This window comes from Oncorhynchus mykiss, chromosome 15 (assembly GCF_057628025.1).
Source record: "Oncorhynchus mykiss isolate SJ-2025 chromosome 15, ASM5762802v1, whole genome shotgun sequence".
NCBI classification, from domain to species: Eukaryota; Metazoa; Chordata; class Actinopteri; order Salmoniformes; family Salmonidae; genus Oncorhynchus; species Oncorhynchus mykiss.
This window is the reverse complement of record NC_143036.1, coordinates 42882541-43026719: the sequence shown is the minus strand read 5'-3', so window position 1 is coordinate 43026719 and position 144179 is coordinate 42882541. Positions and strand designations below refer to the sequence as shown.

Here is a 144179-nt window from a genome sequence, read left to right as displayed (position 1 = left end):
TAAACATCGCCATCATCCAAGTTGGTTGGCATGCCCCATCTACCTAGCGGGAAGGTACAGTGCATTCGGAAAGTATTCAGACCCCTTGACTTTTTCCATGTTTTGTTACATTGCAGTCTTAATTAAAATGGATTAAATACTTTTTTCTCCTCCTCAAACAGGTTTTTAGAAATATTTGCAAATGTATTAAAAATCTGAAATCCTAAACATAACATGTATATAAGTATTCAGACCCTTTACTCAGTACTTTGTTGAAGCACATTTAGCAGAAATTACAGCTTTGAGTCTTCATGGGTACGACACTACAAGGTTGGTACACCTGTATTTGAGGAGTTTCTCCCATTCTTCTCTTCACATCCTCTCAAGCTCTGTCAGGTTGGATAAGGAGCATTGCTGCACAGCTATTTTCAGGTCTCTCTATAGTTGTTAGATCGGTTTCAAGGGGCTCTGGATAGGCCCCTCAAGAACATTCAGACACTTGTCCCGAAGCCACTCCTGCATTGTTTTGGCTGTGTGCTTAGGGTCATTGTCCTGTTGGAATGTGAACCTTCACCACAGTCTGAGGTCCTGAGGGCTCTGTAGCAGGTTTTAATCAAGGATCTCTCTGTACTTTGCTCGGTTCATGTTTTCCTTGATCCTGAAAAACATCCCCATAGCATGATGCTGCCACCGCCATGCTTCACCATAATGATGGTGCTAGGTTTCCTCCAGATGTGACGCTTGTCATTCAGGCCAAAGAGTTCAACTTTTGTTTGATCAGACCAGAGAATATTGTTTCTCATGGTCTGAGTCTTTAGTTGTCTTTTGGCAAACTCCAAGTTGGCTGTCATGTGCCTTTTACTGAGAAGGGGCTTCCGTCTGGCACCTCTACCATAAAGGCCTGATTGGTAGAGTGCTGCAGAGATGGTCGTCCTTCTGTAAGGTTTTCCCATCTCCATGGAGGAACTCTTGAGCTCTGTCAGAGTGACTATCAGGTTCTTGGTCACCAGGAGCCAGCTCTAGGAAAAGTCTTGGTGATTCCAAACTTCTTCCATTTAAGAATGATGGAGGCCACTGTGTTCTTGAGGACATTCAATACTGCAAAAATCGGTACCCTTCCCCAGATTGGTAACCCAAAATTTGGTACCCTTCCCCAGATCTGTGCCTCGACACAATCCTGTCTCGGAGCTCTACTGTAAGAACTGACGCTGGAGATGAGAAGCAGGTACAGGGAGTCAAACATTTAATTAGGAACAGGCATGGAACAGGAACAGCGCCAGCACACGGGTAACACAATGACATACTACAATTCATGTGGAAGTGGAGAACAGAGCAGGGGGACAGACAGATGTAGGGAAGAAAATAACACAGGTGATTGAGTCCAGGTGAGTCCAAATGATCGCTGATGCGTGTGATGAGTGAAGCAGGTGTGCGTAATGATGTTGGCAGGTGTGCGTAATGCCAGGGAGCCTGGCGCCTTCGAGTGCCAGGGAGGGGAGCTGGAGCAGGCATGACAGTACCTCCCCCTCTAGGTGCGCCACCCGACGTCCCACCAGGGTGAGCCTAACGGGCCGACTGAGGCCTGGGCACTGGACCAGCCGGTTGGTGGGTAAAGGCCTACAATTGACTGGCCTTTGAGTGCCAGGGAGGGGGAGAGGGAGCAGGTGTGACATTTCCAGACAATTCCTTGGACCTCATGGCTTGGTTTCGGCTCTGACATGCACTGTCAGCTGTGGGATCTTATATGGACAGGTGTGTGCCTTTTCAAATCATGTCCAATCAATTGAATTTACCACAGGTGGACTCCAATCAAGTTGTACAAACATCTCAAGGATGATCAATTGAAGCAGGATGCACACTCTGTACAACTATATACAATCTCTATATGCACTATATTACTCTCAATAATTTATTACTGAACCAAGACTTCAGCACCCAGTGCCATCTTCATGGTCACATCAGTGAGATAATCTCTCAGCTCAGGCATTTAGGAGCACTATAAAAAACATAATCTGATACCTCAACAGCCTGTAATTAATTTAACTACTGAAAACAGGATATATGACAGACTGTTTCTTTAAAGGGAAGTTACTACAATCAGCTTTTTCATCCACACAATTTTATGATGCATAAAATTGAGCACAGAGCCATGCAATCTCTATAAACAAATATTAGCAGTAGAATGGCCTTACCATACCAAAGAGCTCAGTGACTTTCAACGTGGCACCGTCATAGGATGCCATCTTTCTAACAAGTCAGTTCGTCAAATGTCTGCCCTGTTAGTGCTTTTATTGTGGAAACTGCTAGGAGCAACAACAGCTCAGCCGCAAAGTGATAGGCCACACAAGATCGCAGAATGGGACCGCCAAGTTCTGAAGCGCGTAGCACGTAAAATTAGTCTGTCCTTGGTTGCAACACTCACTAACGAGATCCAAACCACCTCTGGAAGCAACTTCAGCACAAGAACTGCTTGTCGGGAGCTTCATGAAATGGGTTTCCATGGCCGAGCAGCCGCACACAAGCTCACCATGTGCAATGCCAAGCGATGTCTGAATTGGTGTAAAGCTCGCCACCATTGGACTCTGGAGCAGTGGAAACACATTCCCTGGAATGATGAATCATCACATGAATCTGGGTTTTGCGGATGCCAGGAGAACGCTACCTGTCCAAATGCATAGTGACAACTGTAAAGTTTGGTGGAGGAGGAATAATGGTCTGGAGCTGTTTTTCATGGATTGGGCTAGGCCCCTTCCAGTGAAGGTCAATCTTAAAGCTACAGCATATAATATTCTAGACGATTCTGCGTTTCCAACTTTGTGGCAACAGTTTGGGAAAGGCCCTTTCCTGTTTCAGCATGACAATGCCCTCCCACACAAAGCGAGGTCCATACAGAAATGGTTTGTTGAGATCGGTGTGGAAGAACTTGACCAGCCAGCACAGAGCCCTGACATCAACCCCAAGAAACACCTTTGGGATTAATTGGAACGCCGACTGCGAGCCAGCACTAATTGCCCTCCATCAGTGCCCGACTTCAATACTGCTCGTGGCTGAATGGAAGTAAGTCCCAGCAGCAATTGACCAACATCTAGTGGAAAGCCTTCCCAGTAGAGTGGAAACTGTTATTGCAGCAAAGGGGGGACCAAATCCATATCAATGCCCATTATTTTGGAATGAGATGTTCAACGAGCAGGTGTCCATTTACTTTTGGTCATTGTAGCTGGATCTACAAAACAGATAGTCTGGGGCGTGGATTTGTCTCAAAAGAGCACTATTTTTTGGAGAAAACATCTGACAGTTTGAATTTGAAGTGCAATAGCCCTTTAATTCTCTATTCCCATAGAGCTGCCAGACTGGCTGGTTCTGAATCCACGAGCTGAGATCTTTCTCTCAGATGGGGAAGCAGCTAGGAGATTAATTATTTCCTACGTCCGTCTCAGCAGTCCAGTTAGAAGAGGACAAACAATTTATCACTCTCCTGACGTTAAAGACGGGAGAACATTGGAGAGGTCGCTGCTTGCTGTGAGTAGTCCTTTGGAGTGTTTGATTGGAACATTAGAAATTAATGGCTTGACATCGCAGGGAATAAGAAATAACCACCTCCAGATTGGGTCTAAAGCCTCCTCTGTCAAGCACAACCATTGAATAACGAGACCAGAAAAAAAGGGCGTTCTCAAAATGGTCGACTCTACTCTGCAGTACATTGGCTTTACAGAGTAATGAGAGTGTATGAAAATCTAATGATATTCATAACATAGGGGAAAATAAGGAGGAGGATTTTTGGATTTATATGTATTTAAAAAAAAGAGTTAATAGTTAGTTAATTAAATACACTTGGTTTTGCCAGAGATTATATTTACAAATACATTTAATTATTTCAGTTTTTCTGTTTTCATCCATTCAATTTTAAATGAAAGGCTTGGATAGTTTCATCCATTTAACCCTCCAATTCAGAATGACAAGTTCACTGGTAGATCCGCTCCAGACGTGGTCTTTCAACTGTCTTACAGTAGAACCTCAAAGACACGAACCTTAGAGTTACGGACTTAACGGTCAACTGAATAGACATTATCAAACAGGGACATGTATTCAATAAAATAAAAGAATAGGTTACAGACAAACCTACATTTTGTTTACATGTGCTAAAACTGGAGAAGACAAAACTCTCCTATAGATGGAAGGGCTGCGTCTGTGAGTGGGGACACAATCCTGGGGAAGGGGAAAGTCTAGAGCCCACACAATCATCTAACGACCAGCTCACTACAGGGAAAATATAGTACTCTCAATGGGCAAGAGCGGCGTTCCTCCAGAGAAACTCTACTGATAGAATGAAAGTAGAACAACTACCGTTAGGAAATCAGACTATACCGCAGACTTATATTTTGGTGAAGAAAGAAACGTTTAGAAAAAAAAACATTGGAATGGAACACTTTTCTAGTGTTGTTACCTTCATGCCTCCGATTTGAAGTCATCGCTCTCAAACTCTCTCACACACACACACACACACACACACACACACACACACACACACACACACACACACACACACACACACACACACACACACACACACACACACACACACACACACACACACACCAACATGAATATGCATGTCCAGGCCTGTCATGGTAGCTGGTAAAATGAGGTTATTACTGCAGAGGGCTTGGAGCTCAATCAGAGGTCTGCATGTCTCAGTGATGTTTAGAAATGGCTAGCAGAGACGTCAGTCTCCGTTTATATCCATCATTATCTCGCCCCGGGCTGCAGCGGGCCGGGGCCACAGAAGATGAACCCCCTCCGGTGAACTGCAGGGGGCGCAGCATCGGGCAGCCGGCCTCTCAGGGCAAGCTGCCACGATTCCCGTTCAGCTGATTAGGCCTGCCAGGAAACCAAGGGAGACTGTACTGTTGTACTGCCCACACGTACACACACAAACTTTATGCTTGTACACATGGATGACACACACGCACATATATACATATAGACATTGACGACACACACATACAGTGCATTCAGAAAGTATTCAGACCCTTGACGCTTTCCACATTTTGTTATGTTGCAGCCTTATTCTAAAATGGATTCAATAGTTTTTTCCCCTCATCAATCTACAAACAATACCCCACAATGACAAAACAGAAACAGGTTTTTGACATTTTTGTAAATTTGTAAAAATGTAAAAATGTATATCACATTTATGTAAGTATTCAGACCCTTAACTCAGTACTTTTTTGAAGCACTTTTGGTAGCGATTACAGCCTCAAGTCTTCTTGGGTATGACACTACAAGCTTGGCAAAGCTGTATTTCTGTTGTTTCTCCAAATTCATCTCCGCAGAACCTCTCTAGCTCTGTCAGGTTTGATGAGGAGCGTCACTGCACAGCTATTTTCAGGTCTCTCCAGAGATGTTGATCGGTTTTAAGTCCGAGCTCTGGCTGGGTCACTCAAGGACATTCAGAGACTTGTCCATAACCCTCTCATGCGTTTATCTTGGCTGTAAAGTGAGTGTGGGAAAAGTGACAAAAGGTATGTTGACAATCAACAATGACAAGCCACTGGGGTCTGACAACTTTGATGGAAAATTACTGAGGATAATAGCGGACGATATTGCAACCCCTTTTTGACATATCTTAAATTCAAGCCTACTAGAAAGTGTGTGCCCTCAGACCTGTCCCCTACCTAAGAATAGTAAAGCCCCCTTAACAGGCTCAAATAGCCGACCAATCAGCCTGTTACCAACCCTTAGAAAACTTTTGGATAAAAAGGTGTTTGACCAGATACAATTATATTTTACCGTAAACAAATTGACAACAGCCTTTCAATATGCTTTATAGGGATGGGCATTCTACAAAAACACTATTTACACATATGACCGATGATTGGCTGACAGAAAAAGATTGTGGTTTTGCTAGACTTCAGTGCGGCTTTTGACATTATTGATCATAGTCTGTTGCTGGAAAAAATGTATGTGTTTCGGCTTTACACCCCCTGCTATATTATGGATAAAGAGTTACCTGTCTTACAGAACACAGTTAATATTAATTATTTAGTGTCTCCAACAAAATCAAGGTAGATTCAGGAATTCCCCAGGGCAGCTGTCTAGGACCATTACTTTTTTCAATCTCTACTAACGACATTGAATAAAGCCAGTGTGTCAATTTATGTCGATGACTCAACACTATGCACATCAGCTACCATAGCGACTGAAATGACAGCAACAGCTGAGGAGACTAAACTGCTTGGAGAAACGCTGGATTGTAAACTGTCATGGTCAAAACATATTGATACAACAGTAGCTAGGATGGGGAACATTCTGTTTATAATAAGGAGCTGCTCTGCATTCTCAATAGCACTATCAACAAGGCAGGTCCTACAGAACCAAGTTTTGTCACACCTGTACTCCTGTTGTGGTCAGGTGCCACAAAGAGCGACATAGGAAAAATGCAATTGTCTCAGAACAGGGCCTCACGGCTGGCCCTTGTATGTTCATAAAGAGTTAACATTAATAATATGCATGTCAATCTCTCCTGGCTCAAAGTGGCGGAGCGATTGACTTCATCACTACTTGTATTTGTGAGAGGTTTTGACATGTTGAAAGCACCGAGCTGTCTGTTTCAACAACTAGCACACAGCTCAGACACCCATGCATACCCCACAAGACATGCCACCCGAGGTCTCTTCACAGTCCCCAAGTCCAGAACAGACTATGGGAGATGCACAGTACTACATGGAGCCATGACTAAATGGAACCCTATTCCACATGAAGTAACTCATGCCAGCAGTAAAATTTGATTAAAAAAAACAGATAAAAATGGAACAGCAGGGACTGTGAAGCAACACAAACATAGACATATGCAAACAAACACACAATAACAAACACACTACAAAGACATGGATTTTGTGATATAGATACAATTGAAGTCGGTAGTTTACATACACCTTAGCCAAATACATTTAAACTCAGTTTTTCACAATTCCTTGGGATGTGGTTCTTCGGCTTGTAAGCATCTCCCTTTTTCCTCCTAAAGCATCGTTACCCATCGCGCCACAAAAGCCGCAGCCCTTGCAGAGCAAGGGGAACAACTACTTCAAGGTCTCAGAGCAAGTGACGTCACCGATTGAACCGCTATTAGCGCGCACCACCGCTAACTAGCTAGCCATTTCACATCGGTTACACTTAGCTGTTGTTATGATCAGTAAAACTGTTCAATTTATTTTGTCTAATTTGAATAATAATACAAGCAATTGCGAGCTTTACTAGCAAACGTCGCTGTTGCCAAAAATATGGGACCTGTTCAGCAGGGCTCAGCATTACAGAACGGTCAAGTAGAAATGTTTTGTGTTGAAGCAATTGTGTCGGTGGTACAAACTATAACAACACTTCAAAATTGACCAGGAACATACCGATTAAGTATTACTTTTATTGCCAGCTAATGAATGCATGCCCTGTACATATTGTAGTGACCCACACAGACAGCTGTGTGTTGTGAGTTATGCTGTTCATTTGTTGTGTTGTACTTACCAGTCTTACATGCCTGTTGACCTGCTATCTGACAACCATGGGAATGCCTGGAATGTTCCGGAACCGGACATCCTTCTGGTTGGTGGATTGGCGGGGGGGTTTGGAAGGTGGTTGGAGCACCGTAAGTTTAAGACCATGCTTAGCCATTCAAATCAAATCAAATCAAATGTTATTTGTCACATACACATGGTTAGCAGATGTTAATGCGAGTGTAGCGAAATGCTTGTGCTTCTAGTTCCGACAATGCAGTAATAACCAACAAGTAATCTAACTAACAATTCCAAAACTACTGTCTTGTACACAGTGTAAGGGGATAAAGAATATGTACATAAGGATATATGAATGAGTGATGGTACAGAGCAGCATAGGCAAGATACAGTAGATGGTATCGAGTACAGTATATGCATATGAGATGAGTATGTAAACAAAGTGGCATAGTTAAAGTGGCTAGTGATACATGTATTACAAAAGGATACAGTCGATGATATAGAGTACAGTATATACGTATGTATTTTTTTTTTTTTTTTTTTCTCCAAGATCGCATAGCAGTTCAGACGTCTTTTGTCCTCGTCTTGTCGTGTCCTGTATATATATATATTTACAACTTTTTTCATATACATTTTATTTTTATTTTCCATCAACTCATCTTCTAAACACTCTCCTGCAACCAGCCTCACCAATTTATATTTATAAAAAAGTATTATTTACCTCAGATCTGCAATCCTTCAGGAAGCTAGCCAGAAACTCCAGGAGGCTGGCCAGAAACTAGCCAGAAGCTAGCCAGGAGCTAGCCCAGAAGCTAATCCAGAAGCTAATCAGAAGCTAACCACGGTTTGTGGTCATCGGCTGTCCTTTAGCTCGAAAATCTATCGAAAATCTATCGCCAGTTTTGTACGGCGCAGCGCGGCTCGGAACGGAACATACCGGACCAATTTTTCTCTCCATGTCCCTGGATTTCAACTGCTCTCTGGACATTCATACCCGGATCTCACAGCTAGCTAGCTGCTATCCGTGTGACAGTCGGCTTTCGTCGATTCCGGAGCAAACATCGATTGTTCCGGTGCTAGCCAGCTCCGTCAATCACTCCTGAGTTCCATCATTCACTCCTGGGCTGCAGTCACCTATCCGGACCCGTTTCACTGCCTACGCGGAGCCCCACCGGGCCTTCACAACCGGACTGCCGATGTTATCTACCTGAATGAGATCCGGCTGGCTCCTCTGTCGCGACGTTACCTGAACGCCCATCTGCGGCCCGCTAACCGTTAGCTGTCTTACCGGCTGCTATCTGAATAGACAATCGGACAATTTATTTATTTTTATTATTATGTTTTCTTCTCGGGCCTCTATAACTATATCTATTGTTCTTATTTTTGTTGTTGTTGTGTGATTTGGATTAATCCCCTCTACCACACGGAACCCTACTAATCTACTGACCGAACGCAAGAGGTGGCTAACAACAGACCTCCATCCTATGCTAGGTTGGCCTGGCTAGCTGTCTAAATCGCCGTGACCCTAAACCAACCTCTCCACTCACTGGACCCTTTTGATCACTCGACTAAGCATGTCTCTCCTTAATGTCAATATGTCTTGTCCATTGCTGTTCTGGTTAGTGTTTATTGGCTTATTTCACTGTAGAGCCTCTAGTCCTGCCTACTATACCTTATCCAACCTATTAGTTCCACCACCCACACATGCAATGACATCTCCTGGTTTCAATGATGTTTCTAGAGACAATATCTCTCTCTTCATCACTCAATACCTAGGTTTACCTCCACTGTATTCACATCCTACCTTACCTTTGTCTGTACATTATACCTTGATGCTATTTCATCGCCCCCAGAAACCTCCTTTTACTCTCTGTTCCAGACGTTCTAGACGACCAATTCTTATTGCTTTTAGTCGCACCCTTATTCTACTCCTCCTATGTTCCTCTGGCGATGTAGAGGTGAATCCAGGCCCTGCAGTGCCTAGCTCCACTCCTATTCCCCAGGCGCTCTCTTTTGACGACTTCTGTAACCGTAATAGCCTTGGTTTCATGCATGTTAACATTAGAAGCCTCCTCCCTAAGTTTGTTCTATTCACTGCTTTAGCACACTCTGCCAACCCGGATGTTCTAGCTGTGTCTGAATCCTGGCTTAGGAAGACCACCAAAAATTCAGACATTTTAATTCCAAACTACAACATTTTCAGACAAGATAGAACTGCCAAAGGGGGCGGTGTTGCAATCTACTGCAAAGATAGCCTGCAGAGTTCTGTCCTATTATCCAGGTCTGTACCCAAACAATTTGAACTTCTACTTTTAAAAATCCACCTCTCTAAAAACAAGTCTCTCACCGTTGCCGCCTGCTATAGACCACCCTCTGCCCCCAGCTGTGCTCTGGACACCATATGTGAACTGATTGCCCCCCATCTATCTTCAGAGCTCGTGCTGCTAGGCGACCTAAACTGGAACATGCACACCCCAGCCATCCTACAATCTAAACTTGATGCCCTCAATCTCACACAAATTATCAATGAACCTACCAGGTACCTCCCCAAAGCCTTAAACACGGGCACCCTCATAGATATCATCCTAACCAACTTCCCCTCTAAATACACCTCTGCTGTCTTCAACCAAGATCTCAGCGATCACTGCCTCATTGCCTGCATCCGTAATGGGTCAGCGGTCAAACGACCTCCTCTCATCACTGTAAAACGCTCCCTGAAACACTTCAGCGAGCAGGCCTTTCTAATCGACCTGGCCGGGGTATCCTGGAAGGATATTGACCTCATCCCGTCAGTAGAGGATGCCTGGATATTTATTAAAAATGCCTTCCTAACCATCTTAAATAAACATGCCCCATTCAAGAAATTTAGAACCAGGAACAGATATAGCCCTTGGTTCTCCCCAGACCTGACTGCCCTTAATCAACACAAAAATGTCCTATGGCGTTCTGCATTAGCATCGAACAGCCCCCGTGATATGCAGCTGTTCAGGGAAGCTAGAAACCATTATACACAGGCAGTTAGAAAAGCCAAGGCTAGCTTTTTCAAGCAGAAATTTGCTTCTTGCAACACTAACTCAAAAAAGTTCTGGGACACTGTAAAGTCCATGGAAAATAAGAACACCTCCTCCCAGCTGCCCACTGCACTGAAGATAGGAAACACTGTCACCACTGATAAATCCACCATAATTGAACATTTCAATAAGCATTTTTCTACTGCTGGCCATGCTTTCCACCTGGCTACTCCTACCCCTGTCAACAGCACTGCACCCCCAACAGCAAATCGCCCAAGCCTTCCCCATTTCTCCTTCTCCCAAATCCATTCAGCTGATGTTCTGAAAGAGCTGCAAAATCTGGACCCCTACAAATCAGCCGGGCTAGACAATCTGGACCCTTTCTTTCTAAAATGATCTGCCGAAATTGTTGCCACCCCTATTACTAGCCTGTTCAACCTCTCTTTCGTGTCGTCTGAGATTCCCAAAGATTGGAAAGCAGCTGCGGTCATCCCCCTCTTCAAAGGGGGGGACACTCTTGACCCAAACTGCTACAGACCTATATCTATCCTACCATGCCTTTCTAAGGTCTTCGAAAGCCAAGTCAACAAACAGATTACCGACCATTTTGAATCTCACCATACCTTCTCTGCTATGCAATCTGGTTTCAGAGCTGGTCATGGGTGCACCTCAGCCACGCTCAAGGTCCTAAACGATATCTTAACCGCCATCGATAAGAAACATTACTGTGCAGCCGTATTCATTGATCTGGCCAAGGCTTTCGACTCTGTCAATCACCACATCCTCATCGGCAGACTCAACAGCCTTGGTTTCTCAAATGATTGCCTCGCCTGGTTCACCAACTACTTCTCTGATAGAGTTCAGTGTGTCAAATCTGAGGGTCTGTTGTCCGGACCTCTGGCAGTCTCTATGGGGGTGCCACAGGGTTCAATTCTTGGACCGACTCTCTTCTCTGTATACATCAATGAGGTCGCTCTTGCTGCTGGTGAGTCTCTGATCCACCTCTACGCAGACGACACCATTCTGTATACTTCCGGCCCTTCTTTGGACACTGTGTTAACAACCCTCCAGGCAAGCTTCAATGCCATACAACTCTCCTTCCGTGGCCTCCAATTGCTCTTAAATACAAGTAAAACTAAATGCATGCTCTTCAACCGATCACTACCTGCACCTACCCGCCTGTCCAACATCACTACTCTGGACGGCTCTGACTTAGAATACGTGGACAACTACAAATACTTAGGTGTCTGGTTAGACTGTAAACTCTCCTTCCAGACCCATATCAAACATCTCCAATCCAAAGTTAAATCTAGAATTGGCTTCCTATTTCGCAACAAAGCATCCTTCACTCATGCTGCCAAACATACCCTTGTAAAACTGACCATCCTACCAATCCTCGACTTTGGCGATGTAATTTACAAAATAGCCTCCAATACCCTACTCAACAAATTGGATGCAGTCTATCACAGTGCAATCCGTTTTGTCACCAAAGCCCCATATACTACCCACCATTGCGACCTGTACGCTCTCGTTGGCTGGCCCTCGCTTCATACTCGTCGCCAAACCCACTGGCTCCATGTCATCTAAAAGACCCTGCTAGGTAAAGTCCCCCCTTATCTCAGCTCGCTGGTCACCATAGCATCTCCCACCTGTAGCACACGCTCCAGCAGGTATATCTCTCTGGTCACCCCCAAAACCAATTCTTTCTTTGGCCGTCTCTCTTTCCAGTTCTCTGCTGCCAATGACTGGAACGAACTACAAAAATCTCTGAAACTGGAAACACTTATCTCCCTCACTAGCTTTAAGCACCAACTGTCAGAGCAGCTCACAGATTACTGCACCTGTACATAGCCCACCTATAATTTAGCCCTATCAACTACCTCTTTCCCAACTGTATTTAATTTATTTATTTATTTTGCTCCTTTGCACCCCATTATTTTTATTTCTACTTTGCACATTCTTCCATTGCAAAACTACCATTCCAGTGTTTTACTTGCTATATTGTAATTACCTTGCCACCAAGGCCTTTTTTTGCCTTTACCTCCCTTCTCACCTCATTTGCTCACATTGTATATAGACTTGTTTATACTTTATTATTGGCTGTATGTTTGTTTTACTCCATGTGTAACTCTGTGTTGTTGTATCTGTCGAACTGCTTTGCTTTATCTTGGCCAGGTCGCAATTGTAAATGAGAACTTGTTCTCAACTTGCCTACCTGGTTAAATAAAGGTAAAATAAATAAATAAATAAATAAATATGAGATGAATAATGTAGGGTAAGTAACATTATATAAGGTAGCATTGTTTAAAGTGGCTAGTGATATATTTACATCATTTCCCATCAATTCCCATTATTAAAGTGGCTGGAGTTGAGTCAGTGTCAGTGTGTTGGCAGCAGCCACTCAATGTTAGTGGTGGCTGTTTAACAGTCTGATGGCCTTGAGATAGAAGCTGTTTTTCAGTCTCTCGGTCCCAGCTTTGATGCACCTGTACTGACCTCGCCTTCTGGATGATAGCGGGGTGAACAGGCAGTGGCTCGGGTGGTTGATGTCCTTGATGATCTTTATGGCCTTTCTGTGACATCGGGTGGTGTAGGTGTCCTGGAGGGCAGGTAGTTTGCCCCCGGTGATGCGTTGTGCAGACCTCACTACCCTCTGGAGAGCCTTACGGTTGAGGGCGGAGCAGTTGCCGTACCAGGCGGTGATACAGCCCGCCAGGATGCTCTCGATTGTGCATCTGTAGAAGTTTGTGAGTGCTTTTGGTGACAAGCCGAATTTCTTCAGCCTCCTGAGGTTGAAGAGGCGCTGCTGCGCCTTCTTCACAATGCTGTCTGTGTGAGTGGACCAATTCAGTTTGTCTGTGATGTGTATGCCGAGGAACTTAAAACTTGCTACCCTCTCCACTACTGTTCCATCGATGTGGATAGGGGGGTGTTCCCTCTGCTGTTTCCTGAAGTCCACAATCAACTCCTTAGTTTTGTTGACGTTGAGTGTGAGGTTATTTTCCTGACACCACACTCCGAGGGCCCTCACCTCCTCCCTGTAGGCCGTCTCGTCATTGTTGGTAATCAAGCCTACCACTGTTGTGTCGTCCGCAAACTTGATGATTGAGTTGGAGGCGTGCGTGGCCACGCAGTCGTGGGTGAACAGGGAGTACAGGAGAGGGCTCAGAACGCACTCTTGTGGGGCCCCGGTGTTGAGGATCAGCGGGGAGGAGATGTTGTTGCCTACCCTCACCACCTGGGGGCGGCCCGTCAGGAAGTCCAGTACCCAGTTGCACAGGGTGGGGTCGAGACCCAGGGTCTCGAGCTTGATGACGAGCTTGGAGGGTACTATGGTGTTGAATGCCGAGCTGTAGTCAATGAACAGCATTCTCACATAGGTATTCCTCTTGTCCAGATGGGTTAGGGCGGTGTGCAGTGTGGTTGAGATTGCATCGTCTGTGGACCTATTTGGGCGGTAAGCAAATTGGAGTGGGTCTAGGGTGTCAGGTAGGGTGGAGGTGATATGGTCCTTGACTAGTCTCTCAAAGCACTTCATGATGACGGAAGTGAGTGCTACGGGGCGGTAGTCGTTTAGCTCAGTTACCTTAGCTTTCTTGGGAACAGGAACAATGGTGGCCCTCTTGAAGCATGTGGGAACAGCAAACTGGTATAGGGATTGATTGAATATGTCGTAAACACACCGGCCAGCTGGTCTGCGCATGCTCTGAGGGCGCGGCTGGGGATGCCGTCTGGGCCTGCAGCCTTGCGAGGGTTAACACGTTTAAATGTCTTACTCACCTCGGCTGCAGTGAAGGAGAGACCGCATGTTTTCGTTGCAGGCCGTGTCAGTGGCACTGTATTGTCCTCAAAGCGGACAAAAAAGTTATTTAGTCTGCCTGGGAGCAGGACATCCTGGTCCGTGACTGGGCTGGATTTCTTCCTGTAGTCCGTGATTGACTGTAGACCCTGCCACATGCCTCTTGTGTCTGAGCCGTTGAATTGAGATTCTACTTTGTCTCTGTACTGAGGCTTAGCTTGTTTGATAGCCTTGCGGAGGGAATAGCTGCACTGTTTGTATTCGGTCATGTTACCAGACACCTTGCCCTGATTAAAAGCAGTGGTTCGCGCTTTCAGTTTCACGCGAATGCTGCCATCAATCCACGGTTTCTGGTTAGGGAATGTTTTAATCGTTGCTATGGGAACGACATCTTCAACGCACGTTCTAATGAACTCGCACACCGAATCAGCGTATTCGTCAATGTTGTTGTCTGACGCAATACGAAAAATGTCCCAGTCCACGAGGTGGAAGCAGTCTTGGAATGTGGAGTCAGCTTGGTCGGACCAGCGTTGGACAGACCTCAGCGTGGGAGCCTCTTGTTTTAGTTTCTGTCTGTAGGCAGGGATCAACAAAATGGAGTCGTGGTCAGCTTTTCCGAAAGGGGGGCGGGGCAGGGCCTTATATGCGTCGCGGAAGTTAGAGTAACAATGATCCAAGGTCTTTCCACCCCTGGTTGCGCAATCGATATGCTGATAAAATGTAGGGAGTCTTGTTTTCAGATTAGCCTTGTTAAAATCCCCAGCTACAATGAATGCAGCCTCCGGATAAATGGTTTCCAGTTTGCAAAGAGTCAAATAAAGTTCATTCAGAGCCATCGATGTGTCTGCTTGGGGGGGGATATATACGGCTGTGATTATAATCGAAGAGAATTCTCTTGGTAGATAATGCGGTCTACATTTGATTGTGAGGAATTCTAAATCAGGTGAACAGAAGGATTTGAGTTCCTGTATGTTTCTTTCATCACACCATGTCACGTTAGTCATAAGGCATACGCCCCCGCCCCTCTTCTTACCAGAAAGATGTTTGTTTCTGTCTGCGCGATGCATGGAGAAACCTGTTGGCTGCACCGCCTCGGATAGCGTCTCTCCAGTAAGCCACGTTTCCGTGAAGCAAAGAACGTTACAGTCTCTGATGTCCCTCTGGAATGCTACCCTTGCTCGGATTTCATCAACCTTGTTATCAAGAGACTGGACATTGGCAAGAAGAATGCTAGGGAGTGGTGCACGGTGTGCCCGTCTCCGGAGTCTGACCAGAAGACCGCCTCGTTTCCCTCTTTTTCGGAGTTGTTTTTTTTTGGGTCGCTGCATGGAATCCACTCCGTTGTCCTGTTTGTAAGGCAGAACACAGGATCCGCGTCGCGAAAAACATATTCTTGGTCGTACTGATGGTGAGTTGATGCTGATCTTATATACAGTAGTTCTTCTCGGCTGTATGTAATGAAACCTAAGATGACCTGGGGTACTAATGTAAGAAATAGCACGTAAAAAAACTAAAAACTGCATAGTTTCCTAGGAACGCGAAGCGAGGCGGCCATCTCTGTCGGCGCCGGAAGTAAAGTTCTTAAGTTTGTAACAATTGTGAGAGCAAAATTACAAGATTATGTTATAATACTGTTATTGCATCAAAAAGCTGTTTTATGCAACAGAATAGGGTTCTTAGAACTCTATTGTGTCTGTGTGAACTGAGAGTGGTCCTCTGGGGCTTAACGCTGACAGTAGATTTACGGTGCCTTAGGTGATAAACCTAACAAGCTGTCTGACTGGAAGGTACCAGAGAGAGATAGTTCGGGTATGAATAATTATGAGGGGATCCTTGTTTTGGGGCCAAGGCCCTGGTTTCCACACAATGAGAACAGTTTTTACAGCAGACACTGTCATTCATTTCTTTCATACGAATCCTAACCTTGTGACCCATTCGATCCATCTGTTGTTTGTCATATAGACTTAGTATCTTTGCTATAAAATATCTTTGTATCCTTTGTGTCGGGGATCTCAACTAATCATCTAAAGGTGGTTAGTCGACCAGTCATCGTTATTGTAGAGCACTCACATCATTCACTTGTGTGTAATGGTGTGGCATGCTTTCCTTATTAAGTTAATAAAGATTTAGTTTAAATATAACTCTGACTTGTGTGATAAGTTTGTCTCTCCTAATTTGATAATACAGAAATAACCACGACACAATACACATAATTCCTTGTAATTAGATATTCTGGTGCCTTATTAAATTATTGTTTGGAGACTTTGATAAAGAATGTGATTCCTTTTCATAAATATGAAATATATTTTATGTGAATTATGCATTTTATTATAGTGTGTTTTATTTGTAATGTATATGAAGGGCTGTTGTGTTTTATGTATGTACTGGGTTTTATTTGTAAACGTATACAGGGCTCTCTTGAAAAATATTTGGATGTCAATGTGACTGTTTAAATAAAGGTTAATACAAATATAAAACATCTACTAGGCCTAACCATAATTGCAGACTAACTTTCATATTAGGCATACACATGTAATAACAATTGATAAACCAATATTAATTGGGTAGATTACAACAAGTGTCATGGAGGAATACCTTGTTGTCCTCCCTGTGTCATCCAGGCTCTGCCAATTTCCATATCTGCTTCTTTCCTGATTCATTGTACAACTTGTAGATCTGTCATACTGCATGTATATGTTTATGCCATTAAACAATAATATAGGATTACATTGGATCCTAATCATTCTTAGCAATGTCTTCATAAAGCACAGACCACACATTGGAAACTGAAGAGGTTGTATTATATTTAGATAAGTGTGTGGGATTAAAGTAAGTGCTGGTACTCATTTTGGGTGCTGGTACTGTTTATTTTTAGTTGCAGAAACTCCACAATACTTTTGAGCTAATATTCTATAAAAGGAACAGGATCTTAAGCAAGTGTAAATCTGAGGTGCCGGTGCTCAGCTGTGGTGAGCTCCAACCCAAGTCATGCACTGCATATTTCCCAATAGATAGTAATAGTGGCATAGCAGCCTACTTACCAGGAGCATGGCTTCCATTTGATTAATTCTCTCTGGCCCTTTATGAACAGATGTAAAAAATATATATATTTGCAATTGCTTACTTTGTGGTTTTGTGTAATTTTCAACACCTTTTCCTAAATGCCCAAGTGTTCTCAATTGATGATTGAATTGACTATACTGACAGTACTTCCTGGAAAAAACTAAGATAATGTGCTGTACTATAGAAATGACAGCCCAGACTTGTACTGTGGGCAATGGAAAAAATAAAATAGTCAGTGAAAAATGTAAGATAGGTCCATGTACCTTTGCACTTATTTGGTTTTATATTATATTTATATTTCTGTCTTTTCTGGCTCTCTGCAGTGCCAGTGTCTGCCTCCATGGTCACAATGAACCCCTGCATCTCTTCCACAGTGAACTTCAACCTGAATGAACACCCACAGACATGATTGGTGTTGAAACTCTTAGGTGGCACATACACATTATTTGCTGGTCCAAAGCTTACCTTGGAAGAGTTCCAATGTTGGATAGCAATAGCCAGCTAGCTAACATAGCATCCCTCTCTGTTTGAGCCGGGTGTTTGAGTAGGCTAGCTGGCTGCATTTACTAGCCTCTTACGGATAGGCGAGACGCTAACGTCTCAACTGGCCAATTGCTGGGGGAAATTCAAATTCAAATGATATAAAATTCAAACTTTCATTAAATCACACATGTAAGATACTCAATTAAAGCTACACTCCAGCCAACATGTCAGATTTAAAAAATGCTTTTCGGCGAAAGCATAAGAAGCTATTATCTGATAGCCTGCGCCATCTGCACCAGCAGTAAACAAAGGAGATAGCATATTACAACCCTGCAGGCGCTACACAAAACGCTGAAATAAAATATAAAACATGCATTACCTTTGACAAGCTTTTTTTGTTGGCACTCCAATATGTCCCATAAACATCACAATTGGTCCTTTTGTTCGATTAATTCCGTCCATATATATCGAAAATGTCCATTTATAAAGCGTGTTTGATCCAGAAAAAAACAGCTTACAAAACGCAACGTCACTACAAAATATTTCAAAAGTTGCCTAAAATATTTCATACTACTATTGTAATACAACGTTAGGTATTTTTAAACGTTAATAATCAATCAAATTGTAGACGGGGCAATCTGTATTCAATACAGTAAAGAAAAGAAACCAGCACTGCTTTTCACGCAACTCACAAAAGTGTCCCCAGTTCCGAGTTGGCCTACTTCTTCATTGCACAAAGGCATAACCTCAACCAAATTCCAAAGACTGGCGACATCCAGTGGAAGCGGTAGGAACTGAAAATAGGTTCCTATGAAATATCCCATGGCAAAGACAAATTAGGGAACAGAGATGGGAGAAAAACATTCTGAACAGTTAGTCCTCTGGGTTTTGCCTGCTACATAAGTTCTGTTATACTCAAAGACATGATTCAAACAGTTTTAGAAACTTCGGAGTGTTTCCTATCCAAATCTATGAATAATATGTATATCTCATATTCTTGGCATGAGTAGCAGGAAGTTGAAATTGGGCACGCTATTTATCCAAAAGTGAAAATTCTGCCCCCTATTCAGCCTGTAAGAGTGGTGCCAAGGATATGCACCAGATCACCAGTGCTCCCCACAGCCCGGATCATCCTGTGCCTCCTCCAAGGACCAGGCCTCCAGTAGGTCTCCCCAGCATGGTGAGTCCTGTGCCTGCTCCACGGGCCATTCTCGGGCCTGCGGCGAGGGTCCCCCAGTCCGGGGCCTGCGGCGAGGGTCCCCCAGTCCCAGGCCGGCAGCGAGGGTCCCCCAGTCCGGGGCCGGCAACAAGGGTCCCCAGTCCAGGGCTGGCAGCGAGGGTCCCCAGTCCGGGGCCGGCAACAAGGGTCCCCAGTCCAGGGCCGGCTACGAGGGTCCCCAGTCCGGGGCCAGCAGTGAGGGTATCCAGACCGGGGCCCGCAACGAGGTTTCCCAGTCTGGGGCCCTTAACGAGGTTTCCCGCACCAGAGGCACCACCAAAGTGGGGGGAGCCAGAGGCGGAGGAGGGTCTACGTCCCGCACCAGAGCCGCTGCCGTAAGGGATGCCCGCCCGGACCCTCTCCTTTAAAGTCAGGTTTTGAGGGGCCTGTAGCTGATCTTGTCTCTGTTTTCTGTTTCTATGTTTTGGCCGGATGTGGTTCTCAGTCAGAGACAGCTGTCTATCGTTGTCTCTGATTGGGAATCATACTTAGGCAGCATTTTTCCCTTTGTATTTTGTGGGTAGTTTACTTTGTTAGAGGCACTATAGCCCTAGGAAGCTTCAGGGTCGTTTCTTTGTTTCTTGGCGACATTTATATAAAATAAAGGAAAACGTACACTCACCACGCTGTACCTTGGTCCGGTCATTTCCAGAAAGACGCTCGTTAGACATATATTATGTTGAATTTTGAAAAGATCGGACGAAACATACCTACAGTGCCTTGCGAAAGTATTCGGCCCCCTTGAACTTTGCGACCTTTTGCCATATTTCAGGCTTCAAACATAAAGATATAAAACTGTATTTTTTTGTGAAGAATCAACAACAAGTGGGACACAATCATGAAGTGGAACGACATTTATTGGATATTTCAAACTTTTTTAACAAATCAAAAACTGAAAAATTGGGCGTGCAAAATTATTCATCCCCTTTACTTTCAGTGCAGCAAACTCTCTCCGGAAGTTCAGTGAGGATCTCTGAATGATCCAATGTTGACCTAAATGACTAATGATGATAAATACAATCCACCTGTGTGTAATCAAGTCTCTGTATAAATGCACCTGCACTGTGATAGTCTCAGAGGTCCGTTAAAAGCGCAGAGAGCATCATGAAGAACAAGGAACACACCAGGCAGGTCCGAGATACTGTTGTGAAGAAGTTTAAAGCCGGATTTGGATACAAAAAGATTTCCCAAGCTTTAAACATCCCAAGGAGCACTGTGCAAGCGATAATATTGAAATGGAAGGAGTATCAGACCACTGCAAATCTACCAAGACCTGGCCGTCCCTCTAAACTTTCAGCTCATACAAGGAGAAGACTGATCAGAGATGCAGCCAAGAGGCCCATGATTACTCTGGATGAACTGCAGAGATCTACAGCTGAGGTGGGAGACTCTGTCCATAGGACAACAATCAGTCGTATATTGCACAAATCTGGCCTTTATGGAAGAGTGGCAAGAAGAAAGCCATTTCTTAAAGATATCCATAAAAAGTGTCGTTTAAAGTTTGCCACAAGCCACCTGGGAGACACACCAAACATGTGGAAGAAGGTGCTCTGGTCAGATGACACCAAAATTGAACTTTTTGGTAACAATGCAAAACGTTATGTTTGGCGTAAAAGCAACACAGCTCAAAACTCTGAACACACCATCCCCACTGTCAAACATGGTGGTGGCAGCATCATGGTTTGGGCCTGCTTTTCTTCAGCAGGGACAGGGAAGATGGTTAAAATTGATGGGAAGATGGATGGAGCCAAATACAGGACCATTCTGGAAGAAAACCTGATGGAGTCTGCAAAAGACCTGAGACTGGGACGGAGATTTGTCTTCCAACAAGACAACGATCCAAAACATAAAGGAAAATCTACAATGGAATGGTTCAAAAACAAACATATCCAGGTGTTAGAATGGCCAAGTCAAAGTCCAGACCTGAATCCAATCGAGAATCTGTGGAAAGAACTGAAAACTGCTGTTCACAAATGCTCTCCATCCAACCTCACTGAGCTCGAGCTGTTTTGCAAGGAGGAATGGGAAAAAATGTCAGTCTCTCGATGTGCAAAACTGATAGAGACATACCCCAAGCGACTTACAGCTGTAATCGCAGCAAAAGGTGGCGCTACAAAGTATTAACTTAAGGGGGCTGAATAATTTTGCACGCCCAATTTTTCCGTTTTTGATTTGTTAAAAAAGTTTGAAATATCCAATAAATGTCGTTCCACTTCATGATTGTGTCCCACTTGTTGTTGATTCTTCACAAAAAAATACAGTTTTATATCTTTATGTTTGAAGCCTGAAATGTGGCAAAAGGTCGCAAAGTTCAAGGGGGCCGAATACTTTCGCAAGGCACTGTAAATGCAACTAGGCAACATGCCATTCCATTGAAGTTTGCCGTGGAGGAAATAGAACGAAAGCATTGATTTTGAGAAAATTTCGGAATGGTGCAGAGTTCACATCACCACACTTGGGCTCCATCTTATTTAAGAAGAGTCCATGTATGGTGATGTGATTACGGAAAGAAGAAGTGGAAGGAATGCAAAAAATTTAGGAGAAATTCATTGAAATCCACACATGCTCAAAATCCTCAACCTGTCTAACCCCCTGAACTGAAATACATCCATTAACTACTATATACATTTCATTTACATAAACCATTATCCTAGATTACAAAGGCATTATGCAGCATTCAAAGAAATCAAAGATAATGTGGAGAAGTAAAAGGCTCATTTCTGCGCAGTGTGTGTTTAAGTGATAAGAATGACTATTATAGGGCTGTTGCTTGTGCTGTAATGAAGTCTCTGTTTGTTTACCTATCACCACTCAGAATTCCTAATGAGAACTAATTAAGATCTCGTGGTCGACCAGAACCAGAACCACTTTCTCCCTCGCTCGCTCTCTCTCTTTCTCAAATTCACATAAGCTTTATTAGCATCAACGGCAAGGCCACTGTTGCTAAAGCAAAGTTAGGCAGATCATGATATGAACAACAACAATAACAATAACAATAATGGTAATAATAGTAATTATAGTGATTAAAGAAAGACAAATGTAATAATGTTGTGACAATCTAAAGAGCATTTTGCTTTGATAAGTTAACAAAATAAAGATACAATGCAATCGTCACTGCTGAGAATAATAAAAAAAAAATAATCACTAGTAAAATATAAATTTTTCACAAGTATGTGTTACATTTTCACAGCTCTTAACACAGACATCTAATCAGATCATCAAAACTATCAGCAAATTTTCAGTACAACAAACAAAGTCACAAAGTCACAGATCTCAAAATTTCAACAGGGAGTCCCATTGAGACCAAGGACTAAACTCAGCAAAAAAAGAAACGTCCCTTTTTCAGGAGCCTGTCTTTCAAAGACTCTAGGGGCAGTATTTTCATTTTTGGAAAAAAAACGTTCCCGTTTTAGGACAAGATGCTAGAATATGCATATAATTGACAGTTTTGGATAGAAAACACTCTAACGTTTCCAAAACTGTAAAGATATTGTCTGTGACTATAACAGAACTGATGTTGCAGGCGAAAACCTGAGAAAAATCCAATCCGGAAGTGCCCCAGGTTTTGAAAGCGCTGCGTTCCAATGATTCCCTATTCAGCTGTGAATGTGCCATCAACGAGCTTATGCTTTCTACGTATTCCCCAAGGTGTCTACAGCATTGTGACGTAGTTTTACGCATTTCTGTTGAAGAATAGCCGTAGGCGGCCACATTGCGTAAGTGGTCACATGGTGGCTCCGAGAGAGATTCTCGCGTAAAATACAGAGGTAGCCATTACTCCAATCGGTCCTACTGAAAAACGAATTGTCCCGAATGATATATTATCGAATAGATATTAGAAAACCACCTTGAGGATTGATTATAAACAACGTTTGCCATGTTTCTGTCGATATTATGGAGCTAATTTTGAAAAAATTTCGCCAAACGTGAAGAACAAACGGAGCTATTTCGCCTACAAAAATAATCTTTTGGGAAAAAAATTAACTATGGCTATCTACCTGGGAGTCTCGTGAGTGAAAATATCTGAAGTTCATCAAAGGTAAATGATTTCATTTGATTGCTTTTCTGATTTCCGTGACAAGGTTGCCTGCTGCTAGCAAGGCATAATGCTATGCTAGGCTATCGATAAACTTACACAAATGCATGTAGCAGCTTGGCTGTAAAGCATATTTTGAAAATCTGAGATGACGGTGATTAACATAAGGCTAAGCTGTGTCTCAGTATATTTAATTTGTGATTTTCATGAATAGGAATATTTATGTCCGTTGCGTTATGCTAATTAGTGTCAGGCGATTACGCTCCAGCATGACGACTGGGGAGTCAGTAGAGGTTAACAAATTCTTATTTTCAATGGTGGCCTAGGAATAGTGGGTTAAATGCCTTGTTCAGGGGCAGAACAACAGATTTTTACCTTGTTAGCTCAGGGATTCGATCTTGCAACCTTTCAGTTACAAGTCCAACGCTCTAACCACTAGGCTACCTGCCACTCCATAAGCAATTAATGAACACGCATCTGTGGAATGGTCTTTAAAACCTTTCTGGGAAGGGGGTTCCGCTCGCGGAAGACCTGGCCAACAGCCAGTAAAATTGCAGGGCACCAAATTCAAACAACAGAAATCTCATAATTAAAATTAAACATACAAGTATTATACACCATTGTAAAGATAAACTTATTGTTAATCTGACCACAGTGTCCTATTTCAAAAAGGCTTTATGGCGAAAGCACAACATGCTATTTTACTAGTGATTATGTTAGGACAGAGCCTGGCCACAAAAAAACATACAGACATTTTCCAGCCAAGGAGAAGTGTCACAAAATTCAGAAATAGCGTTAAAATGAATCCTTAACCTTTGATGATCTTCATCTGGTGGCACTCCCAGGACTCCATGTTTTATTTTTGTTCGATAAAGTTCATCTTTGTCCAAATACCTCCTTTTTGTTTGCGCATTTAGTCCAGTAATCCGCGGGCACAAAGTCCAGATGAAAAGTTTTTAAACATCCATTAAGGTTCATAGAAACATGTCAAACGATGCTTCTAATCAATCCTTAGGGTGTTTTTATCATAAATATTAAAAAATGTTTAAACCGGACAATACTGTTTTCATTAGAAAGAAAAGGGAACGGAGCTCGCGCTCACGGCCACCCGCGATAAATAACTCATGGCTATCAGCTGAGTCACTTACTCAGTGCTCTTATTCACTCCCCTTTCACAATAGAAGCCTGAAACAACTTCTAAAGATTGTTGACATCTACTGGAAGCCTTAGGAACTGCAATCTGACCCCACAGACACTGGATATTCAATAGACATTCACTTGAAAACTACAAACCTCAGATTTCCCACTTCCTGGTTGGATTTTTCTCAGGTTTTCGCCTGCCATATGAGTTCTGTTATACTCACATACATTATTTTAACAGTTTTGGAAACATTAGAGTGTTTTCTTTTTTTAATACTAATTATATGCATATTCTAGCTTCTGGGCCTGGGTAACAGGCCGTTTACTTTGGGCACGCTTTTCATCCAAACTTTCCATCGCTGCCCCCTATCCCTATCCCGAAATTAAGGTCACAGTTATGAAAAAATAGGACCCTAAAGAGGCCTTAATACTGACTCTGAAAAACACCAAAAGGAAGATGCCCAGGGTCCCTGCTCATCTGCGTGAATGTGCCTTAGGCATGCTACAAGAAGGCATTGCAGATGTGGCCAGGGCAATAAATGTTAATGTCCATACTGTGAGACGCCTAAGACAGCGCTACAGGTCAGACAGCTGATCGTCCTCGCAGTGGCAGACCACGTATAACAACACCTGCACAGGATCGGTACATCGAACATCACACCTGCGGGACAGGTACATGATGGCAGCAACAACTGCCCGAGTTACACCAGGAACGCACAATGCTCTCAGTGCTCTCACTGTCCGCAATAGGCTGAGAGAGGCTGGACTGAGGGATTGTAAGCCTGTTGTAAGGCAGGTCCTCACCAGACATCACCGGCAACAATGTCGCCTATGGGCACAAACCCAACAGTGCTCTTCACTGACGAGTCGCGGTTTTGTTCCACCAGGGATGATGGTCAGATTCGCATTTATCGTTAACGGAATGAGCGTTACACCGAGGCCTGTACTCTGGAGTGGGATCGATTTGGAGGTGGAGGGTCTGTCATGTTCTGGGGCGGTGTGTCACAGCATCATCGGACGGAGCTTGTTGTCATTGCAGGAAATCTCAACGCTGTGTGTTACAGGGAAGACATCCTACTCCCTCATGTGGTAACACTTCCTCCAGGCTCATCCTGACATGACCCTCCAGCATGACAATGGAACCAGTCATACTGCTCGTTCTGTGCGTGATTTCCTACAAGACAGGAATGTCAGTATTCTGCCATGGCCAGCAAAGAGCCCGGATCTCAATCCCATTTTGCACGCCTGGGACCTCTTGGATCGGAGGGCGATGGCCTTGGCCATTCCCCCCAGAAATGTCTGGGAACTTGCAGGTGCCTTGGTGGAAGAGTGGGGTAACATCTCACAGCAAGAACTGGCACATCTGGTGCAGTCCATGAGGAGGAGATGCACTGCAGTACTTAACGCAGCTTGTGGCCACACCAGATACTGACTGTTACTTTTGATATTGACCCCCCGCCCTTTGTCCAGGGACACATTATTCAATTTCTGTTAGTCACATGTCTGTGGAACTTGATCAGTTTAAGTCTCAGTTGTTGAATCTTGTTATGTTCATACAAATATTTACACATCTTAAGTTTGCTGAAAATTAACGCAATTGACAGTGAGAGGACATTTCTTTTTTTGGTTAGTTTATTTTGCAAGGGAGCAATGGATTTTACAATTGCACACAATTGACAAATTACAAGAGATTTCAAAAATACAAACACACTCACGAAAAACAATCATATTCCTCAGTAAAAATATCAAAATATTTATTTTCACAATGCAAGATTTTCTTGTCATTTGTTAACAATGCATTTAACTATCAATTAATTAAACTGTTCAAAACTGATTACTACTGAACCAAAATTGTGGATTGCCTAGTTTACATATACAGTTTGACAACTGCAGAGATGCAATATTTTTACATAATGAATGTGTCAATTGACATACATTGAGGTTGGACGGTAAAACCAAATCATATGATATGGCTCTAAATACTCCATCATTATTATCCATCAGCCAGTCTGCTTCATTACAGTGTGCGAAATAGTTCTATGTGCTACTATTTGAAATGGTGTAGTGTAAATTACAGTATATTCCACTCATTATCTGAATTTCATTGTTACACTGCAAGCTGATGTTTCTAGCTTATGATACTGTAAGAGTTAAATAACTTACATGGCAAAGTTGATTTTGTGCAATGTTGCGTGGGTCAGAAATGGTATGCATATTTTTTTATTTAACCTTTATTTAACTAATATGCCAGGCTACACCAATACCTTTTCATTGTTTGCTTATTCTTTACAATATATGCCACAATACCCATGTATCTGATGAGTTCTTCTATGTAAAAGGATACTGAAACTGTAAGACTGACATCCTCCAATCTTTACATGGTATACAAAAAAATATATAAAAATGGTATATACAAATGGTAAGACTGACATCCTCCAATCTTTACATGGTATACAAAAAAATATATAAAAATGGTATATACAAATGGTATATACCGGTACATACAGTAGCTAAATACTGTATGGGAAATGGTATTCAACCTCTGTTTTTCCTTCTATTCAGCACTTCGAAAAGATCAGTTTTGAAATGTATTTTGTGCTATTAGATGAAATGTTAGTTAGAACAACTAATTGGTGAGCCTCTGTTGTATTGGTGACTAAACTTAATGTTCCCAGGGAGGGTGTTATTTTCTTTGAATGCTTCATTTGGTTGTCATTAAACATAGGAAGATCCCACTGCTTGAAGAGAGAACCAAGAAAACCCGGTATCAATTTTGCAAAATCCCACCTAAATCTTGGCGAAATGTTCTGTGGACTGATGAAACAAAATTAGAGTTCTTTGGCAATGCAGTTCAGCGCTATGTTTTCCGATGACAAGCATTCAAAGAATTCAAAGAAAATAACGCCGTCCCTACAATCAAACATGGGGAGGTTCAGTGAGATTAGCAGATGGAGCCACGCTCATTAAGGACAAACATGAGATCCTGGAAAGGTGGGCAGAGCACCTCAGAATCCTTTTCAACAAGGGAACCCCATCAGAGAACAACACACTCGACGAGCTGCTCAACATCCCTCCTGTCCAGCAACTGGACTTACCCCCCCGCTTCTCTGAGGCTTTACAGGTCATCAAAAACAGCCCAAGCCCAGATGAAATCTTGGCTGAGATCTATAAGTACCTGGTGCCCTCGAAGCTATACCTCAAGAGTAGAAGGATGCCAACAACGTCACCATTTTCAAGAGAAAGGGTGACAAAGTAGACTGTGGAAACAGCAGAGAAGTCTCTCTCATCACGGTCGCGGGCAAAGTCCTGGCCAGGATTTTGCTGTACGCAGTGTGGCTGCAGTGTGGCTTCAGATATGATATTTATGGTAAGGCAGGTGCAACAACAGAATCAAAATCTATACCTTTATCGACGTCTCCAAGGCTTTCAAATCTGTAAACCGCAAGGTCCTGTGGGAACGTCTTGGAAAGTTCAGAGTTTCGTCACAGTTCAAGGTGCTCTGGCTAATAGCATGTTTTTTTTCCTATCCAGCATTTCAATCATTCGACATCAAGAGGCCGATATAGCACCTTCTCACACCACAACATGGCGTCATGCTGGATGGCCGCTGTTTTGCAAGCTCAGACCCAACTGCTATTTTGGGATTATTTGGTTGTTTATTTAAACTATATTTTCACTAAATTTATCCGCTACTATTTTTTACAACTGACAAGAACTCTTGAACATCAGATTGGCAGTTACTTACCCCGAAATCCAGGCACTGCTGCTCTTTGTTTTGAGTATTTGCAGTGCTAGTGTTTTTGTTTTATCTGTGTATATGTTAAGCCTCATAGCCTACCTCAGCCAGTTAAGTTATTTTATATAGGTCTAGGTTCTGAAGAAATAGACTCCAATTAAGTCCTCTTGTTGTTTGTAAAGTCAAATAAAAATGAAGATTATTGTTGAAATTAATTGCTCGACTGGTGTAGGTTCTCTCTATCTGTTGGTTATTGGACAAGGACATCCCGGCCTGCCGGTTAAACCCTCCCCTAACCAGGACAATTGTGTGTTGCCTCACGGGTCTCCCAGTCGTGGCCGTCACAGGTATCGAACCAGCATCTGTAGCATCTGTAGCAACGCAGAGAATGCATTTGACTGTCAGGGCTTTCAGGAGGAACGGAAAATTGCTTGTCCAATCATAAACCATGTTCCATGGAATCGCTTCCCAACTATTTTGCAATCTACATGGCTCTCCATCAATAATACAATTTAGATGATTGGGATGGGGTGAGGAGTACTGGAAAGGTGTGACTTTCACATTACAATAAAGTGGCTATAAGTATACAGTTTGTCGCCAATTGTCCTCACTTTGATTACGCTGTAACAACATACTGTAGCACCATGACCAGGAACTCTATTAATTTAAGTGAGCAGATTAGGGCTTTCAGGAGGAACGGAAAAACTACTGGAGACATTTCAAAAATACTGGTACACTTTGGGATTTTTGTCACGGACAGTGTTATTCGCAAACACTATCATCAGATTCCTGTGTTACGCCAAACGCGAGAGGCCAGGAAAATGAAGAGGTACAGTAGGCGACAATAGGCTAAAGTAGGCCTAATAATGCTGAAATAAATCGACTGCTGGTCTTTACTGTATGCTGCACATTTTTACATTGTATTCGATTTCCAGCGAGACTATTCAAGCCATCCACTCTCTGATGAATGATGAATGAAGATGATGAGCGATCGGCAAAGGCCATCTGTAATCTGCTGGCATCACGGCACAACATCAACATTGCTCTAATCACAGTCTGAAGACAGTTGAAGAAACTAGCGTGGACTTATGGAAAGGCTCGGTAAGACATTTATATATATATATATATATATATATATATATATATATATATATATATATATATATATACTGTATATATATATATATATATATATATATATATATATATATATACACTACTCAAAAAAATAAAGGGAACACTTAAACAACACAATGTAACTCCAAGTCAATCACACTTCTGTCAAATCAAACTGTCCACTTAGGAAGCAACACTGATTGACAATACATTTCACACGCTGTTGTGCAAATGGAATAGACAACAGGTGGAAATTATAGGCAATTAGCAAGACACCCCCAATAAAGGAGTGGTTCTGCAGGTGGTGACCACAGACCACTTCTCAGTTCCTATGCTTCCTGGCTGATGTTTTGGTCACTTTTGAATGCTGGCGGTGCTGTCACTCTAGTGGTAGCATGAGACGGAGTCTACAACCCACAAGTGGCTCAAGTAGTGCAGCTCATTCAGGATGGCACATCAATGCGAGCTGTGTCTGTCAGCGTAGTGTCCAGAGCATGGAGGCGCTACCAGGAGACAGGCCAGTACATCAGGAGACGTGGAGGAGGCCGTAGGAGGGCAACAACCCAGCAGCAGGACCGCTACCTCCGCCTTTGTGCAAGAGGAGCAGGAGGAGCACTGCCAGAGCCCTGCAAAATGACCTCCAGCAAGCCACAAATGTGCATGTGTCTGCTCAAACGGTCAGAAACAGACTCCATGAGGGTGGTATGAGGGCCCGACGTCCACAGGTGGGGGTTGGGCTTACAGCCCAACACCGTGCAGGACGTTTGGCATTTGCCAAAGAACACCAAGATTGGCAAATTCGCCACTGGCACCCTGTGCTCTTCACAGATGAAAGCAGGTTCACACTGAGCACATGTGACAGACGTGACAGAGTCTGGAGACGCCGTGGAGAACGTTCTGCTGCCTGCAACATCCTCCAGCATGACCGGTTTGGCGGTGGGTCAGTCATGGTGTGAGGTGGCATTTCTTTGGGGGGCCGCACATCCCTCCATGTGCTCACCAGAGGTAGCCTGACTGCCATTAGGTACCGAGATGAGATCCTCAGACCCCTTGTGAGACCATATGCTGGTGCGGTTGGCCCTGGGTTCCTCCTAATGCAAGACAATGCTAGACCTCATGTGGCTGGAGTGTGTCAGCAGTTCCTGCAAGAGGAAGGCGTTGATGCTATGGACTGGCCCGTCCGTTCCCCAGACTTGAATCCAATTGAGCACATCTGGGACATCATGTATCGCTCCATCAACCAACGCCACATTGCACCACAGACTGTCCAGGAGTTGGCGTATGCTTTAGTCCAGGTCTGGGAGGAGATCCCTCAGGAGACCATCCGCCACCTCATCAGGAGCATGCCCAGGCGTTGTAGGGAGGTCATACAGGCACGTGGAGGCCACACACACTACTGAGCCTCATTTTGACTTGTTTTAAGGACATTACATCAAAGTTGGATCAGCCTGTAGTGTGGTTTTCCACTTTAATTTTGAGTGTGACTCCAAATCCAGACTTCCATGGGTTGATAAATTTGATTTCCATTGATCATTTTTGTGTGATTTTGTTGTCAGCACATTCAACTATGTAAAGAAAAAAGTATTTAATAAGAATATTTCATCCATTCAGATCTAGGATGATTTTATAGTGTTCCCTTTATTTTTTTGAGCAGTGTATATATTATGCACAATTATTAGGGAAATTGTATTCCTCAGGATTAATTTTATTGTTGAACAAACACAATGCTCTCAGTCAGTCCAAAATGTTATTGAACCTCAAACCTGAATGATTAACAATGGAAAAGGGAGTTTTGTCTTTCTCAGGGGAATATATAAGTGTGCACAATTATTAGGCACCTACAAAAATCATTTCTCCAAACTCACTTGTTATTCTACATTTTTAGAGTAAGTGCAACAAATAAATAACACAAAATTACAATTAAATAACAAAAATATTCAGTGACCAATATAGCCACCCTTCTTTTCAAAAACTGCCATGAGTCTTCCATCCATAGTCTTTCAGTTTCTTGATCTGTTCACAATCAACTTTCGCTGAAGCAGCAACCACAGCCTCCCAAATGCTGTTCAAAGAGGTGCATTGTCTTCCCTCACTGCACGTCTTATGTTTGAGAAGGGCCCACAAGTTCTCAATAGGATTTAAGTCAGGTGAGGAAGGGGGCCAGGTAATTATTCAGACATCTTTGAGAACCTTGCTGGCTAGCCAAGCAGTGGAGTACTTAGATGCATGTGATGGAGCATTGTCCTGCATAAAGATCATGGCCATCTTGAATGCTGAGGACTTCTTCCTGTACCACTGTTTGAAGAAAGTATCTTCCAGAAACTGGCAGTAGGTTTGGGAGTTGAGTTTCAGTCCATCTTCAACCCGAAAAGGTCCAACTCGCTCATCCTTAAAAGATAGCAGCCCATACCAGTACCCCCTCTTCCACCTTGCTGCCGCTTGACTCGAAGTGGTGGAATGTGTCCATTACTGATCCAGCCACTAGCCCATCCATCTGGTCCATCAAGAGTCACTCTCATTTCATCTGTCCATAAAACCTTTAAAAAAATCTGTCTTCAGGTATTTCTTTGCCCAATCTTGACGCTTCAACTTGTGAATCTTATTCAGTGGTGGTCGTGTTTCAGCCTTCTTGACCGTGGCCATGTCTCTGAGCACCTTGTACTTCTGGACACTCCAGGTAGGTTGCAGTTCTGGAATATGGTGGCACTGGAGGATAATGGGTTCCTGGTAGCTTGACGTTTATTTAGTCTTTTGCAGCTGATTTGCGCCTTTTATTCTCCATGCGTTTTTTGCGCCCCAGTTGACTATTCACAACAAAACATTTGATTGTCCAGGGGGGCGGCAGGGTAGCCTAGTGGTTAGAGCGTTGGACTAGTAATTGGAAGTGTTGCAAGTTCAAACTCCTGAGCTGACAAGGTACAAATATATCGTTCTGCCCCTGAACAGGCAGTTAACCCACTGTTCCTAGGCCGTTATTGAAAATAAGAATTTGTTCTTAACTGACTTGCCTAGTTAAATAAATAAATAGTTTAGCTATTTCAAGAGTGTTTTTTTTGTCTGAAAGGCATTATACAATTTTTGACTTTTCAGTGTCAGTTAAATCTCTTTTTTGGACCATTTTACCTGAGGTAATGAAGCTGCCTTGATATAAAGTGTTATTCACTTCCGCCACACCCTCCCCCATTACACAAATACATATCACCTGAAAATGATTAAATCCAATAAGCATTCATGTTTATATGGTTTGGAGTTGGAAAATGTGCATAGAAATAATGATAAGATCAGAATACTCACTTGCCTAATAATTGTGCACGCTAAACAGTACAAAAGCTGCCGTTAGTTTCAGAGTGGGTGGCAACGCAAAACAGTGTGTTCGCTTGTTTTGTACTGTTTTGCACTCTGCAGGCCCAGGCATGGATCAAAGCTGGTGAGACATTCAATGACGTCATCTTCACAGACAAATCAACCGTGGCCCTTGCGCAATTTTCAAAAAATTGCTACAGAAAAAAAGGAAGAAGATCAAGCAAGCCAAGTCAAAATCATCCGCTCAAACGCCATGTGTGTGGGCGGGGGGGGGGGGGGGGGGGGGACTGCTATGTGTTCCACAATAATTCACTGTTGCCTCATTTTTCAGGTATCATGGCTGAAGATTTCTTTCAGGAATAAATCATCAAGAGATATTGGTCACTATGTCAGAGAGGTGTTTCTGGGACCACATTGTTTCTATCAAGGTAGGATTATAGCAATATTTTGTTATGTTTAGGCCTATTTGCATGTATATTTCTAATATTGTACCTAATGTTGGCTGTTAGGCTAAATAAAAAAATGTATTCTCCAAATTGTTACATTTTTATTAAAGACTATCAGAAAGAATGTGGGTACTTATTTATTTTAATCCAAAGCTATGAATAAGTCAGTCAACTTCATGTATGTGCCGAGGCTATATGACTGCGCCATCAACTTGATTATTTAGCAGACATCACTTTCTTATATTCAGACAACACATATATCTTAAGAATATCATGGAATATAATTGAACATTTTAGTTTCTCTTAGAATAAAAACCTTATTGTAACAACAGTTTTAGTAAGTAATACTGACGAGTAGAAACAAAAAAATAAGTGTAAATTCTAAATTCAATCACCTTCTTCATCCTCATCATTCAGTTAATTGAAAATAAATGTTGTGCTCAATTATCAGTTTCTATTTAGTTTATGTCACCCATTCATTGTCAGTTAGAGACACATTAGCGCCTTGGGACCCAAAAGCATAATCAGTGCTCTAACTCCCCCTTGCGCTGGTCTAGAGCAATGAAGCAGTGACCCAGGGTACCATACTAAACCACAAATTACCTCTAAATTCCGCAGCATAATCTCAAAACTTTTAGTTGAGCAACCACTCTAGATGACCAACTAACGTTAGCTAGATGGAAAATGGTTGTTAAATGGTTGGACATAAATCTTTCCAGTCATCTAACAGTAACAGTAATAGAAATTAACTGCTTAACATTACCTTGAATTGTGAATTTTACTGCCCCCTACGATTGTTGCACCTCTTGTCAAGATCAGTGGTGCCTTCACAGTACTTCGCCTGGTTGGAAAGAAAAAATAAAATCTCTTTAGGGATGCCATTAAAGTGCAAGCTACATACAAACAGTAAGCAACTACAATAACAGTTAGTTAGCTAGCTAGATAAACAGAAAGCAGCAACAATAACAGTTAGCAAGCAAGATAACGTTAGCTAAATAAAACTGTCTGGCTGAGATAAATAAGTAGCTAGCAATGTCAATATAAAATCAATCTAAAAACAGCTTAAATGATTTATTCCTATTTAACAATATTTTGTTATATAAAGACAAATATACACTACTGGTCAAAAGTTTTAGAACTCCTACTCATTCAAGGGTTGTTCTTTTTTTGGACTACTTTCTACATTGTAGTATATAATTTTACAATCCAGGGTTACTTTAGTCACCTCAACTTGCTCAATTTCCACATGATTTATTAAAATATTTTGTCAATGATTTGTCCCCAATGCTTTTATTTTTAGAAATATTTAGGATGCCACCCACTCTGAAACTAACGGCAGCTCTTTGTCAAATGTTAATCTACAATATGCAGATGACTGTGCTCCCCTCTCCATGCAGCACTAACTAAACGTGGTCTCCATCTACAACTCCATCGGCCTCACCATCAACATCAAAAAGGTTCAAATCATTGTGCAACAACTCACCCCCCGTCAAGAATTGCCCACCTTCCAGATCGACATTCCACAACTCAAAGATGTGCCTCGCTTCACCTCAAGTCCAGGGTATTCCAGAACAGGAAACGGACAATCCCACCAAGACCACATTATACAAGGCAGTGTGCATATCAACCTGAAGCCTGGACACTGTACAGAAGGTACATCAAAAACTTGAAGCCTTTAACATCTGATGTCCACAACGAATTCTTGGCCTAAAATGGGAGGACAGGGTACCCTACAAATCAAATTGCATTGGTCACATACACATGATTAGCATATGTTATTACGGGGGTAGAGAAATGCTTGTGCTTCTAGCTCCGACAGTGCAGTAATATCTAACAAATTACACAACACATATACCCAATACACAAATCTAAATCGGAATGAATTAAGACTATATACATATGGACGAGCGATGTCAGAGCGGAACGGACTAAGATACAGTAGAATAGTATAGAAAACAGTATATACGTACATATAAGTAATGCAAGATATGTAAGCATTATTAAGTGAATGAGTTACCGTAGAATACCGTATAGAAAACAGTATATACATATGAGAAAGCTACAACTGAACACAATCCATCAGCATTGATGCACTCCTTGCCCAAAGAAACCTGCGGTGGCTGGTACATGTGATGCACATGCCTCCTCAGCTCCTCCCTCTGCAAATCCTTTATGGCCAGCTGAAGAATGGACTGGAAGACCACCTGTGTGTCACACACCTCCAGGACATAATCAGAGAGAAGAGAATAGAATTGTATGTGCAACGACACCAGCATGCAGCAGGGGCACCCATCTCTGGTGGAGAATTCACCTGCCCCTCATATGGCAAACCATGCGGGTCTTGCAATGGCATAAACTCAACCGCTCTCAATTACCACAACTGGGAGCAAGGTCATCATCAACATCGATGGACAGTCATAACCAAGGTGTATGTTTGTGTGTTTCAGAGCATTAACAGAGTGAGAGAGTCGCCACCCTACTTTCAGGTGATGAGATGAATTGAAGAACCTCAATTGACATTATTTACCATTCACCTCCCACAGCACATTGTCATTTATTATACTACACCGCCCGATGATGTCACTCATTCCCAACCCTTGATGAGAGGAGCCAATCGATTGCTGGCCTTATCCCTCCCTGTCTGAAGATGCTTCTCCGATTGTAACGACAGCGAAACCCTGGCAGTGAGGATATTTAAAAAAAACTATTGAACCTTTCATTTAACTAGGCAAGTCAGTTAAGAACAAATTATTATGTACAATGATGGCCTACACCGGCCAAACGCAGACGACACTGGGACAATTGTGCGCCACCCTATGGGACTCACAATCACGGCCTCTTGTGATACAGCCTGGAATCAAACCAGGGTGTCTGTACGCCTCTTCCACAGAGATGCAGTGCCTTAGACCGCTGCGCTACTCGGGAGCGCCAAATGATTGTCTGGCATTGGGAGTGAACTCATGATGCGTAGTGTCAAACTGTGCTGCTCAGACCACTTCGCTACGGCAGTTCACAATTCTCTAAGGATGAAGTGAATGAAGAGAGTGTGATAGGCATCGCATTGGACGCCACATCCCCCCCCCCGAAGGGATTTATTTGAAGATGCTCATGTGAGATTACCTGGCCCTCATTTCCTCCCACCTCTGTTCTCACTCAATCAACACTTGGAAGGTGCTAAAGGACATCATGTCACACACACCGGCAGCTTTTTACTTTGGTCTCCTGTTAAAATCCCAAAGAGCTGTGAAGAGTGCAAGGGTTTAACTGCCTTGGGGGACATGGGCAAAAAGGAGGACGAGGAGCGAAGATGTAAGAGAGGTCGGGATAGAGTGAGTCCCTACTGTCCCGTAATATCTTGTGGTATACCCTGATGGAGAGAGCAGGCAGAAGAAGAAGGAATAAAGGATGAATAAATTAAGGGAGAGATTGATAAACGGTTTTCTGGTTTATTGTTGTCCGTATGAATGATGCCATTACCAACACAAAGGACACAAAGTCTCTTAATTCTGTCATTCAGGAAAACAAAGCGGCAGAGGGAATATGGTCTGTGTAGATAGCGGACCCTCTTAACCCCCGGACTACGCAGTAACAATCCCCCCATCCCCGGCCTGACAATCCCTCTACAATAAGCCCCCAAGCACGCACGCACACACACACACACACACAGAGTCCCATACACTGGCCATACAGCCACGATACAGCACAACAGTGAATGCCACAGCATAAATACACAGCATTAACTTACCTCTCAAACTGTGAGCCTCCAAAAACCAATGCCACGTAATGTGCACTGAGACAACACTGATCATTTCAACAAGGATTACATGTTAAAGGGGTGATCTGCAGTAGCTGCATCCATTCTTGTTATGTACCCTTTGGTTCAACTGTCATTCACTGTCAGAACCCAAAATATCAGCTTTTTTTACTCCAATGTTTGTAAACAAAGTAAATGTAAACAATCACTGTATAGGCTCGAAACATGATTACTACTATACTTTTGATATCATGGATGGTCAGTCCCTGCATCCATAGCTTTGACATTGAATTTGAGAATGGTTACATTTCTCCAGGCCTATCCCTCAGCTTTTTAGCGAAACAGTGGCAGGCAAACACTTTGATATTGTTTCAACTGCTGATTGTCACATTATGGGCAAGATGCTATGAGAATGCATAGAATGCAGGCCCCAGGGTGCCTGGGGCCTGCATGTCCCCAGGCACCCTCATTTGTTGACTTCTGTGATCGAAAAAGCCTTGGTTTCATGCATGTCAACATCAGAAGCCTCCTCCCTAAGTGTGTCTTACTCACTGCTCTAGCACACTCTGCTAACCCTGATGTCCTTGCCGTGTCTGAATCCTGGCTCAGGAAGGCCACCAAAAATTCTGAGATTTCCATACCCAACTATAACATCTTCCGTCAAGATAGAACTGCCAAAGGGGGAGGAGTTGCAGTCTACTGCAGAGATAGCCTGCAAAGTAATGTCATACTCTCCAGGTCCATACCCAAACAGTTCGAACTACTAATTTTGAAAATTACTCTCTCCAGAAATAAGTCTCTCACTGTTGCCGCCTGCTACCGACCCCCCTCAGCTCCCAGCTGTGCCCTGGACACCATTTGTGAATTGATCGCCCCCCATCTAGCTTCAGAGTTTGTTCTGTTAGGTGACCTAAACTGGGATATGCTTAACACCCCGGCAGTCCTACAATCTAAGCTAGATGCCCTCAATCTCACTCAAATCATCAAGGAACCCACCAGGTACAACCCTAACTCTGTAAACAAGGGCACCCTCATTGACGTCATCCTGACCAACTGGCCCTCCAAATACACCTCCGCTGTCTACAACCAGGATCTCAGCGATCACTGCCTCATTGCCTGTATCCGCTACGGAGCCGCAGTCAAACGACCACCCCTCATCACTGTCAAACGCTCCCTAAAACACTTCTGTGAGCAGGCCTTTCTAATCGACCTGGCCCGGGTATCCTGGAAGGACATTGACCTCATCCCGTCAGTTGAGGATGCCTGGTCTTTCTTTAAAAGTAACTTCCTCACCATTTTAGATAAGCATGCTCCGTTCAAAAAATGCAGAACTAAGAACAGATATAGCCCCTGGTTCACTCCAGACCTGACTGCCCTCGACCAGCACAAAAACATCCTGTGGCGGACTGCGCTAACATCGAATAGTCCCCGCGATATGCAACTGTTCAGGGAAGTCAGGAACCAATACACACAGTCAGTCAGGAAAGCTAAAGCCAACTTCTTCAGGCAGAAGTTTGCATCCTGTAGCTCCAACTCCAAAAAGTTCTGGGACACTGTGAAGTCCATGGAGAACAAGAGCACCTCCTCCCAGCTGCCCACTGCACTGAGACTAGGTAACATGGTCACCACCGATAAATCCATGATTATCGAAAACTTCAACAAGCATTTCTCAACGGCTGGCCATGCCTTCCGCCTGGCTACTCCAACCTCGGACAACAGCTCCCCCCCCCCCGCAGCTACTCGCCCAAGCCTCTCCAGGTTCTCCTTTACCCAAATCCAGATAGCAGATGTCCTGAAAGAGCTGCAAAACCTGGACCCGTACAAATCAGCTGGGCTGGACAATCTGGACCCTCTATTCCTGAAACTATCCGCCGCCATTGTCGCAACCCCTATTACCAGCCTGTTCAACCTCTCTTTCATATCGTCTGAGATCCCCAAGGATTGGAAAGCTGCCGCAGTCATCCCCCTCTTCAAAGGGGGCGACACCCTGGACCCAAACTGTTACAGACCTATATCCATCCTGCCCTGCCTATCTAAGGTCTTCGAAAGCCAAGTCAACAAACAGGTCACTGACCATCTTGAATCCCACCGTACCTTCTCCGCTGTGCAATCTGGTTTCCGAGCCGGTCACGGGTGTACCTCAGCCACGCTCAAGGTACTAAACGATATCATAACCGCCATCGATAAAAGACAGTACTGTGCAGCCGTCTTCATAGACCTTGCCAAGGCTTTCGACTCTGTCAATCACCGTATTCTTATCGGCAGACTCAGTAGCCTCGGTTTTTCGGATGACTGCCTTGCCTGGTTCACCAATTACTTTGCAGACAGAGTTCAGTGTGTCAAATCGGAGGGCATGCTGTCCGGTCCTCTGGCAGTCTCTATGGGGGTGCCACAGGGTTCAATTCTCGGGCCGACTCTTTTCTCTGTATATATCAATGATGTTTCTCATGCTGCGGGCGATTCCCTGATCCACCTCTACGCAGACGACACCATTCTATATACTTCCGGCCCGTCCTTGGACACTGTGCTATCTAACCTCCAAACGAGCTTCAATGCCATACAGCACTCCTTCCGTGGCCTCCAACTGCTCTTAAACGCTAGTAAAACCAAATGCATGCTTTTCAACCGTTCGCTGCCTGCACCCGCACGCCTGACCAGCATCACCACCCTGGATGGTTCCGACCTTGAATATGTGGACATCTATAAGTACCTAGGTGTCTGGCTAGACTCTAAACTCTCCTTCCAGACCCATATCAAACATCTCCAATCGAAAATCAAATCAAGAGTCGGCTTTCTATTCCGCAACAAAGCCTCCTTCACTCACGCCGCCAAACTTACCCTAGTAAAACTGACTATCCTACCGATCCTCGACTTCGGCGACGTCATCTACAAAATTGCTTCCAACACTCTACTCAGCAAACTGGATGCAGTTTATCACAGTGCCATCCGTTTTGTCACTAAAGCACCTTATACCACCCACCACTGCGACTTGTATGCTCTAGTCGGCTGGCCCTCGCTACATATTCGTCGCCAGACCCACTGGCTCCAGGTCATCTACAAGTCCATGCTAGGTAAAGCTCCGCCTTATCTCAGTTCACTGGTTACGATGGCAACACCCATCCGTAGCACGCGCTCCAGCAGGTGTATCTCACTGATCATCCCTAAAGCCAACACCTCATTTGGCCGCCTTTCGTTCCAGTTCTCTGCTGCCTGTGACTGGAACGAATTGCAAAAATCGCTGAAGTTGGAGACTTTTATCTCCCTCACCAACTTCAAACATCTGCTATCCGAGCAGCTAACCGATCGCTGCAGCTGTACATAGTCTATTGGTAAATAGCCCACCCATTTTCACCTACCTCATCCCCATACTGTTTTTATTTATTTATTTTTATTTTTCTGCTCTTTTGCACACCAATCTCTACCTGTACATAACCATCTGATCATTTATCACTCCAGTGTTAATCTGCATAATTGTAATTATTTGCCTACCTTCTCATGCCTTTTGCACACAATGTATATATAGACTCCCCTTTTTTCTACTGTGTTATTGACTTGTTAATTGTTTACTCCATGTGTAACTCTGTGTTGTCTGTTCACACTGCTATGCCTTATCTTGGCCAGGTCGCAGTTGCAAATGAGAACTTGTTCTCAACTAGCCTACCTGGTTAAATAAAGGTGAAATAAAAAAAAAATAAAAAAAAATACAACCAGACACTGTGCTAAAAACTGACTAACCACATTGACATTACACTTAAGAGACTGAAGCACTTTCCTGTCAGAGCAAATACACAAACCCAAAACAAGCAGCTTATTTTAAGTGTCTGCCAGAAGTTGATGTCACCGTAACATTTCAATATCAGACTGACAGATATTGTAGAGTCATGCAAAGTACTTGCATGACTTGTAACAGACGGACAAATCTGATCGATATTCATTTTGTGTATGATTTCATCAGAAGTTAATATCTGATTAATGCCGGATTCAATTGTTTAGTTAATGTACTTAACAAATTCTCCCTCTCGCTCCCTTTCTCCCTCATTAGTGTTGAGGTTTGTTGTTGAGAAGCCGACCAAAGTAAATGGTCCATTGTGTTGCGAGGGGCGGCAGTGGATCATATTAAGCATGTATTGCATGTATTGATTAGTGGGGTAAGCTAACGAGAATGAGCCTACTCTTAATGTGCAAAGAGCAATAGCTCTCCCATTGTTTTATAACAATGGGAGATTGAACACAGTCCTTACTCATGGCGATGGCGTTGACAAGTGAGGAATTGGGAGGAACCCAGGTAGACAAGGGTGAGCAGAGTGAGAGAGAGAGAGTGTGTGTGTATCTTTTTTTGTCCTTTTAGTACTTCAATCAAAGCATTTTAATTCCACCCTGGTCATAGGTCGAAGCCTCCCAGGATTCCTCAGAATTGACCACTTAACAGCTGCGTTTATGTAAAAAACTGCCTGTATGGGACATGCTCCTTTACTGCTTGAGGGCCCCCTACAATTGGGATACAATTCAAGGTGAATGGTAGGGAATTAGGTTGTGCAGCCTAGCAGTGACAATAGGAACCTTAAGGCACAGACCGCTGCACAGAGGATGACCAGCACCCCCTAGTGATTCAAACACAGATGTACTCTGTCTACCAAGGTGCATGTCCTTTCTCTTTACTATTACTATATACATGGACCTTTTCCAAATGGAATGTATACAATCATTCATAGGGTAATATTTAATTCATAGGAACAACTTTTTAACCGCTAGTCTCATGAGATCTATGCTGTTGATGCACACACACACAAACTCACACTGAGCTCACACCTAACTGGAAGCTGTATTGTCAGACAGTCCTATTTAGTCATATTCCCAGAAATTCCCAGAAAATGGAAGAAAATGCTCTTTGAAAAAAACGGTGTATATCCTTACGCACAAGAAAGCACATGCACACACACACAGTATTTTTTTTAAATATATTATTTCTTACATTGTTAGCCCAGAAAATCTTGTGTTATTACGTACAGCCGGGAAGAACGAATGGATATCAGAGCGGCTGTAACTCACCAGCACTACCAGCATTACGACCAGGAATACAACCACCCAGGGCATTTGAACTGATTCCAGAATCCGATCCAAAACAACGCCGGTGGGAATCGGAGCAATCTTCTTGTCCGACTTAGGAGGCAAGCACACCACCCGCTAATGTTCAGTTCCGGGAAAACAAAGTTGACGAGATCAGGGCAAGGGTTTCTTTTCAGAGAGACATCAGGGATTGTAACATATTCTGTTTCACAGAAACATGGCTCTCTCGGGACATACTGTCGGAGTTGGTCCAGCTATCTGGATTCTCAGTTCATCACGCCGATGGGAATAAAGATCTCTCTGGGAAGAAGAAGAAGGGGGTGTATGTTTCATGATTAACAAATCATGGTGTTATTGTGATAACATACAGGAACTCAAGTCCTTCTGTTCACCCAACCTAGAATACCTAATTATCAAATGCCAGCCGTATTATCTCGCAAAAGAATTCTCTTTGATTATAGTCACAGCTGTGTATATCCCCCCTCAAGCAAATACCACGACAGCCTTAAAGGAACTTCACTGAAATTTATGCAAACTGGGAACCATATATCCTGAGCCTGCATTTATTGTATTGTATTTATTTATTTATTTTATTTATTGGGATTTTAACAAAGCAAATTTGAAGAAAAGGATGCCTAAATTCTAGAGGCATATCGACTGTAGTACTCGCACAGCTAAAGCACTAGACCGCTGTTACTCCAACTTCCGGGATGCATACAAGGTCCTCCCCCTCCCTCATTTCGGCAAATCTGACCATGACACCATTTTGCTCCTCCCTTCCTATCGGCAGAAAGTCAAACAGCAAATACCCGTGCTAAGGACTATTCAACGCTGGTCTGACCAATCGGAATCCACGCTTAAAGATTATTTTAATCATGAGGACTGGGATATATTCCAGGTGGCTTCTGGGAATAACATTGACGAATATACTAAAATGGTAACTGCCTTGATCAGGAAGTGTATAGGAGATGTTATACCAGCTGTGACTATTTAAACCTAGCCTAACCAGAAACCGTGGACAGATGGCAGCATTTGCACAAAACTGAAAGCGCATTTAAACATGGCAAGGTGACTGGGAAAATGGCAGAATACAAACAAAGTAGTCATTCCCTCCGCAAGGCAATTAAACAGGCAAAACGTCAGTATAGAGACAATGGCTCAGACACGAGACGTATGTGGCAGGGTCTACAGACATTCCATGGACTACAAAAGGAAAAACAGCCACGTCGCCGACACCGACGTCTTGCTTCAAGACAAGCTAAACACCTTGTTTGCCCGCTTTGAGGATCTGAGGATTTGAGGATAACACAGTGCCAATGACGCAGCCCACTACCAAGGACTGTGGGCTCTCCTTCTCCGCGGCCGAGTGAGTAAGACGTTTAACCATGTTAACCCTTGCAAGGCTGCCGGCCCAGACGCCATCCCTAGCCGCGTCCTCAGAGCATGCGCAGACCAGCTGGCAGATGTGTATCCCAGTCTGCAGTCCCCACATGCTTCAAGAGGGCCACCATTGTTCCTGTACCCAGGAATGCAAAGGTAACTAAACTAAATGACTTTAGCTCCGTTGCACTCCTCTGTCATCATGAAGTGCTTCGAGAGACTAGTCAAGGATCATATCACCTCCATCTAACCTGTCACCATAGACCTAATTCAATTTGCTAACCGCCCCAATAGGTCCACAGACGATGCAATCGCCATCACACAGCACACTGCCCTATCCCATCTGGACAAGAGGAAAACTTGTCTATTGACTATAGCTCAGCATTCAACACCAAGTAACCTCAAAGCTCATCATTAAGCTTGAGGCCCTGGGTCTGAACGCCGCACTGTGCAATTGGGTCCTGGACTTCCTGACAGGCCGCCCTCAGGTGGTGAAGGTGGGAAACAACACCTCCACTTTGCTGATCCTCAACCCTGGGGCCCCACAAGGGTGCATACTCAGCCCCCTCCTGTACTCCCAGTTCATCCATGACTGTGTGGCCAAGCATGCCTCCAACTCAATCATCAAATTTGCAGACGACACAACAGTAGTAGGCTTGATTACCAACAACGACGAGACAGCCTACAGGGAGGATGTGATGGGTCTGGGAGTATGGTGCAAGGAAAATAACCTCAAAAATAACCTCAACATAAACAAAACAAAGGAGATGATCGTGGACTTCAGGAAACAGCAGAGGGAGCACCCCCCTATCCACATCAACGGGACAGTAGTGGAGAGGGTAGAAAGTTTTAAGTTCCCGGACAAACTGAAATGGTCCACCCACACAGACAGCGTGGTGAAGGCCTCTTCAACCTCAGGAGGCTGAAGAAATTCGGCTTGTCACCAAAAACACTCAAACTTTTACAGATGCACAATTGAGAACATCCTGTCGGGCTGTATTCACCGCCTGGTACGGCAACTGCTTCGCCCATAACCGTAAGGCTCTCACAGAGGGTGGTGACGTCTGCACACCGCATCATCGGGGTCAAACTACCTGCCCTCGAGGACACCTACACCACCCAATGTCACAGGAAGGCCATAAAGATCATGAAGGACAACAACCACCTGAGCCTCTGCCTGTTCACCCCGCTATCATCCAGAAGGCGAGGTCAGTACAGGTGCATCAAAGCAGGGACCGAGAGACTGAAAAACAGCTTCTATCTCAAGGCCATCAGACTGTTAAACAGTCATCACTAACATTGAGTGGCTGCTGCCAACATACTGTCTCAACTCCAGCCACTTTAATAATGGAAAAATGTATGTAATAAATGTATCACTAACCACTTCAAACAATGTCACTTCATATAATGTTTACATACCCTACATTACTCATCTCATATTGTAACGATATTCGTAGGTGGAAGAAGGTGAAGAGGACCAAGGTGCAGCATGGTACGTGTTCATGGTAAATTTAATAAAGAAACTGAACACAAGAACAAAAAACAAAGTGGAACAAACAAAACAGTTCTGTCTGGTGCAGACACACAAAGACAGAAAACAACTACCTACAAATCATAGTGGGAACACAGGCTACCTAAGTATGGTTCTCAATCAGAGACAACGATTGACAGCTGCCTCTGATTGGGAACCATACCAGGCCAAAAGCAGAAATACAAAACATAGAACAAAAACATAGAATGCCCACCCCAACTCACGCCCTGACCAAACTAAAATAGAGACAAAAAAAAGGAACTAAGGTCAGGACGTGACACATCTACAGTATATATATACTGTACTCTATACCAACTACTGCATCTTGCCTATGCCGTTCTATACCATCGCTCATTCATATATATATTTTATGTACATATTCTTATTCATTCCTTAACACTTGTGTGTATAAGGTAGTTGTTGTGAAATTGTTAGGTTAGATTACTCGTTGGATATTACTGCATTGTCGGAACTAGAAGCACAAGCATTTCGTGACAAAAAATTGTGACAAGATTTTTTTATTTTATTTGATGCAGCCACCATCCTGTTTGAACATTTAGAGAGTACTGTAGTACTCAATTGTGTTGTATTGGATTTGCCCCAAACATAACACTTTGTATTTAGAAGAAAATGTTAATTGCTTTGCCACACTTTTTGCAGTATTACTTTAGTGCCTTGTTGTAAAAAGGATGCATGTTCTGAAATATTTTAATTCTGTACAGGCTTCCTACTTTTCACCCTGTCAATTAGATGTAGTTGATCCATCCTCAGTTTTCTCTTATCGCAGCCATTACACTTCGTAACTGTTTTAAATGTCACCACTGGCCTCATGGTGAAATCCCTGAGTGATGTCCTTCCTCTCTGGCAACTGAGTTGGGAAAGACGCCTGTATCTTTGTATTGATACAACATCCAAAGTGTAATTAACAACTTAATGTTCAAATCAACAAAGACATGGTTTTATTGGTCACACAAATTTAGTAGATGTAATAGCGATGTTATAGCGATGAACCACGAACAGATATAGCCCTTGGTTCACTCCAGACCTGACTGCCCTTGACCAGCCCCCGCGATATGCAACTTTTCAGGAAAGTTATCTGTACAATATGTACAGGCAGTTAGGAAAGCAACAGCTATCTTTTTCAAACAGAAATGTGCATCCTGTAGCACAAACTCCTAAAAGTTCTGGGACACTGTAAAGTCCATGGAAAATAAGAGCAACTCCTCCCAGCTGCCCACTGCACTGAGGCTAGGAAACACTGTCAACAATAAATCCACTATAATTGAGAATTTCAACAAGCATTTTTCTACGGCTGGCCATGCTTTCCACCTGGCTATCCCTACCCCGGTCAACAGCCCTGCGCACCCCACAGAAACTTGCCCAAGCCTCCCCATTTCTCCTTTACCCAAATCCAAATAACTGATGTTCTGAAAGAGCTGCAAAATCTGGACCCCTACAAATTAGCCGGGCTAGACAATCAGGACCCTTTCTTTCTAAAATGATCTGCCGAAATTGTTGCCTTCCCTATTGCTAGCCTGTTCAACCTCTCTTTCGTATAGTCTGAGATCCCCAAAGATTGCAATGCTGCCACGGTCATCCCCCTCTTCAAAGGGGGAGACACTCTAGACACAAACTGCTACAGACCTATATCTATCCTACCTTGCCGTCCTAAGGTCTTCGAAAGCCAAGTTAACAAACAGAACACCGACCATTTCGAATCCCACCGTAGCTTCTCCCCTATGCAATCTGGTTTCCGAGCTGGTCACGGGTGCACCTCAGCCACGCTCAAGGTCCTAAACGATATCATAACTGCCATCAATAAGAGACAATACTGTGCAGCTGTATTCATCGACCTGGCCAAGGCTTTCAACTCTGTCAATCACCGTATTCTTATCTGCAGACTCAACAGCCTTGGATCCTCAAATGACTGCCTTGCCTGATTCACCAACTACTTCTATGACAGAGTTCAGTGTGTCAAATCGAAGTGACTGTTGTCCGGACCTCTGGCAGTCTCTATGGGGGTGCCACAGGGTTCAATCCTTGGGCAGACTCTTTTCTCTGTATACATCAATGATGTCTCTCCTGCTGCTGGTGATTCTCTGATCCACCTCTACGCAGACGGCACCATTCTGTGTACTTCTGGCCCTTCTATGGACACTGTGTTAACTAACCTCCAGACGGGCTTCAATGACATACAACACTCCTTCCGTTGCCTCCAACTACTCTTAAATGCAAGCGAAACTAAAAGCATGCTCTTCAACCGATCGTTGCCAAAACCTACCCAGCCTGGACGGTTCTGACTTAGAATATGTGGACAACTACGAATACCTAGGTGTCTGGTTAGACTGTAAACTCTCCTTCCAGACTCACATTAAGCATCTCCAATCCAAAATTCAATCTAGAAACGACTTCCTATTTTATAACAAAGCGTCCTTCACTCATGCTGCCAAACATACTTTAGTAAAACTGACTATCCGACTGATAGTTTGCACGCCCAATTTTTCAGTTTTTGATTTGTTAAAAAAGTTTGAAATATCCAATAAATGTCGTTCCACTTCATGATTGTGTCCCACTTGTTGTTGATTCTTCACAAAATACAGTTTTACATCTTTATGTTTGAAGCCTGAAATGTGGCAAAAGGTCGCAAAGTTCAAGGTGGCAGAATACTTTCGCAAGGCACTGTACCTCATCACCATATTCTTATTTATTTTGCTCCTTTGCACCCCAGTACCGCTACTTGCACACTCATCAACTGCACATCTATCACCTCAGTGTTTAATTTGCCATACTGTAATAATTTAGCCACTATGGCCTATTTATTGCCTCAACCCCCCTTATCCTACCTCATTTGCACACACTGCATATAGTCTTTCTCTATTGTATTATTGACTGTATATTTGTTTATTCCATGTAACTCTGTTTTGTTGGGTTTTTTTTGCACTGCTTTGCTTTATCTTGGCCGGGTCGCAGTTCTAAATGAGAACTTGTTCTCAACTAGCCTACCTGGTTAAATAACGGTGATTTTAAAAAATATATATTTATTTAGAATCTAAGGCACACTTAACCAGCATGGCTACCACAGCATTCTGCAGCGATTCGCCATTCCATCTGGTTTGCACTTAGTGGGACTATCATTTGTATTTCAACAGGACAATGACCCAACACACCTTCAGGCTGTCTAAGGGCTATTTGACCAAGAAGGAGAGTGATGGAGTGCTGCATCAGTTGACCTGGCCTCCACAATCACCCGACCTCAACCCAATTGAGATGGTTTGGAAGGAGGTGAGTGAAGGAAAAGCAGCCATCAAGTGCTCAGCATATTTGGGAACTCCTTCAAGACTGCTTAAAAAGCAGTCCAGGTGAAGCTGGTTGAGAGAATGCCAAGAGTGTGCACAGCTGTCATCATGGCAAAGGGAAGCTACTTTGAATAATCTGAAAAGAATGTAGAAAATAGTAAAAATAAAGAAAAACCCTTGAATGAGTCGGTGTGTCCAACCTTTTAACTGCTACTGTAGTTCTGTATTATTCTTGTGTAAGAATGTGGCTTACTTCCTAGAAGACATAGTCCATGTTACAGGCTTTGTTTTTTTCCATTTATATTTTGTAGTTGCACGTTAGCACAAGGGGTGCAGATTGGTGTCACCTCATTAGTCAGTGCTTGTGCTAGCTTGTCATCTCGTTAGTGGGAAATTGTTTCACCTGTGTTGACCCAGGTGATATTTAAGAGTGGCTGGCCCAGTACTTCAGTTGTCTAAAGGTGTATGTACCTTGCACAGCCCGTCATCGTCCTGTCATCCATGGACCACGTCCTCAAGTTTATTGTCAATATATGGGAAGCTAATAATAGACTTACGATTTTTAGATTTCATATGTCCCCGCAAGAGGCCTTTTTCCTTTTGTCAGGCCATCGTTGTAAATAACAGTTTGTTCTTAACTGACTTGCCTAGTTAAATAAAGGTTAAATAAGAAGTAATTACTACGTTATGAATGGGTACTGCTTATCCTGTAGCTTTATCAATTTAATATTTGCATTTGCAATATATCGACTGTGGCTGATTTTCCTTTTTCGAATCTTCTAATATAATCTAGCTAGCTAGCTATAGCCATGTATTTCATGTTTCTAAATACATGACTCTATATGTGGCTGTGGGTATAGCTTACTAGCTAGCCTAGCTCAACTAAAAAAACAATGATTTTTATAAAATACATTAGTTCGTAAGTCAGTTCATAAATTCACTATGCATAGCTTGCAGAGCTTGCATACCTTACCTCTTCGGCTGACATGATGAATATGGCAATTGTTTACACAATCCATGCAATGACTCCGTTTCCTAGTTACTGTCTGTCTCGCATCAATGTGTATCTTGCTAGCTGTCACTCAAATGGTGAGGGGCTTAAGCTCATTGGCTGGCCCACGTGGGCCAAAATGTGTGTAGAAAACAGTTGCTTTCAAACTAGAGATTTCATGACTAATGGATGTAAAACAGTTATTCTGCTCATAGATTATGCATGTACGAACTATACATTGACACAACCAGCCGAAGTGGGAGGGTACAAAAAATCCTGACGAATTGGTTCCAGAACATCTCTTTAAGAAGTTAATAATTAAAATGGGCTTCCTTTATAGGAATAGGGCAAGCATTTTGTTAAATAGCAGAAAACAAATAATTCAGTCGACATTCATACTGGTTATAAACTATGGTGGTATCATCTACAGTATATGAATGTGGCTGCCGCTGTATTGAAACCATTGGACGCAGTTTATCATAGTGAATGCACTTTATTCATTTTGTATCAGAAAGTAGGCTGGCCCCCTCTTAAGTCTGGTAGATCAATGCACTGCCCTCTTTTTTGGTTTATACTGTATAGCCTTATTGTGCAAACTTCTGCCATACCTTACTTCATTGTTAAATTACAGACATCCGAGTCACCAGACCGATCACAAGGATGGCTAACTCTAGAGGTCCTGTTGAACTCTATGGAATTAGGTAAATCTGCATTCAGTTTATTTGCTACCCTTATAGGGAATGATTTCCAGAGCTCTCCGCAACTTCATGTTCTGGTGCCTCTAAGGCAGTTCACGTTGTTAATGGAGGACCATGCTTGCTTCTTAAATTGATTATAGCTTTGTGTGCTATGTTATACATATTATAAATTGTGTTCATGCAGGGCTCCCTTGTAAAATATGTCTTGGTCTAAATGGGACTCCCTTATAAAATAAAGGTGAAATTAAAAATAACTTTTTGACTTCTGTTTCATGTGACTACCTCTCTAAACACACAGGATTCAGGACTGAGCTAGCTAGCTACTCTTCACTACTACCAAAATGCAGCACCCACTTTGGTGATGCTACGGCAGTCACGAGGCGCCAGAAATCACACCACACTTCTATAGTAAATTCAGAAGTAGCCTTATTACGTAGTACTCCATACAGTCATGCTCTCTTTCAACTCTGTACACCTACAGTTGAAGTAGGAAGTTTACATGCACCTTAGCCAAATACATTTAAACTCAGTTTTTCACAATTCCTGACATTTTAGGTCAGTTAGGATCACCACTTTATTTTAAGAAGGTGAAATGTCAGAATAATAGTAGAGAATTATTTCCTTCAGCTTTTATATCTTTCATCACATTCCCAGTGGGTCAGAAGTTTACATACACTCAATTAGTATTTGGTAGCCTTGCCTTTAAATTGTTTAACTTGGGTCAAACGTTTTGGCTATTCTTCCACAAGCGTCCCACAATAAGTTGGGTGAATTTTGGCCCATTACTCCTGACAGAGCTGGTGTAACTGAGTCAGGTTAGTAGGTCTCCTTGTTCGCACACGCTTTTTCAGTTCTGCCCACAAATTTTCTATGGGATTGAGGTGAGGGCTTTGTGATGGCCAATCCAATACCTTGACTTTGTTGTCCTTAAGCTGTTTTGCCACAACGTTGGAAGTATGCTTGGGGCCATTGTCCATTTGGAAGACCCATTTGCGACCAAGCTTTAAACTTCCTGACTGATGTCTTGAGATGTTGCTTCAATATATCCACATAATTCTCCTGCCTAATGATGCCATCTATTTTGTGACGTGCACCAGTCCCTCCTGAAGCAAAGCACCCACACAACATGATGCTGCCATGCCCGTGCTTCATGGTTGGGATGGTGTTCTTCGGCTTGCAAGCCTCCCCCTTTTTTCCTACAAAAATAATGATGTTCATTATGGCCAAACAGTTATATATATACTTTTTCATCAGACCAGAGGACATTTCTCCAAAAAGTATGATCTTTCTCCCCGTGTGCAGTTGCAAACCGTAGTCTGGCTTTTTTATGGCTGTTTTGGAGCAGTGGCTTCTTCCTTGCTGAGCGGCCTATCAGGTTATGTCGATATAGGACTCGTTTTACTGTGGATATAGATAATTTCATACCTGTTTCCTCCAGCATCTTCACAAGGTCCTTTGCTGTTGTTCTGGGATTGATTTTCACTTTTCGTACCAAATTACGTTCATCTCTAGGAGACAGAACGCGTCTCCTTCCTGAGCGGTATGACGACTGCGTGGTCCCATGGTGTTTATACTTGCATACTATTGTTTGTACAGATGAACATGGTACCTTCAGGCGTTTGGAAATTGCTCCCAAAGATGAACCAGACTTGTGGAGGCACACCATTTTTTTCTGAGGTCTTGGCTGATTTCTTTTGATTTTCCCATGATGTCAAGCAAAGAGGCACTGAGTTTGAAGGTAGGTCTTGAAATACATCCACAGGTACACCTCCAATAGGCTCAAATGATGCCAATTAGCCTATCAGAAGCTTCTAAAGCCATGACATCATTTTCTGGAATTCTCCAAGCTGTTTAAAGGTACAGTCATCTTAGTGTATGTAAACTTCTAATCCACTGGAATTGTGATACAGTGATATATAAGTGAAATAATCTGTCTGTTAACAATTGTTGGAAAAATGAGTTGTGTCATGCACAAAGTAGATGTCCTAACCGACTTGCCAAAACTATAGTTTGTTAACAAATAATTTGTGGAGTGGTTGAAAAAACGAGTTTTAATGACTCCAACCTGTAAACTTCCGACTTCAACTGTATGTTTTCGGGCTTCTCGCCATCTTCAACCTCCGGACAGTAGGCATAATGAAATCAAAACATTGCATGCTAGCCAGCTAACATTAGCTAGATAGCCAAAAATCAACCGCCAACTTCAGTCTTGAAAACGTACTGGATTAGAAACAATTCAGCGAATAGTTCATTAATAAAATAAAGTTTGTAGGGAAAAATGCTATAAAAACAATTATGACAAATATTTACAAAATGTACAGGAGCTCTCTGCCTAGGTGACCTCACGGCGCTATGACAACGACGGAACCACTTGTTCACTTCCATTCATTTATTTGAAAGGAAAATACTGGTACAGCACGAGCCTACTAAGCCCACTCTCTAGCCCCTGCCTCCACCAATCCAATGCTTTTAGATTTTTGGGAAGTATGGGAGAACCGGGACGAAAGTGACACTTTTGTTTTTTTATTACTATGAAATCGACAGAGCTTGAGACAACATTCCATGACAAACAATTTATGTCTTCTACTATTAGCTACTGTAATTTAATGTATAGGGTAAATTAGTTTAAATGAAATAGACCTTGAACAGAACTACTGCAATGTTACTTTTGTTCCTGCCGGTAGCACAGATGGACACGCAGCATTGGGACGGAAGTAACAGCTGGCGAGAAGTGCACAATATCTGTCTTATCTCCATATTTCTGGTTTTAGTACATTTGCTGAAAGTAACGCATTATCAGCCATCATTTCATGTTTTTGTCAATTTTTGAGTAATGAATGCTATAGGGTCGAAATTTATGAAAATGAACCATGTGTCAACATGGCAATGTTGCTCAACCCCAATATTTTGCCTTACAATATTAATTCTACTAAAATGATCACAAAATAGCTATATTAACCATCGTTTTCTCATCTCACTTTAATGGGAATGTGGTAGGATATGTTTTTCACAATTGTCAATGACTTCATGTTTAGCACTACCAATCAGGTGCCCTCCTGCTGTCCTTGTCATGCACACTTCTCATGTCTTGATAGAATAAACGTTTTATTTTCTTCACAAATGGCAAACTCATCATGCTTATCACATTTCCATAGCATGACACAAGGTAATTGAAACCCAGAATCATAATGTATATTTTTTAAGTCAGTCAATCTGGAACATTTCAAAAACTTTGAAAGTTTCTTCAAGTGCAGTCTTTTTTGGTTATTACACGATTATAACACGATGTGTTATAGCAATAGACCACTGCCTCTGCTAGAAGTGGAATATTGGTTACACAACTGCCGTGTTGTCCCAATCTCCAGCTGATCCCATTCTGAATGTTGCGCATGCGGTTGGTAGAAATGACGTACACACACACTGGTTGGGAAAGTGTGTTCGTGTTTGTGCAGGGATGTCTTGTTCAAAGAAGCTCAGCTGTTTCGCACAGTAAGCGTATCATGGCTGCAACTTCGGCAATGATGGGGTAGGTGTAGGCTAGTATATACTACTTATACGAATTGTCCTCTGTAACCCACAGTAGCAATAACCTAAAATGTTTATGGGATTGTTATTGTTTGTTTTAAATGAATAACTGTTTATTCTGTCGCTGCATGGGGGAGGGTTGTGAATTTAAAATTGCTGTATCCAACGAGCTTTGTGATTTAGCCTACTTTAGTCTTAAACTAGGATACACATTTTGTTGGGGGAAACGATCAGAAATAACCTTAAGAAAAATATACCCAAAAAGGAACGTTTTTCCATCTATGTCATAGTCATTTGAGTTGCGATTTACTTTCCATTGTGACAATTAGTTTTTATTATAACATGTCGATAAAGATAGATTTATCATAATACCTCTCTCTCCAGATTATTACCGTTCCTGTTAGACCTACTGTCCATGGTCCCCGCTGGAGCTCAGGTAATTTGTCTGAGTGACATGTATGGCACGATCAACTCCCCGAACTTTCCAGAACCCTACCCTAAAGAGTCCGAGGTCCGCTGGAACATAAGCGTTCCCGACGGGTTCCAAATCAGACTTTACTTCCTGCACTTCGACCTAGAACCCTCCTACCTCTGTGAGTACGACTATGTCAAGGTAAGTGAATCGTGACTGCGTATGTGTGTGGCCAGCCATTCACACGGAGAAAATGCCTCGAAAAGGGACACAATTCACATGTCCCACCTTGATTTAGTTCAGTCAATTCAATTAGGAATGTAAATGAATATTCAACTCTCATGACAAACATTTTTATTCTTGGAAGAGCTTTTTTTGTAATAGATTTGCCTGCCTGGCACAATAGACCCTGGCATATTGCCAAACTATTTGGCATTAGTTTGTCCCTGAGAAGGTGCATGGGTTTAGCCAGCCAAATATGTCAGTGTGCCAGCATGGGCCAGTGTAATATGCTATGCCAGTGAAGAGAATGATAATGGATGATGTGCCAGGCGGCACTGGCACAGGAGCCTGGTCGGAGCTGGTGCCAGTTCGGGTTGGTTTGCCAGGCTTTGGTGCCCGACCCATCTCTTGATTTCTAGGAACCAGAGTTATGCCAGAATGGTTGGAATTCTGAACAGGGTTTAGCATGGCAACATCATAAGCAGCATGGAACTGTAGTGTGGAGTGCTCTTACTGCAGCAAAGCATTCCGGGGAAATGCTCCCGTCCTCTGCTGTGTCTGACATAGTATCTTCGGCCATGGTCCAATTCTACCCTTTCCCAAAATGTGCTCATGAACACTCCCCGAAGTGTGCTCTTGTATACTTTATGATCTGTCGTAAAATTGTGTGCATTAACTCCACCTGAAAAATGCACTCCATTCGCCTTTTGTAGTCACTATAGCACCCTTTATTTCCTGTGTAATTTGGCAATAATGGAATTAGGCCACGGCAGTTTGTAAAAGAAAGAGCAATGGCATTTTTGATCACATTTCTGTAGGTGCGGGCAGAATGTTTCGATATTTTGCAGTGACCTTTTCAAACTAAACATAGCAAGTGCCTGTCAAATCCAATTGTATGTCACATACGCCGAATACATTGGGTGTAGACCTTACAGTTAAATGCTTACTTACAGCCCTTAACCAACAATGCACTTTTGAGAAAAGGAAGCTTGGCCCCAGTGATGTACTGGCCGTACGCACTACCCTCTGTAGTGCCTTGAGGTCGGACGCTGAGCAGTTACCATACCAGCTGTATAACTTTTTGAGGATCTGAGGACCCATGGCAAATCTTTTCAGTCTCCTGAGGGGGAATAGGCATTGTCGTGCCCTCTTCACGACTGTCTTGGTGTGTTTGGACCATGATGGTTTGTTGGTGATGTGGACACCAAGGAACTTGAATCTCTCAATGTGCTCCACTACAGCCCTGTTGATGAGAATGGGGGCGTGCTCGGTCCTCCTTTTCCTGTAGTCCACAATCTCCTTTGTCTTGATCATGTTAAGGGAGAGGTTGTTATCCTGGCTCCACACGGCCAGTTCTCTGACCTCCTCCCTATAGGCTGTCTCATCGTTGTCACTGTTGTGTCGTCGGCAAACTTAAGGATGGTGTTGGAGTCGTGCCTGGCCATGCATATTTTGTTTATCTATAGATGTTTGTGTTTTCATGTCCTGTCTTGGTATAGACTCAGAGATTAAATGGGCTTATGATGTTGCGCTCCTATTGCACAGCAATACTGTAGCCTACATGTACTGTCAAATATTTTACATACTACCAGTCTATCTACTGTGTTTGCAGAATGTAAAAAAAAAGTATTCAGTAATTTATGGATTGTGACAGTTTCTGAAATAGAAACCAATGGCACATTCTGTCAGCACAACGTTTGACTGAAAACATGTTTTACATTTACTTTTCCCCCAACCTGAATATGCTGGACTGACCGCGAGTTCTGAAACATTGTCTAGGCTTAAAATTACAGTAGAGTAGTAACATACATACATCTAAGTTAAATAAACACTTTCTTGATGCACTGCCTATGGGATCATTCACACCCCGTGACTTTTTAACATTTTGTTCTGTTACAGCCTGAATGTAAAATTGATTTAAATGTAGAATTTTTTTGGTCACTGGCCTACAGACAATAACACAATGTCAAAGTGGAATTGTTTTAATTTTTTAAAACAAATTAATAAAAAATGTAAAGCTGAAATGAGTATTAAACCTCTTTGTTATAGCAATCCTAAATGGGTTCAGGAGTAAAAATGTGCTTAACAAGTCAAATGATGATGCATAGACTCACACTGTGAGCAATAATAGTGTTTACCATGATTTATGAATGACTACCTCATCTCTGTACCCTACAAATAAAATCATATGTAAGGTCCCTCAGTCAAGTAGTGAATTTCAAACACAGATTCAACCACAAAGACTATGGAGTTTTTACAATCCCTTGCAAAGAAGGGCATCTATTAGTAGATGGGTAAAAATACAAAAAGCAGGCATTGAATATCCCTTTTTAGCATGGTGAAGTTATTAATTACACTTTGGATTGGTGTATCAATACACCAAGTCACTTCAAATCTACAGGTGTCCTTTCTAACTCAGTTGCCGGAGAGGAAGGAAACTGCTTTGGGATTTCACCGTGAGGCCAATGGTGACTTTAAAACAGCTTAGAGTTTAATGTCTGTGATAGAAAACTGAAGATGGATTATCATTGAACAAAAGTATAAATGCAAAATAACAATTTAAAAGATTTTACTAAATTACAGTTCATATAAGGAAATCAGTCAATTGAAATAAACTAATTAGGCCCTAATCTATGGATTTCACATGACTGGGAATACAGATATTCTCTGTTGGTTAGATACCTTATAAAATAGGTAGGGGCGTGGATCAGAAAATTAGTCAGTATCTGGTGTGACCACCATTTACATCATGCAGCGCGACATGTCTCCTTCGCATAGAGTTGATCAAGATGTTGATTGTGACCTGTGGAATGTTGTTCCACTCCTCATCAATGGCTGTGTGAAGTTGCTGGATATTGGCGGGAACAACCTTTCGTACACATCGATCCAGAGCATCCCAAACGTGCTCAATGGGTGACATTTCTGGTGAGAATGCAGGGCATGGAAGAACTGTGACATTTTCAGCTTCCAGGAATTGTGTACAGATCCTTGAGACATGAGGCGGTACATTATCATACTGAAATATGAGGTGATGGCGGCAGATGAATGACACAATGGGCCTCAGCATCTCGTCACGGTATCTGTGTGCGTTCAAATTGCTATAGATCAATTGTGTTCGTTGTCCGTAGCTTATGCCTGCCCATACCATAACCACACCACCACTCTGTTCACAATGTTGACATCAGCAAACTGCTCGCCAATACGATGCTATACACACTGTCTGCCATCTGCCGGGTACAGTTGAAACCGGGATACATCCGTGAAGAGCACACTTCTCCAGCGGGCCAGTCATCATCGAAGATGAGCATTTTCCCACTGAAGTCAGTTAGGATGCCAAACTGCAGTCAGGTCAAGATCCTGGTGAGGACAACAAGCATGCAGATGAGTTTCCCTGAGATGGTTTCTGACAGTTTGCATAAATTCTTTGGTGGTGAAAACCCACAATTTCATTAATTTCAAGAATCCAGATGTGGAGGTGTGTTTACTACATGTGGTCTGCAGTTGCGAGGTCGGTTGGACAAACTGTCAACTTCTCTAAAACGATGTTGGATGCGTCTTATAGTAGAGAAATTATAATTTAATTATCTGGAAACAGCTCTGGTGGACATTCGTGTAGTCGGAATACCAATTGCATGCTCCCTCATCTTGAAACATCTATGACATTGTGTTGTGTGACAATTGCACATTCTAGAGTGGCCTTTTATTGTCCCCAATTAAAGGTGCACCTGTGCAATATGCCTCAGACTGTGCAATATGCCTCAGGCTGTTTAATCAGATTCTTGATATGCCACACTTGCCAGGTGGATGGATTATCTTGAAAAAGAGAAATGCACATTAACAGGGATGTAAAAAAATCTTTGCATAAGTTTTAGAGAAATAATCTTTTTGTGAGTATGGAAAATTTCTGGGATATGTGTTTTCAGCTCATTAAACATGTTGCGCTTATATTTTTGTTCAGTGTTGTTACATCACCATACTAACCTAATTGACAGAGTGAAAAGGAAGCCAGTACAGAACAAAAATATTCCAACAAGGCACTCAAGTAATACTGCAAATAATGTGGCACAGCAATTCACTTTTTGTTCTGAAATAGAAAGTGTTATGTTTGGTGCAAATCCAATACAACACATTACTGAATACCACTTTCCATATTTTCAAGCATAGTGGTGGCTGAATCATGTTATGGGTATGATTGCAATCGTTAAGGACTGTGGACTTTTTCAGTATTAAAAAAAGAAACGTAATGGAGCACATGCAAAATCCTAGAGGAAAACCTATTTAAGTCTGTTTTCCACCAGATACTAGGAGATGAATTCACCTTCAGCAGAACAATAAGCTAAATCACAAGGCCACATTTACAGTGGAGTTGCTTACCATGAAGAATGTTCCCAAGTGGCCAAGTTACAGTTTTTACTTAAAGCTGCTTGAAAATCCTGTGGCAAAACTTGAAAATGGTTGTCTAGCAATAACAAACAATCAATTTGACAGAGATTGAATAATTCTGTAAAGAATAATGGGCAAATATTGTACAATCCAGGTGTGCAAATCGCTGCCAAAGGTGATTCGAACGTGTGAATACTTTAATTAGATTTCTGTATTTCATTTTCAATACATTTACAACCATTTCTAAAAACATGATTTAACTTTTTCATTATGGGGTATTGTGTGTAAATAGGTGAAATTTGTTTTTATATTTAATCCATTTTGAGTTCAGGCTGTAACACATCACAATGTGGAATAAGTCAAGGGGTATGAATACTTTCTGAAGGCACTGTATTTACATAGCCCCAATGAAAAGAGATGCGTATGGTAATTTGTTGTATGGCTACCTCAGAAATATGAACCCATCACTGCCAGAAAAGGTGAGGAATTTATTCTGCAATGGTTATAAAAATGAAATATATAGGAAATATATTCCTTTATTTTTGTTCTTCTCGGTAACGACAAATGGCAGCATCTTATGTTTTTATGAAGGGTGTCATCATATTCCCCATTTGCACAAAATACTTACCTGTTTGCAATACAGTACTTCAACCACTGTCTAATGTTTTCTTGGAGGAAAGAACATTTTCAAGAAGCACCAATCAAATGCTTTTCAATGCATGAGGAAGTGAAGGGTAGAGAATTGGAACACAACCAGAGTGTCATTACATCCCCTATGATAACCAGAAAATAGCTGAGAGAGAGTTGCAAATTGTATGGATAATTCTTCTGCAGAGCCAATCTCCCGCTGGGGGTAAACAAGTTACACTAATGTTGTGTGTGTGTGGGGGGGTGGGCAGGGTGCTGGTGTCCTGCCGATGGTGTTATTTGCACACCCCGGCAGTTCTACAATCTAAGGTAGATGCCCTCTATCTCACACAAATCATTCTTTAAAAGTAACTTCCTCACCATCTTCGATAAGCATTCTCCGTTCAAAAATGCAGAACTAAGAACAGATAGAGCCCCTGGTTCACTCCAGACCTGACTGCCCTCGACCAGCACAAAAACATCCTGTGGCGGACTGCAATAGCATCGAATAGTCCCCTCGATATGCAACTGTTCAGGGAAGTCAGGAACCAATACACGAAGTCAGTCAGGAAAGCAAAGGCCAGCTTTTTCAAGCAGAAATTTGCATCCTGTAGCTCTAACTCCTAAAAGTTCTGGGACACTGTAAAGTCCATGGAGAAGAAGAGCACCTCCTCCCAGCTGCCCACCGCACTGAGGCTAGGTAACACGGTCACCACCGATAAATCCATGATAATCAAAAACTTCAACAAGCATTTCTCAACGGCTGGCCATGCCTTCCTCCTGGCTACTCCAACCTCGGCCAACAGCTCCGCCCCCCGCAGCTACTCGCCCAAGCCTCCCCAGCTTCTCCTTTACCCAAATCCAGATAGCAGATGTTCTGAAAGAGCTGCAAAACCTGGACCCGTACAAATCAGCTGGGCTTGACAATCTGGACCCTCTATTTCTGAAACTATCCGCCGCCATTGTTGCAACCCCTATTACCAGCCTGTTCAACCTCTCTTTCATATTGTCTGAGATCCCCAAGGACTGGAAAGCTGCTGCGGTCATCCCCCTCTTCAACGGGGGAGACACCCTGGACCCAAACTGTTACAGACCTATATCCATCCTGCCCTGCCTATCTAAGGTTTTCGAAAGCCAAGTCAAAAAACAGATCACTGACCATCTCGAATCCCACCGTACCTTCTCCGCTGTGCAATCTGGTTTCTGAGTCGGTCACGGGTGCACCTCAGCCACGCTCAAGGTACTAAACGATATCATAACCGCCACCGATAAAAGACAGTACTGTGCAGCCGTCTTCATCGACCTGGCCAAGGCTTTCGACTCTGTCAATCACCATATTCTTATCGGCAGACTCAGTATCCTCGGTTTTTCTAAAGACTGCCTTGCCTGGTTCACCAACTACTTTGCAGACAGAGTTCAGTGTGTCAAATCGGAGGGCATGTTGTCCGCTCCTCTGGCAGTCTCTATGGGTGTGCCACAGGGTTCAATTCTCGGGCCGATTCTTTTCTCTGTATATATCAATGATGTTGCTCTTCCCTGATCCACCTGTACGCATACGACACCATTCTGTATACTTCTGGCCCTTCCTTGGACACTGTGCCATCTAACCTCCAAACGAGCTTCAATGCCATACAACACTCCTTCCGTGGCCTCCAACTGTTCTTAAACGCTAGTAAAACCAAATGCATGCTTTTCAACCATTCGCTGCCTGCACCCGCACGCCCGACTAGAATCACCACCCTGGATGGTTCCGACCTAGAATATGTGGACATCTATAAGCACCTAGGTGTCTGGCTAGACTGTAAACTCTCCTTCCAGACTCATATCAAACATCTCCAATCCAAAATCAAATCTAGAATCAAGTCCATGCTAGGTAAAGCTCCACCTTATCTCAGTTCACTGGTCACGATGGCAACACCCACCCGTAGCGCGCGCTCCAGCAGGTGTATCTCACTGATCATCCCTAAAGCCAACACCTCATTTGGCCGCCCTTCCTTACAGTTCTCTGCTGACTGTGACTGGAACGAATTGCAAAAATCGTTGAAGTTGGAGACTTTTATCTCCCTCGCCAACTTTAAACATCTGCTATCTGAGCAGCTAACCGATTGCTGCAGCTGTACATAGTCCATCGATAAATAGCCCCCCAATTTACCTACCTCATCCCCATACTGTTTTTATTTATTTACTTTTCTGCTCTTTTGCAAACCCTCTTTTGCAAACTCCAGTGTTAATCTGCTAAATTGTAATTATTCGCCTACCTCCTCATGCCTTTTGCACACAATGTATATAGACTTTTTTTTCTTTTTCTACTGTGTTTTTGACTTGTTTTTTGTTTACTCCATGTGTAACTCTGTGTTGTTGTCTGTTCACACTGCTATGCTTGATCTTGGCCAGGTCGCAGTTGTAAATGAGAACTTGTTCTCAACTAGCCTACCTGGTTAAATAAAGGTGAAATAAAATAAAAAATAAATAAATTAGCATTCATTCCACTGCGACTCTGAAGTATTCACTTCCCACCAAGCTCATATTCATATTCAAATAACCCTACAGGGCACCACCGCAATGCACCCAGCACCACACCAGCAGCCAGACACAAAAGAACAACAGAGGAACCAGATGACTGCTTTTCCACAATGCAATGTGTCTGTGTTTTACAAGGGGGTGGTTTTGTGTTTGTGTCGGGGTGGGGGGTGATTGTGTGTATGCGCTTGTTTTTATGTTTGTAAGGCTTGATCATTACCGTCACTGCCACGCCACACATTACTTATCTCGGAAATCACGTGTTCCAATGCCCCCCCCAAAAAAATGTAACCTTTTTATGCATTGCCACTAGATGCTGATCTTGGGTCAGTTTGGCATTTTCCCCACTAATGGCTAAGGTTAGAATTGGATCTGTATCTAGTGGAAACTTTACCCCGGAACGCGTCCAAACTCTAATAATGGCATAAGTAGCCTCCCACTTCCCACTGCCAAATTCACAGCTCATCAATAAGTTCCATTGTGAGGCGTCTGCTTGAATTCCACCACCTTGTCCAGACCCCCACCCCCTGGGGTGCAGAATGCATAGAGATCCTTGTGCATACACACACACTCGGACGCTCACATACATAACACTGCTCATCTACCCACAGTTCTCAGTCCTGCGACCGGTGACCGACACAGATAACATTGTGTTGTCCTCTTCTTGAATGAAGATTTACTGTATATGTCTGATGCTGATCTGTGAATGTGTGTGCCTGTGTGTTTGTGAATGTATGCTTGCACATTTACATCGGAGTGAATAAGCACACGAGAAGTGCTTTATAATATCTGTGGTATTACTGTGATTGTTTCTTTGCTTGTAGTTGTAGAAATGTTCTAGTGTTGTGTGGTATTGGGACTGTGGCCAGTGTGGCTATACAAAAGTGTCTCTTAATCTCCCACATGCTGCTCTGTTGTAGCTGGGGTTAACCGAACGTTCAATGACACACTCAGTGTAAACATGCTATCAGAGACCCAGATAAGACTGGTGTTCTAAAAAGTGTTTGTGCGTACATCTGGACAGACAGACAGACAGACAGACAGACAGACAGACAGACAGACAGACACAGACAGACAGACAGACAGTCAGACAGACAGACACGGGGGAGATATTTGGAATGGATTAATTAGTGGACAAAAAGGCCATTTATCGGTAATCATTAGAAAACTTCAACAAAAACATTCCATTAAAACATTCCAACATTAATCTGAAATGCGATTTATGAAAAGCTTTACATGAGAAAATCAAGTCAATAGCTGATAAAGGTGTCAATTCATGTCAATGCCATGTACTGTAGGCCTACATATTTTTGTGTATGTGTCTGCATACGTGCAGCTGTATGTGACTTTGTGCTCACACGTCCATTCTACTCTTTCTCTGCAGGTGGAGGCTAATGGAGAGGAGCTGGCAGTGTTCTGTGGGCGCGAGGACAGTGACACAGAGCAGGTCCCAGGAGAGCAGGTCATGAGCTCCCCTAGGAGCTCCTTCAGTGTCTCCTTCCGGTCCGACTTCTCCAATGAGGAACGCTTCTTGGGCTTCGAGTCCCACTACAGCGCTGTCGGTGAGCGGCCTGTACTGTCACTTCCATTCATTGTTAGCTAATGGTCGCTAAAGTTAGCTGGTTAGATGGTGTTGGCTGTTTAAAGGAAACCGGACCTTGGATGACAGTCTTTTATGACCCATAGACTAGTTTTAGGGTGAGGAACCATCTAACATTGTTAATCAGTGTTCTTCAATACTGGGCCAGGCTAGACCCATGGGTTGTTCAGGCTTTTGTTCTAGCCCAGGACCAATATTTTTATATTTATCACTCCAGTGTTAATCTGCATAATTGTAATTATTTGCCTACCTTCTCATGCCTTTTGCATACAATGTATATATAGACTCCCCTTTTTTCTACTGTGTTATTGACTTGTTAATTGTTTACTCCATGTGTAACTCTGTGTTGTCTGTTCACACTGCTATGCCTTATCTTGGCCAGGTCGCAGTTGCAAATGAGAACTTGTTCTCAACTAGCCTACCTGGTTAAATAAAGGTGAAATTAAAAAAAAATTAAAAAAAATATGATATACAGTGCCTTGCGAAAGTATTCGGCCCCCTTGAACTTTGCGACCTTTTGCCACATTTCAGGCTTCAAACATAAAGATATAAAACTGTATTTTTTTGTGAAGAATCAACAACAAGTGGGACACAATCATGAAGTGGAACGACATTTATTGGATATTTCAAACTTTTTTAACAAATCAAAAACTGAAAAATTGGGCGTGCAAAATTATTCAGCCCCTTTCTTTCAATGCAGCAAACTCTCTCCAGAAGTTCAGTGAGGATCTCTGAATGATCCAATGTTGACCTAAATGACTAATGATGATAAATACAATCCACTTGTGTGTAATCAAGTCTCCGTATAAATGCACCTGCACTGTGATAGTCTCAGAGGTCCGTTAAAAGCGCAGAGAGCATCATGAAGAACAAGGAACACACCAGGCAGGTCCGAGATACTGTTGTGAAGAAGTGTAAAGCCGGATTTGGATACAAAAAGATTTCCCAAGCTTTAAACATCCCAAGGAGCACTGTGCAAGCGATAATATTGAAATGGAAGGAGTATCAGACCACTGCAAATCTAACAAGACCTGGCCGTCCCTCTAAACTTTCAGCTCATACAAGGAGAAGACTGATCAGAGATGCAGCCAAGAGGCCCATGATCACTCTGGATGAACTGCAGAGATCTACAGCTGAGGTGGGAGACTCTGTCCATAGGACAACAATCAGTCGTATATTGCACAAATCTGGCCTTTATGGAAGAGTGGCAAGAAGAAAGCCATTTCTTAAAGATATCCATAAAAAGTGTCGTTTAAAGTTCGCTTGCACAGTGCTCCTTGGGATGTTTAAAGCTTGGGAAATCTTTTTGTATCCAAATCCGGCTTTACACTTCTTCACAACAGTATCTCGGACCTGCCTGGTGTGAAATTTGTCAGTTTTTGATTTGTTAAAAAAGTTTGAAATATCCAATAAATGTCGTTCCACTTCATGATTGTGTCCCACTTGTTGTTGATTCTTCACAAAAAAATACAGTTTTATGTCTTTATGTTTGAAGCCTGAAATGTGGCAAAAGGTCGCAAAGTTCAAGGGGGCCGAATACTTTCGCAAGGCACTGTAATAGTTAATAAAAGTTAATTTGTATTCTATTTTAACACAGCTAATCAAGGGTTAGGTGATTAGTTGAATCAGGTATGTTAGTGCAGGGCTTGAGTAAAAAGTCTCTCTCTTTCTGTCTTTCTCTCTAGATGTGGATGAGTGTAGGGACAGGAACGATGAGGATCTGGCCTGTGACCATTTCTGCCACAACTACATTGGTGGCTACTACTGCTCCTGTCGCTATGGCTACCTGCTGCATTCTGATAACAGGACATGTCGAGGTATTGTTTACCGTCTCCCCAAACTCATAGCCAGAGGTTCTAGGATTTTCATCTTTGCAAAGTACAGTTGGAGACACTAAAGAGTTCATTTTTTATGACACGCTCTCACTAGGAGACGATAGAGCACTGTGTTACACACACGACCTAACTGTATTTGTCAATAACTGTCAATTATGATGCATTATATATTGAAGATTCCCCATTCCACGCCCTTTTTTGAGTGCATTCCAACCTCCTTCCCTACATGCCAACTGTTTTTGATGTTGAAATTTGTATTGTGTGTCGGCAATATATTTTGGGAGGGGGAAACAAAGTGTTTAGCAGCTAATGCTCTGCGAAATACGAATGTATTTATGAAGGCAGTACGATTCCAATGTATTGGCCTATCGGATCTTTCCCCCAATGTGTTAACAGCAAAAACCACGTGGAATCTAATCTTTGAATAACATTTATTGCACATTCATAAACTCAGCAAAAAAAGAAACATCACTTTTTCAGGACCCTGTCTTTCAAAGATAATTTGTAAAAATCCAAATAACTTCACAGATTTTCAATGTAAAGGGTTTAAACACTGTTTCCCATGCTTGTTCAATGAACCATAAAACATGTAATGAACATGCACCTGTGGAACGGTCGTTAAGACACCGTCTGTAAGCTGTTAAGGTCACAGATATGAAAACTTAGGACACTAAAGAGGCCTTTCTGCCCAGGGTCCCTGCTCATCTGCGTGAACATGCCTTTGGCATGCTGCAAGGCATGAGGACTGCAGATGTGGCCAGGGCAATAAATTGCAATGTCCGTAATGTGAGACGCCTAAGACAGCGCTACAGGACGGACAGCTGATCGTCTTCGCAGTGGCAGATCACGTGTAACAACATCTGCACAGGATTGGTACATCGGAACATCACACCTGCAGGACAGGTACAGGATGGCAACAACAACTGCCCGAGTTACACCAGGAACGCACAATCCCTCCATCAGTGCTGAGAGTGGCTGGACTGAGGGCATGTAGGCCTGTTGTAAGGCAGGTCCTCACCAGACATCACCGGCAACAGTGTTGCCTATGGGCACAAACCAATCGTCGCTGGACCAGACAGGACTGGCAAAAACTGCTCTTCTCTGACGAGTCACGGTTTTGTCTTACCAGGAGTGATGGTCGGATTTGCGTTTATCTTCGAAGGAATGAGCGTTACACTGAGGCCTGTACTCTGGAGCGGGATCGATTTGAAGGTGGATGGTCCGCCATGGTCTGGTGTGATGTGTCACAGCATCATCAGACTGAGCTTGTAGTTTCAGGCAATCTCAATGCTGTGCGTTACAGGGAAGACATCCTCTCCCCTCATGTGGTACCCTTCCTGCAGGATCATCCTGACATGACCCTCCAGCATGACTTTGCCACCAGCCATACAGCTTGTTATGTGCGTGATTTCCTGCAAAACAGGAATGTCAGTGTTCTGCCATGGCCAGCGAGGAGCCCGGATCTCAATCCCATTGAGCACGTCTGGGACCTGTTTGATCGGAGGGTGAGGGCTAGGGCCATTCCCCCCAGAAATGTCTGGGAACTCTTGGTGGAAGAGTGGGGTAACATCTCACAGCAAGAACAGGCACATCTAGTATAGTCCATGAGGAGAAGATGCACTGCAGTACTTAATGTAACTGGTGGCCACACCAGATACTGACTGTTACTTTTCTGTAATTTTGACCCCCCCCCCCCCCCCTTTGTTCAGGGACTTATTATTCAATTTATGTTAGTCACATGTCTGTGGAACCTGTTCAGTTTGTTTCAGTTGTTAAATCTTGTTATGTTCATACAAATATTTACACATTAAATCAAAGTTTATTTGTCACGTGCGCTGAATAAAACAGGTGTAGATCTTACAGTGAAATGCTTACTTACAGGCTCTAACCAATAGTGCAAAGAAGTGTTAGGTGAACAATAGGTAAGTAAAGAAATAAAACAACAGTAAAAAGACAGGCTATATACAGTAGCGAGGCTACATACAGACACCTGTTAGTCAGGCTGATTTGAGGTAGTATGTACATGTAGATATGGTTAAAGTGACTATCCATATATGATGAACAAAGAGTAATATTTGCGTAAAAAATGAGTTGGCGGGTGGTGGATGGCGGGACACAATGCAGCCCGGTTAGCCAATGTGCGGGAGCACTGGTTGGTCGGCCCAATAGAGGTAGTTTGCACATGAATATATAGTTAAAGTGACTATGCATATTTGATAAACAGAGAGTAGCAGCAGCATAAAAATAGGGTTAGGGGGGGCACACAATGCAAATAGTCCGGGTAGCCATTTGATTACATGTTCAGGAGTGTAATGGCTTGGGGGTAAAAACTGTTGGGAAGCCTTTTTGTCCTAGACTTGGCACTCCGGTACCTCTTGCCATGCGGTAGTAGAAGAACAGTCTATTACTGATGTGCCTGGGGTCTTTGACAATTTTTAGGGCCTTCATCTGACACCGCCTGGTGTAGAGGTCCTGGATGGCAGGAAGCTTAGATGTACTGGGCCGTCGCACTACCCTCTGTAGTGCCTTGCGGTCAGAGGCCGAGCAATTGCCGTACCAGGCAGTACGTGCAAACATGCTCTTGATGTTGCAGCTGTAGGACCTTCTGAGGATCTCAGGACCCATGCCAAATCTTTTTAGTTTCCTGAGGGGGAATAGGTTTTGTTGTGCCCTCTTCACGACTGTCTTGGTGTGTTTGGACCATTCTAATCTGTTGTTGATATGGACACAGAGGAACTTGAAGCTCTCAACCTGCTCCACTACAGCCCCGTCGATGAGAATAGGTGCGTGCTCGGTCCTCCTTTTCCTGTAGTCCACAATCATCTCATTAGTCTTGGCTATGTTGAGTGATAGGTTGTTATTCTGGCACCACATGGCCAGGTTCCTGACCTCCACCCTATAGGCTGTCTCGTCGTTGTCTGTGATCAGGCCTACCACTGTTGTGTCGTCTGCAAACTTAGTGATGGTGTTAGAGTCGTGCCTGGCCATGCTAACTACCCTCACCACCTGGGGGCAGCCCGTCAGGAAGTCCAGGATCCAGTTGCAGAGGGAGGTGTTTAGTCCCATGATCCTTAGCTTAGAAATTAGCTTTGAGGGTACTATGGTGTTGAACGCTGAGCTGTAGTCAATGAATAGCACTCTCACATAAGTGTTCCTTTTGTCCAGGTGTGAAAGGGCAGTGTGGAGTGCAACAGCGATTGCATCATCTGTGGATCTGTTTGGGCGGTATGCAAATTGGAGGGGGTCAGGGGTTTCTGGGATGATGGTGTTGATGTGAGCCATTACCAACCTTTCAAAGCACTTCATGGCTACGGACGTGAGTGCTACGAGTCGGTAGTCATTTAGGCAGGTTTACTTTGTGTTCTTGGGCACTATGGTGGTCTGCTTGAAACATGTTGGTATTACAGACTCAATCAGGGACATGTTGAATATGTCAGTGAAGACACCTGCCAGTTAGTCAGCACATGCCCGGAGCACACGTCCTGGTAATCCGTCTCGCCCCGCAACCTTGTGTATGTTGACCTGTTTAAAGGTCTTACTCACGTCGGCTACTGAGAGCGTGATCACACAAACGTCCGGAACAGCTGATGCTCTCATGCATGCCTCAGTGATTTAGCTTGTCTGGTAGGCTCGTGTCACTGGGCAGCTCACATCTAGTGGAAGGCATAGGAACTGCAAATTGAGTCCTAAGTCAATGGATACTGTAATGGTATTGAATAGAAAACTACAAAACAACAAGAACAAAAAACTCACAGAAATCAGGGTACATACGCAGAGTCAGGGTATATGCAACAGTATGGGCCGCCTGGCTCGTTGCGAACTAATTTGACAGAATTTTACGTAATTATGACATAACATTGAAGGTTGTGTAATGTAACAGGAATATTTAGACACTCGTTAGATAAAATACGGAATGGTTCCATATTACACTGAAATAATAAACATTTGTTTTCGAAATTATAGTTTCCGGATTCGACCATATTAATGACAAAAGGCTCATATTTCTGTGTGTTATTATGTTATGATTTGATATTTGATAGATCAGTCTGACTGAGCGATGGTAGGCAGCAGCAGGCTCGTAAGCATTCATTCAAACAGCACTTTCGTGCATTTTGCCAGCAGCTCTTCGCAATTCTTCAAGCATTGAGCTGTTTATGACTTCAGGCCTATCAACTCCCGAGATTAGGCTGGTGTAACCGATGTGAAATGGCTAGCTAGTTAGCGGGGTGCGCGCTAATAGCGTTTCAAACGTCACTCGCTCTGAGACTTGGAGTAGTTGTAGTAGTTGTTCCCCTTGCTCTGCAAGGGCCGCGGATTTTGTGGAGCGATGGGTAACGAAGCTTCGAGGGTGGTTGTTGTCGATGTGTTCCTGGTTTAAGCTCAGGTAGGGGCGAGGAGAGGGACAAAAGCTATACTGTTACACTGGCAATACTAAAGTGCCTATAAGAACATCCAATAGTCAAATGTAGATGAAATACAAATGGTATGGAGAGAAAGAGCCCTATAAATACTATATTAACTACAACCTAAAACCTCTTACCTTGGAATATTGAAGTCTCATGTTAAAAGGAACCACCAGCTTTCATATGTTCTCATGTTCTGAGCAAGGAACTTAAACGTTAGCTTTTTTACATGGCACATTGTAATTTTACTTTCTTCTCACATTATTTTAACCAAATGGAACATGTTTCATTATTTATTTGAGGCTAAATAGATTTTTATTTATGTATTATATTAAGTTGAAATAAGTGTTCATTCAGTATTGTTGTAATTGTCATTATTACAAATAAATAAAGAATATAAAAAAAATCAGCTTTTATGGTCCTCCAATAATCGGTATCGGCATTGAAAAATCATAATCGGTCGACCTCAGGTACAAATAACGCAAAAAAGCATAGCACAATTGGTTGGGCGCCCGTAAAACTGCTACCATTTCATCATATGTTAAGTTTGCTGAAAATAAACGCAGTTGACTGTGAGAGGACATTTATATTTTGCGGAGTTTACATGATTCCATTTGTGTTATTTCCAAGTGTTGATGTCTTCACTATTCTACAATGTAGAAAATAGTAAAAATAAAGAAAAACCCTGGAATGAGTAGGTGTTTCCAAATTTTTGACTGGTACTGTAATATATCGTTTGGGTATATTGTGTTTGTTGTATTATTAAAAACTGTTGTGGGAAGCACATCACCCAGAAAAACAGCTACATTCCTCCAAAAATAAGTCCCCAATGAATACTTTAAATATCCTGAACGGCACCAGAACATTAAGAATCACCTAGCTTCTTGGAGACCCTAGGAACCTCAAAAGTTAACCAATCCTGTGAACGGGTTGGACAACTCAGGTGTCTACTTAAACAGCAAAGTTAGATAAGACGGAAGTTTGTGAAGTAGAGCCATGTCAGCAGAATGGGAGCAATGTAGAGGTCTACGGGTCTTTAGCGAAGTCCAGCAAACCTTTTAATACAGGATGCAGTGTTGAGAATCAAAACTGTCACCTATAACAAAACTAAGGGCACTGCAGTAGATGGCTTCCAAAAGTTTTAAGAGAATTATCAGCTCGACTTTAATAAATAATAATCACCATAATTAAGAACAGATGAAGGTTGACTGTTTTAATCTGCTACCTACTGATTAAATAAAGGCATGATCTGTTTCTGAAGAAAAAGCTTTTAGCTTCTTTACCAGGTCATCTATGTTTTTTAAACATCAATCCATACGTATTTATAGGAAGGGAACACGCACAGACTGTGACACATTTTTCAGGATGTCATCAACATAATTGGGGAAAAACATAGAGAATGATTATTTTTTTTATTATTTTATTTTTTACAAGAGAGCCCTGTCTACATTACAATAAAAGCAGAATAATAAAACAATATAATTCAGCAAACAATAAACCAAAGCAATCACATTCATCTACATAGAGGTCCTCAATCAACAAGGTCTGCCCTGAAAAAGCATTACTTTTTGGCAGAAAAAGGAGACTTAAACTTCTTAGGCCTGCAGTCCCGTTAACGGGATCGATATGACAACAGCCAGTGAAAGTGCAGGGCGCGAAATTCAAAACAACAGAAATCTCATAATTAAAATTCCTCAAACATACATGTATTTTATACCGTTTTAAAGGTAATTTTGTTGTTAATCCCACCACAGTGTCCAATTTAAATTAGGCTTTACAGCGAAAGCACCACAAACGATTATGTTAGGTCACCACCAACTCACAGAAAAACACAGCCAAAGAGAGGAGTCACAAAAAGCACAAATAGAGATATAATTAATCACTAAACTTTGATGATCTTCATCAGATGACACTCATAGGACTTCATGTTACACAATACATGTATGTTTTGTTTGATAAAGTTCATATTTATATAAAAAAATCTCAGTATACATTGGCGCGTTACGTTCACTAGTTCCAAAAACATGCAGTGATATTGCAGAGAGCCACACCATTTTACAGAAATACTCATTATAAATGTCGATGAAAATACAATTGTTAGATAAGGAAATATAGATATACCTCTCCTTAATGCAACCGCTGTGTCAGATTTCAAAAAAACTTTACAGAAAAAGCAAAGCATGCAGTAATCTGAGAACGGCACTCAGAATTATTTTTTTTATCCTCCATGTTGGAGTCAACCGAAATCAGAAATAACATTATAAATATTCCCTTACCTTTCATCTTCATCAGAATGCACTCCAAAGGAATCCTAGTTCCACAATAAATGTTTGATTTGTTCGATAATGTCCATTATTTATGTCCAAGTAGCTACTTTTGTTAGGGCGTTTAGAACACAAATCCAAACGCTCGTTCAGTTCCAGCCGAAACGTCGGACGAAAACTTCAAAAAGTTATATTACAGGTATAGAATCAATCTTTAGGATGTTTTTTTTATCATAAATCTTCAATTACGTTCCAACCGGAGAATTCCTTTGTCTGTAGAAATGCCATTGAACACAGGTCGCTATCATGTGAAATGCGCATGACCAGAACCTGGCTCTCTGCCAGACCACTGACTCAAAAAGCTCTCAACCGGCCCCACATCACAGTAGAAGCCTCATTCAAGTTTCTAAAGACGGTTGACATCTAGTGGACGCCTTAGGAAGTGCAACATATCCAATATCACACTGTGTATTCGATAGGGGATGGGTTGAACATCAATCAACCTCAGGTTTCCCACTTCCTGTTTGGATTTCTTCTCAGGTTTTTGCCTGCCATATGAGTTCTGTTATACTCACAGACATCATTCAAACAGTTTTAGACACTTCAGAGTGTTTTCTATCCAATACTAATAATAATATGCATCTTTAGATCCTAGTTTTAAGATTATACTATAAAGCAGGGGCTCATGAGACCCCTTTTAGTGAGTAGTCTGGCAGAGCGCCTCAGTCTCATGAAGCGTGCTACCGAGAGAGTATCCTCTCGTTCCAGGGCTTTTATTCAGACAATGAAATTCTCCGGTTGGAACCTTATTGATGATATATGTTAAAAACATCCTCAAGATTGATTGCAGACATGTTTTGACTTGTTTCTACGACCTGTAACGGAACTTTTGAGATTTTGTCATGGAGAAAATGGTCGCGCCTACATGAAGATGGGTTACTGGGCTGAACACGCTAACAGGTGGCTAAATTATGGCCTTTATGGAACTTTATGGAACAAATCAGTCATTTATTGTCGAACTGGGATTCCTGGGAGTTCCTTCTGATGAAGATCATCAAAGGTAACTGAATATTTATAGTGTTTTTTTCTAACTAATGTTGACTCCAAGATGGTGGAATTGTCTAATTGTTTATAAACGGGTACTGAGCGCCGTTCTCAGATTGTGCTTTTTCTGTAAAGTTTTTTTAAAATCTGGCACAGCAGTTGCATAGAGGATCAGTCTATCTTTAATTCTGTGAATAACACTTGCATCTTTTATCAATGTTTATGAGTATTTCTGGGAAAATCACCGGATGTTTTGGAATCAAAATATTACTGCACATAACGCGCCAATGTAAACTGAGATTTTTGGATATAAATATGCACATTATCGAACAAAACATACATGTATTGTGTAACATGATGTCCTATGAGTGTTATATGATGAAGATCATCAAAGGTTAGTGATTTATTTTATCCATACTTCTGCTTTTTGTGACTCCTCTCTTTGGCTGGAAAATGGCTGTGTTTTTTGTGACTTGACTATGATCTAACATGTGGTGCTTTCGCTGTAAATCATTTTTGAAATCGGACACCATAGGTAGATTAACAAGATGTTATCTTTCATTTGCTGTATTGGACTTGTTAATGTGTGAAAGTTACATATTTATAAAAAATATTTTTGAATTTCGCGCGCTGCCTTTTCAGCGGAATGTTGAGCCGCTAGCAGAACGCTTGGCCAAGACAGGTTAACTAACTATTTAGGAGTCTTTTGGTTTGGGGTAGAAGCTGTTCAGGGTCCTGTTGGTTCCAGACTCGGTGCATCTGTACCGCTTGCCGTGCGGTACCAGAGATAACAGTATGAAGTGGGTGGCTGGAGTCTTGGACAATTTTTATGGCCTTCCTCTGACACCGCCTGGTCTGGCTGGGAGCTCAACCCCAGTGATGTACTGGGCCGTACCCATTACCCTCTGTAGCGCCTTGCTGTCGGATGCCAAGCATTTACCATACCCAGTGGTGATGCAGCCAATCAAGATTTTCTCAATGGTGCAGCTGTAGAACCTTTTGATATGGATGTTGGCTTGCTCGGCCCTCCTTTTCCTGTAGTCCACGATCAGCTCCTTTGTCTTACTAGCATGTTGTGAGCCATGACTAGCCTGTCAAAGCATGTCATGGCTACAGATTTGAGTGCTGCAGGGAAATAGTCATTTAGACAGGTTACCTTGGTGATCTTGGGCACAGGGACTATGGTTGTCTGCTTGAAACATGTAGGTATCACAGACTGGGTCAGGTTTGAAAATATCAGGGAAGACACTTGCCAGCTGGTCAGCGCATGCTCTAAGTTCACGTTCTGGTAATCAGTCTGGCCCTGTGAATGTTAACCTGTTTAATGGTATTACATCGGCTACGGAGAGTGATCACACAATCGTCCGGAACAGCTGGTGCTCTAATGCATACTTCAGTGTTGCTAGCCTCAAAGCAAGCATACATGGTATTTAGTTTTAGATAGGTTCGCGTCACTGGCCAACTCACTGCTGGGTTTCCCTTTGTAATCCGTGATAGTTTGCAAGCCCTGCCACAACTGATGAGTGTCAGATCTGGTGTAGTAAGATTCAATCTTGGTCCTTTATTGACGCTTTGCCTGTTTGATGGTTCGTCATAGGGCATAGTGGGATTTCTTAGTGTCCGGATTAGTTCCAGTTCCTTGAAAGTGGTAGCTCTAGCCTTTTGGTGCATCGATGGCCTCGTTCCCACAGTGACTGTAGGTATATACCCCAACCAGAAGCTATAGATTACAGGCAACATCCGCACTGAGCAAAAGGGTAGAGCTGCCGCTTTCAAGGAGCTGGACTCTAACCCGGAAGCTTATAAGAAATCCCGCTCTGCCCTCCGACGAACTAAGATTGAATCGTACTAGACCGGCTCCGACGCTCGACGGATGTGGCAGGGCTTGCAAACTATTACAGACAACAAAGGGAAGCACAGCCGCTAGCTGTCCAGTGACACGAGCCTTCCAGACGAGCTAAATGCCTTCAATGCTCACGTCGAGGCAAGCAACACTGAAAAATACATGAGAGCATCAGCTCTTCCGAACGACTGTGATCACGCTCTCCATAGCCGATGTGAGTAAGTATCACGTTTTAGGGAAGACCCAGATGCAGACAGTGTCGAAGTAACAACATTTTATGACTAGAACAGGGGGCAGGCAAAACGGCAGGTCAAGGGCAGGCAGAGGTCAGTAATCCTGGGTGGCGGGGCAAGGTACAGGCCGGCAGGCAGGCTCAGGGTCAGGGCAGGCAGAATGGTCAAAACCGGGAAAACTAGAAAACAGGAACAATAAAAAAGACAGGAGCATGCTGATAGGCTTGACGAACAAAACGAATTGGCAACAGACAGAGAACATAGGTATAAATACACAGGAGATAATGATGGGAGACACCTGGTGGGGGGTGGAGACAAGCACAAAGATGGGTGAAACAGATCAGGGTGTAACAGTAAGACCTTTTAAACAGGTCAACATTCACAAGGCCAGACGGATTACCAGAACTTATACTCAGAGCATACACTGACCAACTGGCAAGTGTTTTCACTGACATTTTCAACCTGTCCCTGACTGAGTCTGTAATGCCAACATGTTTCAAGCAGATAACTATAGTCCCTGTGCCCAAGAACACTGAGGTAACCTGCCTAAATGACTCACGTCTGCAGCCATGAAGTGCATTGAAAGGCTGGTCATGGCTCACATCATCACCATTATCTCAAAAACCCTAGACCCACTCCAATTTGCATACTTCCCCAACAGATCCACAGATGATGCAATCACTGTTGCGCTCCACACTGCCCTTTCCCACATGGACAAAAGGAATGCCTGTGTGAGAATGCTATTCATTGACTACAGCTCAGTGTTCAACACCATAGTGCCCTCAAAGCTCAACACTAAGCTAAGGTACTGGGACGAAACACCTCCCTCTGCAACTGGATCCTGGACTTCCTGACAGGCCACCCCCAGGTGGTAAGGGTAGGTAACAACACATCCGCCACACTGATCCTCAACATGGGGGCCCTTCAAGGGTGCGTGCACAGTCCCCTCCTGTACTCCCTATACTCGCTGCATGGCCACGCACGACTCCAACACCATTAAGTTTGCAGATGACACAACAGTGGTAGGCCTGAACACCGACAATAATGAGACGGCATATAGGAAGGAGGTCAGAGACCTGGCTGTGTGGTGCCAGGATAACAACCTCTCCCTCAACATGATAAAGGCAATGGAGATGATTGTGGTCTACAGGAAAAGAAGGACCGAGCATGCTACCATTCTCATCAACGGGGCTGTAGTGGAGCAGGTTGAGAGCTTCAAGTTCCTTGGTGTCCACATCACCAACAAACTAACATGGTCCAAGCCTATTCCCCCTCGGGAGACTGAAAAGATTTGGCATGGGTCCTCAGATCCTCAAAAAGTTATACAGCTACACCATCGAGAGCATCACTGGCTGAATGGCAACTGCTCGGCTCCAAACGCAAGACACTACAGAGAGTCGTGCGTACGGCCCAGTACATCACTGGGCCAAGCTTCCTGCCATCCAGGACCTCTACCAGGCGGTGTCAGAGGAAGGCTTAAATATTGTCAAAAACTCCAGCCACCCTGACTGTTGTCTCTGCTTCCGCATGGCAAGCGGTACCGGAGCGCCAAGTTTAGCTCCAAAGGGCTTCTTAAAAGCTTCTACCCCCAAGTCATAAGACTCCTGAATAGCTAATCAAATGGCTACCTTTCTTTTACGCTGCTGCTACTCTCTGTTTATTATCTATGCATAGTCACTTTAATTCTACCTACATGTACATATTACCTCGACTAACCAATTTGTTTTTATTTTTACTTAACACATATTTTTCTTAACTGCATTGTTGGTTAAGGGCTTGGAAGTAAGCATGTAAGTTCTACACCTGTTATTTTCAGCGTATGTGACAAATACAATTTGATTTTATTTGGTCAGTGCGGATATTGCCTGTAATCCATGGCTTCTGGTTGGGATATGTACGTACTTTCACTGTGGGGACGATATCGTTGATGCACTTATTAATGAAACCCGTGACTGCTGTGGTAAACTCCTCAATGACTTGTATTAGGGTTAGGAACTGGAATTCCTACTTTAAGATAGTTAAGGTCACAATCTCTTTTAGATTTAAAGGATTCGGAATTGTTATGTAAAGCAGGCAATTGCCACACAATTAATTGGGCCTAATTCTGGCATTATAGGCCACTGCACTAAGGCCTCTATGCTTAGCACTCAGCATTAAGGACATAGATTGGGGGTAAGGCCCTGCGTTAAACTAGCATTTTGTCCAGGCCGGGGGTGTACTTGTACATCAAGCTGCCTCACACTACAGAAACAGGAGATATATTCCTGCCCTATGGGCTGTTTTGGCTTGGACAAGGCTACTTCCCTTAGGCTATTTGTTATGACAGGTTGCCTATTTTGAATGCACTGGGTGAGGTAAGAGCTGATACAGGTGCAGGTGTCCCAGACAAGTATAGAGAGAGATTTTACTTAATTCCATTGACTTATGTGCTAAAAATAAACAGTAAAACATTCGCTTCAGCACATTTTACAACATAAATCCTTCTCATACACATAATGACACAATCTCAGAAAGCTGGTAGCCAAATGTCTCTTGCCTCCTCACCATGATGTAGGATGACTGACTGCTTAAAATCACTCGTAGTGAGCAGTTTGGGCAGTAAAGGTAGAGAACCCCCATTTTGGGTTTGTCGGTGCTGACCATAAGGAGCTGGGTATGGCGCAGGAGAAAGTGGGGTTTGGGTTTGAAACCCATTAGTCTGTGGACGAGGTGGTGGTTTCGGGGCAGGTTTAGGAAGAGGCCGATAAGGTGATGGAGAAGGAGATCGTGGTAATGGTGACTGATACTGTGATCCATCCGGATCTTGAACCTCCGTCTCTGACTCATCTTGAACTCCTCCTGATCCGGACCTGGATCTTGAACCTGTGGCTCCCCCTCTGTCTCCTCACTGGCAGAGGAGATTGACAACATGACAGGTTGTGATGCTCTGCCTGCTCCTGTAAGCCCCTCCTCACGCTGTTGAAGAGGGCCATGAGTTCTATGGTGGGGGTCAGGCACAATCCTTTGTGGTTGTTGCTCTGGGTCAGGTTCAGGGCTTTCCTGTTGGTTCCTTTCTATGAAGGCTGATATCATCCGAGCATCCTCCAGATCTCTTTCAGCATGCAGTAAGACGTCACTGTCCTTCTAGACGTTTGGCTATGGTTTCATGTGCTTCAAATGCTTGTCATGTTTGAGTGTCCAAATGCCTACACTCTTCATCAGCTTGAGTGTCCTCTATGATTTGGTGTTTGACCTCCTCTAGTTCAAGGAGCGTCATACACTTTCTGAGAGCAGCAGCTTGAGTTACTCAGGGCCTCTGATGGGACTCCACCCCATCCTTTGAGATGACTGGTATGAAGAGTGGCCCTCCATACTCATTGAATGAGATGATTTAGTGGAACTTAGAGATTTACAGAACATTGTTTTGATCCCCCATTGTGCCTCTTCCATGAAGTGTCTTCCAGAGACTGGTGAAATAGCAGGCCTTCATGTGTTGAGGCCTCCATCGGCTCTAAGGAAGAGCGCTTGGATGGAGAGTGTTGAGACAGATATCTGCTGTGGTTGTTGAATATTTTCTTCTGAGATCGGGTTATGTGGGGGTAAACCTCATTGTCTCTCAAATGCGTCGAGGGCCCCATCCAGCTATTTCCTCCCAAAACCGGCTTCTCTTTAGGCATAGCTGTTGCTGGACTTGACTGTGAGACAGTGAAGGTTCCACTTGCTTGCAGCTCACGTGTGCCTGGCCTAGCTATGGGAGAGTCAGGTTGAGGTTTGCCATTGAGGTCCCCATCCATGGTAACACCTGTATCCCACTCCATATCCGGCCAAAGGACCACTTGTTATGGCAGCTTGCCTATTTTGAATGCACTGGGTGAGGTAGGAGCTGATTCAGGTGCAGGTGTCTCGGTTACAGGACAAAGATGGGGAGAGAGAATTTAGGTTGTGTTTTAGAGTTTGAACTCCCATTTATTTAATCCCTTTAAATCATCCACAGGGTATTGGACACACAGATAACATAAATAAAATTGATAATGCTGGAGAGGTTCTTTACAACTGACTGGATTGTTTGTCACTGAACTAAAAGACAAAGGAACTCAGGTATTTAACAAAGGAAATTGGTTGAAGGTGTGCACCGAGCATAGAGATGTATTGAGATCTATAGTGCCCAAAAGCCTGTAAAACATGGGAAGCGCTATTTGAGGACTGATACATCTCTATGGCTTAGAGGCACCTGCATTCAAAGGGACAGTTAACAAAAAGTGTGAGAAAAATGTGAGCCTTTTCCACACTATTAGTTCTAGATTCCTTGTTCTGTGCCACAAGTGAACTGGTTGTGTTGTGGACCAACACTGACCACATGTCATCACCCTTCTATGGCACCTCTGGGACATTAAGCAACCTTCTACGCACCCAAATCCTGTGTGTGTGTGCGCGACCGCTCACATGCATTTGTGCATGAATGCATGAGTGATTGTGTTATAGTTAGGAAGGTCTGTTTTGTATCCATTCACTCCCCTCTTTCTATCTCACTGATAGCCGTCACTGATTGATGACAAATATTTACATTCAAGCAGCTGAAGATATGTGAAAAATGTCTGTCTAGTTCAGAGAGTTACAGTATGTGTTGCAGATGCTATAATCTTCTCTTACTGCTCCAGATGGTTCACTGTACATGTTCAAAACTGTCACTGGAAATAAGTGTGTGTTCTATGCACTGTCTATAAATGGGTTATTACAGTATGTGTGTATGGTGGATTTTCATGAAACTTGTGGAGTATTTATCACACATGATCATAAATCCTATTTTATTAGTGTGTGCATAGAATGTATTCATTGATTAATTGTCTGTGTGTGTGTGTGTGTGTGTGTGTGTGTGTGTGTGTGTGTGTGTGTGTTCCAGTGGAGTGCAGTGATAATGTGTATACGGAGCGGTCAGGGGTGCTTTCCAGTTCCGACTTCCCCAACCCCTACCCCAAAAGCTCTGACTGCCTGTACCACATTGAGCTGGAAGATGGATTCCTGCTCAGCCTGGAGTTTGATGACACCTTCGACATTGAGGACCACCCTGACGTCACCTGTCCCTACGACTATGTCAAGGTTTTTTTATTTACTTTTATTTGTATTCAACCTTTATTTAAAGGGAGTCATATTGAGATCCATGTCTTTTTTCCAAATGAGCCCTGTAATACAATAATACACATTAAATATGAAATGTATCAATAAATAATAGTAATAACAATAGTAATAATAATAATAGCAATAACAATCAGTTTCCCAATTTTCCACCCCAACAAGACAATAAACATTTAAAAAAACACTCCTCTGTGAACAGGTCACTCAGCAATGCCTTAAGTGACCGGAAGGCACTAGGAAATGTAATCTGTGTCCTGAAATTCGTTCCATGTATGTGGAGTGTACAAACTAAAGGACATTTTACCTAGATCAGTAGCAACAAAAGGAATTTCAAGAATTAGCCATTCCTGGGAGCGAGTGAGGTATTTTGTTCTTCTGTATGTTAGAAGCCGTGTAAATGAACAGAAGGTAACGGATGTCTCCAAGTGGCCACACACCTCTCCAAAGTGTGCACAGTTCCTAAGTAATTTCAATGCACTTTTATGACTCAAGGAAAGAGCTTTCAACTATTAGGTGCTTTTTTTTTTTAGCTCTCTTGCTATGCCTTTAAGGAACTGAAGCGAGCACACTTGTAGTGTGTTGTTTGGAATACAACCCTCCATCCCCACTGTTTTATTTTATACAATCCAAAAACGTTCCATTACAAATCGCAAACTGCATCAGGTGGGCATTATTTGAAATCTAACTTTATTGGCAACATGACTATCTAAGTTAGGGATGGGCAACTGGTTGCCTGTGGGCTGCCACCCATGTGTGGATCAATTTCCCCAAAATATATTTTTTTAATATTGAAATAATGGAACTAAGTCGGGCTCTCAACCTTCTGTTGAGAGTTAGAATAGTCGTTTAAAATTTTTTTGGGATGTGCATCAGATAGTCACTCAATTAGCCCATGTCAGTAAAAAATTCTTAGACTGCTAAGTTAGTCAATTGGCCAGCAATCTAAACATGTATTAATCATGGTCAAATGACCCACCGGCGGGCCCCCATTGATTTTGTTTGTCACTCTCACACAGATAGCTTATTAAAATCTGCTAATATTTATCTCCACCCTATGGCAAAATGTGTAGAATTGCAGCAAGCTTGCTTTAAAACTGCAACATATTCTCTACGCCTCCTGGAAAAATGTGTAGAACAGCAGGAAATTAACTCTAAATCTTAATTAAACTTTTTTATTTTATTGCATAGGGCCCCCAAAAGGCTAGGGCAGGCTCTGACTGGGTATGGATGTGGGTACACAGACCAGTGAGCCACTGCAGCCCCTCATAATGAGTTCTGAGTTTTGTTGGCCCCAACCCCATCCAAATTGCCCATCCCTGCTCTAAAACTTATTTTGTTTATCTTTGTGGTCAAGAGGGGGGCCGCTAAAATGTTTTGCTGGCAAGATGATTTTGCTTAGGGCCACCAAAAGGCTAGGGCCGGCTCTGACTGCATGTGTGGGTATGGATGTGGGTACGCAGACCCGCAAGCCATTGGGGCCCATAATAATTTGTTTGTGGTTCTCACCGCCATCAAAGTTGCCCATTCCTGAGCCAATTATAAAATACAATCTTACTTTCACAAGGCACTTCAGAGAAATACACTTTTGGTAGTGCTTTTGGTTTGCCAAGAATGGAGTTTTCCACCGTTAATTTACTTCACCATAGTGGCGAACATTCTGTTCAGAACAACCCGGGGTATGATGCAATGTCATCCCTGTAACTGTGAAATAGCGATCATGAATGTCGATGGGCCTACTGTAAATTACATGTATTTTGTTATATGGAAAAGTAAAGGGCACTTTGGACTCAAAGCTGTATTTATTTTAATCCTTGACGTCTCATCTATCAGAACACATTGAATGCTCTTAATTTAAAGCTTGCCCCTCACAGGTTAGCGTTTTTCGTCATAAATCCTGTTCTGGAGGCAGCTCTGCCTCGAAGGTAGAATTATGTGATTGGTTGACTCAATGGTGATGGCTGAGCTTACATTTCAAACAGTCTGCATGCTCTGGGAGGACATTTGACACAAATGAGAGAACACGGTGAGTGAGCATTTATAAGTGATTTATTGCATGATTATGTTTTTATAGATAATTGTATTTCTCATTTGAAAGTTGTTTCTATTCTAATCTCACAAATAAAGTGAAATGTTATATCTTGTTCACTAACTGACTTCCCTAGCTGGTGGTGGTAAGATTTGTTAGCTAGCAAACTGTCTAGGTGCTATTAGTATAGTAGAATAGTATAGTATTGTTGCTGTATTCTGATTATAGCAACCCGTTTGCTAACATAGCCATATCATTAGCTAGCAATCTAGCTGGCTAATTGGGGAAACCACGTTTAACAAAGTTCTGTTTCGCAAGAAAAGGGTAACTATGTTTTTTTTAAATATGGAAAACAGCCGAACTAGCTATGCTAGGGCGAGTAAAATGGTCAGAGTGAGGTGTTCTCTCATTTGTGTCTGGAAGTAGCTAGAAAGCTAGCCAACCAGTTAGCTTGGGTGCTTGACTGTCGTTGTAAGGTCAGAACGCTCGCATCAACCCTACTTCTTGGCCAGCATCCAGTGTTCGCTCTGAATTTCCCCGAGAGTGAAACACTATGAATTTCCTAACTAACAATCTGACAACGCTCTGAATTTACGAACGCCCAGAGAGCACATTGAGCGCACTCCAGATTGAAGTCGTAAGATCTCTAACTAGGAATTTTTTATGCTTGCAAAATGTTGCATAGCAACAGCATCAACTTTCGGTAGACAGGCGTAGCACTAGTATGCGCCACTGAAAGGATACCGTTCATTTACAGTATACTAAAATGAACTAATAGTATGTAGCATATACTCATTAAGCATGTAGTATACAGTGTGTTAGTATGGGTGTTCAAAAACCGCTAAAGACTGTGTACCAGTAAATGCTAGTGGGAGGAGCTACAGGAGGACAGGCTCATTGTAATGACTGGAATGAAATGAATGGAACCATATCAAACATATAGAAAGTAGGCGTATGTCGCACGTCACTACTTCACAGGAGCAGCATTTGAACGTAAACATGACATTTTTTATCAAAATGCATTCTTTCTGCAGAAATACCTTATGGAACATGTTAACTTTCATGTGCCTTAACAATCTTGTATTCCATCAATAAATATGACTACAATTGTTAAATTATGAGGCTAGTTTGTTTAGCCACGGAAAAAGTTTGGAACCTTCCCACTAGCTGAGATAATGGATGGTTTGGATATGCCGGGAGATGAGTTTGGATTGGTCAGCCATGTAGCGTGCGTCTGTCTGTAAAGTGAGCGCCGTTTTTGAAAGATATAACGTTATCCATCAAGAACTACAAACATTTTGCTACTTTTCTCAACAACATTGATGTCCTGAATTTAGCAGGCGCTATTGACAGATCAGTTGGAAAAAGTGATGGGCTACTTTCTGCACACGCCACGGTCAGTGTGAATGGTAGTGACTACACACAACGCTGGCTTAACAAGATGTAACTACAAACAAAACAGAGTTAAATGGTTACAGTCTGCCGTGAAGCGGTCATCCATGTAAGATACATTTCAGACAAGTTTATAATTTTGTCAGAAAGTTATTTTTATTGCAAGGTACTGTTAGTAGGCTAGCAAACTTTAGCTTGCTGGCTAGCTAGCTAACGTTACGTGTATGATCTGTGTAGTAATATTATTAAAATCAATTGTAGCCTAATGTTAGCTAGCTAACATTGAACCTAGTATGTTAGCTTTAGCTACCTGCAGATTCATACTACAGCTGTGACAATGATTGTATTGGTAGTAGTATGAGTTGGGATTATGCCAGTTCATTGTTGAGCTAGCTAGCTAGCTACAACCCTCCCTGACTGGATGCTCACTCCAGCCCGGCAAGTGCGGGAAGCTAGAACAGGACGCACTGGGCTGTGAAGGCGCACTGGACGCACGCCCGCTCTGCAGCGCTCTCAACGCCAGCAACTCTCTCCAGAATCTTGCGTCAAGCTCCTCACTCGACTCCCTGACTGGCTCTGGTTCACTCCTCGGCTCCATCGACTGCTCCATGTGCCCCCCAAAAAACAATTTCTTGTGGTTTCTGTGGCCTTCCTCCCCGACGTCGTTGCTGTCCTCTCATGCTCTTAGGCGACTCCCGCCAAGGAAGGCGATCTTGTCCTGCCAGGATTTCCTCCCAAGTCCAGGATACTTCCTCCTCCTGGGCACGCTGCTTGGTCCTTTGTTGGTGGGATCTTCTGTCACGGTTGTCGTAATGAGTAGACCAAGGCGCAGCGTCGTATGCGTACATTCTCTTTTAATGAATGAACACCGAACAAACCAACAAAATGAACAAACGAAACGTGACGCTATACAAAATAGTCCTGACAGGCAACTACATATAGTCAAGATCCCACAAACACAAATGAGGAAATGGCTACCTAAATGATCCCCAATCAGAGACAACGATAAACAGATGCCTCTGATTGGGAACCATATCAGGCCACCATAGAAATATAAAAACACCTAGATGACCCACCCAAGTCACTATCACGCCCCAACCAACACAGAGAAAAAACAGCTTACTATGGTCAGGGTGTGACAGCCATCTATTTTATTTCATTAACATGTGAACATGTCTAGACAATAGTGACCCACTAGATGTGGCTGGGGGGTGGTTATACCATTTCCTTCACATGACCCATCAATTTAGACAAGTGTGTCGGGTAAGCGTCATCTAATATTGATTAAATATTGATAAAATATTTTTATCTGGAAACATTATTTTTTTGATATTGCTACTATGCAATTAACCACTTTACTGTACCGTTTACACCTTTTATATCCTGTGCATGTGACAATACATTTAGATTTTATTTGATTTAGCATGTGTTGAACACACGGCCTCACATGTTAATCCTTAAAGAGATGGGTGGGACTAAGGTTTAAGAGGATGTGAACAATGATGAATGGGTGCAGACAAAGAAAAGCTCTCCAGTAGGTGTACCATCTATATACTGTTGTTCCTCCTTTTAAAAGTTGTGAGCTTGCACCACGGGACTTAGAGGTACCCAGCGTCACGACTTCATTACTCCAGACCACCACAAGGGGGTGATTTGCAATTCATATATATACTGTAAAAAACAACAACAATGCATATCTAACTCCCTTCATCTCTATTAATCTGAAGACACGGGATAGTATTTCAATGAGATACTTAATTTCAACCAGTGGAGAATGTGAAAAGCTTTATTGAAAGAAATTCATTATCCAGGTGTTATAAATACATAAATGCATTATAGTTATGATAATTGTAAAATTATCAATACAAGTTCAATCTCTACTTCAATGCACATATGGTGTGCATTATAAAACGAGGAAGAAAGACCAGGTGCGGAGAGAGGTGTAGACAGAAAGGGAAAGAAGTAAGAACAGCGGCAGAGAGCATGTGATTCATGAATTACAGTGCAACCCTAATATGCTCTTAGTTCATCACAATTGTGGTGTCTCCTAATCAGCCTTGGGCCCCCAGTTGGCCCGAAGGTTATCTCAAGAGCGGGTGAGGTGGCGATGACAGGACTGGCTTCCTCTCTCAAACTCGAGAGAGCATGATTACGCCTTGTTCTTTTTTTTCAGTCATCTTAAATCAGGATGCAAAACTGACCTTGGATCATTAACTCTGGGACTACTACATCTCTCTCTGTATTTCAATGTAAAGCATCTCTTTAATAATACTTCCTGTTGATCCGACCAAGTGACATCTCACCTATGATCATGCTGTGCCCTCTGTGTCAGCCAGTTCAGATGTGGGAGGGGTTCACCAGAACAGCTGATATAACCTAGAAGATTTAGGGAGAAGGGGGAGAGGGATGAAGTGAAGAAGAGAGACTGTTATTGTGTGAGTGTGGTCTCACCTGGTGTCCACTCTAAGTGGCTACAGAGTACTTTATGCTGGAAAACAGACATGAGGACATGTCAATAGAAGATACTGTATGTGACGCAGACACCTATCGGAGTGTACCTGAAACACTTAAATATATAGGGCTATGTGTCTCACCACTTGGTTATTGCAAGGCTAACTCCCAGGGAAATCATGACTTGACAGAACAGATATTCCAGTGAAAATGGCTGTGTTTGTGTTGTAAATCTGAAAATTAGCAGGTGACATTGAAGTTTTTTTAAATTAATGCATGTGAGACAGGTTCCATGTAAAAAAAAAGACAGGCATAGATGGAGAAAAAGAACGCAGAACAGTTTAATTACCTCTGGTTATGGACACTTGCCAGCAATAAAGTTTCCACGGCCTGTTCCTGGGACAGTGAACATCTGTCAATATCTTCATTTTCGACCCCTTGATCAGCTCGCTCTCTGAAAGTAAAGAAAACAGCGTATTTCTTTATAGATATGAAAACAATAACTGAGATATGACCATTCAATCTAAAGCAGCAGATGTCATTTTTAGGATACGTCAATACAGCCCAGTGCTGCTTACCTGAGATGCCATCTTCATAGGTGTCCACTTTGACTTCCTTTGTGTCGGAAAAAAGTTGCTTTCAGAACAATTATTTTTTATTTAAAATAAATAAGGTTTTGCTCTCGACAAAAGACACAAATGTACCTCCATAGCATATAACAATTTGCCTGTGAATAACCACACCTTCATACAAACGTGCTACTGTATGCAGAATTCTTGATGCACAACCAAAGCTGCTGCCATATCCTGCCAGCACGCCCACAAGCGAGCCACTCAGGAGCAGAAAGATGACGCGTGGAAGAGGGAATGGAATGAGATGGGAACAGAAATTTCTTGCAAGTTGGGGAGGAGGTCTAATAGCTGAACAATAGACAATTCAACCTTTACTAAAGAATAGTCTAATAGCCAAGCTAGGTGTGAACCCCCCCCCCCCCCTCCTATCACAGACCAGATTTGCCCTAACGACCAAGGGGTAGCTTGCTACTCAATGTAATAAAGCACTGACTTTTCAAGTAAGTTACCTTACACGTTATGTTGGCTGACAATTTGTTAGCTACACTGTCCTTGCGAACCACATAGCATATCATTACTGCAGTATGTTAGCTAGCTACCTAATGTTAGTAGTTATACATCAAACTTGCCAGTATATTAACTATAGGCTATCTAACTACCCACTTGATTATTCTCGTCATTCTTAGCTTAGCTAAATGGCATAGTCGTTGTGCTTTCTCAATGGACTTTCGGGTGCTTTCGTAAATTCGCTCTGGCTATCTATACGCTGGACAATAGAACGAGTCAAAACGGCTTAAGAACATTGGCTGAACTGGAACACTAGCGCGAGCCCATAGCAAATGAATGGAATCAAACTTTCGCATGAGCCTGTTTTGAAAAAATGTATCCCCTTTTTTTTACCACTACAATCTGTTCGTCAGACGAAACTGGAAAAAAACTACTTGTGTAGAAAGTAAACATCCGCACCTCAATGGTGTCAACTGTGTGCTTATGTTTGCGTAATCAAAATGTAGGGAAATAATAAAAACTTCTGACTATTTCTGGTCTAGCGATCTATGACAAACGAGCTCGCTGCCCAGACATATATAATTACATAGAGGAGATTATCCTGATTTAAAATGGTGCCCGTGTAACAGTTTTGCTTCCGTCCCTCTACTCGCCAATACCTGGGCTCGAACCAGGGACCCTCTACACACATAGATAAAAGCCACCCTCGAAGTATCGTTACCCATCGCTCCACAAAAGCCATGGCCCTTGCAGAACAAGGGGAACAACTACTTCCAGGTCTCAGAGCGAGTGATGTCACTGATTGAAACACTATTAGCACGTACCCCGCTAACAGGAAAGCCATTTCACACTGGTTACACCCGACTTGAAAAAAATCTAAATATGCTCTTTGCGAGATATTTGGCGAAATAGACAGACATGCTGGGAAATATGGTCTCCACGGCGGATGTAGAAAGTAAACATCCGCACATCGATGGTGTTAACTGTGCTTATGTCTGTATAATGAAAAGTAGGGAAAAAATAGAAACTTCTGACTATTTATGGTCTAGCGATCGATGAGCGAGTGACGTCACCAATTGAAGCGCTATAATATTAATCAAATTAATTAAGCCAAATTTCTTTATCAATCCCATATACTATCTTATTACAAAAAAAGGTTTTAAATTCTCTGGTAATGACAATACAGAATACTATCAAATGCTTCTCAGAATTAAATGATGTGCCACAGAATGCTGCAGCAGCACGCAAGGTGTGCCGCAGTATGACACAACTTTTAAAGGAGGAACCACTGTAGGCGTACAGAAGCCCATTATCAGCAACCATCGCTCCTGTGTTCCAGTGCCACATTGTGTTAGCTAATCCAAGTTTATAATTTTCAAAGGCTAATTGATCATTAGAAAACCCTTTTGCAATTATGTTAGCACAGCTGAAAACTGTTGTTCTGATTAAAGAAGCAATAAAACTGTCCGACTTTTAGACAAGTTGAGTATCTGGAGCATCAGCATTTGTGTGTTTGATTACAGGCTCAAAATGGCCCAGAATAACTTTCTGCTGAAACTCTTCAGTCTATTCTTGTTCTGAGAAATGAAGGCTATTCCATGTGAGAAATCAGCAAGAAACTGAAGATCTGGTACAACGCTGTGTACCCTTCACTGAACAGAGCAAACTGGCCCTAACCAGAATAGAAAGAGTGGGAGGCCCCGGTGCACAACTGAGCAAGAGGACAAGTACATTAGAGTGTCTAGTTTGAGAAGCAGACGCCTCACAAGTCCTTAACTGGCAGCTTCTTGAAATAGTACCCGCAAAACACCAGTCTCAACGTCAACAGTGAAGAGGTGACTCCGGGATGCTGGCCTTCTAGGCAGAGTTGCAAAGCAAAAGCCATATCTCAAGTCACTCTGCATATTTTGAAACTTGTAAGTAAGCATTTCTCTGTTAGTCTATACCTGTTGTTTACGAATCATGTTACAAGTACATTTTGATTTGTTTCTAACATAACAGTCTGATATGACAGACTTCAATTGAAAATATAAATCAAATTATTTCATGAGTTGGAGTATCAATTATGCAAATACTATGCAAAGTTTGCAGAAACACAATTTTTGGTGTACTCGTTTCTACTGAAAATAGGGTTAGTTTAGTAAGCAGCTGATTTGTCATGAGTTTCATCCTAGTGCTTGAAGTGAACAGGATGGAGCTGTGTTGACTAATCATAAATGTCCTTTTAACAAACAAATCCTGTTAATGTGAGATGATTCAGTAAGTGGGGGGATCTGACTTATTTGGTTAAAAAGTTTCTGTGGAAAGTAAGCAAGGAGAGCACATTTTTCCGTTTTGGAGATTTCAAATAGAAGAGCTTCCATTCCCACTGAAAGGTGACTTCCGACCTGTGTGGCTCAGAACACTTAAGTAATCTGATCTGATTACTCCTTAACAACACTATCAACAAGGCAGGTCCCACAGGCACAAGTTTTGCCGCACGTGGACTGTGCAAGCATCTTTGATCCCCAAGGCAATAGCTGCAGTGAATTCTAAAGTGTGATTAACCTTGCTTGATTGATTTTTGGCCTTTGTACATTTGCACCACTTGCATTTTGCACTTATCGTCAGTGGTGGAAAAAGTACCCAATTGTCATACTTGAGTAAAAGTAAAGATACCTTAGTAGAAAATGACTCAAGTGAAAGTCACCCAGTAAAGTACAATTTGACTAAAATTCTAAAAGTATTTAGTTTTAAATATACTTAAGTATGAAAAGTAAAAGTATAAATCATTTCAAATTCCTTATATTAAGCAAAGCTTTTTAATTTATGGATAGCCAGGTGCACACTCCAACACTCAGACATAGTTCACCAGCAAAGAATGTATGTTTTGTGGGTCTGTTAGTTCTCCAGATCAGTGGCAATTGGGATTACCAGCTATGTTCTCTTGATTAGTGCGTGAATTGCACAATTTCCCTGTCCTGCTAGGCATTAAAAATGTAAAAAGTACTTTTGGGTGTCAGGAAAAATGTTTGGAGTAAAAAGTACATAATTTTCTTTAGAAATCTTGTGAAGTAAAAATAAAAATTGTCAAAATCTAAATGGTAAAGTACAGATACCCCAAAAGACGACTTAAGTACTTTACACCACTGCTTATCGTACTTATCGCACCTTTCCAATGTTGTAGCATTATATGGTTTTATATTGTGTTATTTATACCTGCCTTTATACACTGCTCAAAAAATAAAGGGAACACTAAAATAACACATCCTAGATCTGAATGAATGAAATATTCTTATTAAATACTTTTTCTTAAATACAAAATCACAGAAAAATTATAAATGGAAATCAAATTTAACAACCCATGGAGGTCTGGATTTGGAGTCACACTCAAAATTAAAGTGAAAAACCACACTACAGGCTGATCCAACTTTGATGTATTGTCTTTAAAACAAGTCAAAATTAGGCTCAGTAGTGTGTGTGGCCTCCACGTGCCTGTATGACCTCCCTACAACGCCTGGGCATGCTCCTGATGAGGTGGCGGATGGTCTCCTGAGGGATCTCCTCCCAGACCTGGACTAAAGCATCCGCCAACTCCTGGACAGCCTGTGGTGAAATGGAGCGGACGGAGCGAGACATGATGTCCCAGATGTGCTCAATTGGATTCAGGTCTGGGGAACGGGCGGGCCAGTCCATAGCATCAATGCCTTCCTCTTGCAGGAACTACTGACACACTCCAGCCACATGAGGTCTAGCATTGTCTTGCATTAGGAGGAACCCAGGGCCAACCGCACCAGCATATGGTCTCACAAGGGGTCTGAGGATCTCATCTCGGTACCTAATGGCTATCAGGATACCTCTGGCGAGCACATGGAGGGCTGTGCGGCCCCCCCAAAGAAATGCCACCCCACACCATGACTGACCCACCGCCAAACCGGTCATGCTGGAGGATGTTGCAGGCAGCAGAACGTTCTCCACGGCGTCTCCAGACTCTGTCACATCTGTCACATGTGCTCAGTGTGAACCTGCTTTCATCTGTGAAGAGCACAGGGCGCCAGTGGCGAATTTGCCAATCTTGGTGTTCTCTGGCAAATGAAAAACGTCCTGCACGGTGTTGGGCTGTAAGCACAACCCCCACCTGTGGACGTCGGGCCTTCATACCACCCTCATGGAGTCTGTTTCTGACAGTTTGAGCAGACACATGCACATTTGTGGCCTGCTGGAGGTAATTTTGTAGGGCTCTGGCAGTGCTCCTCCTGCTCCTCTTGCACAAAGGCGGAGGTAGCGGTCCTGCTGCTGGGTTGTTGCCCTCCTACGGCCTCCTCCACGTCTCCTGATGTACTGGCCTGTCTCTGGTAGCGCCTCCATGCTCTGGACACTACGCTGACAGAGACAGCAAACCGTCTTGCCACAGCTCGCATTGATGTGCCATCCTGGATGAGCTGCACTACCTGAGCCACTTGTGTGGGTTGTAGACTCCGTCTCATGCTACCACTAGAGTGAAAGCACCGCCAGCATTCAAAAGTGACCAAAACATCAGCCAGGAAGCATAGGAACTGAGAAGTGGTCTGTGGTCACCACCTGCAGAACCACTCCTTTATTGGGGGTGTCTTGCTAATTGCCTATAATTTCCACCTGTTGTCTATTCCATTTGCACAGCAGCATGTGAAATGTATTGTCAATCAGTGTTGCTTCCTAAGTGGACAGTTTGATTTCACAGAAGTGTGATTGACTTGGAGTTACATTGTGTTGTTTTAGTGTCCCCTTTATTTTTTTGAGCAGTGTATATTTAACTCAAATTGCACTTCTGGGGCAGTGAAGATATACTGAACTGAACTGGTCATACCAAACGTTCAAACTAAGATTTAGGTACATCATTTATCTGTAAACAACAGCCATTCACTACCACAGTTTATCATTTAATTACCATGTGAAGGCAATTAACATACATTTGTTGACCCACTGATCTGTATACAGTATATGTGAGCCAATTTAGCCAAACCATTAAAAAAAATGTAGGTGATACAATCCCGGCCAATGTTTCAGCATCAGTGGGCAGCACACACACACACACACACAGCTGGCTTAGCCTCTGCTCCTAAAAGCTGTTATACCATTCGCCAAGAATAACCAACCAGACCAGGCTAGCCCAGGCCAGACCATGGCCAAGTCAGACAGGGTCACATTGGGCTTTCCCACCATCACCCTCAGCCACAGCTTTGGAAAATCTGGAACGCTTAGATTTTACAACCGAGCCAGTCAATGTCGCCTCACAACCTGCACACAATTAATCAACTTACACTGAAGGAGACTTGGGAGGGAGTGACTGCAAGCCAAAGCTGATTGAATTACTGTATTAGTGTTTCTTTGGAAGGGTTTGGGTAGGGTATTTGGTCATGGGGTTGTGTAGTAATGATGATAATGAGATGAAGAGGAGGATCGATGACCATGACAGTGATGATTGTAGTGATGACGACTATGATGATGGTCATGATAAAAGTGAGACACCTTGATGAGACCTGCATCCGGACTTTCCTGCCTGCATCCGGACTTTCTCTCCCCGCTTGACCACCTCCCTCAGATGACCACTCAAGGCATGAACCTTCTAATGACTGTCCATCTCATGATGTTGTGGTGTTGTTTTTCTAAATTACGTGTATTGTTTTGTGCTTTGAAGTGCTTTGAGATTCTTTGAAAAGCACTGTATAAATTATGATGATGATGATGAAGTGGTGGTGTGTTTTGACCTGCAGATCCAGGCTGGAGAGAAGGTGTACGGTCCGTTCTGTGGTGACCGGCCACCAGGCAAGATCCAGACAGAGAGCAACAAGGTCCAGGTGTTCTTCCACAGTGATAACTCTGGAGAGAACATCGGCTGGAGGCTCTCCTACACCTCTTCAGGTCAGCCTCACTCTAAATATTCATATGTCATTGTGTCCACTTTTAAAAACGTTGCATTTTTGGAACTCTGTTGAATGTCTTCATTTGTGTGAAGGAAGAAGGGGAAACATTAGTTGCGTATCAAATTGCACCCTAATCACTATTTAGTGCTCTATTTTTGACCAGGGCCCATGACTTCTCCCAACCATGTACATCTAAAAGGGTTGGGATAGGCATTACGTACATTCGGTACACTCAGAGGGTTTTTCGGCTTGTCCCCATAGGGCAAGGCTGCCCAATTCCGATCCTGGAGGGCCGAAACACTTCTGGTTTTCATCCTCTCCTTCTAATCAGGGACTGATTCAGACCTGGGACAGCAGGTGAGTGCAATTGACTACCAGGTAGAAACAAGAACCAGAAGTATTTTTCTGCTCTCCAGGACTGGAATTGGGCAGCCTTACCATAGGGGAACATTTTATCGTTCTAGCCTGTGTTTTGTGTTTTCCTCTGTGTTTTCTAAAATTCTTGTAACTTTCACAAAATTCCATGGTTTTCCAGAACATTCCTAGAACACTACAGAGAATAAGCAGAAAATTCAGAGTCGTCCAACCAGGATTTCTGAAAAAAAATACCACTTCACTGATGGTTTTGGTCTAGCCACCCCAACAAAACATGTGGAAATGAACACACACGCAATACAAGTAGAATACAACAATGGAAATTATAAAACTGTAATATCTTAAATAATCAATGAGTTAATGAAGTCCGTTGTAAGCAAATAAATCGTTTCCTGGTCTAATTATCTAGCCTGTATCCTGTTTGTTTTCAGGAAGGAGTCCGTGTCCAGTCCCTGTGAAGCCCCTCTATGGCAAGCTGGATCCGGTCCAGATCCAGTACTCCTTCAAAGACCACGTCCTGGTATCCTGTGACCCAGGATACAGACTGATAAGGGTGAGACTGACAGACAGGTTGGGACAAAACACTCTTGTTAAAGTCTTGTTCTCCACTGTAACAATGCTCTTTATTTATATGAAGGAATGACCATCTGGCAACCACCCAGTCACCATGTTGAGAAAAACTATACTCTTGAAGATATCAATCTGCATGTTTGACAGTACCAGTCAAAAGTTTGGACACACCTACTCATTCAAGGGATTTTCTTTATTTGTACTATTTTCTACATTATAGAATAATAGTGAATACATCAAAACTATGGAATCATGTAGTAACCAAAAAAGTGTAAAACAATATTCAAGATTCTTCAAAGTAGCCTTTGCCTTGATGACAGCTTTGTACACTCTTGGCATTCTCTCAACCAGCTTCACCTGAAATGCTTTTCCAACAGTCTTGAAGCAGTTCCCACATATGCTGAGCACTTGTTGGCTGCTTTTCCTTCACTCTGTGGTCCAACTCATCCCAAACCATCTCAGGACAATAAATTAGCATGATCAACAGTATCAACAACTTTTGACAGGTCCAAAAACAAAGCAATACATTTGATTTTAGTGTCTAAAGCATTGACAAGATCACTAACAACTATAGTGGTTGCTGTCATAGTGCTATGCTAAAGCTGAGCTGCATAGTCAAGATGTAATAGATGGTATAAAATACAGTATACAGTCTTGGCCAAAAGTTTTGAGAAGGACACAAATATTAACTTTCACAATTTTCAAGTCTGCTGCCTCAGTTTTGTATGATGGCAATTTGCATATACTCCAGAATGTTATGAAGAGTGATCAGATGAATTGCAATTAATTTAAAAGTCCCTCTTTGCCATGCAAATTAACTGAATCCCCCAAAAAACATTTCCACTGCATTTCAGCCCTGCCACAAAAGGACCAGCTGACATCATGTCAGTAATCTCTCGTTAACACAGGTGTGAGTGTTGATGATGACAAGGCTGGAGATCACTCTGTCATGCTGTTTGAGTTTGAAAAACAGACTGGAAGCTTCAAAAGGAGGGTGGAGCTTGGAATTATTGTTCTTCCTCTGTCAACCATGGTTACCTGCAAGGAAACATATGCCTTTATTGCTTTGCACTAAAAGGGCTTCACAGGCAAGGATATTGCTGCCAGTAAGATTGCACCTAAATCAACCATTTATCGGATCATCATGAACTTTAAGCAGAGCAGTTCAATTGTTGTGAAGAAGGCTTCAGTGCGCCCAAGAAAGTCCAGGACCGTCTCCTAAAGTTGATTCAGCTGTGGGATCGGGGCACCAGCAGTACAGAGCTTGCCCAGGAATGGCAGCAGGCAGGTGTGAGTGCATCTGCACGCACAGTGAGGCAAAGACTTTTGGAGGATGGCCTGGTGTCAAGAAGGGCAGCAAAGAAGCCACTTCTCTCCAGTAAAAACATCAGGGACAGACTAATATTCTGCAAAAGGTACAGGAATTGAACTGCTGAGGACTGGGGTAAAGTCATTTTCTCTGATGAATCCACTTTCCGATTGTTTGGGGCATCGGGGAAAAAGCTTGTCCGGAGAAGACAAGGTGAGCGCTACCATCAGTACTGTGTCGTGCCAACAGTAAAGCATCCTGAGCTCATTCGTGTGGGGTTGCTTCTCAGCCAAGGGAGTGGGCTCACTCACAATTTTGCCTAAGAACACAGCCATGAATAAAGAATGGTACCAACACATCCTCCGAGAGCAACTTCTCCTAACCATCCAGGAACAGTTTGGTGACGAACAATGCCTTTTCCAGCATGATGGAGCACCTTGCCATAAGGAAAGAGTGATAACTAAGTGGCTCGGGGAAAAAAACATCAATATTTTGGGTCCATGGCCAGGAAACTCCCCAGACCTTAATCCCATTGAGAACTTGTGGTCAATCCTCAAGAGGCGGGTGGACAAACAAAAACCCACGAATTCTGACAAACTCCAAGCATTGATTATGCAAGAATGGGCTACCATCAGTCAGGATGTGGCCCAGAAATTAATTGACAGCATGCCCCTGCGGTATTGCAGAGGTCTTGAAAAAGAAGGGTCAACATTGCAAATATTGAATCTTTGCATCAACTTCATGCAATTATCAATAAAAGCCTTTGACACTTTTGAAATGCTTGTAAATAAACTTCAGTATTCCATAGTAACATCTGACAAAAATATCTAAAGACACTGAAGCAGCAAACTTTGTGGAAATTAATATTTGTGTCATTCTCAAAACTGTTGGCCATGACTGTACGTATGAGATGAGTAATGTAAGATATGTAAATATTATTAAAGTGACTAGTGATCCATTTATAAAAGTGGCCAGTGATTTCGAGTCTGTATATAGGCTGCAGCCTCTCTGTGTTAGTGATGGCTGTTTAACAGTCTGATGGCCTTGAGATAGAAGCTGTTTTTCAATCTCTCGTTTTTTTTATACCTTTATTGAACTAGGCAAGTCAGTTAAGTACTGACCTCGCCTTATGGATGGTAGCAGGGTGAACAGACAATGCTCGGGTGGTTGTTGTCCTTTTTGGCCTTCCTTTGACATCCGGTGCTGTAGGTGTCCTGGATGGCAGGTAGTTTGCCACTGGTGATGCTTTGTGCAGACCGCACCACCCTCTGGAGTGCCTTGCAGTTGTGGGTGGTGCAGTTGCCGTACCAGGCGGTGGTACAGCCTGACAGGATTCTCTCAATTGTTCATCTGTAAAAGTTTGTGAGGGTTTTAGGTGACAAGCCATATTTCTTCAGCCTCATGAGGTTGAAGAGGCACCTTTCCGCATTCTTCACCACACTGTCTGTGTGGATGGACCATTTCAGTTTGGCCGTGATGTGTACGCCGAAGAACTTAACTTTCCACCTTCTCCACTGCTGTCCCGTCGATGTGGATAGGGGGGTGCTCCCTCTGCTGTGTCCTAAAATCCACGTTCATCTCCTTTGTTTTGTTGATGTTGAGTGAGAGGCTGTCTCGTCATTGTTGGTAATCAAGCCCACTTCTGTTGACTCGTCGGCTAACGTGATGATTGAGTTGGATGGCCACGCAGTCATGGGTGAACAGGGAGTACAGGAGGGGGCTGAGCACGCACCCTTGTGGGGCCCCAGTGTTGAGGATCAGCGAAGTGGAGATGGCCAACTCAGAAAGAGTTATCCCATCAGAAAGTCCAGGACCCAATTGCACAGAGCGGGGTTGACACCCAGGGCCTCAAGCTTAATGATGAGCTTGGAGTGTACTATGAATGAGCCTTAGTCAATGAACAGCATTCTTACATAGGTATTCCTCTTGTCCAGATGGGATAGAGCGGTGTGCAGTGTGATGGCTATTGCATCGTCTGGGGACCTTTTTGGGCGTTATGCATATTGAAGTGGGTCTAGGGTGGCAGGTAAGGTTGAGGGAATATTATCCTTGACTAGTCTCTCAAAGCACTTCATGATGACAGAAGTGAGTGCTACGGGGCGATAGTCATTTAGTTCAGTTATCTTTGTCTTCTTGGTTACAGGATCAATGGTGGCCATCTTGAAGCATGTGGGTATAGCAGGGAGAGATTGAATATGTTCGTAAACACACCAGCCAGCTGGTCAGCACATGCTCGGAGGAAGCGGCTAGGGATGCCGTCTGGGCCGGGAACCTTGCGAGGTTAAACACGTTTAAATGTCTTACTCGTGTCTGGGTAGCCTGCACTCCTTGGTAGGGGGTGGCGTCGGTTGCACTGTATTATCCCTGGCAAAGAAGTTGTGTGATTTGTCTGGAAGCAAGATGTCGATGTCCATGACGTGGCTGGTTTTCATTTTGTAGTCCGTAATTGCCTTCATATGGGGTGATAATTATTAATATCACTACTATCCACGCCATTATGGAGTGGCAGTGCAAGAGCTGATTTCCAGTTGTATTAAGTACTGAAGTAAAAATACTTTTAAGTACTACTTAAGTAGTTTTTTGGGGTATCTGTACTTTGCTATTTATATTTTTTGACAACTTTTACTTTTACTCCACTACATTCCTGAAGAAAATGTATGTACTTTTTACTCCTTACATTTTCCCTGACACACAAGTACTCGTTACATTTAGTATGCTCGAGTAGGACAGAATTATGGCACCTGTAAATATAACGCTTTGTCATCCCTACTGGCGTTGGCTTTGCCTCCAAAACATCCTGTGAATTTGCACAGAGCCACATCAAATCACAGAAATACTCAAAATAAACATTAATCAAAGATGCAAGTGTTATTCACAGATTTAAAGATATACTTCTCCTTAATGCAACCGCTGTGTCAGATTTCAAAAAAACTTTACGGAAAAAGCAAACCATGCAATAATCTGAGTACGGTGCTCAGACGACATACACAACCCAAGAATATATCCGCCATGTTGGAGTCAGCATAAGTCAGAAATAGCATTATAAATATTCACTTACCTTTGATGATCTTCATTAGAATGCACTCCCAGGAAGCCCAGTTCCACAATAAAAGTTTGATTTGTTCCATAAAGTCCATAATTTGTGTCCAAATTCCTCCTTTTGTTAGGGCGTTTAGTAAACAAATCGAAACTCACGAGGCGCGGGCAAGTCCAGCGGAAATGTCGGATGAAAATTCCAAAAAGTTATTACTGGTCGTAGAAACAAATCAAACGATGTATAGAATCAATCTCTAGGATGTTTTTATCATAAATGTTCAATAATGTCCCAACCGGAGAATTCATTTGTCTGTAGATAAGCAATGGAACGAGAGGTAACTTTCAATGTTCTAAAGACTGTTGAAATCTAGTGGAAACCTTAGGAAGTGCAAGATGACCCATATCCCACTGTATTTGAAATAGGGGCTGAGTTGAAAACCTACAAACCTCAGATTTCCCACTTCCTGGTTGGATTTTTTTTCTCAGGTTTTTGCCTGGCATATGAGTTCTGTTATACTCAGACATCATTCAAACAGTTTTATAAACTTCAGAGTGTTTTCTATCCGATACTACTAATAACATGCATATATTAGCACCTGGGACTGAGTAGGCGGCAGTTTACTCTGGTCACGCTTTTCATCCAAATTTGAAAATGCTGCCCCCTATCCATAAGAAGTTAAACGAGTTACCATCTCCTGAATTAAACTCTAGAAGATGTATAAGTTATATCAATAAGTCACTTATTAATCATTACCTCATATCAATCTCATTCTGAACAGTTGTAATCTTCTTGGATCTGCAAGAACCCCAGCTTTGCTCATCATTCAGTCCTACACACATTGGTTTAATTATTTATTTACTAACTAACTAAATAATAACACAGAATACACTTACATGAGACAAAGGTCCCTAGTGGACTGACAAGATATGACGGCTTATGGAGAGAGGGTGGGGAAAAGAGTGAGAGAAAGGGACATGATTGTGGATATACGTTTGGAAAATATAATGAATGTATTTACGTGTGAATGCCGTTCGCCGTTTCTCTGTCGGAACTAGCCCGCCTCCGGAAGAATGTTGGTTTGGTGAGCCATTCCTGTGGGCCACTAGTACATGCTCTGATTGTCCACCAGAGGTCACAATGTCCTTCTTCTTAGTTGTCCGGTCTCCAATGGGCTGTTTCCTAAGAACAGCTAATTAGCTGTACAGTGATTGTCTGAGAGGGGAGTTTTCTTCTCCTCTTCCTCGGGTAGATGGTCAAAGTTCCAAACCACTTTTCACACGAAACTGCAGCCTGGCGGTGGTCTGGCAAATTAATTTTCTTCACCTCGTGTTGAGATTAAGTTCTTCTAACCATGTGAGACTGTGGTCCACACGTTTAAGTCTTTCTGGTCTGATGTTTATTCTTTGCCAGTCCTTTTAAGCACTCTGGCAAAAGGGGACGGCTACGTCCTTCTGACACACTCAGGGTGTGGCTACTTAACATCTAATCATATCTTTGGCATATTCTCTTATGGCTCCTAAAATCACATTCCCATATTAACACAAATGTCTTCGTCATTTTTCACATTGTCTACACAACGTATTGGATGGAGACTTCATACCTTTAAATACTTTTCAAATGACAATATTTCCTTTCTAACCTTTCTAATGACCTCACAATATGACATTATATTTCTACATCTACTCACTGACCATTTCCCACATTTGGATGTTAGAAATATTGTTCCAAACTTTTTGGACGTTAGAGTTTTTGGCTGGCAAAAGTCTGAACAAAGATATTCCTTTGGTTCATACTAGAGAGCCAGACAGTCCTTTGCTGCATAACATTTATGACCAGGTGTGAGATGTCAAAAAGCGGTCACCAAGGATAATAACTTGGATTTAGTAAAAGAAGATGACAAACTAGTTAACTCCTCTGGTGCACAAAGGTTAGCTGAGGGAGGACGGTAGATTCCTGTAACAGTTATGGATACATTGTTCCCCAGACAAAGACTTAAAGATAGTAGATAAACTATTTTGGTAAAGGAAATGAATTTCAGTAATAAGACAAATAAATAATGTTTTATAAGAATGGCCACTCCACCAACTGTACCCCGTCTGTCAGTTATGAACACATTATAACCATCAATATTATTATCAATCCAGAATGTCCCCAGAGATCCAAGTTTCAGTCAATGTTCGGATTCATCTGCATAAACCAGATCTTGATGGGATCTAGTCTAGGAAGTAAGGTCCTCATTATCAGATGCATCAACCTAAGTCCTTTGTGATTTTTAAAGTCACATGGAGTCCACAACTCAAACGCAATACGTTCAATAGGCAGTTAAAGGCCCTGTCTTATTTATTTGATATATTTTTACTTAACCTTTATTTAACTTCTTGAATCTAGGGGGCACTATTTTCATTTTTGGAAAAATAACGTTCCCTAAGTAAACGGGCTATTTTGTCAGGACAAGATGCTAGAATATGCATATAATTGACAGCTTAGGATAGAAAACACTCTAAAGTTTCCAAAACTGTAAAAATATTATCTGAGTATAACAGAACTGATATTGCAGGCGAAAGCCTGAGAAAAATCCAATAAGGAAGTGACTCTTATTTAGAAACCTCTGCGTTCCTATGCGTCCCTATTGAGCAGTGAATGAGATATCAGCCAGATTCCTTTTTCTATGGCTTCCCTAATGTGTCTAGTGTCACAATACATAGTTTCAGGCATTTATTTTGAAAAATTAGCCTGAACGTCAACATTGCATCAGTGGTCAGCTGAAGTCTCTCAGAGTGTTTTGTGCGTAAAGGACAAATGTGGCCATTGTTTCTCTCTTTCCTACTAAGAAGCCATCTGTCCCGGTTGATATATTATCGAATAGATATTTGAAAAACACCTTGAGGATTGATTATAAACCACGTTTGCCATGTTTCTGTCGATATTATGGAGTATTTTTCGGCGTCGTGACCGCAATTTCCGGTCGAATTCTCAGCCAAACGTGAAGAACTAACGGAGTTATTTCGGCTACAAAAATAATATTTTTGGAAAAAAGGAACATTTGCTATCTAACTGGGAGTCTTGTGAGTGAAAACATCCGAAGCGCATCAAAGGTAAACTATTTAATTTGATTGCTTTTCTGATTTTCGTGACCAGGTTGCCTGCTGCTAGCTAGGCATAATGCTATGCTAGGCTATCGATAAACTTACACAACAAATGCTTGTCTTGCTTTGGCTGTAAAGCATATTTTCTAAATCTGAGATGACAGGGTGATTAACAAAAGGCTAAGCTGTGTTTCAATATATTTCACTTGTGAATTCATGAATATTAATATTTTCTAGTAATATTTATGTCCGTTGTGTTATGCTAATTAGTGTCAGTTGATGATTACGCTCCCGGATCCGGGATGGGTAGTTACAAGAGGCAAGTCAGTTAAGAACACATTCTTATTTACAATGACGGCCTACCCCTGGCCAATCCCAGACGACGCTGCGCCCATTGTTCGCCACCCTATGGGATTCCCAATCATGGCTGGATGTGTGTCGTGGAAATTCAGTACTGAGAGAGACTTGGTCATTGGTCACAGTCTCGACTGTTGAGCTGAGCAGCCTAACTGAAATTTTAAAAACTGATATGATATAGGACCTAAAAATGTTTAGTTAGACTGGTTCCATTTCCCATAAGCCACCTTGGTTATCTACACATGTTTTACCCCCAACCCGGCTTAGTTTCCCAGATGCCAGGAAGATGAGACAATGAGGCATTATTCATAACTCTTCCAGGCTATCTCTATCTCGGGTCACACACACCACATCTTCCTGGTATTGGACGTATGCGTTTCTTGTCCCCACGCACAACAATGAGGAAGATCGTTCGGGAGTCAAAGAAAAGTCCAAGGGCCACTGTTGAGCTTTACAGAATTTGGTCGCATCTTCAGGTCACCAAGTCTCTAAATGTACAATTCGACACCCCCTCCATGCCAATAGGCTCTTTGTAAGGGTTGCCAGAAAGAAAGAAAAATACTTTATTGAGCGCAACCAACAAATGTAAACACCAGGAGTTTGCTGAATGCCATTGGCACTTCAATAGGAATCGGTCCTATGATCATGTCACGGCTGTTGGAAGGAGAGGACCAAGGTGCAGCGTGGTGAGCGTGCATTTTCTTTATTTTAATCAAAATGACGCCAAAAAAAACACTAAACACTACAAAAATAAACCGTGAAGCTCAAAAGCAAAGTGCTCTAAACAGAGTCAACCTCCCACAAACACAGGTGGGAAAAAGGGTACCTAAGTATGGTTCCCAATCAGAGACCACGATAGATAGCTGTCCCTGATTGAGAACCATACCCAGCCAACCACAAAGAAATAGAAAACATAGAACACAAAATATAGTATGCCCACCCCAACTCACGCCCTGACCAAACCAAAATAGAGACATAAAAAGGATCTCTAAGGCGTGACAGATCAGATGACATGAAAATACATTTATTTGGCGACGCATGCCAGTGGTGGGTTTGGTGTCAAAAGAACGCTGCTATGCAGAAAATAACCTCATAACTCTACTGTAAAATATGGTGGTGCATCTTTTATGTCGTGGGGATATTTAGCTTCCACTGGTCCTAGGGCCATTGTTAAGGTAAATGGCATCAGGAACTTCACCAAGTACCAAGACATTTTAGCCAAATACCTGGTTACCTCTGCCAGGAGGCTGAAACTTTGCCCCAAGTGGATCTTCTTGTAAAACAATAGCCCCAACACACATCGAAATCCACAGAAATAGTTCATTGACCATAACGTCAAGATTTGAAAAGGCCACCTCAGTCTCTGGATTAGCCCAAAGATTTGTTAAAATAAAACCTTTCATATATGTCGTGTCTTTGGCTATCCTTTATCTGTAATTAATATTACCTGATTGAGCTAATCATGTAAATGTAGTTAACTGGAAAGTCGGGGCACCACAAAATAATATTTATAGAGCTTTTATCTTCCGAATAAACTCTTAAAGACCTAGTAATATTTTACATCAATAGCAGTCAATATTATTTGTCACCTTATTTTAGCCTCATCTGAAATTTGTAAATTCTTGGTTATCTTCACGAACCCTGGCTAACAAGTTGAGTCAGCAATACAAAATTGGGTTTAATTATTTATTTACTAAATACCTAACTAATCATACAGAATTACATATACACAGAATGAATCATACCTTGATTACAAATTATGTCATAAAGGAAAACGTCCTTAGCGGATGGAACAGATATGACAGCTGGTTACACAAAGAAAAGGGGGCTGGGTTTGAGTGAAAGAGCAGGAAGACTGAAGAACAAAGGGAGAAGCGATGTCTAGGCAGCTACTTTATTGTAAATACAGAATCTTATGCTTTCTAAATTCCCGCCCATTTGGAAAAGGAAAATGCAATAAATATTTACTCTGAGCTGTTGGCCGTAGATGCTGGTCATGTTGGCCAACAGATCTTCCTGTCCTCGGAAGAATGTCTCTGGTGGTGTGGTAAATTAAATACGTTGTAGTAACATCGTTGTGTGGTAGACGGAATACTCTGTCTATTCTTTCCTAGCCCGCGTTTTTTTTTGTTGCTAACTCAGCGGCTAGGAGGTATCACTTCTGTAGCGAATAAGAGTTCAAAGTTCATACCAATCGCAACCAAAGCTTACACTGAGGTTGGCTTCGTTCTGTAGTTATTATCTGAAGCCTTCTGATTCATTGTTTAGCTTACTAGCTATCCAGCTAGCTATATATCTTAAGCTAATGTGAACTGTTAGCTAGCTGGCTAACTTTTCAAAAGCAAAGTGCTCTAAACAGAGTCAACCTCCCACAAACACAGGTGGGAAAAAGGGTACCTAAGTATGGTTCCCAATCAGAGACCACGATAGATAGCTGTCCCTGATTGAGAACCATACCCAGCCAACCACAAAGAAATAGAAAACATAGAACACAAAATATAGTATGCCCACCCCAACTCACGCCCTGACCAAACCAAAATAGAGACATAAAAAGGATCTCTAAGGCGTGACAGATCAGATGACATGAAAATACATTTATTTGGCGACGCATGCCAGTGGTGGGTTTGGTGTCAAAAGAACGCTGCTATGCAGAAAATAACCTCATAACTCTACTGTAAAATATGGTGGTGCATCTTTTATGTCGTGGGGATATTTAGCTTCCACTGGTCCTAGGGCCATTGTTAAGGTAAATGGCATCAGGAACTTCACCAAGTACCAAGACATTTTAGCCAAATACCTGGTTACCTCTGCCAGGAGGCTGAAACTTTGCCCCAAGTGGATCTTCTTGTAAAACAATAGCCCCAACACACATCGAAATCCACAGAAATAGTTCATTGACCATAACGTCAAGATTTGAAAAGGCCACCTCAGTCTCTGGATTAGCCCAAAGATTTGTTAAAATAAAACCATTCATATATGTCGTGTCTTTGGCTATCCTTTATCTGTAATTAATATTACCTGATTGAGCTAATCATGTAAATGTAGTTAACTGGAAAGTCGGGGCACCACAAAATAATATTTATAGAGCTTTTATCTTCCGAATAAACTCTTAAAGACCTAGTAATATTTTACATCAATAGCAGTCAATATTATTTGTCACCTTATTTTAGCCTCATCTGAAATTTGTAAATTCTTGGTTATCTTCACGAACCCTGGCTAACAAGTTGAGTCAGCAATACAAAATTGGGTTTAATTATTTATTTACTAAATACCTAACTAATCATACAGAATTACATATACACAGAATGAATCATACCTTGATTACAAATTATGTCATAAAGGAAAACGTCCTTAGCGGATGGAACAGATATGACAGCTGGTTACACAAAGAAAAGGGGGCTGGGTTTGAGTGAAAGAGCAGGAAGACTGAAGAACAAAGGGAGAAGCGATGTCTAGGCAGCTACTTTATTGTAAATACAGAATCTTATGCTTTCTAAATTCCCGCCCATTTGGAAAAGGAAAATGCAATAAATATTTACTCTGAGCTGTTGGCCGTAGATGCTGGTCATGTTGGCCAACAGATCTTCCTGTCCTCGGAAGAATGTCTCTGGTGGTGTGGTAAATTAAATACGTTGTAGTAACATCGTTGTGTGGTAGACGGAATACTCTGTCTATTCTTTCCTAGCCCGCGTTTTTTTTTGTTGCTAACTCAGCGGCTAGGAGGTATCACTTCTGTAGCGAATAAGAGTTCAAAGTTCATACCAATCGCAACCAAAGCTTACACTGAGGTTGGCTTCGTTCTGTAGTTATTATCTGAAGCCTTCTGATTCATTGTTTAGCTTACTAGCTATCCAGCTAGCTATATATCTTAAGCTAATGTGAACTGTTAGCTAGCTGGCTAACTTTAGCTGGCTGGCTCCCTAGCGGATGTTATTATTAGTTTCCCAGAGCTGTTTGCTTTTCTAGTTAGAGCCTAATGTTAGGCATTGTTGGCACTTTGTTCATTGTTGTTTAACTATCTAACGTTATCTGGCTGGCTCGTTAGCTAACGTTACATGACTTGTGTACAACACCCGTTAAATATGTCTGGTGTCAGTAAACATCTGCAAAAAAGTTGCCAGCTGAGCTGTTTAGGCTGTTTTCATGTTGTCCAGAGGTAAACAAATCATCGGCCAGAGCATCAAGTGTGCACTCAGAGAGTGCTCTGAGATGGGTGGGGCTAAAGCTTAAGAGGGTGTGAACAATGCTGAATGTGTATAGACAAAGAAGATCTCTTCACTCGATAGCAAAACATTCAAATGCGATTTTCTCAAAAGTGAGTTTACAAGGTGATCAACTTTCCCATTGTTCCTCAAATGCAGTGTATGTTTTACCATTTTGTACCTCTGAGTCTCTACTTTTATCCATTGTCAAAAACACAACTTCACATTTTGCTACATGAGACTGAATCCGGATGGTGAGTCACAAATCAAAAAGGCTAAATCTGATTATTATGTAAGCGCTCTTTCGGATTGTAATGGGAACCTGGCTAAACCCTGAAGGGATTGACTTCCTCCTCTCTGCCACAACAAATTAATTCAGACACTGGTCTCATTATGGGAAAAAATGCCATCATTGATGCATTTAATCACCATTTTATTTCAGCGGGCTATCTCTTTGAAAGAACTTCTAAGCTTATTCACAATGATATTGGGCTGGATGCTGATAGGGGAAACCTGCTGAATGATCAGAGAAATCACAGTCAAAGCTTTTCTTTAAGACTATTGTTGTGGAAATTCTACATAGGGACATTCGAAGTCAATCTTAAATGAATCATTCTTTATTATCAGCATGGTGGGGAGGTTCCAACCAACTCAATGCACCAAGTACACATGTCGATCAGGAGCAATTCCCGGGGCAGTCCCATTAGTTCCCTTATATACAGACAAGTTATATTTCCAGGATTTAGCATATTCATGATTCATAATTAATTCATCATTAACATTTGCTTCATTCAAGTGACCGACCCATACAGGGTCATGCGTGTGACAGACCAATACCTCACAAGGCTTCTTCTCTCTAAGCTGAGACCTTGAAACTGAGATATCCCTTTCTCAAAACAAGGTTCTGGGCATACTGCCAAATTGCAGATACTGATAGTGAGGATTCGCTCAGTCAGTCATTTCATGAACACAGAAATGGATTATTAGAAAAGCATATGAATATAACACAGAAACAGGGTTCTGATAAAGGGACGTTTCTTTTTTTATGATACTATTATACATGCTATACATGCTATTACCCCGACTGTTGATCTGGCTTTGTCAAAATTAGTTAGATTTTATAGCTATACAGGAATCCCTTGCAGATTTAAAACTTTTTCTTTATACTGGCAAAACTAAATACATGTTTTTAATCTCTTGTAAGAATGTTTCAGATGAGCTACATGTTCACTCATTAGATGGTTCTCCAATCGAACGTGTTCGATACAATCCATCGAGAGTGTCACCGCCTGGTATGGCAACTACTCGGCCTCTGACCGCAAGGCACTACAGAGGGTAGTGCATACGGCCCAGTACATCACTAGGGCCAAGCTTCCTGCCGTCCAGAAACTCTATACCAGGCGGTGTCAGAGGAAGGCCCAACAATTTGCCAAAGACTCCAGCCGCCCTAGTCATAGACTGTTCTCTCTGCTACTGCACGGCAAGCGGTAACGGGAGCACAAGTCTAGGTCCAAAAGGTTTCTTAACAGCTTCTATTCCCAAGCCATAAGACTCCTGAACAATTTATCAAATGGTGTCCTGGACTCTTTGCATTGTCCCCACCCCACCCCCATTTTTACGCTGCTGCTACTCTGTTTATTATCCTTGCATAGTTGAGAAAGACAGAGAGAGAGAGACCTGTTCAAATAATCATTACATGAATTGCATCTGGAGTGAAAGAATATATGAATTCTACTTTATAATTTCACTTTCTGTGAAACTATCAATAATGTTCTGTAAATGAGTTCATGCCAACAAATCCAATACGTGTCATTAAAAACTGTTCAATAAGGACATCTTTTATCAAGCCAGGGGGAAAACCTGATTGGCTAAACACGGTACACAACACACTGGACTTCTTGCTTTTAAATCAGGTTAAGGAGGAAACTATAGCCTTTGCAGTCTGAATGGAGAATGTTTTATTTACAAACCGGTCCATGGATACGAGTGTATTTATTTATTTATTTTTTATTTCACCTTGATTTAACTAGGTTGGCCAGTTGAGAACAAGTTCTCATTTACAACTGCGACCTGGCCAAGATAAAGCAAAGCAGTGTGACAAAAACAACAACACAGAGTTACACATGGGATAAACAAACGTACAGTCAATAACACAATAGAAAAATCTGTATACACTGTGTGCAAATTAAGTAAGGAGGTAAGGCAATAAATTGGCCATAGTGGTGAAGTAATTGCAATTAACACTGGAGTGATAGATGTGCAAGTAGAAATACTTGTGTGCAAAAGAGCAGAAAAAAAACATATGGGATGAGGTAAGTAGTTGGTTGAATGGGCTATTTACAGATGGGCTGTGTACAGCTGCAGCGATCGGTAAGCTGCTCTAACAACTGATGCTTTAAAGTTAGTCTCCAAATTCATAGATTTTTGCAATTCGTTCCAGTCATTGGCAGCAGAGAACTGGAAGGAAAGGCGGCGAAATTAGGTGTTGACTTCGGGGATGACCAGTGAAATATTCCCGTTGGAGCGCGGGTGGTGTTGCTATGGTGACCAGTGAGCTGAGATAAGGCAGAGCTTTACCTAGCAAAGACTTATAGATGACCTGGAGCCAGTGGGTTTGGCGACGAATATGTAGCGAGGATTATGTAGCGAGGATCAGCCAACGAGAGCATACAGGTCAAGGATCGGTAGGATAGTCAGTTTTACGAGGTTATGTTTGGCATGAGTGAAGGAGGCTTTGTTGCAATATAGGAAGCCGATTCTAGATGTCATTTTGGATTGGAGATGCTTAATATGAGTCTGGAAGGAGAGTTTACAATCTAGCCAGACACCTAGGTATTTAAAGTTGTCCACATATTCTGAGTCAGAACCGTCCATAGCAGTGATTCTAGCCGGGCGGGCGGGTGCGGGCAGCGATCGGTTGAAGAGCATGCATTTCGTTTTACTAGCATTTAAGAGCAGTTGGAGACCACGGAAGGAGTGTTGTATGGCATTGAGGCTCGTTTGGAGGTTTGTTAACAGTGTCCAAAGAAGGGCCATATGTACACAGAATGGCGTTGTCTGCATAGAGGTGGATCAAAGAGTCACCTGCAGCAAGAGCGACATCATTGATATATACAGAGAAAAGATTCGGCCCGAGAATTGAACCCTGTGTCTCCCATATAGAGACTGCCAGAGGTCCTGACAACAGGCCCTCCATTTTGACACACTGAACTATATCTGAGAAGTAGTTGGTGAACCAGGCGAGGCAGTCATTAGAGAAACCAAGGCTGTTGAGTCTGCTGATTAGAATACGGTGATTGACAGAGTCGAAAGCCTTGCCCAGGTCGATGAAGACGGCTGCACAGTACTGTCTTTTATCGATGGCAGTTATGATATCGTTTAGGACCTTGAGTGGTTGCACACATTCCCTTTGGAGGTTTAGATTAAATGACTTAATATCGCTATCTGCCAGCCTTTGGGCTGTCTCCGTACATCAACCCCATTGAAAACCTGGGGTTTGAATTAAAGAGGACAGTCCATAAGCGCATGCCAAAGAATATCAAGGATCTGGAAGTATTCTGTATGGAGGAATTGTCTAAGATCCCTCCCAATGTGTTCTCCAATCTCATAAAACATTTTAGAAAAAGGCTCAGTGCCCTTGTCCTCACACGGGGAAGGTGGTGTAGTATTGAAAATATGGGTCCCTTTCTTTTTTATGTATTTTTCTATTACTTGTCTCCTTCTCTGAGCAATTGTATTAGTATAAATAATTTTAAAAATCCCACATTTCTTTGAGCATTTAATATAGCTCAGTATTTGTATGATTTATTTTGTACAGTCTTTTTTGCTCATCTTTATCAAGGGTGATAATTATTTTGGAACCAACTGTATATGAATGCCACTTAGCACACATTTTTATCAAAGTGATTTACAGTCATGCTTGCACACATTTTCGTATGGGTGGCTCCAGTAGGAATCGACCCCATGACCAGAGGTGTGCACAGGGGCCCCCTCAGATTTGACTTACAGTATGTAATACTGTTAGCCACTTAGCAATTTTAGCTAGTCGGCTTTAGCTAGCCCAGATAGGTTCCCAGCTCATAACTAGCTATCAAGAAGCAATTCAGGCTATCAATCAAGTTAGAGTAGCAAGCTTGTCTAACTATCTTAGCTGGCATGCCTGCTGACAAGGTTGGTAGACTTTAGTACTGAATGTACTGAATAAGACTCACATTCCTTTCAGTATTTTACCCAGATTTTAATAGAGATGCATATTTTGTTTCTTTAAAAAAATAACCTGTCAGGAGGACACTGACAGCTCAAGAGATATGCTTAGATATGCAGAAAAAAAGACATGTGTGTATATATACAGTGGGGAGAACAAGTATTTGATACACTGCCGATTTTGCAGGTTTTCCTACTTTTCCTACTAAAGCATGTAGAGGTCTGTAATTTTTATCATAGGTACACTTCAACTGTGAGAGATGGAATCTAAAACAAAAATCCAGAAAAACACATTGTATGATTTTTAAGTAATTCATTTGCATTTTTGTTTTAGATTCCGTCTCTCACAGTTGAAGTGTACCTATGATAAAAATTACAGAACTCTGTCATGGTTTTCTTCTGGGGAAAGAGAGGCGGACCAAAATGCAGCGTGGTTAGTTTTGTACATCTTTAATAAAGATGAAAGTACAACAATCTACAAAACAAGAAACGTGAAAAAAACGAAACAGTCCTATCTGGTGCCACAAACACAATGACAGAATCACCCACCAACCAAGGACCAAGCGGCGTGGTAAAGGACAGCGACGGCAGCAGCGGCAGCAGCGGCAGCAGCGGCAGCAGCAACAACAGCAGCCAGCATCACAGGACTCCTGGACATGGCAGGAGATATTGAACGGAGAGGGACGGTGTCGCCAGTACGTGCCTATAGCCCGGTGCGCTATAGGGTAGCCCCCCGAGAGTGTCATGCGAGTGTGGGTATCCAGCCAGGGCGTATGGTGCCTGCTCAGCGTGTCTGGTCGCCGGTACGCCGTTTCGGGCCAGGGTATCCTGCGCCGGCTCTGCGTGCTGTGTCTCCGGGGCGCTGGGAGGGTGCAGTGCGTCCTATGCCTGTGCTCCGCTCGTGCTGGACAAATGTGGGAGTGGAGCCTAAGGGAGAGGTGCGCGTAGTAGGCACTAGATCTCCCGGGCTTACCCACAGCCCGGTTCAACCTGTGCCTGCACTCTGGAGGGTCCGGGCTAGAGTAGGGATCCAGCCTGGGGGAGTGGAGCCTTGGCACCAAGGCTGCGCACCAGAGCTCCAGTGCTCCCCCACCGCCCGGTCCTTCAGGTGCCTCCTAACACCAGGCCTCCTGGAGGTCTCCCCAGCCTGGTGGGTCCTGGGGCAGCCCCACGCACCAGGCTGTTTCTCTGTTGTCTCCCTACAGGTGGTCCCGCCTGTCCGGCGCTGCCGGAGCCTCCCGCCTGTCCGGCGCTGCCGGAGTCTGAGGCGCCAGAGCCCCTCAGCCCAGAGGCGCCAGAGCCCCTCAGCCCAGAGGTGCCCAAGCTTCCGCCCCTCTGTCCTGAGCTTCCGCCCCTCTGTCCCGAGCTGCCGCCCCTCTGTCCAGTGGGGTCATTTGGAAGGGTTGCCGTGGTTAGGAAGCCACGGAGGCGGACAATGAGGCGGACTAAGACGATGGTGAAGTGGGGTCTGCATCCCGCGCCAGAGCCGCCACCGCGGACAGTCGCCCACCCAGACCCTCCCCTATAGGTTAAGGTTTTGCGGCCGGAGTCCGCACCTTTGGGGGGGGTGGGGGGGGGTACTGTCACGTTCTGACCTTTATTTCCTTTGTTTTGTATTTATTTAGTATGGTCAGGGCGTGAGTTGGGTGGGCAGTCTGTTTGTTTTTCTATGATTTGGGGAGTTGTATGTTTCGGCCTAGTATGGTTCTCAATCAGAGGCAGGTGTCATTAGGTGTCTCTGATTGAGAATCATACTTAGGTAGCCTGGGTTGCACTGTTTGTTTGTGGGTGATTGTCTATGTTAGTGGCTTGTGTCAGCACAGGTCTCATTTGTAGCTTCACGGTTGTTATTTGTTTATTGTTTTTGTATGCAGTGTTCAGTACTTTCTTTAATTAAATATTCACTATGAACACATACAACGCTGCGTTTTGGTCCTCTGATCCTTCTCGCCTCTCCTCTTCAGATGAAGAGGAGGACGACCGTGACACTCTACATGCTTTGTAAGTAGGAAAACCTGCTAAATCGGCAGTGTATCAAATACTTGCTCTCCCCACTATATATATATATATATAAAACTTTTTTTTACATAGAATTATGCATAGTGATGCAGGAAAAAGCTGTTTTAGCTGTTTGAAAAATGCTACATTTTGTTGATCAATTGTATTTTTCCTCTCTCTCTCTTTCTGAAAGGATGGAGAGGAACTGGAGCACTTTCAGATCGAGTGTCAGAAAGATGGCTCATGGAACAGTTTTGTCCCACTTTGTGAAAGTAAGTGATAATGTAATGTGTGTGTGCGCCTGCATGTGTTTGTGTGTTGTATGGCATAGAATTTGGTTCAGTGTAGATTGGATTTCAATCTGAGTATCATATTAATGTAATGTTTAATGAGGCCTCTATATCACATAGGAACTTCCTGGTCCTTTCATTGTATTCTGCCTTCTGTGTATATATTTCCATTGTACAGTACTCTGTCTCCTCTTTCCCTCTCTCCATATTCTCCCTCTCCCTCTTTCCTTACTCCTCTCATCCACCGCCATCCAGAAATTGAATCTCGGAGGAGCCGTCGATCTCTGCCCAGCATTCTAAGAAATCAGATACTGTACTAAAGCCATGCAGTGACATCTAACCAGTGTCCCTGTACAGACTTGTTGTCTTCAAGTTCAGTGCTTCTCTAGATCACAAGGTTATGGCATTGACAAGGAGAGAAAAGCAATTGTAGGAAGTCATAAGGAATCTTTTCCCCTTGTCTCCCACATCACACTGTACTGTTGACTCTGGAGTGTGACATCACACACTGCAATAAACTCTGGAATCTTTCTTATTCAGTGTGTTTGTGTTTATTTCACTGTAATAATTAATTGAGTTAACTAGGCAAGCCAGTTAAGAACAAATTCTTATTTACAATGACAGCCTACCCTGACCAACGCTGGGCCAATTGTGCGCCGCCCTATGGGACTCCCAATCACAGCCAGATGTGAAACAGCCTGGATTTGAACCAGGGACTGTAGTGATCCCTTTTACACTGAGATGCAGTGCCTTAGACTGGTGCGCCACTCGGGAGCCCAATACAAATTCAATTGAATAACCACAGCCTAGAAAATAGAATCTCAGAGCAGAAAGAGAAGCATGCCATATTTAGCACTATGGAGGACTGAATTCTTTAGCGTCATGAGCACATGACGAGAGGTACAGTTCCACTACAATATGCTTTCTCCCATTGGCTCATCTCTCTTCTATCAGTCATGTTATTGGTGATCATCAGACTCCCATCCATTCGGTAGTCTATAATAGTCTGGGTTTTCCCCAAAGAATGTAAGAAAGGCGCTGCGTCACCTTGTGGACTGGCTGCACCACTATGTCAAAATTGAAAGAAGGAAATGGCAGTTACAGGTGTTCAAAAATGCAAAAATCTTTGCGCTTTTAATTTATCTGCATTTCCAGCCATTATATTTAGCCTCAAAGTTTTTACATAAACAGTTACATTTATGAATTTTGACTGAAATAGGTCAGTCAAAGCAAAAACCTAATAAAAATGAATTTACAGTACAAGTCAAAGGTTTGGACACATCTAATCATTCAAGTGTTTTTCTTTATTTTTACTATTTTCTACATTGTAGAATAATAGTGAAGACATCAAAACTATGAAATTACACATATGGAATCATGTAGTATCCAAAAAGTGTTAAACAAATCAAAATATATTTTATATTTGAGATTCTTCAAAGTAGCCACCCTTTCCCCTGATGATAGCTTTGCACACTGTTGGCATTATCTCAACCAGCTTCATGAGGTTCATGGAATTCATTTCAATTAACAGGTGTTTCTTGTTAAAAGTTACATGTGCATGTTCGTGAGAGTCTGCTTTTCATTAATAGTTTGTAGCACAAACCATTTCGGACTCTACTGATGTTTTTTTTTAAACTCAAACAGGATCGGTGTGTCCTCAGCGGGATGGTTGAGCTAACGTAGGCTAATGCGATTAGCATGAGGTTGTAAATAATACGAACATTTCCCAGGACATAGACATATCTGATATTGACAGAAAGCTTAAATTCTTGTTAATCTAACTGACTGTCCAATAAAGAGTAGCTATTATAGTGAAAGGATACCATGCTATTGTTTGAGGAGAGTGCACAGTTATGAACATAAAAAGTTATTAATTAACCAATTAGGAACATTTGGGCAGTTTTGATACAAACTTTTGAACATAAATGCAATGGTTCATTGGATCAGTCTAAAACGTTGCACATACACTGCTGCCATCTAGTGGGAAAAATCTAAATTGTGCCTGGTTTGGAATAATACATTATGGCCTTTTTCTTGTATTTCAAAGATGATGGTACAATTATTTTATTTTTTTACCAGATCTAATGTGTTATATTCTCCTACATTAATTTCACATTTCCACAAACTTCAAAGTGTTTCAATCAAATGGTTTCAGGAATATGCATATCTTTGCTTCAGGTCCTGAGCTACAGGCAGTTTGGGTATGTCATTTTCGGGATCCGTCATTTTCCTTGTCTCACAAACACCACTCTAGCTCAGCCCCCCTTAATCACACAGACTAATGGTTGGTACCAACAGATGCAGAATAAAAGATCCAATGGTATAAACCAGAAGTCTTTAGCTCAAACACACAAGGGTTAGATTTGGGGTTAGAAGTCCAAATCGCGCCGGCGTCGTGGTGGGACTGATTGTGTTTTAAAAAATCCTGTGGAGAACCCTGAAGTCATTAAAAAAATTATTAATATTATCAAGTACATGGAGAATAAATTATATCTGCCGATCTAATGACATGTTTGTGCTGCTCATGTCCCATGTTTCCTCTTTAACCCTTGTCCAGTTGTCGATCCATTTCTTCAAACCATACAGTATTTGCTAATACTCTTTTTCCTCTCCTTCCTCTCTCAGTTGTGGATTGTGGGACTCCTGGGGAGGTTGCCATGGGTGACGTCATCTTCGAGAGCTCTAGCAACAGCACCCTGTTCGGTTCTATAATCCAGTACATCTGCAGGGAGTCCATGTACCAGATTCACCCCAAGATCAACAGTATGTTCCCATCTTAGGGCCCAAAGTGTTCTTGACCATGCAACCTGACCAGGAAAAACTCTGGTTCCTATAAGAGCCAGGGCCCGGTTTCCAAAAAGCATCTTAAGGCTAAATTCATCGATATAACCTTCATAAGGTAATCTTAAAATTTCCGAGCGGCTTCCCAAAATCGTCTTTATTAACGTTGCACTTGAAAACGCTCGTACTATAACGCCTGCCTCAGAGCACTCTTATCTAATTCAGAACTTCGGGCGCCGACAGAGATGGCCGCCTCGCTTCGCATTCCTAGGAAACTATGCAGTTTTGTTTTTTTACGTGTTATTTCTTACATTGGTACCCCAGGTCATCTTAGGTTTCATTACATACAGTCGAGAAGAACTACTGAATATAAGAGCAGCGTCAACTCACCATCAGTACGACCAAGAATATGACTTTTGCGAAGCGGATCCTGTGTTCTGCCTTTCACCCAGGACAACGGAATGGATCCCAGCCGGCAACCCAAAAAAACGACTTCGTAAAAGGGGGAAACGAAGCGATCTTCTGGTCAGGCTCCGGAGACGGGCACATCGCGCGCCACTCCCTAGCATTCTACTCGCCAATGTCCAGTCTCTTAACAACAAGGTTGATGAAATCCGAGCAAGGGTAGCATTCCAGAGGGACATCAGAGACTGTAACGTTCTTTGCTTCACGGAAACATGGCTCACTGGAGAGACGCTATCGGAGTCGGTGCAGCCAGCTGGTTTCTCCACGCATCGCGCCAACAGAAACAAACATCTTTCTGGTAAGAAGAGGGGCGGGGGCGTATGCTTCATGGTTAACGAGACGTGGTGTGGCCACAACAACATACAGGAACTCAAGTCCTTCTGTTCACCTGATTTAGAATTCCTCACAATCAAATGTCGACCGCATTATCTACCAAGGGAATTCTCTTCGATTATAATCACAGCCGTATATATATCCCCCCCCAAGCAGACACATCGATGGCTCTGAACAAACTTTATTTGACTCTTTGCAAACTGGAATCCATATGGAACTGGAATCCATTCATTGTAGCTGGGGATTTTAACAAGGCTAATCTGAAAACAAGACTCCCTAAATTGTATCAGCATATCGATTGTGCAACAGGGCTGGAAAAACCTTGGATCATTGCTATTCTAACTTCCGCGACGCTTATAAGGCCCTGCCCCGCCCTCCTTTCGGAAAAGCTGACCACGACTCCATTTTGTTGATCCCTGCCTACAGACAGAAACTAAAACAAGAAGCTCCCGCGCTGAGGTCTGGTCGGACCAGCGTTGAACAATCTGATTCCACACTCCAAGACTGCTTCCATCACGTGGACTGGGATATGTTTTGTATTGCATCAAACAACAACATTGACGAATATGCTGATTCGGTGAGCGAGTTCATTAGAACGTGCGTTGAAGATGCCCATAGCAATGATTAAAACATTCCCAAACCAGAAACCGTGGATTGATGGCAGCATTCGCGTGAAGCTGAAAGCGCGAACCACTGCTTTTAATCAGGGCAAGCTGACCGGAAACATGACCGAATACAAACAGTGTAGCTATTCCCTCCGCAAGGCAATCAAACAAGCTAAGCGTCAGTATAGAGACAAAGTAGAATCTCAATTCAACGGCTCAGACACAAGAGGTATGTGGCAGGGTCTACAGTCAATCACGGATTACAAAAAGAAAACCAGCCCGTCACGGACCAGGATGTCTTGCTCCCAGGCAGACTAAATAACTTTTTTGCCCGCTTTGAGGACAATACAGTGCCACTGCCACGGCCTGCAACCAAAACATGCGGACTCTCCTTCACTGCAGCCGACGTGAGGAAAACATTTAAACGTGTTAACCCTCGCAAGGCTGCAGGCCCAGACGGCATCCCCAGCCGCGCCCTCAGAGCATGCGCAGACCAGCTGGCTGGTGTGTTTACGGACATATTCAAACAATCCCTATACCAGTCTGTTGTTCCCACATGCTTCAAGAGGGCCACCATTGTTCCTGTTCCCAAGAAAGCTAAGGTAACTGAGCTAAATGACTACCGCCCCGTAACACTCACTTCCGTCATCATGAAGTGCTTTGAGAGACTAGTCAAGGACCATATCACCTCCACCCTACCTGACACCCTAGACCCACTCCAATTTGCTTACCGCCCAAATAGGTCCACAGACGATGCAATCTCAACCACACTCCACACTGCCCTAACCCATCTGGACAAGAGGAATACCTATGTGAGAATGCTGTTCATCGACTACAGCTCGGCATTTAACACCATAGTGCCCTCCAAGCTCGTCTCCAAACAAGTCTCGACCCCGCCCTGTGCAACTGGGTACTGGACTTCCTGACGGGCCGCCCCCAGGTGGTGAGGGTAGGCAACAACATCTCCACCCCACTGATCCTCAACACTGGGACCCCACAAGGGTGCGTTCTGAGCCCTCTCCTGTACTCCCTGTTCACCCACGACTGTGTGGCCACGCACGCCTCCAACTCAATCATCAAGTTTGCGGACGACACAACAGTGGTAGGCTTGATTACCAACAACGACGAGACGGCCTACAGGGAGGAGGTGAGGGCCCTCGGAGTGTGGTGTCAGGAAAATAACCTCACACTCAACGTCAACAAAACTAAGGAGATGATTGTGGACTTCAGGAAACAGCAGAGGGAACACCCCCCTATCCACATCGATGGAACAGTAGTGGAGAGGGTAGTAAGTTTTAAGTTCCTCGGCATACACATCACAGACAAACTGAATTGGTCCACCCACACAGACAGCATCGTGAAGAAGGCGCAGCAGCGCCTCTTCAACCTCAGGAGGCTGAAGAAATTTGGCTTGTCACCAAAAGCACTCACAAACTTCTACAGATGCATAATCGAGAGCATCCTGTTGGGCTGTATCACCGCCTGGTACGGCAACTGCTCCGCCCACAACCATAAGGTTCTCCAGAGGGTAGTGAGGTCTGCACAACGCATCACCGGGGGCAAACTACCTGCCCTCCAGGACACCTACACCACCCGATGTCACAGGAAGGCCATAAAGATCATCAAGGACATCAACCACCCGAGCCACTGCCTGTTCACCCCGCTATCATCCAGAAGGCGAGGTCAGTACAGGTGCATCAAAGCTGGGACCGAGAGACTGAAAAACAGCTTCTATCTCAAGGCCATCAGACTGTTAAACAGCCACCACTAACATTGAGTGGCTGCTGCCAAAACACTGACTCAACTCCAGCCACTTTAATAATGGGAATTGATGTAAAATATATCACTAGCCACTTTAAACAATGCTACCTAATATAATGTTTACATACCCTACATTATTCATCTCATATGTATATGTATATACTGTACTCTATCATCTACTGCATATTTATGTAATACATGTGTCACTAGCCACTTTAACTATGCCACTTTGTTTACATACTCATCTCATATGTATATACGGAACTCAATACCATCTACTGTATCTTGCCTATGCCGCTCTGTACCATCTCTCATTCATATCTTATGTACACATTCTTTATCCCCTTACACTTGTGTCTATAAGGTAGTAGTTTTTGAATTGTTAGCTAGATTACTTGTTGGTTATTACTGCATTGTCGGAACTAGAAGCACAAGCATTTCACTACACTCGCATTAACATCTGCTAACCATGTGTATGTGACAAATAAAATTTTAGTTGATTTAGAACAGCAAAGTGCGTCGTTAGATTTCCGCTAAACATAGAATGACGATGTTTCTGTCTCTCTGTGAACGCTGAAAACGTAATTGTTAAATATAAATAGCCTAAAAAGTTTGCAATGTTGTATACAAGGGAAGCAAGGATTCAATTTTATTTTTATGAAAACGAGATGCACCAAATTGTAAAATGCACCAAATTATATGATAGCTAGATTGGGCTACATATTGACATTACTTTCATATGTATGTACAATCAATAAACCTACCGAGTATTAAACCATTGGGCTACACCTGAGCCGCTTCAATATTCGTATATTAGGCCAATAGGCCTGAAAGCTCATACATTTCACTGTAGCCTAACCAATAATCTCAAGGTCAACATAGAGGGTTGCCAGTTGATGTATGACACATCCTGATGGCCATGTTGGAAGCCCACCACATCAATTATATGGACAACTACAGCCAAGTGGCTACCCCATGCTGCATGTTAACAGTGCCTAAAATAAGTTGATTAATTATCACGGTCAATTTCTGTGCAGTATTTAGCTGCTCTAACAAAGCAGGAAAGACAACAGGATTTTTTTTTTTTACAGATGACCTGCAATCATGAAACACCAACGAGACAAGACTCAAGAACTGTCAGAAAAGCAAAGAAACCTTTTTGCTCGTGAAGACCTGAACCCACTGGTAAGTATGATAGTTTTTTTTATTTTTAGTTTGGCTGTTATGCTAAACAGGCGTTAAGAACAAGACTAAGTTAGCCAACATTAGCTAGCTATATAGCTTTTAGTCTAGCGATTACCATGTCTCTTACATAGGCGGCGAGTGAGTTTCAAGTATTTCAGGAAGCAATTTTTTTTTACCATAAAAATGCTGTATTATAACGAAGGATTGTATGCATCTATCATCGCATTTGCAAACTAATGTAAGCCTACTATTCCTAATGTGATGAGTAGATTGGATAGTCATAATTTAGGCTATTAATGAGTGTGTAGTGGAATAGGCCTACAGGTTTATTTCCTTTGCACAGGAAAAATGTGGCCTTTGATAAACATTTAATGAAATTCTACTACACTTTATATGACTGGAGACATTAGCAGAATCTTTTTTAAGATGACGGTAGCCTAAGCCTACTCTGATGACAGAACAATAAAACAACCTTTTCTTAGATGCAACCATGCAATCTAGACTTATGAGAAGGGGTAATGGCTAGAAGGGATCCAGCTTTTGTCAAATTAATGTTAAGTATATATTTTTTTGCATTTTAGCTGAACCTTTTCCTAACCTTAACCTAATTATCGTAACCTGCTGTGTAATTACTACTAACCTGCTAAAAAAGTCAAATTTGATGTTAATTTGACAAAAGCTGGATCCTTCTAGCCATGACCATGAAAAGGGGATAAACAAATTCTACAATATGACATCCAAATAGCCTAGAAGAGGATATTATTGTCTAGAAAGACTCCAGTGGTACTGACCCAATGATAATTTGTTGAGCACTTTATTCATAAGAGGGGAAATGTATGGACATTACAGTCATAGGAAAAAGGCCTCAATGGGGTAGGACAACCTGCTGTGTTGACTATTGGTTGTTCCAACAATAGATTGACTCTTTATATAACACTAAAACACCTGAATGAATTAAACACAACTAAACAATCAAGAGCCCTGATGATATAGATTACCTAATGAATTTACAGGATATTCTAACATCAGGTGTGCTTTTCATTTGTTTATGTACTGTAGGTTCACCAGTTGACCTCTATCAAGACACCCATCGACTTGATTCCCACTGTGAAGCTGAGCAATGCTGCAGCAGTTTACTACTTTGTCCTTTTCCAGATATGAAAGGAGACATCCCTCAATACAATACAAGATGGTACAAGATGGTTGTATTATGCTGTGCTTTGGTCAATCTAAATTATTCTGTTGTGCCATTTGAGTACAAAGTACCTTCACCTTGTCCTCATGCCCCTTATACTGTATGACTATATAACATGTCATTTGGATATATGTTTGTGAACATACTTTATTTCAATAATAGTCTATATTGTTGTATGGGTGAAATGAAAAGTATTTTGTGTGTCATCTCTGCTTTTTCTTGCCCCATTGAATAAAATATATTTCTTATAGCCTAACTATTCTTTCTTTACAGTTTAAACACTTTAGGCAAACCATATTCATTATCATAGTGGCAACTCCAAGTGCCAATGAGACCTTCTGGGAGAAAAGTATCTGTCATTGAACTTGGTGGTTGTAGTAGTTGTGTGTATGTTTTAAACTAAACAGCCTATCATCTGATTCCAGACATTTCACTACCTAGGGGTTGGATTTGCACTAAACAATTTCATGTCAGCACAATGCATGTACAAAAACGAGTATAGTGATTAGCCTCATATGCATTGTTTACTGGTATCATTTTTAAATTGAGAACATATAGCTCAACACTATGTAAACAATGTGTGAGTTAAGCTATTCTTTGCTTCAGATGCACAATGTCAATGGGTGCATTGCAAATGGCCATAAGGCAAATGCCATCATACTGTAGGCCAGTTGTTCCAAACTCCGATCCATGAGTATCCCTGACAGTACACATTTTTATTGTACCCCCAGACAAGCACACCTGATTCAACTTGTCAACTACTCATCAGCCCCTCAATGAGTTGAATCAGGTATGTTTGTCCGGGGCTACAACAAAAGTGTGCTGTTGGGGTTACTCAAGGACTGGTGTTGGTAACCACTGCTGTAGGCCTATGGCTGAATTGCCGTTGCATGCCAATATCATTTGCTTAATGGGTTCACATGGCTGATATTCTGAAAAAAGAGTGATAATCAAATTAAACTAATTGGAGAGCTTACAACTGAACAAAAAGGTAGTGTTCATTTGAGAATAAAACACAGAAAAATACAAATTAGAGACAGATTCCCTTCTGCTCTTTATTGCAGGATTGTGACCTGGGATTAATCAACATTGACACTAGTTCATCATGAATAATAGTTAAGTTAACAATTAAAACGAGTTTAAAAACTTCACTTCAAATAATTAACACTTTCATATAAAGCACTGCTCTGCACTTTTAACAACACTAACAACAAGGCTGGTCCTACAGGCTCTAGTTTTGTCACACCTGGACTACTGTTCAGTTGTGTGGTCAGGTAGCACAAAGAGGGACCTCGGAAAATTACAATTGGCTCAGAACAGGTCAGCATGGCTGGCCCTTAAATGCACATGGAGAGCTAACATTATTAATATGCATGTAAATCTCTCATTGCTCAAAGTGGAGGAGAGCTTGACTTCAGTGTTTGTTTTTGTAAGAAGTGTTGACATGCTGAATGCACCAAGGGGTTTAAACAACTAGCACATAGTACGGACACCCATGCATACCCCACAGAACATGCGACCAAAGTTCTCTTAACAATCACCAAGTCAAGGACAGACTATGGGAGGTTCTCAGTACTACATAGAGCCATGGCTACATGGAACTCTATTCCACATCAGGTAACTGATGCAAGCAGTAGAATCAGATAAACTGATAAAAATACACCTTATGGGACTGTGAAGAGACACACACACAGGCACACATGATAAGACCTGCACTCTACACACGTACACATGTATGTTGTATTGTAAATATGTGATCGTTGAGTAGTGGCCTGAGGGAACACACTTAATGTATTGGGTATAGTGTTATGAAATGTATTATTTTAAACGGTATATAACTGTGTTAATGTTGCTGGACCGCAAGAAGAGTAGCTGCTGCCTCGGTAGCAGCTAATGGGGATCCTTAATAAATACAAATACAAATTGTGGAATATCTGTAGGCCTACTTGAAACTCAATTCCTGCCTGCCATTAGGCTACATTGATTTGTTGAGCAATTACGAAAATCATTATCATCATATGCTATTTTTAGGTCACGTTGATATTTTCTAAATGGCAATTGAGGGAACGAGCAGCTTTGACTTTATTTATTCTTGCTCACAGTTTACACAAATTGAAGAAATGTAGAATTGACATAATCGAACATTGCATACAAAAACCATGAGAAACCACTTACAGGCTGACCACACAGCTCGCGTCGTGTGAGCGAGCGTTGCAAAATAAATTTAGAAATCTATGTTATTCAATTATTGCACCCACACTGCTCGCAGGCGCCAACAAGCTTACTTATTGTGTACATAATGTTGCTACTACCGTCTCTTATGACCGAAAATAACTTCTGGACATCAGAAAAGAGATTACTCACCACGGACTGGAAGAAACTTTTTCCTTTAACGAGTCCGATGAGAAGGATATCCTGCTTTCACTGGAACAGGCCCAGATCCACGCCTTTTGCGTGAAGAAAATATGCTGGGAAAGGGGGACACAGATCGGGGATCCTTCTGAGAAGCTGGAGGCGAGCGAGTAAACTCCCAATTCCTTCCATTCTCCTTGCTAACGTGCAATCGTGAGAAATCAAAATTGATGACCTATTATTAAGATTATCCTACCAAAGGGACATTAAAAACTGTAGTATCTCATGTTTCACTGAGACGTGGCTGAATGAATAACCAGACAATATAGAGCTGGAGGGATTTTCCATGCACCGGCAGAACAGGGACGCTACCTCTGGTAAGACGAGGGGAGGGGGTGTGTGTCTTTTTGTCAATAACAGCTGGTGTGCGATGTCTAATATTAAAGAAGTGTCGAGGTATTGCTCGCCTGAGGTAGAGTACCTTATGATAAGTTGTCGTCCACACTATCAACCAAGAGTTCTCATCTGTATTACTCGTTGCAATCTATTTACCACCACAAAGCGAAGATGGCGCTAAGACCGCTCTCAACCAACTCTATAAGGCCATTAGCAAAGAAGAAAAGGCTCACCCAGAAGTGGAGCTCCTAGTGACCGCAAACTTAAATCAGTTTTACCAAATTTTTACCAGCATGTCACATATGCAACTAGGGGAAAAAAAATCCTAGCCCACCTTTACTCCACACACAGAGATGCATACAAAACTCTCCCCCACCCTCCATTTGGCAAATCTGATCACAATTCTATCCTCCTGATTCCTGCTTACAAGCTAAACTAAAGCAGGAAGTACCGGTACTCAATACGGAATTGGTCAGATGACACGGATGCTACACTACAGGACTGTTTTGCTATCACAGACTGGAATATGTTCCGGGATTAATCCAATGGCATTCAGGAATACACCAACTCAGTCATTGGCTTCATCAATAAGTGCATGGATGACATCATCCCCACCGTGACTGTACATACAACGTACATATCCCAAACAGAATCCATGGATTACAGGCAACATCCGCATCAAGCTAAAGGCTAGAGCTGCCGCTTTCAAGGGGCGGGAGACTAATCAGGGTGCTTATAGGAAATCCCACTATGTCCTCAGACGAACCATCAAACAAGCAAAACGTCAATACAGATTAAGATTAAATCGAAGCAACATCTCAAGACATCAGTCCGGAAGTTAAAGCTTGGTCGCAAGTGGGTCTTCCAAATGGACAATGACCCCAAGCATACTTCCAATGTTGTGGCAAAATTATTTAAGGACAACAAAGTCAAGGTATTGGAGTGGCCATCACAAAGCCCTGACCTCAATCCTTTAGAAAATGTGTGGTCAGAACTGAAAAAGCGTGTGCGTGCAAGGAAGCCTACAAACCTGACTCAGTTACACCAGCTCTTTCAGGAGGAATGGGCCAAATTCACCCAACTTATTGTGGGAAGCTTGTGGAAGGCTTCCCAAAACGTTTGACCCAAGATAAATAATTAAAATGCAATGCTACCAAATACTAATTGAGTGTATGTAAACTTCTGACCCACTGGGAATGTGGGTCAGAAGAAATAAAAGCTGTGAAATGTTATTCTGACATTTCACTTCTTAAAATAAAGTGGTGATCCTAACTGACCTAAGACAGGGAATGTTTACTAGGATTAAAGGTCAGGAATTGTGAAAAACTGAGTTTAAATGTATTTGGCTAAGGTGTATGTAAACTTCCGACTTCAACTGTATGTCATTTATTGACTGTCTGTGCAGGTATGTACACCTGTGGAGAGAAGGGAGAGTGGACCAACTCAGAACATGGGACTAAAACTCCTACCTGTTTGCCAGGTAAGCTTCACAACTGCAGGCCTAACTGTTGAATTTGTACAGTAAGCGTGTATGGATCCGATCTGTAGGGATCCGAGTTCCGGTCTCCTGTTCGGGAAACCATCGTCTAAACTATTTCAAAATTCTTTCTTGGACCGAGCGTGCCACTGGTTTTAAGTTGCAAACAGGGCTACCTCATCACGAGAGCATGAGTCCAAATCACACACTGTGTGTCTATGTCTGTGTGTTTCAGCATGTGGGGAGCCGTCCCAGCCCTTCCCAGCACAGATTAAGCGTATCGTCGGGGGGCGCAGCACTGTGCCAGGTCTCTTCCCCTGGCAGGTTCTCCTCACCGTGGAAGACATGTCCCGTGTCCCGGAGGACCGCTGGTTCGGGAGCGGTGCCCTGCTCTCTGAGTCTTGGGTCCTCACCGCCGCTCACGTCCTGCGCTCCCAACGCCGCGGCGCCACCGTAGTGCCTGTGGCGCCCGAACACGTCCGAGTCTACCTAGGCCTGCACGATGTCCGTGCCAAGCAAAACGCCACCAACCGCTCTGTGGAACAAGTCATCCTCCACCCTCACTTCGACCCTCGCAACTACAACAACGACATCGCCTTGGTCAAGCTGAGTCAGGCGGTGCCAGTGGGGGAGCTGGTGCGGCCCATCTGCCTGCCCCCTCCCCAGGGCAAAGACAGGCCCCAGAGCCCCCAGCTCAACACCCTGGGCCTGGTGGCCGGCTGGGGCATCTCCAACCCCAATGCCTCTGTGGCCGCCGACATCACCGCACTCTCCTCTGACCTGGGCATGGTGTCGGACGTGCTGCAGTATGTCAAGCTGCCTGTGGTGGCACAGGAGGAGTGTAAGGCCAGCTATGCATCACGCTCCATCAACTACAACATCACTGACAACATGTTCTGTGCCGGCTTCTACGAGGGTGGGCGCGACACGTGCCTGGGGGACAGCGGGGGGGCGTTCGTGATGGAGGAGCCCGGAAGCGGGCGCTGGGTGGCCCAAGGCCTGGTGTCATGGGGGGGCCCGGAGGAGTGTGGGAGCCAGAGGGTTTATGGAGTTTACACCCGGGTGGCCAACTACGCCGATTGGTTGCAGAGCCAACTGGGGACGGGGCCGTGGTGGTGAGAGGGAATAAGGGGGCTCAGTCACATCCCGATGACAAGCAATTTCCATGTCAAACTCGACTTGAAATCCTTGTGCATTCTTATATGATGAACTCCAATGTATCATTCCCCTCTGTTCAACCTGTCCCCTATCCACGTCTCATGTCCTCGGTCTCCTGTGCACCCTCGTCCCCTTTCCCCTTCATAACTCCTCTCTTCAGGGTTGGGGATCAAGTTCATGTAAATTCAGCTATAATTAGGAGATGAGTTGGATGATGAAATAATATAATTCTTTAAAACCTTTAAATTGACACCACCCAACATTATATTTTTATTTTCTATTATGAATTCAAAAGATTATCTCCAATTATCTCCACACATGATACCTGAAAAGCTGATCATTAATTATTGTACTCCAACAATACACTCCAACCTCATCTTATCACACTCATAAGCCCTTATATTTTATATGATCGTGTCAATTACGTCCCGATGACAAGCAATTCCATGTCAAACTCGACTTGAAATCCTTGTGCATTCTTATATGATAAACTCCAATGTATCATTCATGTGCTCTCAGATACAAACTGTACTCCTAAACCCATATAATGCTGTAGCCATTTATATCTGACAAGTTACCCCTAACATATAAGAGTAGGGACATACTGCACATGTCATCTAATGATGTTTTATAATTTGCACATGGCATTGACCAGTATTATTTTGTATTTCCTTGACATTATCATGGATGGTAAAATTGATAATGAAATAACCACATTTTTTGAGAAGGCATTGAAATGCTGTTGTGTTACTGAGGTTCTGTTCTTCTTGATCCCTCTCAGACCATAGCTACCAGCATTGGTGTCAGATTAAATGTTTCTGCAGGGGAATTGACAATTTAACCATGTCCATGTGCTTTCGACATTGTGGATTAAAATCTAGTCAATTGTGAATTAAAATATAATCAATTCAACTTTACTCTTAGTCTTCTGTAAGTATGTGTGTAAACTGTATTGTCAGCAGTTAGCAATCACAACACCAATGAAGACCTATACCATGAGAGGAAAACATTTAAGTCAGTTGTTGTCTTATCAGTTTTTAATGTCAAGGCCATTACCAGTGGGGAGGAAGGGGGGGGTAGTAGCTTACATTACATCAGAACTATAATGAGGAAGTGATTTGTGCCATAGTGTATGTTTGGGGGTGAGGTGGGGGTTGGTAGGGCAAGAGGGGTGGTCGTGGGGTGTTTATGTGCTTGCCATGCATCTTCTACCTGTGGTGGGATCCCCTGCGGATTTAGAAAAAAAAATAGACATAGATTACATTAATTGGTATTCAATTTCATGTCTTCTAAACATTGTTGTGGGAATAAGTTATTTCTGGCCTGATCCACTGTGGAGTTATTTGTAGCTACACTATTTATAAGAATTAACATGTTTTTCCTGACCTTGTAACCTGCTCCTCCTTATAGCCCATCATTAGGGCCCAGAGTTGTTCCTGGTCAGGTCACATGGCCCAATGTTATAAGTTAACAGCTGCTAGGTAGACGGCCCACTCCGAGCCAGTCGATAGGAACACTCACTCGCCTACATGGCAGTTCAACAACTTTCCTGAACTTTCCTGTTCAAGGTAATGGCGTGTGCGAGCAAGGAGGCCTACAAACCTGACTCAGTTACACCAGCTCTGTCAGGAGGAATGGGTCAAAATTCACCCAACTTATTGTGGGAATCTTGTGGATTCTTTCATTCTCTCTACCATTATTCTGACATTTCACATTCTTAAAATAAAGTGGTTATCCTAACTGACCTAAGACAGGGACATTTTACTCTGATTAAATGTCAGGAATTGTGAAAAACTGAGTTTAAATGTATTTCGCTAAGGTATATGTAAACTTCTGACTTCAACTGTACATGTCTTCCTGGCATATTACATCATTTATGCAGCAGAATTCAAGACATTTTTGGACTCACCTTGTTATGCTGTGCTCACTTGAACTGGAAGGCGGCGTGGCAGTCTTTCGTGGCCCTACACTCTGTATTTTCCGCCTGCTGCCCCACCACCACAGAAAGCACTGAGCTAACCTGAAACACCTGCATTTTTGAGCTGGCTTACTCAAGATAGCAAAAAAGAGAGTTTTTGTTAACTCAATTAAAAAAAATGTATACATTGTTTGGATACTTTGTTGGTACTTTGCCTCCTGCCTACTTTACGGTTTTACTTTTTCATTTTTAATAACCATTTAATCTAAATCTTTATTTTACACATTTTACCAATGTCTTAAGTTTTTTTTTTCCCCCTCGCTCAACTTTTTTCATACAACTTTTGAACACTTCATCTGGACATGGTTCTACCTCCAACAGCCGAAGCTAAGTAGTAACATGAACATTAACACTATGCCATCTAGTTGCAGTCGCTGTACTCATAATACACAGGAAACCTATTTCCTTATGGTGAGGATAGCCGTGCTGCAAGCCCAGCTTCAGACGCAATTGTTAGGCAGTGGTGATTTAAGAGTAGGAAAGGATGAAACAGCATCGTTGCCACCAGTAAGTACAGATAGTAGTATAAATCCCGTCGCACAGTCCCCGCAGCTGGACAATTTTCTCAAGACTTCTGGAAGGAAATGCTGTCGGATTGCTCAACCGGTGTCGCTCATTCAGCTGACAGAAACGTTCAACCGGTTCCGAGCCTTCTCCAGTCTCTCCTCCACCCGTTACGGGGTCTGAGCCGCCGAAGCCTCCCACCATTAGCTCTGACAAATTGAAAACCCTAGTCATTGGCGACTCCAATACCGCCAGTATTAGACTTTTAAAAATTAATCCAGCGATCATACACTGTTTATCAGGGGGCAGGGCTACCAACGTAAAGGCTAATCTAAAGAGGGTGCTGGCTAAGGCTAAAACTGGCAAATGTAGAGAGAATAGGGATATTGTTATCCACGTCGGCACCAACAATGTTCGGATGAAACAGTCAGAGGTCACCAAGCACAACATAGCTTCAGTGTGTAAATTAACTAGACAGATGTGTCAGCATCGAGTAATTGTCTCTGGCCTCCTCCCAGTTACGGGGAGTGATGAGCTCTACAGCAGAGTCTCACAACTTAATTGTTGGTTGAAGACTGTTTCCTGCCCTCCCGAAATATGACTCATCTACAAGCAGGACCAAGCCTGGCCTGCTGAGGAGTGGCGGACTCCATCCTAACTGGGAGGGGGTGATCTCATCTTATAATAAGATAGGGTGCAGGCCAGGCAGCACGGTGCAGGCCAGGCTGACAGCTTAGTGGAGTCTGCCTAAAACGTAATCAGCTCAGATATCGCCATTTAGACCGTGTATATGCCTCGATCTAGGTTGGGCAAAACTTAACATGGAGGTGTTAGCTTAAGCAATCTCACTGGAATAAAGACCTCTCCATTCCTGACATTATTGAAAAAGATTGTGATATCTCACATCTCAAAATAGGGCTACTTCATGTTAGATCCCTCACTTCCAAGGCAGTTATAGTCAATGAACCAATCACTGATCATAATCTTGATTTGATTGGCCTGACTGAAACATGGCTTAAGCCTGATGAATTTACTTTGTTAAATGAGGCCCCTCCTCCTGGTTACACTAGTGACCATATATCACCCGCGCATACCTCAAAGGCAGAGGTGTTGCTAACATTTGCATATAGCATAATTCAATTTACAAAAAAACTTATAGTCATGAAATCTCTGCAACCTACTCAATCACATTTTATAGCTACTGTTTACAGGCCTCCTGGGCCGTATACAGCGTTCTTCACTGAGTTACATGAATTTCTAATCTGACCTTGTAGTCAGATAATATTCACATTTTTTTTTTCACGTTTTTGACTTTAACCTCTTGAAGCTAGGGGCCACTATTTTTATGTTTGGAAAAATAACGTTCCAAAGTAAACGGCCTATTTCTCAGGACCAGATGCTAGAATACGCATATAATTGACAGGTTAGGATAGAAAACAGTTTCCAAAACTGTCAAAATATTGTCTGTGAGTATAACAGAACTGATATTGCAGGGGAAACCCTGAGGAAAATCCAATCAGGAAGTGCCTCTTATTTTGAAACCCTTCTGTTCCTTTGCATGCCTATCCTCCATTTAAAGGGATATCAACCATATTCCTTTTCTCTGGCTTCACTAAGGTGTCAACAGTCTTTAGACATAGTGTCAGGCTTTTATTTTGAAAAATTAACGTGAAAGATCACATTGCGTAAGTGGATAGGTGGGGGCTCTCAGAGTAAGTTTTTGTGCTACAGAGTAAAGCCGCCATTGTTCCTCCCACTGTTATTGAAAAACCTACACACTCGGTTGCTATATTATCGAATATATATTTTAAAAACTACCTGATTAAAAAAACATTTGACATGTTTATGTGGACATTATGAAGACTATTTGGAATTTCCGTCTGCATTGTCGTGACCGCTCTTTCCTGTGGATTTCTGAACATAACGCGACAAACAAACATCGGTATTTTGGGGTATAAAAATAATCTTTATGGAACAAAAGGAACATTTGTTGAGTAAGTGGGAGTCTCGTGAGTGAAAACATCCGAAGATCATCAAAGGTAAACGGTTCATTTGATTGCTTTTCTGATTTTCGTGACCAAGCTTCCTGATGCTAAGTGTACATAATGCTATGCTAGGCTATCGATAAACTTACTCAAATGCTTGGATTGCTTTCGCTGTAAACATAATTTCAAAATCTGAGACGACAGGTGGATTAACAAAAGGCTAAGCTGTGTTTTGCAATATTGCACTTGTGATTTCATGAATATGAAAATGTTTTAGTAATATTATTTGACTGTTGCGCTATGCTATTCAGTGGTTGCTGACGAAAATGATCCCGCGACAGGGATGACCGCGTCAAGAAGGGATCACAGCGTCAAGAAGTTAATATTCACATGGAAAACCCACTCCAAAAGGCTTTCGGAGCCATCCTTGACTCAGAGGGTTTTGTCCAACATGTCTCAGGACCTACTCACTGCCACAGTCATATCCTGGACCTAGTTTTGTCCCGTGGAATAAATATTGTGGATCTTAACGTTTTTCCTCATAATCCTGGACTCGCAGACCACCATTTTATTACGTTTGCAATTACAACAAATAATCTGCTTCGACCCCAACCAAGGATCATCAAAAGCTGTGTTATAAATTCTCGGGCAACCCAAAGATTCCTAGATGCACTTCTAGACTCCCTCCACCTACCCAAAAATAGGTTAAGTGTATGCAAACTTCCGACTTCAACTGTATTCTAAGCTTATCCCCTTTGAGGGGCTTGTCGGCTCCTCTCCGATCTCGTGGGGACATTTACAACTTGATTTGTTTCCTTATCGGGCGGCCTTAGTGTTGCACGTAGTCTAGACCCCCCCCCCCCCCTCTGGCTCATCATGTGTCTCGGGACTCCCCCACCAGCAGTTGGTGTCCAAGGCACAAGCGAAAAGGTCGGACACTTTGTGTGAGTTGTCAGCAGCCGCTAACCTTTCTGACTAACATTTCAACCAAATCTCCTGGTGTTTGTGCTTCAAAACTCTGTGGCTGTCGTGGCCTGCCAGTCACCACAGTGTCCACATATGGCATCCATTCCAGGCCCTGCGAACTGAGATGAGGATATCTTTCTGCAATATTGCACAGTGTTTCAGTGGGAGTCATCGGGTCAGTGGTGGAATTGACTCCGTTAGTTTCGGTGTAAGGGGTTTCAGTCCCTCTCAAAGCGGAAAATGTATCATCGGATGTAGAGTCTACTCTGCACATAGATGCTTTCGTTTTGAGAAGGACAAGAGAAGTTAATCTTAGCTACAGTATCACATGACTCCAAAGAGGAGGGAAGTTTCTCACTCACAGAGACAGCTGGCTAGAAATCATGAAAAAAAATAGTCAATCAGGTTTACTGATTGAATGTAACAAGATATCGTAATATCTGCTTGAGTCAGATTCTGCACCAAGAGGTGTCGAAACGTGTTTTTCCCAAGGGGTCGTTTCAACAGACACTCCTTGTGGATGACTGTGTTGCAGCCAGCGTTATAGAAGACAGTGTGGTCAATGGAGACAGCAAAGTTGCAGTATTTTTTTTGTAAAAACGGTAGGCCTTAGCTCAGTGGGATAACAGTCTTAAATCACTCCAGACAACGCGGGTTCAATACCCAGTTGGTCACAAATAGATCAGCCCACACGCAAGGTGTTAGTGGGCCATAAACGATTATAGTGGGCCATAAATGATATGGAAATTGTATTAAAATTATATTTTCATGAGGGGTGTTACAGCAATGTAAACAAAGCAAGTATGGGGTGTATAAGAGTGGGCAGAACAACTTATAAAGATGAGAATGATCGGATTAGTAAGACAACACTGTTTTTACCTCCTGTTTAACCTGTCGTCAAGTGTCTATCTCCAGTCCATTGCTACATCCCTAATGGCACCCTATTCCCTACATTGTGCACTTACTTTGACCCTGGTCAAAAGTAGTGCATTATATTTAAGAATGAATGTGCCATTTGGATGCAGAAAATGTCACCTGTGTTTTATGTTCTCCTTTAATGTTCACTGTGTAACTGTGAAGCGCTTATCAAAGATATCAATTATGCGATTACACTTTGCGATTATGTGATTACACTTTGTTTGTAACTGGAGGTCCATTCAGTTGGTACCCCTTTGACATATTATCCCTTCGTCAGTAGATTAAATGATACATTTTTCAATAGAGTTTCTAGTGATAGTGATTTCTAATCTGTAAACACTGTCAGTCAGTCAGTCTCCTAGCATGACGTTTTGAAGACCTTGAGGCATGCGGTGGTGAGCTAATCCTTGTAATACCTGGATCCAGCTGGATGTGTCCCAAATTGCACCCTATTCCCTATAATATAGGGTGCCATTTAGACACAACATTGTTGATACCAGTCTGTCCTTGCTCTTGCCTGACTATTTGTATTTATTATGGATCCCCATTAGTTGCTGCCAAGGCAGAAGCTACTCTTCCTGGGGTCCATAAAAATTAAGGCAGTTATACAATTTTAAAAACATTACAATGCATTCACAACAGATTTTGCAAGATTTAGTCGAACTCCCGAGGTATGCAGTGGTCTAAGACACTGCATCTCAGTGCTAGAGGCATCACCACAGACCCCGGTTTGATTCCAGGCTGTATCACGACCAGCCATGATTGGGAGTCCCATAGGGCAGCACAAATTTGGCCCAGTTTCGTCCAGGTTAGGGTTTGGCTTGGGTAGTCATTGTAAATAAGAATTTGTTCTTAACTGACTTGCCTAGTTAAATAAACGTTAAATAAGATAAAATAAACTCTGCCCTTGACCCTGTTCTGAACACCTGCAAAACAAAGGTCATGTGGTTTGGCATGATTACTACCTCTGAGGGTTTAGAGCTTGAGGTAGTCACCTCATACAAGTACTTGGGAGTATGGCTAGACGGTACACTGTCCTCCTCTCAGCACATATCAAACCTGTTAAATCTAGACTTGGTTTCCTCTATCATAATAGCTCCTCTTTCACCCCAGCTGCCAAACTAACCCTGATTAAGATGGCCATGCTACCCATGCTAGATTACGGAGACGTAATTTATAGATCGGCAGGTAAGGGTGCTCTCAAACTGCAAGATGTTCTTTACAATTCGGCCATCAGATTTGCCACCAATTCTTCTTATAGGACACATCACTATACTCATCTGTAAACTGTTCATCTCTGTATAGCCGTTGCAAGACCCACTGATTGATGCTTATTTGTGACCCATTTCAGGAAACTAGGCGTACATCGCGGGTCACTACTTCACAGGAGAGCCGTTTAAACGTAAGCTTTAAAAAAAAAAAATCATCAGAATGCGTGTTTTGGCAGAAATGCCTTCAAAAAACATGTGTACTTTCATGTGCCTTAATAACAAACTTGTATGCCATCGATGAATACAATTGTTAGCACCTCAATGGGATCGGTGTCCCCCCCTGCGGGAAGGTTGAGCTAACGTGCGCTAATGTGATTAGCATGACGTTGTAAGTAACAAGAACATTTCCCAGGACATAGACATGTCTTATATGGGCAGAAAGCTCAAATTATTGTTAATCTAACTGCACTGTCCAATTTACTGCACTGTCCAAAAACACCATGCTATTGTTTGAGGAGAGTGCACACCAACAAAAACGTATAATGGCAACTGGTTTGATACATTCACCTCTGAAGGTAAATAACGTACTTACATTCAGTAATCTTGCTCTGATGTGTCCTCCTGAGGGTCCCAGAGAAAAAATGAAGCATAGTTTTGTTTGATAAATAACTTTTTATATTCAGATCTAGGAACTGGGTTCTACAGTTTAAACCCCTGCTGTGTCTGGCTAGAAGGTTAGTGTGTTTTCTGAAGGAAAGCTAATTATTCATCATTTATGACATTCCTGAGAGTGTGTAAACTTAAATGTTTTATTACCATATCATTTTTGTATGTTCTCTGCAGTTATCTACTGGAAAATGTATCAATTGACCAATTCGGCACATTTGGGCAGACTTGATACAACATTTTGAACAGTAATGCAATGGTTCATTGGATCAGTCTAAACCTTTGCATATATACTGCTGCCATCTAGTGGCCAAAATCTAAATTGTGCCTAGACTCCTAAGTCATATAATGGCATTTCTCTTGCATTTCCAAGATGATGGAACAAATGTTTTTTTGAAATGTATGTTTTTTTCTTTGTATTATCTTTTGCCAGATCTCATGTGTTATATTCCCCTACATTTATTTCACATTTCCACACACTTCAAAGTGTTTCCTTTCAAATGGTACCAAGAATATGCATATCCTTGCTTCAGGTCCTCAGCTACAGGTAGTTAGATTTGGGTATGTCATTTTAGGTGAAAAAAAAAAAAAAAAAAAGGGTATGATCCTTAAGAGGTAAATTACAAGCCTAGTTGGTTTAGCCTCAGAAAAAGTCAGCAACCTTCCCGCTAGCCATGATTGGCTGAGAGATGAGTTTGGATTTGTCTGCCATATATCATGCTTCTGTCTATTTGAGCTGGTCAGAATGTCTAGGTAATCCTGTTAATGCAGCTTTAATTTTTTTATTGGGTAAAAAAACTGCATAGATGTTGCTCTCCACTTTCTGGAGGACCTAGTTTTGAAATCAACTGAATTCGAGTATGATGTCTAAGGAGATGGAGAAAACACCTGTCTCCGGATAACATCTTCTAACTAAGGGCAACAATGGCATCTGACAGGAGATGCGTCCATCCATGATGTATATGGGTAAGATAGTCTAGCTAGCTACATTTTCAGATATTACAAGTTTCTAATTTTGACAGAAAATTCATTCATTCATTTCAAGTTAGTGTATTGCTGGCTAGCTAACGTTTCGTGTATGACTTTATTATTCGTATCTCAGAGCCATTTGCTTTGCTAGTTATAGCCTAATGTTAGCTAGCTAACATTGAACCTGGTTGGTTAAATACCTGCAGATTCATGCAGGGTAGTAACTGGGATTATGGTTAATTTTTTAGCTAGCTAGCTACATGTGTTAACAAAAGACTCCACAATGCAAGTAGCCATTTTGGTTACGTTCGTAAATTCAGTCTGGCCATCTACTCCGATTTCAGAGCGGAGGGGACGGCAGCAGTGGGGTAGTCTATGGCGATACGGATATCACTGATATCTACATAGCGCATTGATGTGAATCACACTGCTGCTCTTTCATTTAGAAATTTGCACCTTACAGATTGTGGTTGTTGTGGATGGCTGTTCACAAATCTAAATATATATTTGAACCCAATAATGGTTGAATCCAAGAAGTGTAAGCTTCCTATCAATCATTGTTTTTGAAACCAGTGGACAGCCAGTGTAAAGAAAATGCGCTCTTGCAACAGCTGCATAGTGCATATCCCAGCCTATGGAATAAAAGTGGGGCTTTTATTGCTCAATCTAATTCCCGCTGGTTATAATGATAAAAATCCATAGGCCTAATGGACTCAAACTTGCACACTTTTGATTTTCCCATGAAGTCTATCTGTAGTTACTACATACATTTTTGGACTTATAAATTATATTTTACACTACCGTTCAAACGTTTGGGGTCACTTAGAAATGTCCTTGTTTTTGAAAGAGAAACACATTTTATTGTCCAGTAAAATAACATCAAATTGATCAAAAATACAGTGTAGACATGGTTAATGTTGTAAATGACTATTGTAGCTGGAAACAGCAGATTTTTTATGGAATATCTACATAGGCGTACAGAGTCCCATTATCAGCAACCATCACTCCTGTGTTGCAATGGCACATTGTGTTAGCTAATCCAAGTTTATCATTTTAAAAGGCTAATTGATCATTACAAAACCCTTTTGCAATTATGTTAGCACAGCTGGAAACTGTTGTGCGATTAAAGAAGCAATAAAACTGGCCTTCTTAGGACTAGTTGAGTATCTGGAGCATCAGCATTTGTGGGTTCGATTTTACAGGCTCAATTTTTCTTCTGAAAATCGTCAGTATATTCTTCTGAGAAATTAAGGCTATTCCATGTGAGAAATTGCCAAGAAAGTGAAGATCTCATACAACGCTGTGTACTACTCCCTTCCACCAAACAGCACAAATTGGCCCTAACCAGAATAGAAAGAGGAGTGGGAGGCCCCGGTGCACAACTGTGCAAGTACATTAGAATGTCTAGTTTGAGAAACAGACTCCTCGCAAGTCCTCAACTGGCAGCTTCATTAAATAGTATCCGCAAAACACCAATCTCAACGTCAACAGTGAAGAGGTGATTCCGGGAAGCCCATTCTCACACTTAGGGCTTCCCTCCCTAAGTGTGAGAACGGGGTGGACGTGGACTCGGACACACTTCGTCCCTTCCCTTTACACAAATGCATGACCACAGGATGTAACAGCCAGCTACAGTCTCCTGGATCAGTGAATGGGCTAGTCTACTGCTGTCCCTCAGCTGACTAAGCTGTAGAAAGAAGCACATCTTGCTGGGACTATAGCGGAGAGCGGGGACACAAGTAACAAAGGACCTCAGTAAGATATTGCTGCATTATCGGAACTTGAAGCACAAGCATTTCGCTACGCTCACAATAACATCTGCTAGCCATGTGTACGTGACCAATCAAATTTGATTTGATTTGTTGTTCCTTCTCTCTTTCTAGAAGCAATCAGTTTCAGGGCAAAAATACAAATTTGAGGTCTTCAATCAAACTGAGGATTGAGAAATGAGTGTGCAAAAGACAGGTCATGGCTTCTTGCATGCATGGCTGTGAGATGTAAGTTACACTATAGAACATGCTGGGTTGTTTGAATGACCCAAATGCTGGGTTGCAGGCAATGAGTCAATAGTTGGGTTGTTTTCTATAAATACAGCAAGGTTGGGTTGTTGGTGCTAGGTTATTAAGGTTGGGCTATGGACATTTAACCCAGCTAGTGGGTTAATTCTCCCGCCACCAGCGCGTGAAGTCCGCCAGAATAGTATTCTAGTTTTATTGCAACTGAGTGGCTGACGAACGGCTAACGTTATTTTGACAGACTACGGGTGTTTTGGCTGACTGAAAACCATGAGAATTGTAAGTAACAAATGTTATGAATTATTAATTTGATGGTCAATCAGGTTTTAAATAGGTTGTACTACCATAATTAAGTAGCTAGCTAATGTTAGCTTGAACATGAGCTATCTAGCCATTGTTTGCTAATATCTCTGGCTGTGGTAACATTAGCTAGCTAGCGTTAGCTTCGCGACCACGCTCGTGACGCCAGCTGACTGAATCAGGACAGAGCTTTGGGGGTAAAAAACACAGATTTTGGTTGACAGCATCTACGTCTTACACATTTTCATCAATAACCATTAGTACAACCTTAATGGAAACTTGAAAGACTTAGCTTCACTAGAGCCTCTTAGAACCATGCAGCCACTTTGGGACTAGATACATTACATACACAGCCACCAGAGATAGGCCTTAATTTTACCTTACATGTTGACCACACCGCTCACTTTACGTGCTCGAGTGTTGCAAAATAAATGTACACGTACGTGTTATTCAATAATTTCATTGACACTGCTCTCGCGCGTCTGTGTAGCCAAACGCTAAAATAGAATTTGGTTCTATTTTTGACACTTGACGCATTGCAAGACTCTCATGTCCTCATTGGTTTTTAGGAGCATATAACCATGTGGGTGATTGAAAGATGAATTGAGGTCCACACTCCAGTCTAGTTGGTGTTAGTAATACACCTTAAAGTTGGTTGAGATATAAAGTCCACAGAAGAAGAACTGCTACTGAAGGAGGAGAGATTACTAGAAACTATTAGTTTTCCCTTTTATCTGTGGATTAAATGTCGGAGTAGAGAAAACACGATTTTGTGTGACTCAAAATGGGTCAAAATGACACAAAGATCAAAAAAAAAGGGCCTTGTGCATTTCAGGTAAAATAACAACCCACTGTTTATATCCCAGGACAAATTATTTAGCAACAGCGAGCTAGCTAGCTAAATGTCCATGAATCTTTCATGTGTTACAATCTGTCCCCAAGTTAATATAGTTGGTTCAGAGTTTGTTTTGATATTTCAACCTGCATGTCAGATGCGAATCTGGTGTGGATGTACAAAATCAACATGCACACAATGGTGCACTTGTGTGCCCAGTCTTGACAGCATGTTACTTGCTTTATTGGTTATTTGCACAGATATTCTGTCACGGTGACCAACCTGACACACAACACACACATCACAGGCAGGGAACAGTTCATGGACACTCAGGGGTAAAGTGCCATGCTCAAGGACACAACAGCAGTAGGGTGGTTCACTCCCTCTTCTGGCTGACGGATCACTCCCTGTAAATTTCCCCTGAGGCAGCTTGGGAGTTTAAATATTGTCCGGCCTTTCTAACCTTGAAGTCACTGCCGCCCCTATTCATTTTCACTCCCTTGCCTTTGTTCAACCATTTGGCCGAGTGTTACAACCCTCTCTCAAAGAATTGTGGCAAACCTCTTCAAGGTTAGGAGCGTTTGTCACAAATTAAGTGGTAAACTGTCACCAAATCACCCAAGAATGAAAGTTATTTCGAACAGGACAGTACCTGTGTGTTTGTTTCTCCGTCCTGGTCCACCCAGGCCGTAGGCGAGGTCAAGGATAGCAGGGTTCGGTACACGAATCGGGTTCTCGGTAGGTCCAGGTCCAAACGCCAACAGGTAAGTCCAAAACAATCCAGCTCATACACGGTACATCCAGCCAATCTCTATTGTCTTTTTCTCTATTGTTCATAGATCCTTCCAGCACTCTCTCTCTCTCTTCCTGGTTTTTCTTGACCGTTTATCTGTGGGTCGGCTCCACCTTCTGAGGGTTCCCCTTGCTTCTGGGACTTGTAGTTTTGGCGGTCGGCCAATTTGTGATCTGTAGTTCTGACAGGGGTGGCCATTTTAGTGATCGGGCAGAGCCCGTTTATTAGTTCTGCTCTCACATATCTTCCATTTATCACTCTTCATCACCCTTCTTTGCCACAGTATTTAATTTAGAAATGTGGGTGAAACTATCCCTTAAAACCTTACCCCTACTGTTTAGGCCTAGCTGTTAAGAGCATTGGGCCAGTAACTGATAGGTCGCTTGTTCGAATCCCTGATCCGGCAAGGTGGAAAAATCAGCCATTCTGCCCTTGAGCAAAGCAGTTAACCCCCAAAAACAACTGCTCCCCGGGCACTGAAGATGTCGATTTAAGACAGCCCCCTGCACATCAGATTCAGAGCATTTGGGTTAAATCGGAAGAAACATTTCAGTTTAATGCATTCAGTTGTGCATCTGATTAGGTACACCCTTTCCCTTTTACCCTTTCTTTTGCAGCGGAAGAGATGGACCAGGAAACACTCTTGCTTTTGGTCGACTCGACTAAAGCCTGAAGTTAAAGAAGAACATAAAAGCCTTACGAGCAGAAGTGTTTTCTGTAAACTGCACCTTTTTTACACATTTGGGAAGGAAAGACTTAGACCTGGCAATAGTATATAAGGTCCCACAGTTGGCAGAGCAAAAACCAAACCATGAAGTTGAAGGATTTTTCTGTAGAGCTCCGAGACATGATTGTGTCGAGGCACATATCCGGGGAAGGGTACAAACAATTTCTGCAGATTGAAGGTCCCTGGTTGCCTCCATCATTCTTAAATGGAAGAAGTTTGGAACCACTAAGACTCTTCCGAGAGCTGGCCGCCCGGCCAAACTGAGCTGTCAGGGGAGAAGGGACCTGGTCAGGGAGGTGACCAAGAACCCGATAGTCACTCTGACAGAGCTCCAAAATTCCTCTGTGGAAATGGGAGAACGTTCCAGAAGAACAACCATCTCTGCCACTCCTTAGTAAAAGGCACATGACAGCCTGCTTGGAGTTTGCGAAAAGGCAAATTAAGACTCTCAGACCATGACAAACAAGATTCTCTGGTCTGATGAAACCAAAATTGAACTCTTTGGCCTGAATGCCAAGCGTCACATCCGGAGGAAACCTGGCACCATGCTTACGGTGAAGCATTGGGCTCCCGAGTGGCGCAGCGGTCTAAGGCATTACTATAGACCCTGGTTCAATTCCAGGCTGTGATTGGCAGTCCCATAGGGCAGCGCACAAATGTCCCTGCGCCGTCCGGGTTTGGCCGGTGTAGGCTATCATTGTAAATAAGAATTTGTTCTTAACGGACTTGCCTAGTTAAATAAAGGTTCAATTGTAAATAAATTAAAGGATGTTGGCAGCATCATGCTGTGGGGATGTTTTTCTGCGACAGGGACTGGGTGACTAGTCAGGATGAGGCAAAGATGAATGGCGCAAAGTACAGAAAGATACTTGATAAAAACCTGCTTCCGAGCACTCATGACCTCCGACTGGGGCAAAGGTTCACCTTCCAACAGGACAACTCCCATAAGCACACAGCCAAGACAACACAGGAGTGGCTTCAGAACAAGTCTCTGAATGTCCTTGAGTGGCCCGGCAAGAGCCCGGACTTGAACCCAATCGAACATCTCTGGAGAGCCCTGAAATTGTGACATTTCTGTTTTTTATTTGTAATAAATTTGCTAAAATTGATTAACAGTTTTTGCTTTGTCATTGTGGGTTAATGTGCGTAGATTGATGAGGGGGGAAAAACAATTCAATAAATGTTATAATACAGCTAACAAAATGTGGAAAAAGTCAAGGGGTCTGAATACTTTCCGAAGGCACTGTATACTTGTTTCATGAGCTGAAATAAAAGATCCCAGAAATATTACATATGCACAACAAGCTAATTTCTCTCAAATTTTGTAAACAAGATAATCCATCCACCTGACAGGTGTGGCATATCAAGAAGTTGATTAAACAGCATGGTCAGGGGCGCCGTATGGGGGGAAAGTTAGGATGATTCTAAGGGCCTGTGACTTTTTTATTTATTTTTTATTTCACCTTTATTTAACCAGGTAGGCTAGTTGAGAACAAGTTCTCATTTGCAACTGCGACCTGGCCAAGATAAGGCATAGCAGTGTGAACAGACAACACAGAGTTACACATGGAGTAAACAATTAACAAGTCAATAACACAGTAGAAAAAAGGGGAGTCCATATATACATTGTGTGCAAAAGGCATGAGAAGGTAGGCAAATAATTACAATTATGCAGATTAACACTGGAGTGATAAATGATCAGATGGTTATGTAAAGGTAGAGATAGACATATTGGTGTGCAAAAGAGCAGAAAAATAAATAAATAAAAACAGTATGGGGATGAGGTACTGACAGGGGCCCTAAAATATTATTAGAACATTAGGTACATTTAAAAAAATATTAAATGATTAACCTATCATAATTAATATAATATTTAAATCACAATGTACAAATAAAACTAACGTTTCTTTTTATTTTCTTGTTTTTGGCCAAAAGTTAAAATCCAGTGAGCCTCTGTATTGCTAGCAGTGAATTGCGAGTGAGGAGTGCCGGTGAAGCATCATGTCTCAGCTTCCTATTGAAAAACCTGGCTTCCAAAAATGAAAAGAAAGAAAAGAAAGACATGAGAGAGAAAAGAAAGGGCGACAGTATGTCACACAATTTTTCACAAAGGAAGGTGGGTGTAGTCCGTGAGTGGTGGAAATTAACCTGTTAGCTTAGTCCATAGTGAAATAGGCATTAGTTACTGAATATCTTCACAGAATATTCTGTGTTTACATTTCGCTCCTCTTTTAGCTGACATTTAATCAATGCAGGCAAACTTTTAGCAAGCTTTTCATACTAAATCAGTTGTCCCTGCCCCTGCCTGGTGCCAGGCCCAACAGTCGCAGCTTCAGGCTCAGCAGCCCTGTCTACCCATCCCCATCCTCATGCCCCTGAACCAGCCCTACTCCCAACTGAAGAAGGAGGTGAGCAGCATTGTGTTGAATTACATGCCAGTTGCCATAATTGCAGGTACTGCAATGCATTGAGGACAGGAATGTGATTCTCCAGACAGGAAAAATCTCACTTGACACAGAGACTGCCAATATCAGAGCCTTAAAGGAAAAGATGCACGCTTTTAGAGATGAACTTTATATCCCAGGTCAAATTATTTAGCAACAGCGAGCTAGCTTTTGTGTCCAGTGTCCAGTGTGTGTGTGTGTGTGTGTGTGTGTGTGTGTGTGTGTGTGTGTGTGTGTGTGTGTGTGTGTGTGTGTGTGTGTGTGTGTGTGTGTGTGTGTGTGTGTGTGTGTGTGTGTGTGCGCATGGACGTAGGAGGGGAGTCCCCCAATGTTAGAAGCAGTTAAAATACCCTCCCCCCTGCCACAATAATAATATTTTAATTTTTATTTCACTAGACTCTTTTTTTTAAAAACGAGTCCTCAGACTCATTGAGGAACTTTTGTTTTGTAAAGGTCTCTGCTGCTGGAATGTGAGTCACTACCCCCACCTCCACTGACTGCTTCATTCTCACTCTCGGTTGTTACAAGCAGTGTGTGAGTAAGAGAAAAAGTACTGTGCAGCATCACCATCATTTCGCACCACACCGAGGAAAGTTGGCAAGAACAAAGTAAGTTAAAATAAAAAATGTATGAATGTGAATAAACTTTGATATGTTAGAACGGACGTGAGTTTTCTCCGGACTAGTAGCTTTACGGTTTAAGTTATTTGTAGCTGTGTCAGTTTTTATCTAACTAGTTAACGCTATGTTTTATATAACTAGCTACTTTCTGGCTGTGTGAAAACTGATAGTGAATGTTTAAGCGTCAGTACAGAGACAAAGTAGAATCTCAATTCAACGGCTCAGACACAAGAGGCATGTGGCAGGGTCTACAGTCAATCACGGATTACAGGAAGAAATCCAGCCCAGTCACGGACCAGGATGTCCTGCTCCCAGGCAGACTAAATAACTTTTTTGCCCGCTTTGAGGACAATACAGTGCCACTGACACGGCCTGCAACGAAAACAGGCGGTCTCTCCTTCGAAAACATGCGGTCTCTCCTTCACTGCAGCCGAGGTGAGTAAGACATTTAAACGTGTTAACCCTCGCAAGGCTGCAGGCCCAGACGGCATCCGCAGCCGCGCCCTCAGAGCATGCGCAGACCAGCTGGCCGGTGTGTTTACGGACATATTCAATCAATCCCTATACCAGTCTGCTGTTCCCACATGCTTCAAGAGGGCCACCATTGTTCCTGTTCCCAAGAAAGCTAAGGTAACTGAGCTAAACGACTACCGCCCCGTAGCACTCACTTCCGTCATCATGAAGTGCTTTGAGAGACTAGTCAAGGACCATATCACCTCCACCCTACCTGACACCCTAGACCCACTCCAGTTTGCTTACCGCCCAAATAGGTCCACAGACGATGCAATCTCAACCACACTGCACACTGCCCTAACCCATCTGGACAAGAGGAATACCTATGTGAGAATGCTGTTCATTGACTACAGCTCGGCATTCAACACCATAGTACCCTCCAAGCTCGTCATCAAGCTCGAGACCCTGGGTCTCGACCCCGCCCTGTGCAACTGGGTACTGGACTTCCTGACGGGCCGCCCCCAGGGGGTGAGGGTAGGCAACAACATCTCCTCCCCGCTGATCCTCAACACCGGGACCCCACAAGGGTGCGTTCTGAGCCCTCTCCTGTACTCCCTGTTCACCCACGACTGCGTGGCCACGCACGCCTCCAACTCAATCATCAAGTTTGCGGACGACACATCAGTGGTAGGCTTGATTACCAACAACGACGAGACGGCCTACAGGGAGGAGGTGAGGGCCCTCGGAGTGTGGTGTCAGGAAAATAACCTCACACTCAACGTCAACAAAACTAAGGAGATGATTGTGGACTTCAGGAAACAGCAGAGGGAACACCCCCCTATCCACATCGATGGAACAGTAGTGGAGAGGGTAGCAAGTTTTAAGTTCCTCGGCATACACATCACAGACAAACTGAATTGGTCCACTCACACAGACAGCATCGTGAAGAACGTGCAGCAGCGCCTCTTCAACCTCAGGAGGCTGAAGAAATTTGGCTTGTCACCAAAAGCACTCACAAACTTCTACAGATGCACAATCGAGAGCATCCTGTTGGGCTGTATCACCGCCTGGTACGGCAACTGCTCCGCCCTCAACCGTAAGGCTCTCCAGAGGGTAGTGAGGTCTGCATAACGCATCACCAGGGGCAAACTACCTGCCCTCCAGGACACCTACACCACCCAATGTCACAGGAAGGCCATAAAGATCATCAAGGACATCAACCACCCGAGCCACTGCCTGTTCACCCCGCTATCA

General features: G+C 42.7%; 1 protein-coding gene and 1 long non-coding RNA gene across 2 annotated transcripts; one reads left to right on the top strand and one right to left on the bottom strand.

The window, feature by feature from the left end:
- Positions 1-53024: 53024 nt before the first annotated feature.
- Positions 53025-125390, top strand: masp1 (MBL associated serine protease 1; the record flags this gene model as incomplete). The annotated part of the gene is given in 13 exon segments (NM_001160478.1): positions 53025-53079; positions 53463-53691; positions 62627-62804; positions 64528-64659; positions 79344-79540; positions 92257-92404; positions 93213-93334; positions 111737-111815; positions 114459-114596; positions 124312-124386; positions 124619-125341; positions 125344-125371; positions 125373-125390. Coding segments are annotated over 13 exon segments (2093 nt in total), but the record flags the coding sequence as incomplete, so codon positions are not given.
- On the bottom strand, positions 85233-138752 carry LOC149977463 (uncharacterized). Its single transcript, XR_016486683.1, has 3 exons — positions 138541-138752; positions 85795-85899; positions 85233-85370 (listed from the first exon to the last, which is right to left on the bottom strand). It is a non-coding gene; the product is annotated as an uncharacterized LOC149977463 (long non-coding RNA).
- Positions 138753-144179: the final 5427 nt, after the last annotated feature.